Source organism: Ranitomeya imitator, chromosome 2, assembly GCF_032444005.1.
Source record: "Ranitomeya imitator isolate aRanImi1 chromosome 2, aRanImi1.pri, whole genome shotgun sequence".
Taxonomy (NCBI): domain Eukaryota; kingdom Metazoa; phylum Chordata; class Amphibia; order Anura; family Dendrobatidae; genus Ranitomeya; species Ranitomeya imitator.
In genome coordinates, this window is record NC_091283.1 from 810,211,140 (window position 1) to 810,334,980 (window position 123,841).

Below are 123,841 nucleotides of genomic sequence, written 5' to 3' on the forward strand. Positions count from 1 at the left end.
CTAAGTCATTATCTCAGTAAATTATAATACTCTATAACACCAGCTTGAAAAATGATTTTAAAATCCGAAATGTTGGCCTACTGAAATGTATGTTCAGTAAATGCACTCAATACTTGGTCGGGCTCCTTTTGCATCAATTACTGCATCAATGCGGCGTGGCATGGAGGCGATCATGAATGAGTGATGTTTTGGGGAGCCATGTCATCTGCTGGTGCAGGTCCACTGTGTTTTATCCAGATGAAAGTCAGCACAGCCGTCAACCGGAAAATTTTAGAGCTCTTCATGCTTCCCTCTGCCGACAAGCTTTTTGGAGATGGAAATGTCATTCTCCGGAGGACTTGGCACCTGTCCACACTGCCAAAAGTACCGATACCTGGTTTAAGAACCACAGTATTACTGTGCTTGATTGGCAGCAAACTCACCTGACCTTAACCCCATAGAGAATCTATGGATATTGTCAAGAGGAAGATGAGAGACACCAGACCCAACAATGCAGACGAGCTGAAGGCTGCTATCAAAGCAACCTGGGCTTCCATAACCCCTCAGCAGTGCCACAGGCTGATCGCCTCCATGCCACGCTGCATTGATGCAGTAATTGATGTCAAAGGAGCCCAGACCAAGTATTGAGTGGATTTACTGAACATAAATTTCAGCAGTCCAACATTTCGTATTTTAAAATAATTTTTCAAGCTGGTGTTTTAAAGTATTCTAATTTATTGAGATAATGACTTTTGGGTTTTCATTGGCTGTAAGCCATAATCATCAACATTAACAGAATAAACACGTGAAATAGATCCCTCTGTTTGTAATGATTATATAATATACGAGTTTCACTTTTTGTATTGAAGAACTGAAATACATAAACTTTTTGATGATATTCTAATTCTGTGAGAAGCGCCTGTATGTGTTGCACTGTTCACAGATTGATAGATTCTGTATACTTCCAACAGAAGAGGTAAAACATTTCTGAGGTAGACTTCTACGATGTGCAGCTTAGATCAACACACTGTCCAATCCTACACAATTCAGTGAACTTCTGCATCTTTCGCCAGGGATTTCGCCTGCATAGCTCTCAAGTTTTCATTTTCGATAGGTAGATAGAGATAATGGGGAAAAATAGACAGCAGAGAGCTACCAAATAGTTAAGAAATCCTTCCCTCATCTATCACCTACGCTACTTTCAATCTCCACTGTTGGGTTTATTCTGTACTAGGAAGATACAATATGATCTATAGACAAACTAGTGGAACAAATCACTGGTGGAAGGGTGTCAGCTATCTCTTAAATAGGCTTCCACAAACAATTTTTGCACAAGCCACTTTGTTTCGCAGTGGACTTGGTCTTCACCCTTTAACAGGCATCTGGATTTACACAGGGTCCCATGGGTTGAGTGCGCAGAGTGTCTGCTGGCCAGTGTAGCGGGATGGCAGAAGATGATCAGAAACCTGGGTCAGTACCAAGAGATTTCAGTCAGTAGTAAAATTGAGAGGCAGTCGAATAATCAAAAAACAAGCTGGGGATAAGTATAGCAATACACAGGGTAAGTCAGAGCTGAGAAACCTGCGTGAACCAGAGTAAGGAAAGCTTATAACTAGCGAGTGGAAAGCAGACTTACCAAGGACAAATCAAGGCGCTAAGATGACAATGCAGCAAGCATTTACAAACATGCTCCGTGTCTGGACAACACCACAAATATCAGAGCTGCTGTAATGTCATCCAGCATCATCCACAATGAAGGAGCGCCCCTGCCTAGTACCAGATGTAGAAGTACTAGGGGCGAGATCAGATGTGAATGTGACACAAATATACTTCTATCAACTGCTTCAACGTATTTTACATATTCCCTAATGACATGTGCACTGTGTAATTGTCCCCATTGCGAGCTTTGCTTCCCTCACCCCGGTCTACGTAACTGTTGTGTTCCACGTCGGGCTTTGCAGATGGACCAGCGTGATCCCATGTGATCATCTGCCAGGGCCTATATAATGCCTAACGAGACACACACCTGTGTCTGGGTATTAGGGCTTTCAGTTCTCCGTGCACAGCTACCTGTCTGCAGCTTCCAGTACCTAAGCTACCTGTGTGCAGCTTCCAGTACCTAAGCTACCTGTGTGCAGCTTCCAGTACCTAAGCTACCTGTCTACAGCTTCCAGTACCTCAGCTACCTGTCTACAGCTTCCAGTACCTCAGCTACCTGTGTGCTTGCAGCTTCCAGTACCTAAGCTACCTGTCTGCAGCTTCCAGTACCTAAGCTACCTGTGTGCTTGCAGCTTCCAGTACCTAAGCTACCTGTCTGCAGCTTCCAGTACCTAAGCTACCTGTCTGCAGCTTCCAGTACCTAAGCTACCTGTCTACAGCTTCCAGTACCTCAGCTACCTGTCTACAGCTTCCAGTACCTCAGCTACCTGTGTGCTTGCAGCTTCCAGTACCTAAGCTACCTGTCTGCAGCTTCCAGTACCTAAGCTACCTGTGTGCTTGCAGCTTCCAGTACCTAAGCTACCTGTCTGCAGCTTCCAGTACCTAAGCTACCTGTGTGCTTGCAGCTTCCAGTACCTCAGCTACCTGTCTGCAGCTTCCAGTACCTAAGCTACCTGTCTGCAGCTTCCAGTACCTAAGCTACCTGTCTGCAGCTTCCAGTACCTAAGCTACCTGTCTGCAGCTTCCAGTACCTAAGCTATCTGTGTGCTTGCAGCTTCCAGTACCTAAGCTACCTGTCTGCAGCTTCCAGTACCTCAGCTACCTGTCTGCAGCTTCCAGTACCTAAGCTACCTGTCTGCAGCTTCCAGTACCTAAGCTACCTGTCTGCAGCTTCCAGTACCTAAGCTATCTGTGTGCTTGCAGCTTCCAGTACCTAAGCTACCTGTCTGCAGCTTCCAGTACCTAAGCTACCTGTCTACAGCTTCCAGTACCTAAGCTACCTGTCTACAGCTTCCAGTACCTCAGCTACCTGTCTACAGCTTCCAGTACCTAAGCTACCTGTCTGCAGCTTCCAGTACCTAAGCTACCTGTCTGCAGCTTCCAGTACCTAAGCTACCTGTCTACAGCTTCCAGTACCTCAGCTACCTGTCTACAGCTTCCAGTACCTCAGCTACCTGTGTGCTTGCAGCTTCCAGTACCTAAGCTACCTGTCTGCAGCTTCCAGTACCTAAGCTACCTGTGTGCTTGCAGCTTCCAGTACCTAAGCTACCTGTCTGCAGCTTCCAGTACCTCAGCTACCTGTGTGCTTGCAGCTTCCAGTACCTAAGCTACCTGTCTGCAGCTTCCAGTACCTAAGCTACCTGTGTGCTTGCAGCTTCCAGTACCTAAGCTACCTGTCTGCAGCTTCCAGTACCTAAGCTACCTGTGTGCTTGCAGCTTCCAGTACCTAAGCTACCTGTCTGCAGCTTCCAGTACCTAAGCTACCTGTCTGCAGCTTCCAGTACCTAAGCTACCTGTCTGCAGCTTCCAGTACCTAAGCTACCTGTCTGCAGCTTCCAGTACCTAAGCTACCTGTCTGCAGCTTCCAGTACCTAAGCTACCTGTCTGCAGCTTCCAGTACCTAAGCTATCTGTGTGCTTGCAGCTTCCAGTACCTAAGCTACCTGTCTGCAGCTTCCAGTACCTAAGCTACCTGTCTGCAGCTTCCAGTACCTAAGCTACAGGTCTACAGCTTCCAGTACCTAAGCTACCTGTCTGCAGCTTCCAGTACCTAAGCTACCTGTCTGCAGCTTCCAGTACCTAAGCTACCTGTTTGCAGCTTCCAGTACCTAAGCTACCGGTCTACAGCTTCCAGTACCTCAGCTACCTGTGTTCCTGCGGCTTCCAGTACTTCAGCAACCTCTTTGCATGCAACTTCCAGTACCTCAGCTACCTGTTTGCCTTCGGCTTGCAGTACCTCAGCTACCTGTCTGTGGCTTCCAATACATCATCTACCTGTGGCTTCCAGTACTTCGACTACCTATTTGCGGCTTCCAGTACCTCAGCTACGTGTCTGCGGCTTCCAGTACCTCAGCTACGTGTCTGCGGCTTCCAGTACCTCGGCTATATTTTCTGCAGCTTCCAGTATATCTGCTATTTGTGTCCTGCATCCATCACCCATCTGCTACACCGATACTCATGGCACGTGTGCCCACCCAGACTTTGGGCTTGGAGGATCCACCTCACCAGGTTAGCCTAATGATAATAAGGTATTGAAACCTCGTTGATGTACTTCAGCAGCTACATTGTGACAAATGCTGTCAGTTTCAAACCAGACATTAATAGATTTCCTCCACCAATGACGTCACTTCTACTTGCTCCTCACTGGGTCAGACATGGGCATGTGATCAGCAGGACGAGGCGCGTTCATTGGCGTAATGTAGGAGGTTGACTCAGTGACATGGAAGTAAGATGCTGTGTACAAGTAGGAAGAAAGTCTGAAAACCTAAATGTGAACAAGGAAAACTGCTGCTCTCATTGAAGGTGAATATCAACAGTATATGCCATGACAATATGATAAGGTGATAACAACTATCTTATTCTAAAGACAAGTAATTAAAATAAAACTAGTGGATGACCCCTTTAATTTGGCCATACACATGAAATACAGTAGCTTCTGGACAATTGTTTGTTCATCTCTCTTAACTTTCCCATGCACTTTAGCGCGTGGTTCGGCATAGCGTTGATATGATTTCACTGGGGAGATGTCAAGGGCTTACCACAACAAAGAGGAGCCAGAATACGGCAGAATCTGGTTTCTCCTACTGCTGCACTGATCAGAAGCAGTTCACATTCTTATTAAATGGTGTACATTTCTTTTGGCAGTGCAGGGGTTAATCTGCTCTGTTGAGAGCTCCTGGAGCATTATGGCTCTCAGCTGTGCACTGTTAGCCACTCTAATCTCCTATATAATCTCTGCCCTGGCTAGCACTCATTGTCAGAGCTAGATTATGCTGCATGGCTGGAGGTTGTTGTTGGTTATTAATGGAGAAGGCGTTTGGTGGGTTTATCTGTGACTGTTGCTGGCTTTTGAGTCTGTCACTCCCTTTCTTCTCCTACTTTGGTTTAACCCATCCTCCACTCCCTGCTGCATTCCTCTGTTGTCTGTATGAGTATTTTTGTAAGTTTGGTATTTTTCATTACCCCTGTTCGTACTAGCTTGTTAGTCTGGTTGGTGTATTACGGTACACTATTACTCCCCTCTTCCCTGGGTGGGGGATGGGTACAGACTGAGGGCAGATTCAGGAGCTAAGGCAAGATATGTGGCTCCGGCGTCTTCACCATTAGAAGTGATCTGGGGAACAGGGTGAGCTAGGGCACCCCTAGCATAAGGGACAGGGAAGGCGCCCATGGACCTGGGACACCTGGCAGAGAAAGGCGCTACCATACACCACGTACTCTCCCTGGAAACACAAGTATTGGGTGCTTAAATTCCAAATGCCCAATCTTCCCTCTTCCCCCTTAGCCCCCCCCCCCCTGATTTCTTCTTTTTGGGAAGAGTCAGAAGGCCCTCGTGCACATAAGATGGTCTGCCCTTCCTGCTGAAGTTTGGCAGGTTAGACTACCTTTCATCCAATTTTGTATGAGGGGCTTTACTGCAGCTCTTGGGAATGGTGTAATCTATCAATGTGACACATAACGGATTGTGAAAATGAATATAGACACCGCCTATTTGTCACAGCATTAATATAAAACATACATGGGGGTTCCCATTTCATGAACTATATAAATGTTCATTTTATAAGTAGAATGGACTTTATTATAAAACGGATGATAATGAAGAACAGTTTATATAGATATACAATTTTGCAATTTGTTTTATTTATTCATTCCTCTGATTTTCAAGATCTCTGCTTGTCATCATTTACCTGTCACTTGCCATAGGTATGTTTTTTTTTACATGATGGAATCAAGAGCTATTTTTCTTTTCTTCCTGTTCCTCTCCATTCCTGAGATATGGCCCTCTCATCTCTATATGTACATATAGTCTTTTTTTTTTTCACAAGTGGGTGTGGTCCTTAACTCTTCTTTGTGGGAGTCTACTTGAAGACAGCGCCACCTTGGCTAACACAACTAGATTTATAAGAGGGGGTCATATGTCAGGAACGGAGAGGCGTAAAAAAACAAACAAAAAAACAACAACTACAGATTTCGGAGAACAGTGGTATTTACAACACGTAAAAGAAAATTACCGGACATATTTATGGTGAGTGACCAATCCTCTTTAATGGAACCTTTATTGTTTTCTTCCTAGAGATAAACGTGTGATGTACACGCGGGTGCACAGCTCGTTACACTGTATCAGCATTACATGTTCGTCATGTGGCCAAAAAGAAAACCCACAACAATGAACAGAATAAAAATAATAATAACGTACCAAAAAAACAAGCACTCATAAAAATCATGTCTCTCTAAAAGCAAAGAAGAAAAGCAAAACGAATGTCAGCGTCATAAAGTCCAGAGAAACAGGACACATCACACTATACTAACATAAAAGATATCGATCGCACCGCACTTTATTAGATTATGTTTACTATGAAAATAATATTAGTTCCTGTATGTACAATATGCACATGATCCCATCCTGTGTGCTGTACGGCTATGGAGCGCTCGTCATCTTCATAAACATGTATGATGGTGCAGTCCTGTATGAGCGAAGCTTCGTTCCTCTTTCTTTCCACCTGTAGATAGAATTAGTAGATCAGTCCTTTAATTGAAAAAAAATCTACTTTTACCTGGCAAGCGGCCAAGTGACAGCAACAGACAGGCGCGCCTGAGAGCGTCACTGCGGAGCGCAGGCGCAGGAACATTTATTTCATCATTAGTGGGATCTGATGAGTGCTGGATTGTCAAATCATCTTGATTATATTCGGTATATATTTGACTATATTGCGTCTCTTTGTAGGGGTAGACAACACCCAGGTTCATTCCAAAAACAATTGCCATAATGAAATATTAAGTCACTAAGTCATTAAGCCAAGTGACACTACTCTGTCCTCCTCCTCCTAGACCTGTCCTCTGCCAGTGGACCATTCCCTATTATTACAGACCCTCTCATCTCTTGGCATCACTGACTTGGCCCTATCTTGGATTTCGTTGTACCCAATAGACCGGACATTCAGCATCTCCTACTCACACACCACCTCCTCACCTCGCCCCCTATCTGTCGGAGTCCCGCAAGGTTCAGTCCTTGGGCCCCTGCTCTTCTCCATTTACACCTTTGGCCTCGGACAGCTCATAGAATCTCACGGTTTTCAGTATCATCTCTATGCTGATGACACAGATCTACATCTCTGGACCAGATATCACCACCCTACTAACCAGAATCCCTCAAATGTCTATCCGCTATTTCATCCTTCTTCTCCGCTAGATTTCTGAAACTTAACATGGACAAAACAGAATTCATCATCTTTCCCCCCATTTCACTCGACTCCCCCAACAGACCTATCCATTACAGTAAACGGCTGCCCTCTCTCCAGTCCCACAAGCCCGCTGCCTCGGGGTAATCCTTGACACTGATCTCTCCTTCAAACCACATATCCAAGCCCTTTCCACTTCCTGCCGACTTCAACTCAAAAATATTTCACGGATCCGTACATTCCTAAACCAAGAATCTGCAAAAACCCTTGTCCATGCCCTCATCATCTCCCGCCTCGACTACTGTAACCTCCTGCTCTGTGGCCTCCCCTCTAACACTCTCGCACCCCTCCAATCTATTCTAAACTCTGCTGCCCGACTAATCCACCTGTCCCCCTGCTATTCCCCAGCCTCTCCCCTCTGTCAATCCCTTCACTGGCTCCCCATCACCCAGAGACTCCAGTACAAAAGCCTAACCATGAGGTACAAAGCCATCCACAACCTGTCTCCTCCATACATCTGTGACCTCGTCTCCCGGTACTTTCCTGCACGCAACCTCCGATCCTCACAAGATCTCCTACTCTACTCCCCTCTTATCTCTTCTTCCCACAATCGCAATTGCATACAAGATTTCTCTCGCGCATCACCCCTACACTGGAACTCTCTACCCCAACAAATCAGACTCTCGCCTACCATCGAAACCTTCAAAAAGAACCTGAAGACCCACCTCTTCCAACAAGCCTACAACCTGCAGTAACCACCGATCGACCAAACCGCTGCATGACCAGCTCTACCCTCACCTACTGTATCCTCACCCATCCCTTGTAGATTGTGAGCCCTCGCGGTCAGGGCCCTCTCTCCTCCTGTACCAGTTATGACTTGTATTGTTCAAGATTATTGTACTTGTTTTTATTATGTATACCCCTCCTCACATGTAAAGCGCCATGGAATAAATGGCGCTATAATAATAAATAATAATAATTAAATCTAATGAGAGAAACCTCTTTATTGGTTACCTAAGGGTATGCGTAAACTACATTTTTGGGATTTTTTTTATGGGGTCTGAAAAAAGCCTGTAAAATTGCTCAGAAAATGCTTGGAAAAAAAAACATTCATAAAGGATAATACAGCTATTCCGACATGGATTTTCAAAAGTAAACAGAAAAGTCTCATCAGGTCTAAGAAGAGATCTGTTTAATCTATGCAGTTTATATTGTGAAATCTGGTGACAGATCCACTTTAACCCCAAATTCCACTACCCCCTGCCCGACTCTGGATTTACACTGGAATCACTCACTTTAACCTATGAAGCCCTAATTAATTCTGCTCCGTCCTAGATAGTCTCTCTGTGGAGAGACAGATCTGTCCCTCAACCAACACCAGGGTTTCACAGAGAAGTCATCAGTTTAAAAACCAAAGGAATCTGAAACAAAGGCTAAAATAGGCAGCAAATGTGAACAAAGCCTTATTCACGGATGCCCACCATAAATGGAGTCGCTGCCGTGCCATAACAAGCTCCTCTCTGCCTCACAAGTCTCCTCTTGCGCTTCCTCTCTCCTGGATTCTTTTTCCTTAGTCCATTCTCCAGCACTTTAGGCCTTCAAATGCCTAAAGAAAACATATCCTGTCCAACAAGTCTGTGACCTGTCCTGAGAGTCCCCTGAACGATATTCCGTCAGCACCTCCTCCTGAAATGTCTACAGCTGGGCACTCTCTTCCCCGATCTCTTCTAACTTTTTTTTCCCTTACTGATTGTGACTTTGTTGGACCAGACTCCCATCTAATAAATGAGGAACAATAATGAATCATCACTTGTAACGAGTAAACAGTGATGAGATTTGTCTCAAATGTTTTTTCCATTCCAAACTTTCCTATAAAATTAACTCTTCTTAGAAAAAAAAGAAAACTGACTTTCTTGTGCCTCCTATAAGTCACTACCCCGTATATCAAGGGCTGGCCCATTAAAGACCTTCGCTGAGGATATCATCCAACTCAGAGACACCCACCTATCTATATACACATGTTTTGGGGGTCTTTTTCTATTTACCAGTAAGTAGGATACTGTTTTTCCCTACGGAGATCTAGCAGGTGTAGGAATTCTTGCAGGAAATGCTTCCTGGGAAATAAAGTATGCAAATGAGCTATCCTCTAGAACAGGGGTGGGGAATCTATTTTATGCCAAGGGCCATTTGGATATTGACACCATCCCTCGGGGGCCGTACAAAGTCCGCCCACAAGGTGCGTCCTGATGCTGGCACTGGTGTCAGGATGTATTCATTCATTGCATGTCCCTCAGCATTCAGTAGGGAACACTGCACGGGCATGCTCACTGAGCAAGAATAAATGAATGGGCCGGTGACTGTCAAAATACAGCTGCTAGCCGAAACACTGTGGTACACAAGAATCTGCCCCGGGGGCTTGATAATAGGGAGAAGATACAGATTAGATGAGTGGAACATTCTGCCACGAGAGGTGGTGAGTTCTCCTTCAATGAAAGTCTTCAAACAGCTGGACAGACATCTGTCTGAGATGGTTTGGTGACTCCTGCATTGAGCAGAGGGTCGGACACAATGACCCTGGAGGTCCCTCCAACTCTAACATTCTATTATCTATCTATCTATCTATCTATCTATCTATCTATCTATCTATCTATCTATCTATCTATCTATCTATCTATCTATCACAAGAGGTGGTGAGTTCTGCTTCAATGGAAGTCTTCAAACAGAGGCTGGACAGACATCTGTCTGAGATGGTTTAGTGAATCCTGCATTGAGCAGAGGGTCGGACACGATGACCCTGGAGGTCCCTTCCAGCTCTAACATTCTATGATTCATTGAGGTGCCCGCAGGTCTATGGTTCTCCACCCCTGGTCTAGAATGAAGAGAACTGTCTTTTTGGGACCTATAGGTAGTTCCCAATGATGTAAACTGCCTGCATGATGTGAGACAAAGACAAAAGATCCTACAAAGTTACTTCTTGCTCGAGGACAAATATACAGATTAGCCCTTTACCTACTCACCTTATGAGCTCGGTACATTATATATCATATAGCTTTCTTCTCCTGTGCAAAAAGACAAAAAAGTAACACACAAGATGTCATTGGCACTTTTAAAAAAAAAGTTGGATCAATTAGATCAGAAAGGAGAATTTTATCATATTGATATATTTTCAATGAATGCCCTTATAATAGTGACCCATTAGCCCATAAGAGTGATCAGTCACTGCATTGTCTTGAATCCTTCCCTAATCTATGCGTCAGTGGCTCAGGCTATGGCTTCCTCCGTCCCTGACGCCAGGGCCACTTCTATACTAATAGGTTCCCCTTCTCTTTGCTGAATTTAGATAGTCTTTAATAATTTTACACTAAATAACACTGTTATAGATCACCTTATTAATGCTGCCATTAAATGCCTCATACCACCACTATATGGTGGCAAAATAATGTGCAGTATCCGAATAACACCCCTTTAAGGGCTTGTGCAGACATATTTTCAGTCGAAAATATCAAATCGCACTCGGACCAATCTTTATAAGGAAAAACATATCGCTGCATGTCTGAGTTTAATCTGATATTCAGATTGCACTCGGCCATGTAAGGCCTCTTTCACACTTCCGTCGTTTGGCCAACGTTGCAATGCGTCGTTTTGGAGAAAAAAACGCATCCTGCAAAGTTGCCCGCAGGATGCGTTTTTTCTCCATAGACTTGCATTAGCGACGCATCGCGACGTATGGCCACACGTCGCATCCGTCGTGCAATGGATGCGTCGTTATTTTACGGCCCGTCGTGACGAAAAAACGTTCAATGTAACTTTTTTTGTCCGTCGGAACCGCCATTTCCGACCGCGCATGCGCAGTTGGAACTCCGCCCCCTCCTCCTCGGAACTCATAATGGGCAGCGGATGCGTCTGAAAACTTCATCCGCTGCACACGTTGTGCATTATTTGCAGAATGTCCGTCGGTACGTCGGGCCGACGGTTTGCGACGGCCCCGTACCGATGGAAATGTGAAAGAGGCCTTTGTCACCGAGTACGTACTCGATGGAAAACATCAGACTGCACTCAGATGACATATAAGTGCAAACCAAATTCTGCCCTTGAAAAATGGAGATAATGGAGACATTTTTTTCTCTATCTTCTCATTCAAAAGAATAGGATCACACTGTGATAACACTCCAATTAGAGCCTGATAAGAGTATGATTGGCATAATTGATCCAATTTTGTCAGATGACAAAAAATACACTTGTCTAGCAGTCCACCGAAAAAATGGGAAACCTGTCCAATTTTGATCCGAGTGTTGGATCAAAATTAGCAATGCAAGTACATGTGTCTGTGAAAAAAAGAAAAAATTGTACTACTCAAAATCTAAGGCCGGGATCACACACAGCGAGATACAGCCGAGTCTCGCAGGTTAAAACCAAGCTCTGGCACCGGCACTCCAGGGCGGAGCGTGCGGCCGCACAGCAATACATGGAGCCGCACGCTCTGCTCCGGAGTACCGGTGCCAGAGGTTGTTTTTAACCTGCGAGACTCGGCTGTATCTCGCTGTAGTGTGACTCTAGCCTAATCAGAATAATTGGACTGTTTCTCGGATGTGGTAAGTCTGTTCTAGACAACAGACTCATTGAAAGGGAATCTGTCAGCACAAATGACTGTTCAAATCAAGCACAGTTGCTCAGTGCACTCTAAGCATGGCCGATCAGTTCAGTGCACCTTAAGCATGACCAATCAGTTCAGTGCACCCTAAGCATGGCCAATCAGTTCAGCGCACCCTAAGCATGACCAATCATTTCAGAGCACCCTAAGCATGGCCAATCCGTTCAGAACACCCTAAGCATGACCGATCAGTTCAGCGCACACTAAGCATGGCCAATCAGTTCAGTGCACCCTAAGCATGACCAATCATTTCAGTGCACCCTAAGCAGGACCAATCAGTTCAGCACACACTAAGCATGACCAATCATTTCAGTGCACCCTAAGCATGGCTAATCAGTTCAGAGCACCCTAAGCATGACCAATCAGTTCAGTGCACCCTAAGCATGACCGATCAGTTCAGAGCAGCCTAAGCATGGCCAATCAGTTCAGTGCACCTTAAGTATGGCCAATCAGTTTAGAGCACCCTAAGCAAGGCCGATCAGTTCAGCGCACCCTAAGCATGACCGATCGGTTCAGCGCACCCTAAGTGCATGGCCAATCAGTTCAGTGCACCTTAAGCATGGCCAATCAGTTTAGAGCACCCTAAGCAAGGCCGATCAGTTCAGTGCACCCTAAACATGACCGATCAGTTCAGAGCACCCTAAGCATGGCCAATTAGTTCAATGCACCCTAAGCATGACCAATCAGTTCAGGGCACCCTAAGCATGACCGATCAGTTTAGCGCACCCTAAGCATTGCCAATCAGTTCAGCGCACCCTAAGCATGGCCAATTAATTCAGTACACCCTAAGCATGGCCAATTAGTTCAGTACACCCTAAGCATGACCGATCAGTTAAGAGCATCCTAAGCATGGCCGATCAGTTCAGAGCACCCTAAGCATGGCCAATCAGTTCAGAGCACCCTAAGCATGGGCAATCAGTTCAGCGGACCCTAAGCATGGCCAATAAGTTCAGTGCACCTTAAGCATGACCGATCAGTTCAGCGCACCCTAAGCGCATGGCCGATCAGTTCAGAGCATCCTATGCGTGGCCAATCAGTTCAGCGCACCCTAAGCATGACCGATGAGTTCAGCGCACCCTAAGCATGACTGATCAGTTCCGAGCACATTAAGCATGACCGATGAGTTCAGCGCACCCTAAGCATGACCGATGAGTTCAGCGCACCCTAAGCATGACCGATGAGTTCAGCGCACCCTAAGCATGACTGATCAGTTCAGAGCAGATTAAGCATGGCCGATGAGTTCAGAGCACCCTAAGCATGGCCAATCAGTTCAGTACACCCTAAGCGTGGCCAATCAGTACAGTACACCCTAAATGTGGCCAATCAGTTCAGTACACCCTAAGCATGACCGATCAGTTAAGAGCATCCTAAGCATGGCTGATTAGTTCAGAGCACATTAAGCATGGCTGATGAGTTCAGAGCACCCTAAGAATGGGAAATCCGTTCAGTACACCCTAAGTATGGCCAATCAGTTCAGAGCACCATAAGCATGACCGATCAGTTCAGCGCACCCTAAGCGCATGGCCAATCAGTTCAGTGCACCTTAAGCGCATGGCCGATCAGTTCAGAGCACCCTAAGCATGGCCGATCAGTTCAGCGCACCCTAAGCGCATGGCCAATCAGTTCAGTGCACCTTAAGCGCATGGCCGATCAGTTCAGAGCACCCTAAGCATGGCCGATCAGTTCAGCGCACCCTAAGCGCATGGCCAATCAGTTCAGTGCACCTTAAGCATGGCCGATCAGTTCAGAGCACCCTAAGCGCATGGCCGATCAGTTCAGTGCACCTTAAGCGCATGGCCGATCAGTTCAGAGCACCCTAAGCATGGCCGATCAGTTCAGAGCACCCTAAGCATGGCTGATCTGTTCAGCGCACCCTAAGCGCATGGCCAATCAGTTCAGTGCACCTTAAGCATGGCCGATCAGTTCAGAGCACCCTAAGCGCATGGCCGATCAGTTCAGAGCACCCTAAGCATGACCGATCAGTTCAGCTCTACTCAACTATGCCAATTGTGCACCGAGCGACTGTGCTTGGTTTGAACAGTTATGTTGTGCTGACAGTCTCCCTATAAATTACTGCAAAGCATATTGTAGTTACCTGTCTCGTAATAGTCATACACCTTCACGGAGCACGGCTTCAGATCCTTCACTACTATTTGTTGTTCAGCTGAGAACATGAACGCCTCTATTGTTTTGCTCAACTGCCGGAAAAAAACCCGCAAAAGTGAAAAACTTTACATAGTAAAGAAATAAGGTCAAGAAACTATAAAAAATAAAGATAACTGCTTACCTCCGCAATATAGAGAATTACTGGTTGATCTTTTGTTTCCGTTTTTTTCACCAACTTGTTTTTCTCCAACTGATGATGAAAGGATGCACATGAGGACAGAGACATAGTGAATCAGAAGAACTGTACTACATTTCTAATTGGAGGTATTATTATTATTATTACACCTACTACATATTGGGATAGGATCTTGGAGATGGGAATAACCTTTTAATTGGTCTGACCTGAGAATCGTGTCACTGTGTAATTTTTACTGTCATAAAAATAAAGCCCTAAAAACAATGGTGGAGATTGGTTTTCTTGGCCGATTCACTCTTTTTAGTTTTTTTTTTGGCATTTTTCAGTACAATGTATGGTAAAAATGAATGGTGTCTTTCAAAACTACAACTGGTCCTGCAAAACATAAGCCCTCATACAGCTAAATGGAAGGAAAAATGAACTAGTTATGGCTTTTCTTGGAAGAAGAGGAGGGAAAAGCACAGGAGCAAAAAAAAAACACAAAAATTGTCCTGTTGGGAGAGATTAATATCTAGTCCCTTTGCAGCAGATGTGTGGGGGTCCGGGGCTTGAGGGACCCCAATCAATCAATCAATCAATCAAAAAATTGTCCGCAGGGTGCAGAAGCAGTGAGTTCTCGCACAAGTTACATTTTTTATTTCTGGAAAATAAGCTCCTGAATAAAAATAAACCCATCTCATGCATATGTGCATGTGTCTCATAATTTCCATGATAATTATTATTATACTTGGTCAGTAATTGCTGTTATGATGTTCTGGCATCAGTTACGTCATATCTGCTTTCAACTCATAACATTGTGTTATTTGCGACCCAGTAAGTGACACATCGCTGGAATCAGGGTCGTTGCTGTAGGGAGCAAAATAGTGTTTCTCCTTATAAATGCGAACAACACAGACTTTGATACAAAAATCAATTTGGCATATCAAGTTCCCTTTGTTTAAAATAAAGTATATTCTCCTTTACTGAAAATTACATCACTGAATAAGGAAAACTCAGCATCTGGTCTCCATTAAAATGAAATGTAGTTTAGGAGTCAAGTGACTGCGCTGCGCAATGTCAGGAACAGGTCATTAATGTGCCACAATGTTCCCCCATCTGCCCCCTGTACTAATAGTAGACCTTACGGTCTCATATGATGACTACATAAGTGTATTACCGCCAGTGCTCCAGGAATTAGGGGGGTTGTGCGCTTCGGAAAATCATTTTTGTTAGAAGTTACACCTGGGTTCAGCTTTATTGTAAAAGGAAATATGTCTGCAAGCGCAGCCATCACCGACTTTCTGGACCTTTTAGGCTATGTGCACACGTTCAGGTTTTTTCGTGTTTTTTTTGCGTTTTTTCAAACGCTATAAAAACTCATTAACAACGCATACATTATGCATCCTATCATTTAGAATGCATTCTGCATGTTTTGTGCACATGATGCGTTTTTTTCCGCGAAAAAAACGCATCGCGGTAAAAAAAAAAAGCAGCATGTTCATTAATTTTGTGGATTTTCTGCGTTTTTCCCGCTATTCTATGCATTTGGGAAAAAATGCACAAAAAACGCACCAAAAACGTGTGAAAACACGGTAAAATCGTGGTAAAAACGCATGCGAATTTCTGGAAGAAATGTCCGTTTTTTGTCAGGAAAATTTCTGCAAGAAATCCTGACGTGTGCACATAGCCTAAAGGATAAAGACACTTTAGAGCTTATCTACATTCTGGTAAATAGATTGATATTTGCAAGAGGTTTCAGAATAATATGCGCACATAGATTTTTTTTTTTACAAGGAGTTTTTGGAGCAGAATCTGATCGTAAACTGAGCGTAAGCTCTCTAAATTATCTTCCAAATCTCAAAACTCCTGAAAAACTTTGAGTTTTTGTTCCGTGTTTCTTCTCTGAAAACTCAGTAAAAAGTTTATGTGTGCACATAGAACTAAGAACATCTAGGAACATCTTCTCTATTACCACCAGTAGGGTATTTTGGAATGGAATTTCTAGACCAAACAACACCTATATGGGCAAGCATGGACTGGCCGACAGGAGAACAGGAGAATCCTCCGGTGGGCCACCACCCTGTTATATGAGCAATACCCTTATAATGCAAAAACAAAAAAACAAAAAAAAGTTATGGCTGTTGTAAGAAAAGAAGGAAAAAAAAATGAAAATTGACGGAGTCACCAAGTCTATTGGCTAAATTTGTGCTAACAATCGCTCTCACTAGACCTGTTAACCAGGTGCTCATAGGCGTATCCTGTACTTCCTCCAGCACAATTTCCACAAGTTCTCAGTAAATCAAATATTTCATATAATAATACAATATTTCATACAACAGCTGACTGTTTAGCTGCTTTATATGTTACGTCCCCTCGGGTGCTGGGAACTTCTGAGTCAGTTTTGGCTCGTGAAGCGAGAAAAGCTCATTACAGTAAACCCCAAGATGGCACTTTTGCTGCTTCAAGGCACGGTGAGAGGGGTCAGAATTTGGGGATATGTTTCGTATAGAGCTGGTATTCACTACACACTAATTATTTCCATCCCCTGATCTACTGAATTTTTCATCTACAGGGTTATATAAGATTTCAATTTAATGAATTTTTCATTTATAGGGTTAAAAAAGCTTCCAATTTGTTGAATTTTTCATCAACATTGTTAACTAAACTTCGAATTTACTGATTTCGTATTTATAGGGTTAAATAAGCCTCCAATTTACAGAATTTTTCATTTATAGGGTTAAATAAGCTTCTAATATACACATTTTTTTTTTTTCATTTATAGGGTTAACTAAGCTTCCAATTTACTGAATTTTTCATCTAGAGGGTTAAATAAGCTTCCAATTTAAGGAATTTTTCATCTAGAGGGTTAAATAAGCTTCCAATTTACTGAATTTTTCATTTATCGTAGGGTTAAATAAGCTTCCAATTTACTGACTTTTTTATTTATAGGGTAAAATAAGCCCAGTTTTCTCCACACATTGCTGAAGATTCACTACAGTGCCTTGATTTGTTAGAGGTCCCAGCTATATAGTTTGATTAACCATTCCTGGATCCTGGATCCCTGGATTATGCAATGGAAGGAACACAATGTTTCATCAGAATAACCACATTTTAGGGCATATGAACGTCATTTATCTCCTGAAAGCCCTCCTCATCTGTTAGCCGGAAACAGTCCGTGTGGCTTCCACCAATTTAAATGGTGGCCTTGTAATACCGTATTTCTCCACTAGTGACCGCCTGCAGACTCATGGCACTGATGATTGGGAGGTCATCTGCTTAAGATCCTTATTTCTTGGCCAAATTGGTCATCTCCTACTCTGGAGGACTTGTCCCAAATTACCAACAAGCTCCTGGGCTCTGGAGGACTTGTCCCAAACTATAGGGGTGCAGTTCCGATTTCGGACTGCAGATCACATTGGTCTTCAGGAGATAAGCCACCAGTCGACGTGTCAGTCATGGTCTTTCTCCTAACGAACACAGGAGCGTTTGGCCGAATGAGAACTCCTGTGTTTGGAGAACCAGCTGAGATAGCTGGTGGCCGAATGATCTGCCGTAGAGCATTGTTCGGCCAACAGCCATCTAATGTATATGGTTGGCCTTTGTCTCCTTCTTTCACAGAAACCAATGATGTTTGCAGCTAATGTGTTGCCTAATGGAATAGAACTTGAAAACAGGTAAGACAAAGCAACATCTATAGCATACACAGGTCTAGCAAAGGTTACCTTGACCCAGATAACACAGCAATGGAAGATCACAGCTCAAAAAACTGTAGTCCACCATCTAACGTGAGATCGATCAGTGGCTTTTGCACTGTTATCTTGATCCTCTTATGTGAGAGAAGCTTCGTTGACAGGTATTCTAGATGGTACGTTGTGAGCCAAAACAGCCTTTGCTTCATCCAGAACTGCAATGTTTGCACTACAAACTCTCCTGAAGGAGAAGTCAGGGTCCACCAGAGGCTCCTCTGGTTCTCTGGTGGGCCAGTCCAACCTCGGCTTCATCTTCTATAGAATTTTTTTTATATTGCTGTAGATGGAACTGATTTTTTTTATGTCGGGAAACTGAAATACTAACCTATATATCTGTCAATATTGTTTCACTTACCATTTTCAAAGAATCTACATTTGCTCCGAAACCAGAAGGCAGCTCGATCTCTATGAGGACCATGTTTGTTTTGCTACGTTGTCCTATATACCTGAACCAATATAAATTACAAGTTTTCGTTTATATAAAAATTAGATTTAGACAATTTTTTTTAATTAACATGTGACTACCTGTATAAAATCCTGAAATATTGCAGTTTTTGCACTAGTCACATTTCCTGTTTTCATCAAAATCAAGTTTTTTTTCATGTAGACTTGGACACAGTCATTTCTTTATCATTAGGAGTGGGGAATATATAGGGAATCTTTCACCAGGGTTATGTTCTACCATCTGAGAGCGGCATGATGTAGGTGCAGAGACATTGATTCCAGCGATGTCTCACTTACTGGGCTGCTTGCTGTGGTTTTGATAAAATCACTGTTTTATCAGCTGCAGATCTACAAGTTTTCTGAATGCGGAGCTTGGTATAACCCCGCCCACACCACTGATTGGCTGCTGCCAATCACTGGTGGGGCGGAGTTAGACTACCTGGCAGCAAGCTTACTAGTCCTGGAGTGATTTTATCCTGCTGATAATACAGCGATTTTATCAAAACAACAGCAAACAACCCAGTAAGTGACACATCACTGAATTTATGGTCTCTTTCTTGACTTTATTTTTCTGTTTTCAGAATCAAATGTATGTTTCCAAAATGCATAATAAAAAAAGAGAGCTACAGCATAGTTGAACTCTATGGTCAATAATGTAATTAAAGGGGGTGTCCAAGGGGTTTGTAACTAAGATATTGATGCCTTAATCTTAGGATAAGTCATCAATATTAGATTAGTGGGATTTCCCCACCTAAAAAAACGCTTTGCTGGTCCCACAGCTGTCAGAAATACATTGGTCAAATTCATCATTTGCATTTTTTTACAGTCACTTTTCATTTCTGTCTTGTGCATACAGTTCATGGTTTTTGCGCAAATTTGAAAATCGTTTTTGTCTTCAACCATTTTAGGCTAAAAAGTCATAAAACAGTTTAAAACGTTTTGCAAAATGGCGCAAAAAAATTCTGGCCTACATAAAATCACTCTGTGGAAGACTAAAGAACATTTGTGTTCCCCCCAAAAAATGAAGCTGCATTTTTTTCAAAAAGTTGCAATTGATGAATCAAGTGAAAATATTTGGAAACCCCAAACACTACCCACAAAAAAAGATGAAGAAATAAAGAAGTAACTGTAAAAAAAAGCACAAACTTAAAGAAGAATTAGGTACAAATGAGAAACAGGCATAAAACACCAAAAACTAGACAAATGGAAAAACAAAAATCGGGCCCACAATGTCTGAATCCAAAACACTGTAGTGGCCATTTTTGGGTTCTGCCACACAACTCCTATTAAAGACAACCTGTCACCCCCCAGGTGTTTGTAACTAAAAGAGCCACCTTGTGCAGCACTAATGCTGCATTCTGACAAGGAGGCTCTTTTAGTTCGGGTCCCTGGCACTGTTGCAATAATCGCTTTTGAAGTTTGTCCCTCATACCTGTGAAATCGTCCCGGGGCCAGGTCTTACCCCCAATCCAGACGCCTCACATCCGTCACTCATGGCCTCTGCACGCCAGGTGCCACCTCCTCTTCCTTGAGTAGCGTCCCTGGCGCCTGCGCAGTTGTTTTTTTTTGTTTTTCAGGCATGCGCACTTGTGCTGCCCTTCGAACTTACAGCGCAGGCGCCGGGGACGCTAATGAAGGAGAGGAGGCGGCGCCCGGCACGCAGAAGCCATATGTGACGGCTGGGAGGCGTCTGGATTAGGGGGGAAAGACCTGCCCCCGGGACGATTTCACAAGTATGAGGGACAAACTTCAAAAGCAATTATTGCAACAGTGCCAGGGACCCGAACTAAAAGAACCACCTTGTCAGAATGCAGCATTAGTGCTGGACAAGGTGGCTCTTTTAGTTACAAACGCCTGGGGGGGGGGGGGTGGCAGGTTCCCTTTAAAGTGTACAGAAACTGTGCTGCAGTACCAATAATGGCCACTTCCCCGTATATGGCGCTGTGGAATTCCAGCTCCACAACTATTAGGCTAAGCGCACACGTTGCAGAATTGCCGTGGAAATAGCATCGCTATAGCATGCTATGCAGCATCAATAGTAAAAAGATAGAATGTTAAAAATAATAAATCGTGATATTCTCACCTTCCGGCGTCCCGCCCAGCTTTCCCGCTCCTCGCGATGCTCTGGTCCCAATAATGCTTTGTGGCATGACCCCAGATGACGTGGCAATCTCGCGAGACCCACGTCATGACAGGTCATTTTCGCAAAGCATCACTGGGAACGGAAGTGTGACGCCCAGGAGACCGGGATACCCAGCACCGGACCAATGGAGTCTGTCTCTTAAGGGGGATGTCACGGGTGGCTTGACCCGGTGCTGTGGCCTCAGGCAATGCACAGTGTAAGGGGTATCATGAGGGGACAGGCACTTACTTGATCAGCAGCAGGTTCTCCCAGCGGTGACGATCTCGATCCTGGATAGATGGCTATTGTCCAAATGAAAGACTGAGGCACTGAAACGTTTAACCAGTTTACTTTAACATAAAAGGATTTACAACCAGTCCTGTCACCGGAGTCTGTATGGGAACTCTGAGTTACTTTGACCCTGCCGGGGTCTTCGCCTCTTATTGTGCGCAATTTCTGTGTGGCCCTGCTGCTGTATGTGAACTGGCTGCCGGCCCAATCTGTCCCCTCCGGGTCCTGGTTCGACGGGCAACCCGAGTCCTTTTATCGGTTTACCCCCTCTGGGAGTACCGCTGAACTCTGTGTCTGTTGCTGCATCCGACCCTAGTGAAGCTGATATCACCTCACGTTTTTCCGGTTGCTGTATTATATATAATGAATACAGCCACGGATCCGGTATCCGTCTTTGCGCCTGTTCTGGGTAGTGATTAATGCTACCCAGTTCTCACAATGTCCTTTTTCTCTATCCCTCTTCTCCTCAGGCCGGTGATTTAGGCCTGGTAACAGTCACAGGGCTGTTAGAGAATCAACTGTATGACCTCTCACTATCAGCTCCTTGGCCCAACTGCCATTTCTTCTCTCAGACCAGAATGGATCAAGGGGAGTCTCTGGAGCTCCCCCTTCTGGCCGGAGGTGGTAGTGCAGTCTTGCTATTTTAGTATTTGTACTTACTGTCAGTAACTATTTTTGTGGCAAATACCCCTAGGGGTGCCACATTCCCCCTTAGTTAAGAACAGTACTCCGGGACTGTGGGACAATAACATTTTGAAATAACAATTAATATGTACAGAGTCTTAAAAATGAAAAGTTACAAAAACCACTCAAGGAAACAAAAATAGAGTTCTGTAAAAAGTCACTTCAAATAGCGTCCATTAATACAGTTCTATCCTTGAAGGTATTAGGAACGGCACTGTACTTAGTGTCCAGGAATTTAGTTCCATTTTTCCAACGGAGTTATCAATATAAAGTCTAAAGAAAGTTCAAAAAGAGCAAAAAGCAAAGTTCAAAAAGCAGTCTTTCCGGAGCTTTGATTTAGTGCCTCCGGGCTGATAAAAAGTTCAAGAATATGCAATAAGTTCATACAGACAAGTCTCTGTAGGCACTGGGCTTAAACGTTGCAGACTGATAGCAATGACTATACTACATTTTCTGTTTAACTATATACGGCATAACATATATACAATTCACATTATGAGCTTTATAGTTGGTAATCTGCATACCTGGCCGGTAATTGACCCTGGGTACTACGCTGTGATCTACGTAATAGCGGTGTCTCTTCATGTGGTGTACTACTGTCTACTGCGGATGTAGTATCTGCCCGCTCTGCTAAAGATAATTCCACGACTATGGAATTGGCAAGTCCACCGTGAATGGGATTACTCTGACCAGGAATCTGTTCTTCCTGGCCTGGAACCTCCTGTAGTACGGGGTCAGCCTCTTCCTGTCTTGGGACTTCTGGTATTGGGTTTGGTGTTGGGTAAAAGGCCACCATGGGAACCACTACTGCACCATGGTATGTTAGTAGGGTTTTGGGAAAGTCTCCTATACAGGTGTGATACACTTCCTCTTCTTTTTCCTTTACTGGTTGAACCTGTATGGGTTGAAAAACTTCTGGTTCTGGCTGGACAACGTCTGGCTCTTTCAATGCTTCCGGACATAATTTAAGATTGTCTCTTGACACTAGTACAGATGTTAAGCCTCCGTTTTTGCTAATGAGACACATTTTAGGATTATCCACTCTTGTTGGTAAAACTGTGTAGGGTACGGCTTCCCACTGATTGTCCAGTTTATTGGTTCGACGATTTCTCTTGATCACTTGGTCACCCGGTCTTAATGGGGTCGCTAGAGCATTCTGGTTGAAAGTTCGCTCTTGTCTTTCTCTAGTTTGCTGAAGGCTTCTTTCCACACTCTCTTGCACTTGGCGATACTGCTTTTGCCGTATGATATCCCAATTGGAGTCTTGAACTTCTGCGTCTGGTTTCAGAATTCCCATTTCTAGATCGATTGGTAATTGGCCGGGTCTTGCACGCATAAGGTAAGCTGGGGTGCAGTTGGTGGAGCTCACCGGGACATGATTATACAGATCCACCAAGTCAGGCAATTTCTCTGGCCATTGATTCCATTCTGTCTCAGGTAAAGTCTTTAGTAGGTCTATTACAATATGGTTCATCTTCTCGCATAAGCCGTTTGTTTGTGGATGATAGGCCGTCGTCCGGATCTTTTTGCAACCATACATATTACAGAATTCTCTGAAGATCTCTGATTCAAAGGCTGTACCTTGGTCGGTGAGAACCTGTTCCGGATATCCATGGGGTCTACAAAAGTACGTTTGGAACGCTTTGGCTGCTGTTTTTGCTGTCAGATCTTTTACGGGTACTACTACCAAGAAACGTGAATAATGGTCCACGATGGTCAAGGCATAGACATAGCCGGACCGGCTTGGTGTCAACTTCACGTGGTCCATGGCTACAAGTTCAAGTGGTTGTTTGGTGATTATGGGCTGCAGTGGTGCTCTTTGGTTCTTTTGATCGTTTCTTCTGAGGTTACACGGGCCACAATTTCTGCACCACTGTTCGATTGATTTTCTCATCCCGACCCAATAAAATCTTTCTCTTAGAAGTACTTCTAACTTTTTCCAACCGAAGTGACCAGCACCATTATGGTAAGCTTCGAGGACCATCTTCACATCTTGTTTAGGCACAATAATCTGCCAAACCAATTCATGTGTTTTCGGATTGGTGTATCTTCTACAGAGCTTCCCTTGATACAGGAACATTTTGCCTCTCTCTTTCCAGAGTTGATGCGTCTCTTCTGGGGCATCCTCATAGGGATATGCACTTTGCTCAGTCAACAGTTCCTTCACCAACTTCACAGCCGGATTGCTGTCTTGGGTGTCAGCCCATCTATGGTGTGCTAACGGATTAAAATTCACCTCTTGTTGTTTCTGATAGGTACTTGACTGATGATGTTTTGCCTTGGGACGATGGAAGGCTGGTAGTTCAATTTCTTCAAGCTCCCCCGTTTCCTCTTCTACATCTCTCAAGTGTGGCATCCGGGATAGGGCATCGGCATTTCCATTCTTGCGACCTGCTCGATACTTGATTATGAAGTTGTAATTAGATAACCGGGCTATCCATCGCTGTTCTAACGCACCTAATTTGGCTGTGTCCAGGTGGGTCAACGGATTGTTGTCAGTATAGACAATAAATTCTGCAGCGGCCAGATAGTGTTTGAAACGCTCCGTCACAGCCCAAACTACTGCCAGTAGTTCCAATTTGAAGGAGCTGTAATTTTCTGAATTTCTTTCAGTAGGCCGGAGCTTTCTACTTGCAAAGGCGATAACTTTCTCCCGACCTTCTTGCTTTTGTGACAGCATCGCTCCTAGTCCCACATTACTGGCATCGGTGTAGAGGATGAAAGGTTTATGGTAATCTGGGTATGCCAGAACCTCTTCTCCGGTTAGTGCCTTCTTTAGTTGTTCAAAGGAGTCTTCCCTTTCGTCGTTCCACTGAAAAGGAGGGTTTCGGTTTGAAGGTTTCTTCGTCTGCCCTACCAAGGTGTCTTGCAAGGGTGCTGCCAACTTGGTAAATCCTTTTATAAATCTGCGATAGTAACCCACCAATCCCAGGAATTGTCTCACTTCTTTTGCGCTGGTAGGTCTTGGCCAATCCCTTATGGCGCTTATTTTCTCGGGATCTGGTGCTACTCCCTCCGAACTCACGATGTGTCCCAGGTACTGTACCTTTGGCTTGAGAAGGTGACATTTGGATGGCTTGACTTTCATGCCATACCTGGATAAGGCTTCGAACACTTCTGCCAGGTCTATTAAGTGTTGTTCGTAAGTCTTTGAGTAGACGATCACATCATCTAGGTACAGGAGGACGGTCTCGAAGTTCTTGTGTCCGAGGCAGCATTCCATCAGCCGCTGGAAGGTACCGGATGCGTTGCAGAGTCCGAACGGCATGCGATTAAATTCACATAGACCCATTGGTGTGGTGAATGCCGTCTTTTCCTTATCTCTCTCAGCCACAGGGACTTGCCAATACCCGCTTGTTAAGTCTAAGGTGGAAAAATAATTAGCAGATTTCAAAGCAGTTAAGGACTCTTCTATCCTAGGCAAGGGGTAGGCGTCTTTATGGGTGATGTTATTAATCTTCCGGTAGTCTACGCACATTCTCATGGTTCCGTCCTTTTTTTTGACAATCACTAGAGGGGCCGCCCAGGGGCTACAGCTGTCTCTTATTACCCCGGCCTGTTTCATTTCCCTCAGCATATCTTTTGCACATTGATAGTGAGCGGGCGGTATGGGTCTATATCTTTCTTTTATTGGGGGATGGTCACCTGTGGGGATTGTGTGTTCTACCCCTTCTATCCGTCCGAAGTCCAATGGGTGTTTACTGAAGACTTGTTCATATTCCGTCACTAGCCTATACACCCCTTGTTTTTGATGGGTAGGTGTTGAATTTATGCCCACGTGTAGCTGTTGGCACCAATCCTCCATTTCTCCATCTGAGCCATTGCCTTCCACCTGACAGGTTGGTTCTAAGGGCTCAATGGTTGTGATGGCATTGTTGTCAACAGTATATAGCTTTGCCATTGTAGCATACCTTGGCAAAGTGACCTCTTCCTCTCCACAGTTCAAAAGTCGTACCGGCACTCGTCCCCGGTGTACCTCGACTATCCCTCGTGCTGTGAGTATAGTGGGCCTGCTGTCGGTGTACACTGGTTCTATTAAGGCTTGATAATCTCGTCCCTTAGTACCAATGGCTGCTCTACACCATACCAGCATTTCTGTTTTTGGTGGGATTACAATAGACGTTGGATCACTTACCCTCACACTGCCGATTTCTCCACCTGCAACTTCTACCTGTTGCCTTAACATCAATACTTTTATTTCCCTCCGGAGAACTCTCTGCTGGCAGGATTGGGCAGTTTCAGCAATTTGCTGTAAGACAGAAATGACTTCGGAAAAGCAGTTCTCTAACACATTCATTCCTATCAATACAGTTGGTTCACAGTTCCGCCGGTCAACATCAACAACAATTATACCGTTTCTTCAGTTCTACTTTACCAATCTTTATGGTCATCTTCCTGAATCCTAGTTTCGGTACCAACTTACCATTACTGGCCCATATATCTAGTTCAACATCAGAGGGCCCTTTATCAATATCTGCATCAGCCCAGTACCTCTTATAAAGGATATACGGTATAGATGAAATCTGGGAACCTGTGTCCAGCAAAGCGTTGAGTGGAATTCCGTCCAGCACGATAGGGATAATGGGTCGTCCTCCGATGTACCTGTTGTGCCAGGGTGTTGGGCCTTGAAAGTTCATTCCTGCGAAGCGGCCCGCATTCCCAGGGGATTCCCGTTTAAATCACAATCTCGTGCAAAGTGGCCCGGCTGCTGGCAACGGCGGCAAATAGGCTGTCCATCCGGTTGGTAGCGGTCGCGGGGTCGTCCTCTCCATGTCGGGTATCTCCGGGGTCTCATCCATGGAACATCCTCTCTACAGTTTGCCAACTCCATCTTGTGTCCTCTCATCTCCTGCATGGTTTTAGCCATTGAAGCAACAACATCAGCTAAAGAGTCAAGCTTTTGTTGAAGAGCCTCATTAGTACTGGGCCCCAGGGGCTTAGCAATGGCCCCAGACATAGCTGATGTCACTGGCACTCCCTGTTGTTGAGGTGCCTCTGCCATGGGTTGCGCAGGATCCTGATCCCGAGGTGCCTCTGCCAGCTGGAGACGTATAGCGCTCTCCTTTAATTGGGCAAATGTCAATTCAGGGTTCTTAAAAACAAGCATGCTCACATGCCCCCGGTGAGAAGGGATGTAGAGTCCCTCAATAAATTGATCTCTTAGCAGTTTATCCGCTCCGGTGTTAAAAATGGGTTCAGCCAGTGTAAGTGATTTAAGGGCTTCCTGCAGGTTTAAGGCAAAGTCTCTCACGCCCTCATTAGCTTTTTGTTTGCAACTAAAGAATCGTATTTTAGCTTTGCTGCTGGCCGTGGTTTCAAATGTAGCTTTTAATCCAGCAAATATGCGTTCAACAGTGCCTTTTAGATCAGCTGCCCATGCTGTGACTTCTCGCTTAGCATGGCCACTTAACTGCATCATCAGGAGACTAACACGCTGAACTTCACCCACAGGGAACATGTCAAAATGGGCCAGCATCTTTTCTCTGAAATCGTCAAGGGTATTAGGCTCACCTTCATACATTGGAAGCCATGGGCCACCCGGGGTATATGGCATCAGCAGCGGCATGATGGGCGCCACTCCTTGCACCGCTGCGCTGCCGGACTCTCTATCGACACTCTGTCTTTCAGCTGCATTAGCGTCGCCGGGTGCTGCGGCGTCTCCATGCTGCGACATACTGTGCCCCCTTAGTTAATCCGGACCCTTCCGGTCCTCCGCTTCCGTCGGGATAGTGTAGATTCGTTCCGCTGTGCAGCAGGATCGATTTTCCCCTTGCTCTGATGTCAGAGCGCTCAGCTTGGTGCCGCCCACAATGACACGCCCCCTGCTGCTCCCACCCACCGCGCTCTGTAATGGCGGATTCTGAAGTTTTTCAGTTAGACTGGGGCTCAGGTGATGGCGTAGCTCAATTAACAGTCTCGTGCCTAACGGTTATGAAGTGATTACCTCAGGGGATGGCGGCCATCTTTACTCCATTATAACCAATGGGGAAAAGTCACTTTCAATAGTTTTCAATGGGGAATGGATTTTTCTTTAATAAAGTCAATTTTCAAGATTTTTCATCCCAGTTTTCACAGTTTTGGGCTCCAATCACGGCACACAATACTCGGTATACGGGCTGGCTAGATCCTGTTCGTGACGCCAATTGTGACACCCAGGAGACCGGACCAATGGAGTCTGTCTCTTAAGGGGGATGTCACGGGTGGCTTGACCCGGTGCTGTGGCCTCAGGCAATGCACAGTGTAAGGGGTATCATGAGGGGACAGGCACTTACTTGATCAGCAGCAGGTTCTCCCAGCGGTGACGATCTCGATCCTGGATAGATGGCTATTGTCCAAATGAAAGACTGAGGCACTGAAACGTTTAACCAGTTTACTTTAACATAAAAGGATTTACAACCAGTCCTGTCACCGGAGTCTGTATGGGAACTCTGAGTTACTTTGACCCTGCCGGGGTCTTCGCCTCTTATTGTGCGCAATTTCTGTGTGGCCCTGCTGCTGTATGTGAACTGGCTGCCGGCCCAATCTGTCCCCTCCGGGTCCTGGTTCGACGGGCAACCCGAGTCCTTTTATCGGTTTACCCCCTCTGGGAGTACCGCTGAACTCTGTGTCTGTTGCTGCATCCGACCCTAGTGAAGCTGATATCACCTCACGTTTTTCCGGTTGCTGTATTATATATAATGAATACAGCCACGGATCCGGTATCCGTCTTTGCGCCTGTTCTGGGTAGTGATTAATGCTACCCGGTTCTCACAATGTCCTTTTTCTCTATCCCTCTTCTCCTCAGGCCGGTGATTTAGGCCTGGTAACAGTCACAGGGCTGTTAGAGATTCAACTGTATCACCTCTCACTATCAGCTCCTTGGCCCAACTGCCATTTCTTCTCTCAGACCAGAATGGATCAAGGGGAGTCTCTGGAGCTCCCCCTTCTGGCCGGAGGTGGTAGTGCAGTCTTGCTATTTTAGTATTTGTACTTACTGTCAGTAACTATTTTTGTGGCAAATACCCCTAGGGGTGCCACATTAGCATCGCGAGGAGCGGAAAAGCTGGACGGGACGCCGGAAGGTGAGAATATCACGATTTATTATTTTAATTCTTTTTTTTTTAACAATTATATGGTACCCAGGGCCTGGAGGAGAGTCTCCTCTCCTCCACCCCGGGTACCAACCGCACATGATCCGCTTACTTCTCGCATGGTGGGCATAGCCCCATGCGGAAAGTAAGTGGATCAATGCATTCCTATGTGTGCAGAATCGCCGCGATTCCACACTTTAATGAACATGCTGCGTTTTTTTTTCCGGAATGCGATTCCACCGCGGAAAAAAAAATCGCAGCATGTGCACAAAAAAGGCGAATTGCAATCTAATAATAGGATGCTTAATGTATGCATTTTTTTTTGCAGTTTTATTGCGTTTTTATAGCGAAAAAACACAAAAAAAACGCGAAAATTCCTAAACATGTGCACATAGCCTAAGACCTTAAAACAGCTGATCGTTGAGAGAGGGGGTACAGTCGGACACCTACAATCTAAGGCCGGGGTCACACTAGCGTATGGCATGCAATATGCTAATGATTCTCGGCTCCTGCTCTGCTGCGAGAGGGATCAGAGTGCCACGCGTCTGTGCACGGAGCCTCTCGCACAGAGTGGATCGGAGCACAGCTGCGGAGGAGGCGGAGAAACTAATTTCTCTATCTCCTCTGCTGCCGGTGTCGGAGTGTGATATCCGAGTGGTGTGCGCTGTGTCACTCGCACCCACAGACTTATATGGGTGCGAGTGAGCTGAGACTTGGCGAAGTCACAGATGTGATCTGCGCCATAGATTAACACTGGTCTGAGGTCTATGCAATGTTTTCTTGCATAGCACCCGTCCGTGTTATACGCTAGTGTGACCCCGGCCTAGTATTGATGATCTACCCTAATAATAGGTCATCTGTATTTCAATTACAGTCTCTCATAAGACAAAATCAAGATATATGCAATCACCTCCCCCCCAAAATTAAATAATTGCATTCTTGGCTATAGTTAGTCCAACTCACTGTACAGAAATAGAATAGTTTAACATCATCTTAGATTCATCCATGCTGTCTCCTTGAGTCAGGTTCACTTGGATATGAAAGAATGAATCGTCTTGATTGGGGTATATGTTGTACTTCAGTGTCACCTGTTGTAAAGTAGAGAATTAGTAATTTAAATATTTACTAATGCATTCATTATATTGGATAACCCTATGTGGAATTTTAGCACAGTAAGAAATCTTGATCGCACAGTTAAACCTGTCTTTACCTTTAAGAAGGCACATCCTTCACCCTTGACCTGCAACGTGTAATTTCCAGGCAACTTTCCAAGTTGTTTCTTTTGAAGAAGGAACCGCGAGCTTTCATTGAGGTAGAAGCTGCTCATCGTGTTTTCTCCATCTGGACCAAACATAACCTCCAATCCTTCAAGCTTAGAGTAAGTTAACTTGGAAAACAAAGCAAGAGCCTGAAGTCCCACCACCGTATCCTGCCAAGAAGAAAAAATATAATCCATGTTGGAACAGAACAAAACCTGAATTCATTCTTATTGCCTCATTCTAGGCCAAACAGAATACCTGCGTGGTCGCAAAACCTCCATACGGATTCTGTTGTTTTGCTATCCACGAGGCGATGCTAGAAGCCTTATTGATGTCCGTCTTTGTTGGGTTGTCCTTCGAAAGATGAGCTAGAAGCACATAAGCAGCTAATTCCACCTCATTGGTATTGGGTTGAGACCACAAAGGATCTTCGGTACGATTAGAAGGGCTTGTTGGCCAGTAGGTATCGCCACCTAAGGAACATTAAAATCAGTGGCCACTTATTTTGAAGCATGACAGCTGGTGTCTTCAAGAGGTCAATTAATATACGATTGGTAAGATGGAAGTTGGTTTTAGGTTATAGTATATCTAGCTAAATCGCTGAAAATAAGACAGTATAATATTCAAATCATCAACCGTTAAGAGTATAAATCTAATTTTATTGGACAAACCTCCTAATGATAACAGTATTTTTTTTTCTAAACGAAACAAACTCAAAATGTGTTATTCCAAATTATTATACACAACAGAATAGCCTCCCAGAGCTGCTGTTCTGATGTGAGCGGCTTTCCACCCTCATACATCTATTGCTTGATGATACTCCTATGGTTCTCAATAGTGCTGAGGTCAGGGGAGGGCGGTGGTCACTCCTTGACTTACTCTCGTTTTATGCTCATAGCAGCCAATGACTCAGACATATGCTTTCGAGCATGAAATGGTGCATTGTCATGCATGAAGATGATTTTACTAAGGATGGCATGGTTCTTCTTTGTGTACCATGGAAAAAAGTGCTGAGTCAGAAACTCTTCTTTAAATTTGTCAAGGTTACTTTCACACTGTCAGGTACCCCAAAGGGGCTACCAGCTCTGTCCCGACCCTAAACATGACTCTGTGACCTCTTTGCCGATGTCACAGCCTTGTTGGGCATAGTGGACATCCGCCAACCATTTACTACTCCATCCATCTAGACCAGGGCTGGGGAACCTCAGGCCCAGGGCCATTTACGGCCCTCGCTGACCTTTTATCAGGCCCCCGAGCACATCACTACAACCAGCTCATTAATTTATTCTTGCTCTGTTAGCACACGCATGCAGTGTTCACTACTGAACACTGAAGGGCATGCAATGAAAGATTACGTCCTGAAACCAGTGCCACAATAATGATGTACTTTGTGCCCAGAGTTTGTACGGCCCCCAAAGGATGGTATAAATATCCAAATGACCCTTGGCAGAAAAAAGTCTCCCTACCCCTCATCTAGACCATCCAGTGTTGCACTGCACTCATCAGTAAACAAGACTGCATTAAAATTAATCTTCATGTATGTCTGAGCCCACTGCAATCATTTTTGCTTGTGAGCAATGTTTTAAGGGTAGGCAAATAGTAGTTTTGAGCACAACTGCAAGCCTCTGGAAGATCCTACACTTTGAGGGTCACTGGATTACAGACATACCTGTTTTCTGCTTTGTGATGGTATTTTAGTAGTTGCTCTCTTAATCCGACTAATTTGTCTGGCAGAAACCTTGCTCATTATGCCTGTATCTGCACGAACCAGTCTATGTTCTGTATCACAGTATGATGATCACACTTAAGTTTTTGTGAAGCATCTAATGTGTTCAAACTTCGTCCAAGGTATTGCACTACTTGATTCTTTTCGCCAGCAGAGAGAGAGTTTTTCTTTCCCATATTGTTTGAAACTTCTAGCCTGCTTAATAATGTGGAGCATCCTACAGTAGTTTTCATTTATTTGGGCACCTGCTAAGTAGTTATCAAAGGTGTTTTAGATTGATTTCAGTGATCCAAAGACCCCGAGACACAAATCATCCCTGAGGTTATTTGAAAAACAAAAAAATTAAATTTTTATGACACGTTAATCCATTTTGCATAATAATTTTGAACGTGGTGTAGTAGCAGTAAAACCTACTAAATATTACTGTAATGTTGCCTAAACCCTCCAATTTCAGCAGGATTGGATAGGACTTCCACCTAATGTGTGTAGGGCTGCTCTGCAAGAAAGATTAGGTATGCTAAATTCAAGTACCGATACTTTTGTCAATCGAATTAATTGACATTGATTTAAGGTGCTAATTAGTGATGAGTGAACATGCGCAGATGAGGTGTTATCGGAGCATGCTCAGGTGCTAACAGAGTGACTTCGGCGTGCTCGAATAATATGTTCAAGTCCCCGTAGCTGCATGTCTCATCGCTGTTCGACAGCCATAACACAAGCAGGTAATCTCTGCATGTGTTGCGACTGTCGAACAGCCCTGAGACATGCAGCTACGGGGACTCGAACATATTTTTTGAGCACGCGGAAGTCACTCTGTTAGCACCCAAGCACGGATAACATTTTATCTGCGCATATTCGCTCATCACTATACTCATACATCTTCAATAGTGGACAGCTGATTTTTATCACCTCTACCATAAACGAACACCGCCAAGAGCACGTGTGTTTTCAGAGAGGAATAGCAGTAAGGCTGGCCATATACCAGCTAATTGTACTAATTGTAAAGTGCTGCTGAATATGATGGTGCTGTATAAATAAAACTATTATTATTATTATACATCTGATATCTGCCAGCTAAAAATCGACGGATCGTTTCGCGGGATTCTCGTCCATCAGCCTGGTCAGTAGTCTTTGAACGGTAGGCTCATAAATCTGTAAATCTCCAACCTTCTGAAATCCCTGGGGCAGCGTTTGATTAGCCAGGCAGGCGCGATATTATCATTGCAGCGTAAGGCTGGGGTCACACTTGCAAGTGTGATGCGAAAAACTCACGCGAGTCTCACGCATCAATACCCGGCACTGCCGCCGGCACTCAGACGGGAGCGTTCGGCTGCATGTAATTCTATGCAGCCTCACACTCCGGTCCCGAGTGCCGGCGGCAGTGCCGGGTATTGATGCGTGAGACTCACGTGAGTTTTTCGCATCACACTCGCAAGTGTGACCCCGGCCTAACAAGGATGACGTCGCATCAGCTCAGCTAATAACTCTTAGGAGCCTGGAAGGTAAGAGACTCACAAAGCTCCTGTCCACCGGTCTATTCACTCTACCATCAACCAAACAATGTCTGCCAACTCCTCCATACACAGGAATACCCGATTGAGCGCCCCTGTGCTCTCCTGTGACTTCTCCGGCAGCTACCTTATCCTCCATTGAACAAAAGGATCAGCTGTTGAAATTCCACTGGTAAGATCCTTCTCTGACAATGATGGATGATATTGAGGGAGAATTGGAAGGCTCCCGTTCACTTTAGATGGTTAGCCAATCCTGATGAAATTAGTCAATTTTTCAGACTTTTTTCTAATTTGTGTGGGGACGTTGAGTCGACTCGTCAAACATCTCTGGCAGTGGCCACTGAGAACAAAAGTATCGATCTTTGAAATTTACCATGACCAACCCTGCTTACTTCCTAATTAGTTGTCACTGGAAGGCTGTAGACCTGACCCACTGATTCATATTAATAAGCAATCCTAAAAATAGGCCATCAATACTGAGTCCTGGAAACATTTCTGTAAAAGTCTTTTTTAGTTTTCTCCTTCTATGGTGAAAATCGACAGAGTACCTGCATTTGCAGCTCGGTCATGCAGTTCTTTCAGAAGGGCGTCTCTGAGCTCAAAGTCTCTGGATAATGTAAAGGCATAAGCAAGGAGAGCCTTGGTATACAGGCTGTCTACTTTGGGAACACTGTCACGGAGATACTGAAGTGCATTTTCTACCATTTCATTCTGCAAGCGATAAACAAAATGTTAACATTTACGCAAAATAATTTAATAGTGATCTAGTGTGTTTCACATATAATAAATACATGTATTATATAAAACACCGAGGGTGTAATAAGCTTCCTCGAATCAGGAAATGTACACTCTTCAACATTGCAAGACCAAGAAGGAAAGTCGTAGAATTATGGAAATCACAGGATGGATAGACATATTTGTGATCTGCAAATGATGAAAACATGGAGATAACATTTTCAAAACATCTTGATTAGTGATGACGATGAGTGAACGTGCTACTATGTTCGAGTTCTTGCTGCAAATTATTCGAGCACCCTGAAGTCACTCGGTTAGCACCCGAGCATGGATAACACCTTACCCGAGCAACGTTAGCTCATCACTATCTCAATTTATTCAGTATAGAGTCTGAGCGCCACATGCAGAAATCTCTACACTTACAAGACTTGGCTGCTATCATGTTGGTTATTAATGGTTGTCTGAGGAATGTTCTGCCAAGCTGAATGTCGTTGTGAAGACCTGGTGAATGGGTGTATGTTTTACTGAAAAGAGTTACAGTATGAAAGGTATTCTATAAAATGCAATAGAGCACGTGAAAAAGAACTGAATTAGCAATATACATCAATTCTAAATTGTGTGCGGATTTTTAAATGCACTACGTCATCATCAGTAATAGAGTCCCCCTTGTTCTCTCGCCTGTGTCTGGAGTGAGAATTGCTAAAAATCAAACCTCCAGATGCTGCCCAGTTTCCAGGAGAGCCACCGTGACATATGCCGTTAAAGAAACTTCATCATTTACTCCTCCCTGGTGAACATAGAAAGATTACATGTTACTTCAATTCACAATTACATCTACAATTCAACATCCATTACTCATCTTCTAAATAATATCCCAAGTACAACAGTATGGGCCAAATGCCCATTGGAATTCTCTCAATAAAAGGGAGAAGATACAGATTACAGTAGATATTAGAAAAAACTTTTAGACAGTGAGGCTGATCAATGAGTGGAACAGGCGGCCACGAGAGGTGATGAGTTCTCCTTCAATGGAAGCCTTCAGAGGCTGGACAGACATCTGCCTGAGATGGTTTAGTGAATCCTGTATTGAGCAGGGGGTTGGACACGATGACCCTGGAGGTCCCTTCCAACTCCAACATTCTATGAATCTATGATTCTATGATTACTTCCAGTGTTGCCAGCAGTCCAGAGCTGGACAGTCTAGAAAAATAAGGCCCTATCCATGAAAAAAATGTCTGTGATTTTTTTCGAGGCTGAAGAAACTTACAGTATACACATTTTTTGAGTATAATTATCATTTCATAGTTTACAGTCAATGCAGATAATGCCTTCATATCTTTCGTATCCTTCATATCGGATTTATGGACTGAAGACACGTATAACTTATAAACATAATGATTTATTATAGTTTTCCAGTGTGTCAATAAAAAATAGTGTCTGTCTGTGATTTTTTGATAAACTGTCCAGAAAAAATAAAAAGTCAAGTTGGTAACCCTGCCTCCTCCCCATAACATATGGATACACAACCGAGCATGCACGTGTTCTAACAGTGAGCAGATGTCGGCAGCTCTCGATGCAGATTTTTTTCTCAAAGGGAATCAAAATGATTGAGTCAAGTTTGACAACTCGTTAAATTTGAAGAAGGATAGTACCTCTGAATAAGAAGTCAAATATATTGGGTGTAAGAGAAAATCCATGACACAAAAAGATCAGGAATAGTCTTCTACAAAAGATCTTTTGAAGAGGTTTTACTTCATATAATTATTAGTTCAAGGACATAAAGTTGCTGTACGGTCAACAGTCACGTGAGGTCAAAAGATTAGGGGTTGAGCCATTGTTGGAAACTATTGTGAGGTCCAATGCACAAGAAAGAATTATTATCAGCAAGAAACCCTAGGGACTATTGTAACCTGAGAAAAAGTTAAGGTACCATTAACGAGTCATGGGGGCATTCATTAAAATGGTTCTGTATACCCTAATTTAAAAGGAAATATCCAGGTGTGGTACAAAATTGGACAGTCACTCTATATGACTGCTGATGGGTGAACCCTCACATCCTGTACAATGTACGCTGTCAGGATTCTTGGATGCCGGCGGCAATACCGGGGTGCCATGTGACTGCAAGTAGATGATATGCCTACTTCTGGCCAGATTCTGACTAGACGTGCACAGCCTCATTCAATTCAGTTGCATTGAGTGAGACCGGACACGTCTAGTCAGAATGTGGCTGGCAGTATTCATATTGCATACTTGTGGTCACTCCAGGAGCTGGCACTGGAGAATCCTGATAGCGTGCGCTGGGAGGATTCACAATTCCATAATCACATAGAGTGACTGCAGACTTTCGTGCCAAATCTGGGCAACCCCTTTAATGATTATTCTGGGTGGTCTCTCATTCCTGTTATTCACTACTGTTCTGCAACTGTGTGAACCACTGCTATTGTGAGGGCACGGTAGTGATATCTCACCTTTAGAGAGGCCCTAAAGAGATTTCCCCTGTTTTGAAAGCATCCACTGGGAAGATGATTTTCTTTCAGCCATGCAATGATATCCTGGATGTATTTCTTGTCCACAAATGGAAGCCAATGAGAAGATGCATGGAAAGACTTCATGACAAAGGCTGACAGCCTGATGCAAAAAGAAATGGGGGAACATGGAGACAGGGCAGAAGATGTAATCTATGATGATGATTTAGGGCTCCTTCAGACATCCATGATCATCTATCCGATCTTGGATCACAATGCACGGACGGGCCGCGTGTCTCCAGACCCCGAGAATGACCGCTGCCTATATTGTTATGAGGCTTAGTGTTAGGAGACGCGCAGCTAGTCCGCACATTAGGATCTGCGATTGGACCGATGATGAGAGACGTCTGAATGAGCCCTTACAGTTTGGTTACTCACCATGTGTTACCCTCTTCATCTCTTTCTCCAAAAGCACTAAAAGATCCATTAGCTCTGCGGTAATTTAGTTCCCTTTGATAACCTGGTAGAATTTAATACAGTTAAATTGCCTTTTCATCACTTCATCAAACTTTACATAATCAAATAGTTTAAGCAAATATAAATAACTTTGCAGTATATCATTTTAAATAGGTTTGCTTCTTTCTCCACTTACGGGGCACTTCTGTTACCCCCTTTCCCTCCGAACTCATCACTCACTTTGAAAAATTGCTAAAATCCATCTTAATCGAGAGACTGCAAGTTCACTGAGTGATCAGATTATAGCTGACTATTGAAATCTGTAAAGAAGTGATGATGAGGGAGGAGCAGAGTAAAAAGTAGAGTACAAAAGTGGGGCAAAAACACATAACTGTGCATCTGATTTCTATCTCACACTAGTGCTGGATTCTCAGCTGCACTGCTCAGTACTGCCTTATAATGTCCTCATACATCTGCTCACTCCAGTGCTGGATTCTCAGCTGCACTGCTCAGTACTGCTGTATAATGTCCCCAAACATCTGCTCACCCCAGTGTTGTATTCACAGCTGCACTGCTTAGTACTGCTGTATAATGTCCTTCATACTTCTGCTGCTTCTTAACATGTGCTATATACAGATATGAGAACAAGAATCTATCATGTCTGTGTGTGCTGTGTAAGGGTGACATCTTAGGAGCTAGCTTCCACCTACAAAAAATTAGAAATAGAATATGCAGAGTGGAAAATTGGTGAAAAATACAGGAAACAAGTCATAGAGGGACCAGTTATAATGATATACCTTATGGACACAGACATGAAGTCAATGGAAACAACAGATAGTCTTTTAGTAAAAACTTCAAGTCAACACTATTGATCCATTTGGATATTGATATGTCAAGTCATAGCTATGGTGTATTGCACGGTCTACTTTTTATACTCCTATCCAACCTATTTTTTCCAACTTACCATGTAAAATGTAACCGATTCCCTCTTTCTTAGTTTCTTCCGAGAGAAGGTTTGCGCTTGCCAAGTAGTCCAAGATGTAGATATTAGGCACAAACCTAACCATATTCTGCTCTCCGCAGCCACACGGAAGTTGAAGCAGCTGTTCAATGCTTTGAAGTGCAGACCCCATTAGATCTCCTGTGAGAAACATGATGTTACATGATACATTTTGGATTAAAAAAGAGCATTTGAGAAGTAAAAAGGCTTCTGCTAAAGAAGACACTGTCAACAATGATTCATGTTATTGGCAGACTTTCTTCGCAAACCTTTAACCCTGCTGTTCTGTTGGTCAAAAATGACCGACTTTGAACTTCAATATTCTTTAAAATATTCAAGATGCAGCTCTGAAACCCGTGGCCGACCGACCCATCCTCATTTAAGTCAATCAACCACAAGTTTCAGAACCGCATCTTGAACACCCCAAAAAATACCAAAGTTCAAAATAGGTCTCCCCAGACCGAACAGAACAGCAGGGTTAAGGACTTGATTACACGTGAACCGGAAATGATGCTAGTGCTGCGGTCAAAGAGGTCCCCACTATGATCTCCAAAAATAAAAAAAATACGCCTACATGAAACATGCAGGTAATTGAGGCACCCCCACCCCTCCAAAAAGATAGAGGTCCTAAGGATAAACCAAATCTATCATCCAGTACAGCCACTGTGATAAATTTGGTGCATTTTCATACTGTCTGGTGTGGTCATTTGCATTGTAGCTGTTCCATCCTGCATGTCCACATGTATATTTTTTCTCTCTGAACCCTGCTTATACAGGTACTATACAGATGATCAGGTTTTTAAATACATCAGATAGGGATTATATACATTAGATAGGACTGCTCTATTATGGGTATACCTTGGCGATTGGTGGAGCAGCTTAACATACATTTTTTTTGCAAAAAAACGTATTAACTAAATACCCTGTATTTTTGTATTTTTTTCATTTTTTGACTAGCACTTGCTTATTTACTGTGACTTTTTTACAACAGAGTATTTTTGACCTCTCTGTGCGTTTTTGTGTCTTCAAGTTCTTTGGTGGTGTGAACAGGTTTCTACAGACTTGTTCACTATGCAGGTGGCCCATGTGTTTTTGGTTCTGTCTGGTGTAAGGCAGAACTTAGTTTTTGATAATAACCAATTAGATTGCTTCTCTCAATTACCCGAAACCTTAGAAACACAACACTTTTTTTCTTTGCAACGGTTTTGATAAACTTTGTAGTCTCTAAACATTAAACAGCAATAGAAAATCATCCCCAATTTTCCAAATTATTTTATGATTATTCTTAAAAATGGTAATTCTTTTACGTGGCTGGGCTTTAAAAACTTCAAAGTAGGTGAAAACTACAATTAAGTGGCTATGTGGTACATTAACACATTTTTGACACAAATCACAAATTTCTAGGTAAATCCTATACTTCAAAGGTTGTGTCAAATTTCCAGCAACATACATGTCTGAGCAGTGGGTTTGAGCATTCTGCCCTTTCATTATATTAATCCGTGTGGTCTTAGAGCACCAGTGCATCAATGTATACATCAGAAGACAATGCTGAGTTAATTTCCGCTCGGAATATTGGTGATTTATTATGTATTTGCCTTACCCACTACAGAAAAGACAGCAACGGCAGAGTCTGGGACCACTGCAGGTGGTAATGTAATAGAAAGGGTCTCACTGGAGAGGTTTCCTGTAAAATTAGATGAAGGGGAAAAGTTAGTTAGTGATTTTCTTAACTAAATATGCCTTGGTAAAGAACAGAGAATAGTTCTTTAAAATACAGCTCGGGCAAAAATTAGGAGACCACTGCAAAATATTCAGTTTGTCTGATTTTTCTCTTTATAGGTATATTTTTGAGTAAAATGTAAATTATTCTTTTATTCTATAAACTTCTGACAACATGTCTCCGAATTTCCAAGCAATAAATTTTGCATTTTGTTTCTGACAAAGAAAAATGGTCAAAATTAAAAAAAAAAAACCCTCAGTGCTTTCAGACTTCAAATAATGCAAAGAAAACAAGTTCATAATCATTAAGAAACAACGATACTAATGTTTAACTCAGGAAGAGTTCAGAAATCAATATTTTGTGGAATAACCATGATTTTTAATCACAGCTTTCATGCGTCTTGGCATGCTTTCCACCAGTCTTTCATTCTGCTTCTGGTACAATAATGTAAGCAGTTCTTCTTTGTTTGATGGCTTCTGACTATTCATCATCCTCTTGATTACATTCCAGAGGTTTTCGATGGGGTTCAGGTCTGGAGATTGGGCTGCCCATGACAGGGTTTTGATGTGGTGGTCTCTTAAATTTTGCCAGAGCTGTATATAATATTATTAATGTGAAGGAAAAGTGATCAGATCACAATAAGCACATTGCCCCTCTAATGAACTGTCCTAAGTGCTGAACCATCCAATTGTCTTGTACAGTGATACAGCCATTAAAGAATTATTCCCAGAATTACATTATATTTCACAAAGCACAATAAAAACAAATACTTATTAATATTCAGTGCCAAGCGCAACATAAAGATTCTTCCTTTTATCTGTGTCTTTTTTCTCATCTTCATCTGCCCCTCTGTCTTTCCAGCTTCACGTACCAAAATGGACGATCCTATTCGTACACTGCTAAAGCTACATTTCCCAGCAGCACCCTGCTTCTCCTCAGTACTGCAGTGCAGACCTCTCCTTATCCTGTGTGCACCTGACTACAGCCACCTCCCTGAAATGATGTCTAAGAACTGTGATGGAAGTTGGATGAACGATGAATGTGTAAAATAGAACTGGCTTCCAGCACAGCTCGGCTATACTGTGCTCAGCTCTGCTGTACCTCCATCACCAATATGTGGCACCTCAACAAGCTAATCTACGTTTAGAATATGCTTTATTTTTCTGTGCACTGTATGGTCCTGTACAATAGTCTGTCTGCTCGATTTATATTAATGTATCTGTATTTGTTTTTACATCATTGCTCTGTTAGCTGGTTTCTAGCAGAGATCAACAGTCCTGCACTCTGCTCTGTTGTGTCCCTACAACAGAGCTTGTAATAAGTAAGCATAGCATAGCTGACACAGGCAGAGCTGACCTGTGTTTGATGCATCCTGTTGACAGAGCAAAAAAATGTAAAACTGAGAATGCCTATTGATGCATAAGGCAAAGGTTTATCTTTTACCTAATGCATCAACACAGTGGCTTTGCAATTAAATAACTGTTTAGTCTCTCTGGAGCACATAAGAAACAAATAATGGATGTGTGGATTCCGAACCCCACTAATCTGGGGTTAATGCACGTCTATATAAAGTGGGAAAAAAAAAAAAAAAACACAGTAATTTTCAAATCTGCAGCATTCTAGTTCTTGTGCTAAAAACTCTTGGATTTCCACCTCGGATTTCACACTTTGCAATTCATAGCGTGAAAGTCCTCAGTGGATCAGCAGCTCAATCTGCATGCAAAATGCATGTCACAATGGATTCACTTATTTCACTTTCATCCTGCAGCGCCCAGTTACAATACAGGTAGAGGTTATTAGTGAGAAGAAAAACTGTACCTCCAGCACAGAGAATGGAATTATGAGAAATCTCTATCGGTACGCCCTCCGCCTGTGCAAACATAGAATGAATGAGATTTAGGAAATTAAAGAAAGAAATGCAAACACAGCTACGGTAATTCCTTTCATTAGAAAAAACATTTTAGCCACCAAAAAAAATCAGATCTCTCAAAATTCAGGCTGCCGCTGCAAACATGGGGTTGTCAGCCGTATCTGCTATGTGACGGCCTCACAGAATCAGGTCTTTATATGAGCCAAAATAATCTGCCCCTTGGCTAACATGAGTAATAACATAATAAAACGGACTAATAACTAGGAGTCATCTGTATTCAAGAGGCGAAAGCGTAGCCCTTCTCGCTCGTTCCCCATGGAGGGGATCGACAGGCAGTCACCACATTTGCTTTTTTTGGGTTTTGTAACCTTTGTTTTTATGATGTTCATTTTGCAAGAAAAATGACCTGAAAATAGGATTCTCCAGATCGGTCCGATTACGATGATACCAAATTTACATATTTTTTTTTCTTCTTTAAGTGGGGAAAAAAATGCTGAAATTCGTAGAAGTAAAAAAAAATTGCTTGTCTCGCTGCATTTCGAAACCTGTAAGGTTTTCATTAATTAATATTATATTTTGATAGGTTGGGCTTTTATGGCTGCAGTTTTACCAAATATGAGTCTTCTTTAACATTTTTAAGATCTTTATTTTAAATGGGTGAGAGTTGCTGACACAGAGAGGGCTGAGAATAGCACAGGGTGTAACAGGGACGTGCGAGCCTGAATTAAGCATTAATCTTCTAACAACTAGGGCACCGTCATAATCTCATTCACAGGAGTAAATCAGGGGCAGAGGCAGATTCTGTTGGACTGGGCCCGATCTCCATTCAAGTGTATTTGAAAAACCATAGTGCGTCTTCTAGACTCTTTTCGGTCTTCCAATGTTCATGGTAATGTGATGTTAACTTATTAAGACACTGAAATATAACAAATTTTACATCTGGTGTAAATGCTGCTGTTTTTCTTTTGTTCCCACTTCTCTCCGTTACCGAGATATGGCCCCCTCTTCCCTGTATGTAAATCTAGTATTTTTAACCAAGTGGGCGTGGTCCTAAATTCCTCTGTATGGACGTCTTCTTTTTGCCAAGTACCATGAAACACAGAAATTAAAATGCAGCCTAAGGCTACATTGTCACATCCATCTGAATTTTTACACTGACTTTTTCCACTAATGTGGCATCCATTTTGCATCCAGTTTTTTTTTTCCCCTCCGTTTTTTAAAACTAAAGGAAGTAGACTGAACTATAAATGGATCAGTGAAAAACGGATGAAACGCAGATGTAAAACTGAAGGACAAAGTCTGCCGTAGACTTAAAGGGAAACTGTCGGCAAGTTTTTGCTATTTGATTTGACAGCAGTATAATATAAGGCAAGTTAGTCTCAATATATGGATGTGTTACTTACTAGGCTGTGTGGTGTAGTTTCAATACAATCAGTATTTTATCAACAGGAGATTATCACTGCAGGACTAGGTCTCACGTGTACAGCAGTCCAGATAATCTGTGTAACCCCACCCCCACAACTGATTGGCAGCTTTCTGACAGTGTACAGAGGAAGCTGCCAATCAGTGGTTTGGGCGGGGTTACACACAGCGCTGCTACATCTACAAGAGAGAAAACAAGGATTCTAGCAAAACTGCATAAAGCAGTCCAGTAAGTGACACATCACTGAAATCAGGCTCACTGAGCTTACATTATGATGCTCTAAGATTACATAGCCAAAACCAGCCGACAAATTCCGTTTAAACGGCTGAGTTTGATCCACAAAACTGAGAATAGGACTTGCTCTAAGTCTCTGAGCCTTCACACATGGATCTGGTTTAAAACTGTGGATCAATGAATCTCTATGGGGCAGTGTATTGTCCGAGAGAAAGCGGACAGCAGCACACGGACATGTCACACAGATGTGTGTATGCAGTCTAAGGGAGCTTTCAGACTGCGTTGTGCGTCCCTGTCGGGGCATATGTCCAAAATTCCCAGCAAAACGGGGTCCAGACGTGCTCTCCAATGGGGCCGTAGACTGCAGTGGTGACAGCAGGGCTCTGCCGTGCACTTTTTTTGGGAGTGTACGACTACAGGAGGCGGACACTGTGATGTACTGTAGTAGACTGCGTCTTGTAGGGGTACACTCCCGAGGTAAGTGCACAGCAGAGCGCATGTTTGATTGCTGTCACCATTGCAGTCTATATCCCCATCGGCGCACATGTCCCGGACAGGAAAACACAATGCAATGCGAAAGCACCTTGATGGGTAGGAGAAGCTTACTACACTGAAAGGGACACAGGCCAAAAATGGATGGAAGTGGAACGGGCACACTGATAAAAAACGGTCTGTATTATTCATAAACATGGAAAAAAAAACCTTCTGAATAGGACCTAATGAACATTGTGGCATCGTGTCAGACCAACCTTAACTAGCACAGTCTTCATGAGGCTGTCTGAAGATCCAGTGTCCGGGACAATCGGCTGCTGCCCGTTACACAACTCTTGGCTAGAAATGGCTTCTGTCCTTAGCTGGATTTCTGCAGAACCTTGAGATAGCAAAATTACCTATGTGTATATTGCAGGGATACACGTTCTCCTGACATGCGTATTTCAGAAAATAGAGATACAAGTACTTTATATATCCCATTACAGAACAGTCCGGGTCATCTTTTTTAAGACTCCTCAGTGTGCCTCCTCTCTTATTCCTCCTTGAACTCTGTAATTATTGGCATTCCTGTTGTAAATGTTTCACACATTTTGGCACTATACAATCAGTGCTGACAGTGCGAAACTGTGGAAGGGCACACACTATTGACAATAGAAATGGTAGTAGCCAGTTATTATGCTAATCATACATATCCAAGAGAAGCAACAGAGGAATAGCACAACTCAGGAAAACAGGGAATACAAATACATAGAAGCATGCTAATCTTATCAACGCCCCCCCGGTTGTCTTTTCTTGTTTGTGATCATCATGAACCATTGAAGTAGTTTCCTAAGGTCCACATTACCCAACCTGTAGTAGTTTCCTAAGGTCCACATTGCCCAATTTGTAGTAGTTTCCTAATGTCCACATTGCCCAGTCTGTAGTAGTTTTCTAAGGTCCATGTTGCCCAGTCTGTAGTAGTTTCCTAAGGTCCACATTGCCCAGTGTGTAGTAGTTACCTAAGGTCCACATTGCCCAATCTGTAGTAGTTTTCTAAGGTCTACATTACCCAGTCTGTAGTAGTTTTCTAAGGTCCACATTGCCCAGTCTGTAGTAGTTTCCTAAGGTCCACATTGCCCTGTCTGTAGTAGTTTCCTAAGGTCGACATTGCCCAATCTGTAGTAGTTTCATAAGGTCCACATTGCCCAATCTGTAGTAGTTTCCTATCGTCCACATTGCCCAATCTATGGTAGTTTCCTAAGGTCCACATTGCTCAGTATGTAGTAGTTTCCTAAAGTCCACATTGCTCAGTCTGTAGTAGTTTCCTAAGGTCCACATTGCCCAATCTGTAGTAGTTTTCTAAGGTCCACGTTGCCCAGTCTGTAGTAGTTACCTAAGGTCCACATTGCCCAATCTGTAGTAGTTTTCTAAGGTCCACGTTGCCCAGTCTGTAGTAGTTACCTAAGGTCCACATTGCCCAATCTGTAGTAGTTTTCTAAGGTCCACGTTGCCCAGTCTGTAGTAGTTTCCTAAGGTCCACATTGCCCAGTGTGTAGTAGTTACCTAAGGTCCACATTGCCCAATCTGTAGTAGTTTTCTAAGGTCCACGTTGCCCAGTCTGTAGTAGTTTTCTAAGGTCCACATTGCCCAGTCTGTAGTAGTTTCCTAAGGTCCACATTGCCCTGTCTGTAGTAGTTTCCTAAGGTCAACATTGCCCAATCTGTAGTAGTTTCGTAAGGTCCACATTGCCCAATCTGTAGTAGTTTCCTATCGTCCACATTGCCCAATCTGTGGTAGTTTCCTAAGGTCCACATTGCTCAGTATGTAGTAGTTTCCTAAGGTCCACATTGCCCAATCTGGAACATTTGTGTAGTTTGAGACATAATCACCTATGTGCAGAGCTTTGGCTTCCCAAGCGAACACTATAGTCTGCTGCGGTGGTAGACACTGAGGGATGCTGCATTTGGGACAGTCATACATCTGCAGATCTTCAGATTCCTCAATATGGAATTTCACCTGTGCATTGACAGGGAAGATTAACATCTCAGACAATGCGTCACTAATATTACAGTCAGCATGCTACCCCTAGTCTATCTCAGCTGTGATCATCGCGAGTCGCATTGGCGCCCCATAAACTGGACACACCATCACAGCCTACATGGTGCAAAACACATGACCGAAAGTCTCTGCACTTACCATCATTGGGCTGGCCAGATAGTTGAACACAGTAGCAGTAAGCGAGAACTTCTCTCCTTTGACGACAGAATATGGATGTGTGAAATCAACAAAGTACGGCTGGAAGGACTGTATGGAGGTTGTGGGTGCAATACCCAGACCTACGTCTCCCATACAGAATGCGGTGGTTTTCCACTCAGTAATAGAATCGGGTAATTGCATCAATATTTCTGCCAGACCCGTTGAGCTGAACAATCAGAAAATAAAATTTGCGAGTAGGCATCCATCACTTCCTTTTTATTTTTTAGTTATACTTATATAATTTTTATACACATTAAAAACACAAGAACCTACCCAGTTGTCAACAATTGATAGATCCAGGTCTCAGGAAACATTGTCCGGATTTTATTTGTGATCTCGGTCACAGTGAGAGTTACACGTGAGTGGGAGTCGTCGTAATCATCGATTGAGCTTGGGAACTCAGAAACTTGAGTATCTAGAAAATAGAAATACACTCAACATTGAAATTGCATCAGCAAGAAGGAAAGTTGTAAAATTATGAAAATCTATTGGTAGATAGACATGTTACTGATATGAAAATGATTAAAAAATGGAAACAAAATTTTCAAAACATTTTTTCAGTAGTGAGTATGAACCCAGAAATCCGTGCACTTACATGCCCTGGAATGAGATCAATTAGGTTATTAATGGGAACCTGTAAGGAGGTTTGTTACACACCAAACCAATGTCATCTATGTAAAGTCGCTGCACTGTGGATTAAATCCATATATTTTAGAAATCCTAGTCTTCATTTTTGAGAAATCCGTTGGAGAGTTTTTATGCAGGCTTGGCACTGCACTAATGCCCTGACCTCTCTCCCTATTACCCTATTACTCCACCCACCGCCTGCCTCCTGCCCGTGCCTGACAGGTCACTCTTGTCTTCCCTGCTCGACATTCTGCTCAGGCGCCATTATTCCCTGGGGCAGCGCATCCGCAGAACAATAATCCAGCTCTCACAATGTCATCAGGATCTTACTCTTGTAGGGATATAAATATGTTTTTGTTCTCTTCTTCTCCCCAACCCCTTTAAGTGTGTATATATATATATATATATATATATATATTTATATGTACTAGATGGTGGCCCGATTCTAACGCATCGGGTATTCTAGAATATCCATGTCCACGTAGTATATTGCCCAGCCACGTAGTATATTGCGCAGTCATGTAGTATATTGCCCAGCCACGTAGTATATTGCCCAGCCACGTAGTATATTGCGCAGCCATGTAGTATATTGCCCAGCCACGTAGTATATTGCCCAGCCACGTAGTATATTGCCCAGCCACGTAGTATATTGCGCAGCCACGTAGTATATTGCCCAGCAACGTAGTATATTGCCCAGCCATGTAGTATATTGCTCAGTCACGTAGTATATTACCCAGCCAAGTAGTATATTGCACAGTCCACGTAGTATATTGCCCAGTCACGTAGTATATTGCCCAGCCACGTAGTATATTGCCCAGCCACGTAGTATATTGCCCAGCCACGTAGAATATTGCCCAGCCACGTAGTATATTGCCCAGCCACGTAGTATATTGCCCAGCCACGTAGTATATTGCCCAGCCACGTAGAATATTGCCCAGCCACGTAGTATATTGCGCAGCCACATAGTATATTGCCCAGCCACGTAGTATATTGCCCAGCCATGTAGTATATTGCTTAGTCACGTAGTATATTACCCAGCCACGTAGTATATTGCATAGTCCACATAGTATATTGCCCAGTCACGTAGTATATTGCCCAGCCACGTAGTATATTGCCCAGCCACGTAGTATATTGCCCAGCCACGTAGAATATTGCCCAGCCACGTAGTATATTGCCCAGTCACGTAGTATATTGCCCAGCCACGTAGTATATTGCCCAGCCACGTAGTATATTGCCCAGCCACATAGTATATAGCACAGCCCACGTAGTACGGTATATTGCCCAGCCACATAGTATATAGCAGAGCCACGTAGTATATTGGTCAGCATAGAGCCACGTAGTATAGAGACTTAAAAAAAGAAATAAACATATACTCACCTATAGCCGGTTGTAGTCCTGCTATACTTACCCTCCGCCGCCTTTCTTGCTCCTCTCCACGCTCCCGAGACCGCTCCATTGCAAGTGGCAGCTTGCGGTCCCGTTCCAGGGCTGGTGTGAACAGGACCTGTGATGATGTCGCGGTCATATGACCGACCGTGACGTCACGGCAGGTCCTTGTCGCACACCAGCCCTGGGACGGAACCGGAAGCTGCCGCTTGCAATGGAGCGGTCCCGGGAGCGTGGAGAGGAGCAAGAAAGGCGGCGGAGGGTGAGTATAGCAGGTTTTTTGTACTTGAGCATTGTTATACTGTCCGTATATTGCTCTGTATATGTTTTGCACACTTTGTGTTAGGGAAAGTTTGTCCCCGGGCCCGGTAGGGCCCAGAAGATTGAGCCTGCTCGATCTTTTTTACGACTTACGGATTTTCAATGGGGGCCGCAAAATCAATGGAAGATTGTTTTTGCGGTGCACCGTGACTTCCGTTTTTTTCCCAATACTATTTCCATAGTATTGGAAACCCGAAAAAATGGCGATCAGCAAGTTTTTTGCAGTCCCTTATTGCGGCAGACCGTAAAAATTGCGGCGATACGGCCCGCAAAAGAGGCCCACAATAACGGGCCTCAAAAAACCCAGTATGTGTAAAAGAAGCCTAATTTCAGAACCATCTGTGAGGAATACATCCCCGTGCCGGGCAAGTCCAGATGGCACAGAGAGTCAGCACAGAGGTAACGCAGCAGAGAAATGTAAATTTATGCAGTAGGGTGTCCAGGGAGTGATACAGGGATTGCTGTCGGCCATGGCTACCTTCCCGGCTCCCCCTCCTACACTCTGCTGACAAGGGAAACAGTTAAATATATTGCAGAAAAGTGCAGCCGGTCCTCCCACACTGATGGCCTTTTCTTCAATATATCTTATTATCTAAAAAAAATATAGAGTGCTCTCAGTGGGAGAAGCAAAATAGGAATCTTGTGGGTGTGATACCTTTATGGTATTATCTGAGGCTGAGCTCACTGAGCTGGAACACTTTGAAAGCTGGTGAGGGTGGATGAGGAAAGGAGGATTATGGAGGCTGCTAGGGTGGTGACCAACCCACAGAATCAGTCACATACATTGTGAGCAGAGAGGGATGGAGCATTTGTAGCAGTTTATGTTTGTTGGAAGGGTCCTGTTTATTGTGTTAAATACAACAACTGAATTACTGTGCTAAATATACAGTAAAGTATATTTGGTTCCTCCTGGGATGGTCCTGATTTGAGCCACCAATAGTTGCTGGCGGAGTTGAGAGGGGGGGAGGAGGAGCGTAGGACCACTGTGCAGAAAGCAAGAGACCGGCGATTGAAGCAGCATTTCTCAAAGACTCATGAAGACAACTTTTGCATTTTGCTGTGTCATCAGATGTGTTACGATTGCGGTTGCAGAGGTTATGAGTTGGCCCATATGGGAGGGGGGCCATCAACGCCAGTGCCTATTTCAGCTGATTGTGCGTCCGAGGACGCACATTGAGCTGAAATATATTGCGGTGCCGCATCCACTGCTGTGCTTGTCGCGCCAAAACTGATAGACTTTGGGATGAGCCAACTTGTTGACTTTGATATTTTGCTTGGACGTCCACTTTTTGGTTTCTGAATGGATGGACGGACTTCTTTTCATATTCTTACAACTGTCATGGCACTCACATGGTGCAGTTTGGCAATTTTCTTGGCCAAGAGACCGCTATCGATGAGCTGCAAGATGCTGTTTCTCTTTTCTTGGGAAATAGTCTTCATGGCTTATTCTTGATTCGAACCAATGACCTTTCACTTGGGAATCAACCTAATAACACACTGAGCTATTAGGGAATGTGAGAACAGGTTGTATTTTGAAGTATTTAGGAAGAAAAATATTTTTCCACCACCAGGAGCAAAACAGTAACAATGCAGTGACATGACAAGAATATGCATAGCAAATCAGATGCTAAATAGTTAAAAGTCAAATTTATGTATGAGATAGCTAAGATGATTGTCTATAAAATGATGATAGTCTCACGATCAAAGCAGTAGTTTATGGTGAAATATGGAGCCTGAAAGTCAAAAGTTCAAATTGTTGTTATCCTTATTGCTCTTCATTGTATATACCAGGATGGGCCCAGATGGGGGACATATGTACCAGGATGGGGCCCAGGATACGTGACAGATATATCAGGATAGGCCCAGGAAGGGAAACATATATACCAGGGTGGGGAACATATATACTGTACTTTGAAGAGGGCCAAGATGGGGGACATTAGTACAGGGTGGAGGACATTACATAATGGGAGAGGGGTGGCAACACATGTGTCCTATTGGGATTTATAAGGGCCCATACATCTGACCAACATGCAGGGAGGGGGGACAACATGAGGGGGAAAAGGCTCAAATTTGGCACCAAAGTCCATTGGACTCTAGTTACAACACTGCGCTACATCCTTCATGACCTGTTCATCCTCCCGACTACTTCAGATGTGTTTGTATTTTAGTTTCTGGACATAGCTGAGATGTTATAGAAATGGAACTTGGCATGTAATGCTATGCTGCAGTGAGACTCTTTCTTAAATATGCTATCCAGAGAGTTATCTAACATTTCGACCCTATGCTTGAACCTTCATCAGATAAAAGGATTGCACTTGAGGAGAGGTGGAGCATAGGAGAATAAGAAGTGCAAGTTGACTGGCACTGAGGGTTTTTCATTTATCTGTATAACCATCTTTAACTGTAGCTTTTCATTCTCCTTTGCTTCACCTCTCCTCCATTTCAATCCATTTATCTGACGTAGGTCTGAGCATAAAGGCCCCTTCACATAAGCGACGCTGCAGCGATACCGACAACGATCCGGATCGCTGCAGCGTCGCTGTTTGGTCGCTGGAGAGCTGTCACACAGACCGCTCTCCAGCGACCAACGATGCCGGTAACCAGGGTAAACATCGGGTTACTAAGCGCAGGGCCGCGCTTAGTAACCCGATGTTTACCCTGGTTACCATCCTAAAAGTAAAAAAACAAACAGTACATACTTACCTACCGCTGTCTGTCCTCCAGCGCTGTGCTCTGCACTCCTCCTGTACTGGCTGTGAGCGTCGGTCAGCCGGAAAGCAGAGCGGTGACGTCACCGCTCTGCTTTCCGGCCGCTGTGCTTGTTTGTTTTTTTTACTTTTAGGTTGGTAACCAGGGTAAACATCGGGTTACTAAGCGCGGCCCTGCGCTTAGTTACCCGATGTTTACCCTGGTTACCGGCATCGTTGGTCGCTGGAGAGCGGTCTGTGTGACAGCTCTCCAGCGACCAAACAGCGACGCTGCAGCGATCCGGATCGTTGTCGGTATCGCTGCAGCGTCGCTTAATGTGAAGGGGCCTTAATACTAAAACAGTATAAAACTTCTTGGATTCTATATTTAAATAAAGAGTTTCACTGTAGCATACCATTAAGTGCCAAGTTCCTTTTCTGCAGTGTATGGGGTAGGACCCTACTTGAGCACCAGTTCCCAGGAGCGCCTTGTGCAACCTACAGATAACTGAGCTGTTATCTCGACTGTGATCTGCATCCATTTTCTTCTTTTTGGCTATTTACTGGGTTACATCCCTGCAGGCATTCAGGCTGGCTCACACAAGTCTCAAGCTCTCTGTTCTGAGGCAACTTGTCTTGTTGCATGTTTATAACCAAGATTTGAGATTTCTAATGTGAGATCCTCTAAGCCCAGTTCCGGGTGGGCACATGGGCCTACAGGTGAAGGTGCAGCAGGCATGTAAGGCACACGGGAACCAAGGACTAGCAGCATGGGAGGTTAAAGGCAGCCTAGACACCGGAAATAGGTACTTGAAACACTGGAGGCCACAGGCAGACAGGATACTGGGATGCAGGTAGCAGACCGCAAACAGGTAGGAGAGCTCCTGGAGACCGCAGACAGGTAGCAGAGGTCCTGGATACTACAGACAGGTAGCAGAGGTCCTGGAGACTACAGATAGGTAGGAGTGGTCCTGGAGACTACAGATAAGTAGGAGTGGTCCTGGAGACTGCAGACAGGTAGGAAAGGTCCTGGAGACCACAGACAGGTAGGAGAGGTTCTAGAGACCGCAGACAGGTAGCAGAGGTCCTGAAGACCACAAACAGGTAGGAGAGATCCTGGAGACAACAGACAGGTAGGAGAAGTTCTAGAGACCGCAGACAGGTAGCAGAGGTCCTGAAGACTGCAGACAGGTAGGAGAAGTCCTGGAGACTGCAGAAAGGTAGGAGAAGTCTTGGACACATATTTGCAATTTAGAACTATTGCACCATTTGAAAACTGTTTACTTCTCCTCAATGAGTCTCTTCTATTTAGAAATGTAGTTGCCACTGGAAAGATCCACCAGTGGCCAATCAACATGGTAGTCACCCATTACTGGTACCTCTTCGGATATGCAAGCATAAGTGTTTTAATACATAGGAGGGAAGCACTTAGGGAATTATTGAAGATCGCTTCTAGAGTCTTACGGTGCCATAGAATTGAGGGGGGGGGGGGGGGGCGCTAAAACAACTTATTGAAAATTGTCCTGTTCAATTTCTGTCCCATAGATTATGTGGCCTCAATATTATTTAGCATACTTGCTTCCTCTAGTGACAGCTGAAAGGCAACGGCAATGCTACAGTTTACAGGGGTATTTCCATCTCAGCCACTCATGGATGAAGCAGGAGTATTTGTGGTTGGAGCTACTGACACAGCGGTGGATCAGCCCCTTGCCGGTTTCTGTAGTTCGGATAAGTTTTGGGTTCTACATATAAACAGATACTTTTGCTTCAGTCATGAACGGCTGAGTTTGCAATACCCCTTCAACGGCATGGCTCGGTTTGGATTTAGAGTGTTCCATTAGAAGAAATGTGAACGTTTACTTTAAAGTAGGTTGTAGGTTTGATGTCTCAAGTATCATAAGAGCCATTTTTAAGAAAGCAAGAAACTTTTTAGAAAGATTATCTTACCAATGATAGGTGAGCCAGAACCAAAAGTATTCAATCCAGAAATTGATGGAGACTCGAAACACTCCTGTGGCTTTTTCACCTGGGTATTTGTGATGACTTTCATTCCAATATGCTAGAGGAGAAAAAGAAAGAAAAAAAAAGTGTACTCCTTTTTCAGTCCACTGCTCTCCTGATATTTCTGGAAAAACGGTAGTTGCCCATGGTTTTGGCCAATTGGTGCATGCTTTTGTTTTTGTAGCAATATGTCACTGCTTGCAATTCTTATCTACATTGCTATGTACTAAGGCTCTGTTCACATGACTATTACACCTTCTTGTATTAAATATGCACATTTTCTGTTCAGCAAGAAAGATGACAGGAACTCTAATGACACTTATTGGAAGTAGCAATCCTAAAAGTCAATTTCGACCATTTAACAAGCCTTGCCACATAACTTAGGATAAAAGTCAAACCAGAATCTCTATTCCCCAAAACATGTTCTAGGGTGATGGTTGCTGCTCCTCAGTGCAAAGCAAAAGATCTGATTTGGCTCTATGGGAGTTCTCTGCTTAGGGTGTAAGGGGTAACGTCTATCCTTTTGAAGAGTAACATGCCTGGGCAAGGCGTCTTATAGGCCATGCAATGCTCAGGCATGTTGCTTTCCATAATGTAGAGACATTATCTCTTAAGCCTTAATAGGGTGCTGAGGGCTCAAAAATCACCAATGCTCTGCTGACTCAATGACCTTGTGGGGACAGTTTGGGGAAGTCCATTTTCTGTTCCCTGTGACTATTCTCCAGTTCACAAAGCAAGGTTCATAAAGGCATGATTTGTGGAATTTTGGTGTGGAAGAACATGACTGGCAGCAACGCTCGAGCAATGAACTTAGCCTGACATTGTGAGCCCGGCCCTCTCCTCTAACATCAGTGTCTGACCTCACAAGTGTTCTTCTGGTTGAAGGGGCAAAACTTCCCACAGACATCTCCAAATCCTTGTATAAAATCTTCCCAGAAGAGTGTAAGCTGTTAAAACTAAAAAGTAGCCAACCCTAGAAAAGTTCCTGCAGGTGTAATCTGGAGGAAGGCAATTTTTGCCCATATAGTGTAAAGACAACTTTTCAAGAACATACAACTACCACATGGTCCTTTATACCTTGATTAGAGTGAAAACATCAGGAGAGGATGGTGCTTGCCACTTGTAGGATCTCTTTCTACGCTTACTGTGTAGAAAGCTTACACGTTGCCTCCAACATATGGGGTCATCTTCATTTACACGATATGGGTATCCAAATTGATTTCTTCTAGCAATAAATCTATAGACCTAGAAAGAAGATGCAGAAAAAGAACTTTGACCACGTATTCTTCAGTCAGAGACTTTTCCAGACATGCATAAGTCCGGTCCCAAAAGCCGTCATAGAATTCATGACTATGAAAATTTTTTTTCAAATGATAACATCAATTCCTACACCCAGCAGGACACAATCTAATTTCCCTATGCCAGATCGCACATGTGAACACAATAATTCACAAAACAAAAGAACTAAAGATCAACTAAAAACATCACTGAAAAAGAGAAATAGCAGCCATACTTGCATTACCATGTCCAGACACAAATGCACAACAGCATGCCACAGGTCCCCCATGATAAAGGCGGAGGCAGCACAGGTGCAAAATACTTGAATCATAAAATCTCAGACAGATGTCTGTCCAGTCTCTGTCTGAAGACTTCCATTGAAGTAGAACTCACCATCTCCTTCACACAGCCTTAGGTTCTATGTATCCTTTCACATCTTCCTTGTTCATTTCTTGTTAAAATGAATTGCCAGATGTGACGAATTGTTCAAAGTATGGATATTCATCAATGATAGTCCTGGGTTCAACCCAAGGACAGTGAATGTTTTTTGTAAAAAAAAATCAACACGGTACATAAGTCTATGAGCAAAACTCACCGTATCCTCAGAGATTTCTGCTTCTGGTCTCAGTAACAGAACGCCCTTATCCACCGCTCTCACTGAACACAACGATCCAGGATCGGCACTTATACGTAAAGTAACATCAGACCCTGGCAAAGCTTCCTTCTTAGAAAAGTCCAAAGTAACCTGGAATAGAAAAGAATAGCACTGGCTTCAGATAGCAGCTCGTCATAAACTACCACACTTCGGTCAAGGGGCCAATTGAGAAGGATCCAGACCTCAGTTTTAAAAGATCATAGACCTTGTCAACCATTATAACCATGATACGCCTGATTTGCATTTGATGTCTTCAGCAGCCGCTTTTTACATGCTCTTATCTCATTCTAACCAGGTGAGCGTATTTTGGTATTTATTCTCTCCTGTGTAACGTGAATATGACCCTATTGCGCTTTTTGTTTGCAATGATTTGCATTTGAGAAATGCCTAAAACCTTTGAGGAGTCTTTTGGAACAGTTGCACTTAAAAAAAACACACATGAAAAATATGCTCAAAAACACTTGAAATACACTTGCAATTCAATTTTATTATAAATCGATTTGCTGATAATATGTTGAGTTTTTTTAATGTTTTCCTTTCACGTCAGGTTTTAAAAAAACACCTGGTGGGAGAAAAGAAAGTGCATGTCACTTAATTGAAGTGGCTCCTGAAGGAAAACGTTACAAACAAGGCATTGTTGATTCAAAAGGCTGACAAACTCTGCAAAAACACTTAAAAGCTTTTTTTACAAAAAAAAATTACCAGGAAATGCAAAACTCTGCCAAAACTTTTCAAAGAAGGAACGTTTTGTGAAGGACTTAACTCCAGATAACTTGCTGCTGTTGAACGCATAAAAAATCCCTCTGCGTGCACATACAGTAGCTTAAGGGTATGTGCACACGTCAGGATTTTCTAGCAGAAATTTCCTGATAAAAACCGGACATTTCTGCCAGAAATCCGCATGGGTTTTTTTCGCGTTTTTTTCACGTTTTTGACGCGTTTTTTCCCAAATGCATAGAATAGAGGGAAAAACGTGAAAATCCACAAAATTAATGAACATGCTGCTTTTTTTACCGCAATGCTTTCTTTTTGCGGAAAAAAACGCATCATGTGCACAAAAATGGCAGAATGCATTCTAAATGATAGGATGCATATGTCTGCAGTTTGTAATGCGTTTTTATCGCGAAAAACGCGAAAAAAATGCGAAAAAACCTGAACGTGTGCACATACCCTAAAGGGAACCTGTCACCCCCAAAATCAAAGGTGAGCTAAGCTCACCGGCATCAGGGGCTTATCTACAGAATTCTGGAATGCTGTAGATAAGCCCCTGATGTATCCTGAGAGATAAGAAAAAGAGGTCAGATTATACTCACCTGCGGGGGCGGTCCCCCTGCGGTTCTGGTCCGATGGGTGTCGCGGTCCGGTCCGGGGCCTCCCATCTTCTTACGATGACGTCCTCTTCTTGTCTTCACGCTTCGGCTCCGGCGCTGGCGTACTTTGTCTGCCCCTTGAGGGCAGAGCAAAGTACTGCAGTGTGCAGGTGCTGGGACTCTCTGACCTTTCCCGGTGCCTGCGCAATGCAGTACTTTGCTCTGCCCTCAACAGAGCAAATCAGTATGCCTGCGCCGGAGCCACAGCCTGAAGGCAAGAAGAGGACATCATCGTAAGAAGATAGGAGGCCCCGGACCGGACTGCGACGCCCATCGGACCAGAACCGCAGCGGGAACGCCCCTGGGTGAGTATAATCTAACCTCTTTTTCTCATCTATCAGGATACATCGGGGGCTTATCTACAACATTACAAAATGCTGTAGATAAGCCCCTGATGCCGATGGGCTTAGCTCACCTTCGATTTTGGGGGTGACAAGTTCCCTTTAAATGTCTGACTTGTGTATTTCCCCTTGAGGTGCTGGCTTCGGGGTTCGGGTGCTGACGTTTTAGTACCGGGTAAGATGATTTTCTGACTGTGTATCATACAAATGAATTTTGGGAACCTTTGATGATTGTAATGTCAGATTGATTTTGCACCTTGGGCTCTTGACCACAAACCATGCAACCTGGGCATTAGTATAGACATAGGAATAGTATAATGATTGATGGCACTTTTTGCTTATAGCAGGGGGCATTGTAATGTGACTCTCTGAGCTCAACCAGCAAGTCCTCATCTTACCATTACTAAGCTTGTTACTGTGAATTGAGCTATACTTTGTACTAAACGCCACCACTTTTTGTGGTGTCCTTTATAGCACATGGTTTTATCTGTCTTTTTGTATGTTCATTATTGTGTCAATAAAGATTTTTGTACATATTGTTTTAAAAACTCCATTTGTCCACCTACGATATGATGTTTTTTGAGTAATATGTAATCAATTGCGTCACTTTTGGCGCACTATCTAAATATGAGTCTGGGTTTTGTTATATTGATGTCTGAGTTCTGTGTCTGATCCCTGGGAATTGAGTCTATGAAGAGGACAGAGATCCCCACACTCACCCGGTGAGGTGGCAGCTGGACCTCGTGTCCTGATAGGGAACAAATGGAGAAGCAGCCATTCGTGTGCGTCTTTATCTTGATTCTGGATGTTGGAATTGTGTTGTGTTATAAACCTTCTCGTCACAATTAGCGGTGGGCACCAGATGTTAAACTGATTGCAAGTGTGGTATCCATCTTCATGGGATACCTGATGTATAGTGTGTTTCTTGCAAATACTGTGATTTCTGTGTAAACTGTATGTTGTAGCATATTGTGAGACTTGCTGACAGGCAGCTCTCAAATCTTGTTGAGGTGACAAAGCTCTGCTTGGTAAACAGAGATTTCTGGAAAAGAGCTGGAACAAGCTTCCTCTGGTAAGTCAGCCAATGACTGCAGCTAAAAAGAATCACATGGAAGAGGAAGAAGAGTCAGAAGAGGAAAGCAGACTGCAACCAGAAGATGTTGATCTTCCCTTGACTGTTGGGTCTAGAAGAGACTGTTAAAAATGGGGAACAGGCAGCCTTCAGATTGGAAGAATTCCTATTGCACATCCAGGAGGTTAAAAAAAAACCCTCAGAGGAGAAGCACAGCTCAGCCCTAAGTAAGGAATATTGAGTGAGAATTACTAGAGGGACAGCCTGAGAATGAGGGAATTGTATTGATTGGACAAGTATCCCACAGAAATCTGCGTATCTCCTCTGCATGTATAGGTCATCCTTCAACTGCGTGTGTACTTGACCACCAATTACTTACTGTTTGTATATAGTCATTTACCCCATTATCATTAAAGGGACACTGTCACCTGAATTTGGAGGGAACAATCTTCAGCCATGGAGGCGGGGTTTTTGGGTGTTTGATTCACCCTTTCCTTACCCGCTGGCTGCATGCTGGCTGCAATATTGGATTGAAGTTCATTCTCTGTCTTCTATAGTACACGCCTGCGGAAGGCAAGATTGCCTCGTGCAGGCATGTACTACAGAGGACAGAGAATGAACTTCAATCCAATATTGCAGCCAGCATGCAGCCAGCGGGTAAGGAAAGGGTGAACCAAAAACCCCGCCTCCATGGCTGAAGATTGTTCCCTCCAAATTCAGGTGACAGTGTCCCTTTAATAAACAGACTGCTCTTTTCAAGTTAACTGTTCCTTCATGATTGGGAATTAGCTGCACAAACATCCCCACCGCCACCATCACCATACTCTACTTAAAGAGGCAGCTACTGTGCAAATCATCGTTCACTACATTACCCTTTCTGATGTGCGCAGATTTGGTATTAATTATCAGATTATCAGCCCTGTGTTCAGAGGCCCATCCCCAACTGCCCGATACGCACTTGGTGCTGTGATAAACTATTTCCCACTGTTACATTTTTTTAACATATATTTTGTTTGAGGGAACTTTTTGTGTTTGTGATCGGAGAGGTGGAAGAGACTCATTGTCACAGAAAGTTTGGCCACCGTCAATCAGATTATAGACTGCCAGGAGCAAAAAGCCCCCTTCTGCCCTCCTCCACATGAGGTCATTACACAAGGGTAACTTTGGTTGACTTGGTGAAACAATCATTGCAAATTAACTTAAAAAAAAATCTTTGTTTATACAGAGATACATTTATTTACCTTGTTATTGAAGCACTTGCCCACAGGAAACTTTTCAGTGTCTGCCGCTATTTTGCCATTGCCGAGTATTGCGTAAGCAAAAATTTTGGCTAATGGGGAGATCTCCATAGTGACACTGAGTGGGAGTATGACGGTGCCCATCATCACTGAAAATAGAGAACAGAGCAAGTATATAATAGATTGTAGTTGTGTCACCTGTCACATATTAGGTCGGTCTCTTACATTCGTGACACACAGACCATGCTGCATTGCAGAAGGTGGCCTGACCTCCAGGTCTCGTAGTATGAGCCAACTGTCTCATAATCAACCTGGCCTTCAGAAAAGGTATTATGATACGATCACGGGTCGTGTTTTTTGGACATGTAAAACCAGCTTAAAGTACACTGCAAAATGGCACTTTAATCACTGTTGTATATTTTCAAAAATGTTTTTGCTTGGCCTTCACATGTTCATTGTTGATAGTTCATACAAGCGACAGATATTTCTCGGTCTCCAAAGCAAATGTGACGGTGGTGGGTGTGGGCACAATGCGTCACTGGCCGGGCTTACCCTGAAGGGGTGGGACTAAGTGGCTGCCTGTTTTTCACGAGAACCTCTGATGGTGAGGATAGGCTGGGCCATTAGGATAGCCACCAGGTGCCACTCCAGGGCAGTCCCCGGACCTGCAGCAGCTTAATGAGGGGTCAGAGGCAGAACATGAGGTACCAAGGGTATAGGCAGAGATGTGGTCAAGAAGTCCGAGGTCAGGGCAGGTAGCACAGGTTTAGAAGACACAGCCGAAGTCAGGAGCGTAAAGGTCAAACAAAACATAGAAATAAGCAGGGTTGGTAAGAGGAAGGTCAAAACAATTCAACACCTTGACAGATTTTTCTCTGTAAAGGACACTGCCAGCAAAGAATGATTGTTCAAATCCATGTATCATGGCAGGGATAATCATCATAATTTATGATCACAACAGGAAGTATGAGATCGTCAAACTTCTACACTGTTAGGATCAAAGAAACCCATGATGCTCTGTAATCAGGGGTGATGATAGTGCTGACAAAGGGAGGAGTTTCCTTTGTCCTTTCCCTCTTTTAGATAACCAACTTCCAACCTAAGTAAATGTGTGTTTAAATATATATAGATCCACAGCAAGAGAGGCACACCACAAAAATAAAATGTATTTTTTATTACCGTAATCCAAATGTAAAACATGACATAAACATATCTTAAAAATATCAGAACAGCGGAATTGTAAGGTAAAGTATTTTCTATTCTGCTTTCCGCTTTCTCACAGGGATCATCCCTTTGAGAAAGCGGAATGCAAAACGCGCGTTGGGGCGTGGATATACTGTAAGTGTCAACTTGGGTAACATTTAGGTTTTGGAACTTTGATCATATTGCAGACTGTATTTTTATATTGAATCAAATTTATAATCTATTTATATGCAACTTTTTTTTCAGTATGGATCTTAATGAATTCACTTTGATGTTATGTTTTCATGAATTGTGTTCTTATTCATTGTTTTTTAGATATCATTAATTATAATTTAGTATACCCTTCCCCTTACTAGTCCACTTATATGTTCTGATATTTTCCTGATTTTTAATATATGTTTGCCATGTTTTAAATTTCAATGAATAAATTATATATGTTATTTTTTATGGTATGTGTCTCTTGCTGTAGGATCTGTCCCTCCTTTTGGCTACGTGAGTTTTGGTGAGTTTTTATGTTGCAGAATTTCTGCAATAATTATGTAAATTAGGTTAATTGCGTTTTTTCATTGCAATCTCTAATATGCGTTTTTATCCCGTTTTTGGTGCTTCAGTTTTTGTCTCTTTTTGACGTGTCATGCTTTAAATAAAGCTGATTTTTTTTTATATTTACTCTTATTTGGCTTTGATAAAACTTTATTGATATACTTAGGTGTGGATTACATGTGCTTTAGATGCATTTCTGATATGAATGTACATTTTTTACCTATGGATTTTCTGCATCTAATGCAAGCCTATGGTGAAAATCCACACAGACAAGAAATTGACATATTGCGGATTTGAAATACGCACCACCGGTTAGTTTAGGCTGAGCAAAAAAGAAGCGTAATGGGCAGGAGATTTCTATAAATTCCATCCACTTTGCTGGACCTGTAAGACACTACGTTTTTATCTCTGCGAAAATACGCAGTGTTAAAAATGCTGTAAAAGCTCATAGTGGGAATGTAGCCTTAGTCCCAGCAACATGATTGCTGACGTGAATCTTGACAACTCTGGACTTTATAAAAGCCCCTATGGCAGTCTGGTCATAGTGACTGTTGCGTCATAATTTAGGTTTTCGTTATCAGATTCTGGCACATTTAATTTTATATAGGTCTGTACATTATGTTAATATAAAAGTTGTTTATCTGAGCCAAAAATATGCTCAAAATATAAAAAAAATGTAATAAAAAGCCCGCAATCTAAAAAAAAAATCAGTTTTAATTAATCAAAGTTACAACAGTGTACATAAACTTCTATGCGTTTCTTTATAGCTTAATACATTGTTAAAGGGAACCTGTCCAAACTGCGCATGCCCTAAAAAGGAACTTACAGCGCAGGCACCGGGAACGTTAATGAAGGTAGAGGAGGCGGCGCCCGGCGCTTGGAGGGGCTGAGTGATGGCTGGGAGGCGTTTGTGCCCCGAGGGAAAAGACATGCCCCCCTGACAGACTAAGGGCTTCTTTTCACTTGTGAGAAATACGTGCGAGTCTCGTATGTTAAAACCAAGCTCTGGCACCGGCACTTGGGAGCGGAGCGTGCAGCTCCATGTATCGCTATGCAGCCATACGCTCCACTCTGGAGGGCCGGCGCCAGAACTTGGTTTTAACATGCGAGACTCGCACGTATTTCTCGCAAGAGAAAAGGAGCCCTTAAGGAATGGCAGGCAAATTAGAAAATGTAATATTGCAACTTTGGAAGGGACCCCCCAAAAATGAGCCACCATCACAGAATGCAGCATTAGTGCTGCACAAGGTGGCTCTTTTAGTTAAAAACGCCGGGGAAAGGGGGGATGACAGGTTCCCTTTAATTAAAATCATGCAATTTTATTTCACTTGACATAACTGATATTTACCAGATGTTTTTTCCATTTTGACATTCAGTTTTCCATTCAAAACAAGGCTTCCTTTAGCCACAACCTAGAAAAAAAAACTGTAGAGTAAAACAGCAACAAACAATAAGTCTATAAGACTTCAGTAATCAATATGTGGCCATAAGGTAGAATGGGTAGACTATCTCTACCACTTGCTTTATAACATTTTGCGACAAACACCGCAGCATAGGTGTTAAATATTAGACTGTTTACATCTAACACCACAGCTAATATTTTATGAAATGCTATGGTATCTTAAAGAAAAGAAAATTAAGGGAACCAAGATTTAGAACTTCTTTTGATGAATGAGCACAGTTTGCATCCATACTGTTAAAGAGGTTGCTGATTACTTTTTTATTGATAGCCTATCTTTAGGAAAGGCCATCAATATCTGATTGGTGGAGATGCAACATTCAGCACCCCCACTGATCAGCTGTTAGCAGTGGTGGCAGCCGGAAGTTCTCGGATGTTGCTGGAACACAGCAGCTGTGTCCAAACAGATCCACCTCTAGTCATTTGAATAGGGCTGAATCTGCAGTATCTGGCATCGGCCACTATACACTAGACACTAAGCTTCTTTTAATACATCCTAGAACTGTGTTTGCATTTTTTGCTGCTGCATCACACTGTTGATTCATGTGCAGTCTATGATCTATTAATATACTCAAGTCTTTTTCATATGTGCTGATGCTTAGTTCCTCCATATGGGCAAGAAAAACAAAAATTATATCAACAGAATGGGAGGAATAGAACTAAGTAACAGCATACATGAAAAAGAATTGGGTATACTAATAGATCACAGACTGAACATGAGTCAACTGTGCGATGCAGCAGCAAAAAAGTAAACACAGTTCTAGGATGTATTAAGAGAAGTATAACGTCTAGATCATGTAAAGTAATTATCCCCCTCTACTCCCCTTGGTCAGGCCTCATCTGGAATACTGTGTCCATTTCTGAGCCCAACATTCTAAAAAAGGACATTGAGAAACTGGAGCAAGTTCAGAGAAGAGCTACTAGGATGGTGAGCAGATTGCAAAGTATGTCCTATGAGGTACAGTTAAAGGATTTGGCAATGTTTAGCTTGCAAAAAAGAAGGCTAAAAGTAGACTTAATAGCTGTCTACAAGTATCTGAAGGGATGTCACAGTGTAGAGGGATCATCCTTATTCTCATTTACACATGGAAACATGAGAAGCAATGTAATTAAACTGAAAGGGAGAAGATACAGATTAGATATTAGAAAAAAACTTTTTGACAGTGAGGGTGATCTATAAGTGGTACAGGCTGCCACGAATGGTGGTGAATTCTCCTTTAATGAAAGTCTTCAAACAGCAACTGTTTGAGAGGGTGTATTGAATCCTGCATTGAGCAGGGGGTTGGACACGATGACCCTGGAGGTCCCATCCAACTCTAACATTCTATGATTTTTTGAAATGACGGAGCTGCTGCCTTCCGGCAGCATCTGGCAACTTCCGGTTGTCACACCCTCACCATTTAGATGCTGATAGCCTATGCTACATATGTCAATGCTGCTATTTGTAAAACATGAAAAGTGGGCAAAGTGTGATTTTTCTTACCACGTAATGGACCTCTAGGTTGTCTTCTTCGGACAACACCTCACTGCTTCTTATGATGTAGTCAATCTCAATCTCATGCACCTTCCCACATGTCAGGGGGGAGTCAAGAGGTTGGACTTTTAAGAAGCTATTTGTAATAGTGGTGAATGGCTGCAGGTTTCGATAAGCATCAACGTAGTAAGGATTGAGCTCTCCATAAGTTCTTTCCGGCTTCTCCTTTTTATATGTGGCCTTCAAAATGGTTAGATTAATAAACTGATTAACGTGGCATATAATTTGATTTACATTTATTGAACAAGGACAGAAACAAGGGAGACAGTGCGCATTGGCTGCCATAGTTCTCGGCAGTGCAGTACCTGTTTACACATGACGATGAGCCACGAGAACGATAATTTCACTGGCTGATCGAGCATTTAGGCTCATTCATTGGGCGACTGGCAGCCTGTTTACACGGCAAAATAATCGTGTAAGAGCGCTTTTAACAACACTTGTTCACGACTATCTTGCAGTGTAAATGTTCCTGTAGTGTCATAATAATATAATGGGAATTTTTTTATTTTTACTTCATATTTATTTTTGGGCCACTGATCCCCCATAAAAGCCCCCCTAAAAAGGCAGTAAAATGCATTGATTGTAGTTAAAGATGAGTGAATTGCCAAAATTCAAATTCAATTCTTCACTCAAAAATGGCCAGGAACCTTATTTGCATCAATTTTTTTAAGGAGAATTAAGCGAGCATTGTTATGCTCTGAGGTCTCTACAGATATAAGAGCATGATAAGTATATTGGTATGTAGAAAAAAAGAAGAAATTATATTCACCTGGCCAAATCGTGTTTGACCGACTGGTAGTCTTTGTTCCAGTCACTGGTGCGTTCTCCATTGGGCCATCTTCGGCATCTCCTGCTCTGACCAGGCCATGATGGATTGACATCATGCAGGCTGGTTAGCAAAGGAGGTGCCAAAGATGACTGGCAAAGGAATGTGCCAAAGATGACCCAGTGAAAACCCCACCGGTGACTGGAGCAATGAAGTTGACAAAAGTGTTTTTTTTTAACCACTTTGAATCCAGCATAATGGTGGCAAGCTGTTATTTTGCCGAATTCCCATGAATTGAATCCCATCCAAAATTTAGATTCTGGAAAATCTGAAACTTTGGGGAAAATCAACTCAAATTCAATTTGCTTAGAAGTAATTAGTTCATCTCTAATTGTTTAATATTTCCCTATGGCATTTCATTAAAAACATGCCATTAAAAATGGAAGTAACAAAGTATTTTTTCCAGGGGAAAAAAATCCTACATGCTTTTATATTGAAGCATAATAACTTTAAATTGCCAGATCATACACATAGGACTATCCCCCTGTGCTATAGTTACATACGGTCAGATGGACTGGATTTCCATTCCATGGCCTGGTGTCCAGGGTAATATAGGCTTCTCCATGCTCATTTGTTTCATACTCGTGCTCTTTTATTGTCTTGCCATATTTTTCCGTTAAATACAACATTTGGGATTTCATTGGAGATCCATCAGCGCTTTCCAATATCATCTAAAAAAAAAAAATCAAATTATTCTATATTTTAATTTATCTTTAGGAAAAAAAAGTTGCATGGAATTAATATTGTGTGTAAAAGCGTTGTAGAAAATAAAACAATAATCTGAGCGACCTAACAAAAGTAATAATGGTGTAATAGCATTGAAAGGAATTTGAAACAAGACAAACCAAATGCTTTAACAAATAAATCTCTTGAGACCTGATGAGGCTGGTGCACTTACTTTGAAAACACAATTTCAGATTGGCTTTAGAAAATGAGAATTTTAAGAGGCCAACTAGATGCTCAATATCAGGCAAAAAAAAAGATTAAACAGGTATTCTGGCATTAGGTCTAAAACATCTATTTAATAATATATGCAGTTTGTATTGTAAAATCTTGTATCAAATCCCTTGTAACTTACATCATCAAGAAACGAAAAATTTGCAGAATTCCAGTAATTGTTAAAAAAGAAATCTATATATTTTTTTCAGCCCATGCTACATTAGGACTCTGGAGTTTGTATCAGGCTCGAGGAACATGCATCATGATTAGCCACTGATTTTCTTCTAGTTAGATAAGAATGGATTTTGCAGGCCTGATGCCTACTAATAAATAGTATAAGCTGTACAATAATTTAAAGACTAATTACATTTTTTTTCTATTTAACGATTATAAATATTATTATACGTTTTTGTAATACACTCCATTACCTTATTTTGCTTTTTTCTTTCCCATGCTGAAAGTGCTATTTTAACTGCCTAGTTCATGCTCTTTTAGAAGCTCCTGTGAACTGCTGCCCTAGCACAAATCTGTACCCAAAACACACAATTTATAGCCAGTCACCCTGTCTGAGCATGGGGGAGGGGATCAGAGAAGTTCACACATTAAAAGTGAGTCTATATAATGTTTGAGTAGGGATTCTTGCCAGGGCAACAATTGAAAGCAACTTCTAAAAAGAGTAAAAACTAGGCAGCTAAAACAGCCCTTTTAGAATGGTGCTTGAAAAAGAAGGAAGCAAAATAAGGCAATAGAGTATAGTACAAAGGTTCATAATTTTGCAAAGACTAATAATTAAATGTAAAGAAAAGTTTAGTTAGTTTTTAAGGAAAGGAGAAAACACAATGTACAGACTGGCACAAAATAGCCATATACTTTTTATTTTCTAAAACTATCATTCTAGATTTATTTTCTAATGAATCTCATGCTTACTTGTAAGTAACCAGTGTTGGACTGGGGTGCCAAGGTCCCTCCAGTAACCAATTCCAGGGCCCCACCTTTCTGTTACATGCAGATGTGACATTATCCTCAATCACAAATGTAAATAAGAATGAACTGGGTAGACTGTTAAATGAATAAGATGCCACTATTGCCTGTACATAGTGATTCAAGTATATTGTGCCAAGTACTGGTCATATAAGAAAGTGGCGGCCCACCAGAGGATTCTCCTGTTCTCCTGTGGGTCAGTCCGAGCTTGCTTCAAACACCGGGCTTGATTCTTCACAGAAAGCCATAACAAAAGAGGTCACAAACCTTTTGCTCTCATGTTATGGTTCCGATTTCTATGTGTACATTTCAACAAATATTGGATGATAACTATCAGCGGTCATCTCTTACCTTTGTTTTATATCTTAATTCTGTCTTGTAATAAGAATCTAATAATTCTTTGTCATCTAAGGTCACTGTAGCAATCTTAGCCGAAATACGAGAACTGCTGGTACCAGTCATTTCAATGCCTACAAAAAAAGATGAATATTTATGTGTTTCGTGGATTGAAGTGAATGTTTGCTAACATGAATAAGTCCAAATGAATTTTCTTGCACGTATGTGCAAGACTTTTTCCTTATGCAGAGCTCTAAATCCTTTGCTTAAGCAATTATAGAATTCCACCATTACTAGTTGGCCCGAGCGAAATTTTCGCACATTGGTTGTCGGTGGCGCAGGCAATATCAGGAAAATCAAGCCGGTCCAATGTTAATGTATTTAATGAGATGATGAACACAGAGAGGTATTTATATATGTAGATTGGTAATACAATACATTGGTTTGATAAGTAGAGGCTAAAAATATATCTTGAGGTTGTGGTGCCACCTGCAGGTTATTGTTTTTTTCTGCAGGTTTCGATGTCTGTAAGCAGCTCTGTGGTAGTGTGCTTTGGGGTGCCACCTGCAGGTCATTTTTCCTTACTGCAGGTTTATGAAAATGAATGTTTAAAGTGTATTTTGTGATCACATCGTGGATGTGTGGTTTGTTTGGCAACTTTACCTTTCAAATGGTGTATCATTTGTGTGTGGGCATGCGGTATGAATGGAGATACAAAGTAATCACAGAAAAAGAGTGTTTAGAAATAATATATATAAGGATCATCAGAGTGGAAGAAAGCGTGGAAAAGGCGATTGTAAATAGACCGAGTGTTAAGCTGTCAAAACACTAAGACAAGTCAATGTAGACATTATCTTCATTATGGGCCAGATTTAAAAGTTTGTAGCTCTGTATTAGAAAGCTGGAGCTTTGACTACTGTACAGATACACTGTATGGATGAGAGAGAAAAGTGTGAAAGGGAAAAGAGAAGAGAGATGGAGAAGAGAGAGGAGAGAGGGAGAGAGAAGAGAGTGAAAAGAAAAAAAGGGTAGAGGTAGAAAAGAAAAAAGAGAGATTAGAGGGAGAGAAGAGCAAGAGAAAAGAAATAGAGAAGAGAAGGAGAAGAGAAAGAGAAGAGAGAAGAAAGAGAGAGGCGAGAGGTAGAAAAGAGAGATAAGAGGGAGAGAAGAGAGAGAAGAGAGAGAGAGAAGAGAAAGAGAGAAAAGAGAGGGAAGAGAGAGAAGAAACAGAGAGGCGAGAGGGAGAAAAGAGAGAGAAGAGAGGGAGAAAGAAAGAGAGAAGAGAGAAAAGAAAGAGAAGAGAGAGAAAAGAGAAGAGAAAGAGGGAAGAGAGAAAAAAGAGAGGGGAAAAGAAAGAAGAGAGGGAGAAAAGAGAGAGAAGAGAGTGAGAAAATAGAGCGAAGAGAGTGAGAAAAGATTGAGAAGAGAAAGAGAGATGAGAGGGAGAAGAGAGGAAGAGAGAGAAGATAGAGAGAAAGGAGAGAGGGAGAAGAGACAGAAAAGAGAGAGCGAAAAGAAAAAGAGAAAACAGATAAGAGAGGAGAAGGATTGAGGATGGAGTGAGAAGATAGGGAGAAATAAGAGTGGAGAGTGGAGAGAAGAGAAGGAGAAAGAAGAGAGAGAAGAAAGAGAAGAGAGACAAGGAAAAAAGAGAGATAGAAGAAAGAAGAGAGAACAGTAAGAGGAGGAGAGTAAGAGGAGAGAGAGAGATTTGTATCCTTTGAGACTGTGGACGGGCAGTGGGAAATCACTGAAAGTAAGTAGGTTGCAGTAGTGGTGCTGATTTACAGCTCCTTACTGTACACTAGTAATCTGTGGAGATTCCAATGTTTCAGATGACGGACACAAACAGTGTGGATTATGTAGATATCTGCACATTATTTATAAAAGAGTTAGTAACCTTACCAGTCCCATTTTCTACGAGAGTAGCCTTAGCATCAAAGGTCAACTGGTAATCATACGAGCGGAGATTATATGGTTCAGTAGATACTTCCACCTCTATGCAGCCGTTCTTTTCAGTCTTGTTGAGGAAGGGAATATATAATTACATACATATATGTGCAATACACTATTATTATTCATACATTGTACAATTTAGGTGCACACTACAGTATTTACATTCATGCTGCCCCCTCTCCTGGAGAACCATGCCCATTTTCTAATATATCACACCCTCCTATATAGTGCATGGGAAAACATGTCTAAAGTATCATAAATGTGCAAAGCATGCAAGACATGTGGTTCAAGGCTTGTAATATTTTTGGAAGAATTTCATTTCCATTTTGAGTTGGCTTGATGCATCGTCATCTTTATGGTGTTTCATCTTCAGCCTGTCGATGTGGCAGCTAGACCAGTTTCCTGCAAATCTTTGTGCTGACCTCTAATGTTGCTACAATCTGGAGAACCATTAAATAAAATTAACTTTATTTATACTGCTTGTTTCATGGCCAAAAAAATCCCAAACAAAACCTAAATCAGTAATAATTTTATTATTAATTTCCAGGAATATTTAGTTTTTTTTCCAATGGTGAATGGGAATAAAGAAGTCACTTTTTAATTTCTTAATTTTTTTTTTTAAAACTTGTCATCATTCCATACCTGGCCTTTGTATTCTGAGCATATATCCTTTGGGCACGACGATCTCATCCCGGAGTAGCAGATAGCTTCTCGGCATACTGTTACAGTAATCTCTCCCCGGACTGGTTTTCCGAATGTGTATCTAAATAGTAAAGAATAATGTTCAGCCCAGAGTAAGCAAGGAATGGATGTACTACACCAGGGGGTCCTCAAACCTTTGAGAGCCAGATTCTACTCTGAAAATGGTTGCCAGCCACATTCTTTGAGCAGAAACTGTAGAAGCCTCTTGTGTGTCCCTTTGAAAGCTATAAATTCCCGAGTGCCCCTTTGTAAAGCAATAATGGCCCAACCCACCCCTATAAAGTACATATGCCCTCAGTGCCCTTTTATAAAATAACGGTGTCACAAGTGCGCTCTTCTACAGTAATAGTCCAGAGTACGCCCTTAATAAGTAATAATGCCCTTTTAAAAGTAATCATCCCCCAAGCACCCCTTTAAAAAGCAATAAAGATCTGAGTGCTGTTTACATAGTAATTATGCCTATTCAGTACCCCCTTACAAAGTAATAATGCCTGGAGTGCCCCTTATCAAGTAATATTGTCCTGAGTGCCCCTTAAAAAGTAATAACGTCCCCGGTGGATTCCAATACAGTTAAGAGTGGCACCAGCCATAGCAAACAACCATGAGCCATACATTAGGGGCCTGTGGGCCACTAGTTGGGGACCCCGGTATTAGACCAACAAGGCAACGTTATGAATACTGATTCCCAGCGGTGAACCATAGAGGTAGGTCTGGATATTGCTATAGAATGGAGACCGTAAAACCACCATGCTTCTGACATGGAGACATCTAATCCTTATGCCAAACTTGCCTAACTTGAATTGCCATAGAGGGAGAGAAAGTAAAGACTACTAAGATCCACATGGAATCAGCCTTCCCGTAAACATCTACAAGCTAGAAGGTTCGAGTCAAGAAGTGAGGGAATACAGTTAAGTCCATATATATTTGGACAGAGACAACATTTTTCCAATTTTGGTTATAGACGTTACCACAATGAATTTTAAACAAAACAATTCAGATGCAGTTGAAGTTCAGACTTTCAGCTTTCATTTGAGGGTATCCACATTAAAATTGGATGAAGGGTTTAGAAGTTTCAGCTCCTTAACATGTGCCACCCTGTTTTTAAAGGGACCAAAAGTAATTGGACATTTGACTCCAGGGCTATTTCATGGACAGGTGTGGGCAATCCCTTCGTTATGTCATTCTCAATTAAGCAGATAAAAGGTCTGGAGTTGATTTGAGGTGCGGTGCTTGCATTTGGAAGGTTTTGCTGTGAAGTAAACATGCGGTCAAAGGAGCTCTCCATGCAGGTGAAACAAGCCATCCTTAAGCTGCGGAAACAGAAAAAAACCCATCCAAGAAATTGCTACAATATTAGGAGTGGCAAAATCTACAGTTTGGTACATCCTGAGAAAGAAAGAAAGCACTGGTGAATTCATCAATGCAAAAAGACCTGGGCACCCACGGAAGACAACAGTGGTGGATGATCGCAGAATAATCTCCATGACGAAGAGAAATCCCTTCACAACAGCCAACCAAGTGACCAACACTCTCCAGGAGGTCGGCGTATCAATATCCAAATCTACCATAAAGAGAAGACTGCATGAAAGTAAGTACAGAGGGTTCACTGCACGGTGCAAGCCACTCATAAGCATCAAGAATAAAAAGGCTAAAAAACATCTAAAAAAACCAGCACAGTTCTGGAAGAACATTCTTTGGACAGATGAAACCAAGATCAACCTCTACCAGAATGATGGAAAGAGAAAAGTATGGAGAAGGCGGGTACAGCTCATGATCCAAAGCATACCACATCATCTGTAAAACACGGCGGAGGCAGTGTGATGGCTTGGGCATGCATGGCTGCCAGTGGCCCTGGGTCACTAGTGTTTATTGATGATGTGACACAGGACAGAAGCAGCAGAATGAATTCTGAGGTATTCAGAGACATACTGAGTGCTCAGATCCAGCCAAATGCAGCCAAACTGATTGGTCGTCGTTTCATACTACAGATGGACAATGACCCAAAACATAAAGCCAAAGCAACCAGGAGTTTATTAAAGCAAAGAAGTGGAATATTTTTGAATGGCCAAGTCAGTCACCGGATCTCAACCCAATTGAGCAGCATTTCACTTGTTAAAGACTAAACTTCACACAGAAAGGCCCAGAAACAACCAGCAACTGAAGACCACCGCAGTGAAGGCCTGGCAGAGCATCAAAAAGGAGGAAACACAGCGTCTGGTGATGTCCATGAGTTCAAGACTTCAGGCAGTCATTGCCAACAAAGGGTTTTCAACCAAGTACTAAAAATGAACATTTTATTTAAAATTATTTAATCTGTCCAATTACTTTTGGTCCCTTTAAAAACAGGGTGGCACATGTTAAGGAGCCGAACCTCCTAAACCCTTCATCCAATTTTAGTGTGGATACCCTCAAATGAAAGCTGAAAGTCTGAACTTCAACTGCATCTGAATTGTTTTGTTTAAAATTCATTGTGGTAATGTCTATAACCAAAATTAGGAAAATGTTGACTCTGTCCAAATATATATGGACTTAACTGTATAGAGGACCTACCTCCCACATGTTTTCAGAAGGAAGGTCTTCTCCAGGACAGTGACTACAGAAGGAAGATGAACAGTGACGTCGAAGGTTGGTATCACTGGAAGATACAATGGAGTCAGAAGTCATCGTTAGATTAAAATAGAGATTTTTTTTTCCAACTACGGTATGCATTAATTGAAAGTTTTAATTTTTCAAAAATGACAACGAGTCAAAAATGGGGGAATACAGAATACAGGGGAACATAAGGTACATTTTTATGACACAGTTTATACTGACAGTTCTAAGGGTGAACGTTTCTCCTTGTTGAGAGTGCCACGTTGGTGTACGGAGACTTATAGGCCATGCAATGCTCCTCTGGGAATTTAAATATGCAAATAGCATTTTTAGAGACGAAAAGGTTAGTCATTTTATTTAAGACTTACCTATATCTTTAGATAAGCCATATGACTTAAGATAAGAAGCTAAATCAGACACTCAATTTGGAGACACATGTTTTGGGGTGTAACGTTTCTCCTTTGTGAATAGTGAAAAGTGTAAGTAGACTTCTAGTCCACGCAGTCCTTATTCTACATCATGGGACAATGGTCTATATTGATTTTCAACATTCTTACTTCCAGTAGGTGGCACTAGAGATCAAGTCCTCTTCCTCTTACATTCACAGAGGAGTATCTGGTTTGGCTTCTTATCCTAAGTCATGTGGCAAAGTTCATTAAGGGGAGGAGAGGTACCAGATGACTGTGTTGGGTCCATACTGATATCTATGTGAGACTCATTTTATTTTTAAAAGTATATAGCCAAGGATGTAGTTGTAGAAAATGCAGAGATTGCAGAAACATCTGGGCTATTATAATGTGTCATCAGAAAATGTATGTATTCTTTAATCAAGTTTGTATGCACATTTTCTTTGTTTTATTTGATAGTTTTTTTTTCAATATTCCATACCATAATTTTTATAAAAACCACACATATCATCATTTTCTCCTCCTCTAGTTCTTAAGTCAGAGTCACACTTTCTGTTCTGTACAGGTGACTTTTCAGAAGTCTCATTGCCATCACAGACAGGATTATAATGACTGAAAACACCTCTATACTTAACTGATAACACAGGATCCACCAATCACAATAGGCAATATCACAGATCACCCATCGTCCTTCTGTATAATCACTAATAACAACTCTATATGCAGCGCCCCAGAGACCTGGTTGTTGCAGTGGTGTCGCTCTGCCACTAAGGGGAGTGATGGTACGTCTGATGGCACTAAAGGAGTTCACCTGACCAGGTATCACCAGCACACATTACATTTCACACTCCGGCCACTAGGGGGAGCAAAAGGTTCTATTTATTTGGCCACTCCTCACACTGGTAAAACTAGGGGCTGGGGAGGAAGTTAGTCAGAAGCTGACTGGGTTTTGCCCAGGCAACATCCCGTGGCAGGGGGTGTTGCGGGGAAGATTCAGAGGGGTCCCTGTCAGGCGTGGGAACCTGGCAGTGACTTAGCGACAAGGACAGATCGTTACAGAACCGCGCTTGCACTACCTTGCGGCGGCATCTAAAGAAAGCACACGAAGCGAAGGATATTGTGGACAGTGAGAAACGAGATCAAGCACAAAGGAGAGCCAGTAGGAGTCGTGCCCCGAGAACGGCAACATCCTACTGAGGCGCGTAGCCGGTGACCGGAACACCAAGGAAGTAACTGACTCTATGCCTTACTTCAAATACCGCAGGACAGTTAATTATAGGTTGGCTGTCTACTATACATCACCTAAGCAGACATAAGGGACAATGCGTGGAGAGGGGCGTCTCTAGGGTCCCAGAATAGCTCCGAGCCTTCCCGTCAAACGGGTGCGTCCTAGCCATAACAAACTTGGGGGACGGAGAGAGAGAGAACTAGAAAGAATGAAAACAGAAGTTGTGAGGACTATCCCGAATGCTCAGCAGGGAAGAACTACAACACACAGGCGCTAGTGGTAAGCACTGATTTCCACCTGCAAAGGGAACTCTGGATGTGCCTTCGGACCGGCCGGTCTCAGACAGCCCTGTTAACTGTGCTCTGGATTGCGGATCCCGAAGTCTTCAGTAAAAGGTAAAGAGACTGCAACCCTGTGTCCTCGTTATTGTCTGCACCTCACATCATCGCCACCTACACTACTGGGAAGCCCTGGGGATATACTTCACCTGTGGACCCCTGGGGATATACCATCAGCCCAGTGGACCCCAAGCAGCGTCGGTCGACCTGACCGAATACCACAGGTGGCGTCACAAAACTTTAGCCGACCTTCATCACCCCTTTTATTGGACGCCCCTTAGCAGGGTCACGGACCGGGTCCAGCCACCGTGACATCCCCAGAACTGAGCCAGAGAGGACCGGTACCGAGTAACCCGCGGCCCTGCATCTGGGGGTGCTCCGTATACACAGTAGATAACACAGGATCCACCATTCACAATAGGTGATGTCACAGCTCACCGCCTCCTCCTGTACAATGACTGATAACACCTCTATATACAGTAGATAACACAGGATCCACCATTCACAATAGGTGATGTCACAGCTCACCTCCTCCTGCTCCTGTACAATGACTGATAACACCTCTATATACAGTAGATAACATAGGATCCACCATTCACAATAGGTGATGTCATAGCTCACCTCCTCCTCCTGTACAATGACTGGTAACACCTCTATATACAGTAGGTAACACAGGATCCACCATTCACAATAGGTGATGTCAATGCTCACCTCCTCCTCCTCCTGTACAATGACTGATATCACCTCTATATACAGTAGATAACACAGGATCCACCATTCACAGTGTGTGATGTCACAGCTCACCTCCTCCTGTACAATGACTGATAACACCTCTATACACAGTAGATAACACAGGATCCACCATTCACAATAGATGATGTCACAGCTCACCTCCTCCCCTTTTACAATGACTGATATCACCTCTATATAGAGTAGATAACACAGGATCCACCATTCACAATAGGTGATGTCACAGTTCACCTCCTCCTGTACAATGACTGATAACACCTCTATACACAGTAGATAACACTGGATCCACCATTCACAATAGATGATGTCACAGTTCACCTCCTCCCCTTTTACAATGACTGATATCACCTCTATATAGAGTAGATAACACAGGATCCACCATTCACTTTAGGGGATGTCACAGCTCACCTCCTCCTCCTGTACAATGACTGATAACACCTCTATATACAGTAAATAACACAGGATCCACCATTCACGATAGGTGATGTTACAGCTCACCTCCTCCTCCTGTACAATAACTGATAACACCTCTATATACAGTAGAAACACATGTTCCACCATTCACTTTAGGGGATGTCACAGCTCACCTCTTCCTCCTGTACAATGACTGATAACACCTCTATATACAGTAGATAACACAGGATCCACCATTCACAATAGGTGATGTCACAGCTCACCTCCTCCTCCTGTACAATGACTGATAACACCTCTATATACAGTAGAAACACATGTTCCACCATTCACTTTAGGGGATGTCACAGCTCACCTCCTCCTCCTGTACAATGACTGATAACACCTCTATATACAGTAAATAACACAGGATCCACCATTCACGATAGGTGATGTTACAGCTCACCTCCTCTTCTTGTACAATGAAACAATGAATTTTGCTCAGATTAGTGTATGTTCAGATAACTTTTCTTTACAATCAAGTTGCTGCTAATGTCCATGTGCCCAAGAGTTAGCTTGAGTCTAATGATGGTGTGAAGATTGCATTATATTTTTTTATTTTTTAATATAAATAGTAATATTTATAATAGATCGTTTTCCGATGACAGATTCATTTTGGGTTGTCCCACTAATTACATTTATCACCTATCCACCGATAAGGTAATATCTGTCTTATTTCTTTAGATACAGCTGCAATTACCCCCCACCAATTTGTGGAACTGAGGCCATTAAGTACCCTGCGTGAGTAAAACCCATGTGTAACCATTGATCTATTTTCTTTCGTTGTACTCAAAATCACCTAAAATGTCAATGTAACTTCATTATATAAAACAAAAAATAACCAAAAATGATTCACTAACCATATTCAGCCACATGGAAATCCTCGCGAGCGTGGGGAGCAATGATGGTGTAAGCTCCCAATGGTGCCTCAGAATCAAGGGAGTGAGAAAGGTCTATCATGCCTTTTTGAGGTTTGAGATCCAACCATTGACCAATGCGATTTTTATTAGGATCCTTGCAAGAAAAGAAAACAAAAAGAAACAAGAATTAATGGAATACAAACCTATAGCCTTGGATCTTCTGGAAACTTTAATTTTAAGACATAATTAGTACTTTTGACCATCTTCACCAGCCAGAATCTGCATCAATGACTTTCATGGCCAGGCTGGCAGAGATGTAAGGTGGCATGTGTGTAGAACATGCAACCACCCAGCCGCTCGAAATTGAAGGACAATCTCCATACTGGATGTGCGTAACATGATGGGTCAGCGATTTCTGTTATTTTACACTCATGACATTTTTGAGACTATTTGAGCCGCATTGTACAATCACTCACCTGTATCTCCACCATAGGACACTGGATTAAAAGAAAAAGATAAGATAATTAATTTAAAGATGTATAAAAGGGGTCAGCGAATGTATATCTGTATTTCGTTTCTAGATTGTGAGCCCCATCAGGGACAGTGATGATAATGTTTGCAAAACTGTAAAGCGCTGCGGAATATGTTAGCGCTATAAAAAAATAAAGATTATTAAAGATTATTATTTCGTTTTGATGTCTGATATGTAAAATATCCTTGTTCTCTGTTACTGCACCCATCCAATTCTTCCCAAGAATTCTAAGGTTTCTCACGTGAACAACCTGCGACCCATGATGCCATTCTGAGTGGCCCTCAACCTTCATCGGCATGCTTGTGTGTGTCCGGTGGCTTCTTACATGTTGTGTCCATGCCAGAGAGAAGAGAACCGACATGCAGAATAGGAACACGGATATACAAATACTAATGGTGCACTATGGGGCCAAGTCAAGAGAATGGGGTCACTTGGCTATCAGAAAGGTAGTCATCTATGCATGAAGTCCTCTCTGTAGTTTACCAACTCTTCCATCCTGCATTGGCGAAAGTCGCATAGGAGGGAACTCCCATTTTTCCGATAAGTGGAACCTACACTATGATGTTTATTCTATATAAAATTAATTTACAGTTAAAAGAAATGTATTTTCAGAAAATGACTTTAAATCAAGTATTTGTGTTTTTATTTATTTAATATTTGGCTATTTTTTGCATGTGACAATATGTATTAAAAAGATAAATAAAATAAGTAATTTTTCCTTTTATCATTTTTTTTTACTGGCCATTTGGACTTTTTTTATACTCACACTTCCTGTTCAGGAAGCATTTTCAGCACTTTCTTTATCAACAGAGGCAGGATTACAATTCCAGGTAACACCATGATACACATCTGGTGACACAGGATCCACTAATCACAATAGGTAACTTTACAGCGCCCCCTTCCTTCAGATTGATCTTTGCACACGTTCGTTAGAGGAGTCAATACAAAAAAGAGGTTCTAAGTCTAACGCCCACATAAATTTCACTTACTCGTCGGTTTTGTGTACTTTTGATAAAACTAATGTTTGCTCTGCTACCGATCTATCATTTCTCTGAAGGCCGAGCTCTGAATAACTCCGCCCACACCACTAATTTGCATCTTTCTGTGCACACTGTTCATTAGCAGAAAGCTGCCAATGAGTGATGTGGGCGGAGTTATACAGAGCATGAGCAGGAGACGACTAGTCCTGTAGTGATAATTTCCTGCTAATAAAACATTGATTTTATTGAAACTACACCACGCAGATTAATAAGTGACACATCGTTAAAATAAGGGTCTCTGCCCTTTCATCATGCTGCTGTAATATTAAAGAGCAAAAACTTGCTGGAAGATTCCCTTTAAGGCCAGTTTCACACCTTGGACATTCACGGTCCAAATACAGACCATGATGTCTGGACCAGCTGTGGGTTCTGCTATCTCAATTCAACAGCCTCATAGTCATAGTTCTGGTTGTGAGACCTGTGTCCTTACTCGGACGATGAAGGTTGCAGGCATGAAACCAACCCACGTTTTGTTGTGGCTCTTGGGAAACGTGTGACCATTTGGACCTTGGACTAAAATGAGTTGTGCACCTCTGACCGTATCTGTGATCTGGTCTCATAGGGGCAGAATTCGGGACATAATTAAGTTATTTTCCTGATGGCCCTGTTGAGTACTTTGGCTTTGGAAGGATGAAGAGACTGATGGAATTGCTTTTTATCTGGGAGAATTAGGGAATATTCGGGTCGTATAATACTGGTGTGACATGATCTTACTTACAATGTCTTCAACAGCCAAGAAGTCTCTATTGAAAATCAGGATTCGAAAATTCACTGGAAATAATGGTAGATATTCAGGAGATCAATCTAGTTCCACATTTTACAGACCACATTATGTATGAAGCAATCAGCATTTGAAATAATTGATTCTACGGAAGTAAGGCTATGGTAAATGCAGGGGTAGCAACTCTGCAACATATTAAAGGGGTTGGCCACCTTTGGGAACATTTTTTTTAACATGTATTTTGAGCTAAAAATCATTTTTACAAATGGGTATCTGTACAAATCTTTCACCATTTTGCCTTTCCTGGCTCGTTGTTTCATGCATATTCAACTTTAGTTTAGTCTGTGACCATAAATCGGCTGAGAAGAGCTCAGGAAGCTGGCAAATTTCAGTAGCTGATAGGAAAGTTTCTAACTCTATTTCTAATATGTCCTTTTCTGAGCTCCTCTAACCTGATTTATGGTCATAGACGACATTAAACTTGATTTCGAAGGGAAACGAAAAAGCAAAATTTGTAAAGAAATCCAATTGCAAAAATAATTTTTAACCCCAAAAGTAAAAAAAAAAAATGCCCCAAAAGTTGGCCAACTAGTTTTGTGAATAACCCTATTACAGACTACACAATTTTTCCTCTCTGCTATTGTAAATGCTGTGAAACTCTGGATAATGATCCTTTTAGTTTGTCCTAAAACCTGCAAAGGTGAAAACCTCATAACGGGAGCAAATAGGAGACTTTACCTTTTTATTGTGTCCCCACAAGCCATTACTCACCAGTCTGTCCCCGCTTGTACAGGGGCTTGTCGGTTTGAATAAGTGTTGCGTGTCCTACAGCGCGGACCAGAACTTTTTTACTGTTGGACATCTGTGTGGTTGGTCCAACAAGAGACATAAAAACAGTCACAACTTCTTCTTTGCCTCCTTCTGGAGGAGGTGTCTGTACAAGAGAAAGCATCGGAGAGAAATATGGACCCATGAATCGTATTTATAGTGGATAGCTTAATTTTTTGGGTAATAACCTTTTAAGAGACGAATCCAGCTCAAATATCGTCAAATAGATAAATTTGGTGATTTTCACGTGCATTCTATCATAGACTTATGGTTGAGTTCCATCATCTCCTTTATGGCCCCTCCAAACTTTTAAGTTGAACAGAGAATATATGCTGGTGCGGTTAGCACCCTGTCCCCGAGGTGAGTGACCGAGCTGAGAATACTAAATTGAAGATGTTGGTGAGATGTTTGTCTAGTAATTTTCTGTATAGGGAATAAAAGCGCTTTGAGGATAGGCTGCACGGAAGGAAAAGAGTCTCTTGCTGCAAGGCAGTTCAATGAGGGTGTTGGTATATTCAGACAATGCGATTCAATGCTGTACCGGCATCTTTTTCAAGTCAAAAGAAACCGACAAACAGGGTTTATAAGTACAGAGGGGTATTTAAAGCTAAAATGGGTGCCAAGCTACATGTGGACCACCCATTTAGGAGTGGGTACAAAAAAAAACAAAAGAAAGCATAATGGAAAACATGTTTATGAGTTGGTGGAAAATAAAAAGTGTCAAATGAACCAATTATAAAAACAGTTAGTATAAAATGCAAGAAAAGGAGTAAGAAAGGGAAATGAAAAAATGTGTAAAAGTAGTGTACAGAGTGAGTGGGAATCGAACTGGAGAAGGGTAGTAGAAGAAAAGGGTTAAAAAAGTATCATTTATCAGGTGGAGCCACATGTTTAGAGAGACCCTGAAAATAGTAGGATTGTGAAAAAGACAAGGAAGAAATAAGAGATAAGGTGGAGAGGAGAGTAAGTGGATGTAACATAGTAACATAGTAACATAGTTAGTAAGGCCGAAAAAAGACATTTGTCCATCCAGTTCAGCCTATATTCCATCATAATAAATCCCCAGATCTACGTCCTTCTACAGAACCTAATAATTGTATGAAACAATATTGTTCTGCTCCAGGAAGACATCCAGGCCTCTCTTGAACCCCTCGACTGAGTTCGCCATCACCACCTCCTCAGGCAAGCAATTCCAGATTCTCACTGCCCTAACAGTAAAGAATCCTCTTCTATGTTGGTGGAAAAACCTTCTCTCCTCCAGACGCAAAGAATGCCCCCTTGTGCCCGTCACCTTCCTTGGTATAAACAGATCCTCAGCGAGATATTTGTATTGTCCCCTTATATACTTATACATGGTTATTAGATCGCCCCTCAGTCGTCTTTTTTCTAGACTAAATAATCCTAATTTCGCTAATCTATCTGGGTATTGTAGTTCTCCCATCCCCTTTATTAATTTTGTTGCCCTCCTTTGTACTCTCTCTAGTTCCATTATATCCTTCCTGAGCACCGGTGCCCAAAACTGGACACAGTACTCCATGTGCGGTCTAACTAGGGATTTGTACAGAGGCAGTATAATGCTCTCATCATGTGTATCCAGACCTCTTTTAATGCACCCCATGATCCTGTTTGCCTTGGCAGCTGCTGCCTGGCACTGGCTGCTCCAGGTAAGTTTATCATTAACTAGGATCCCCAAGTCCTTCTCCCTGTCAGATTTACCCAGTGGTTTCCCGTTCAGTGTGTAATGGTGATATTGATTCCCTCTTCCCATGTGTATAACCTTACATTTATCATTGTTAAACCTCATCTGCCACCTTTCAGCCCAAGTTTCCAACTTATCCAGATCCATCTGTAGCAGAATACTATCTTCTCTTGTATTAACTGCTTTACATAGTTTTGTATCATCTGCAAATATCGATATTTTACTGTGTAAACCTTCTACCAGATCATTAATGAATATGTTGAAGAGAACAGGTCCCAATACTGACCCCTGCGGTACCCCACTGGTCACAGCGACCCAGTTAGAGACTATACCATTTATAACCACCCTCTGCTTTCTATCACTAAGCCAGTTACTAACCCATTTACACACATTTTCCCCCAGACCAAGCATTCTCATTTTGTGTACCAACCTCTTGTGCGGCACAGTATCAAACGCTTTGGAAAAATCGAGATATACCACGTCCAATGACTCACCGTGGTCCAGTCTATAGCTTACCTCTTCATAAAAACTGATTAGATTGGTTTGACAGGAGCGATTTCTCATAAACCCATGCTGATATGGAGTTAAACAGTTATTCTCATTGAGATAATCCAGAATAACATCCCTCAGAAACCCTTCAAATATTTTACCAACAATAGAGGTTAGACTTACTGGCCTATAATTTCCAGGTTCACTTTTAGAGCCCTTTTTGAATATTGGCACCACATTTGCTATGCGCCAGTCCTGCGGAACAGACCCTGTCGCTATAGAGTCACTAAAAATAAGAAATAATGGTTTATCTATTACATTACTTAGTTCTATTAGTACTCGTGGGTGTATGCCATCCGGACCCGGAGATTTATCTATTTTAATCTTATTTAGCCGGTTTCGCACCTCTTCTTGGGTTAGACTGCTGACCCTTAATATAGGGTTTTCATTGTTTCTTGGGATTTCACCTAGCATTTCATTTTCCACCGTGAATACCGTGGAGAAGAAGGTGTTTAATATGTTAGCTTTTTCCTCGTCATCTACAACCATTCTTTCCTCACTATTTTTTAAGGGGCCTACATTTTCAGTTTTTATTCTTTTACTATTGATATAGTTGAAGAACAGTTTGGGATTAGTTTTACTCTCCTTAGCAATGTGCTTCTCTGTTTCCTTTTTGGCAGCTTTAATTAGTTTTTTAGATAAAGTATTTTTCTCCCTATAGTTTTTTAGAGCTTCAATGGTGCCATCCTGCTTTAGTAGTGCAAATGCTTTCTTTTTACTGTTAATTGCCTGTCTTACTTCTTTGTTTAGCCACATTGGGTTTTTCCTATTTCTAGTCCTTTTATTCCCACAAGGTATAAACCGCTTACACTGCCTATTTAGGATGTTCTTAAACATTTCCCATTTATTATCTGTATTCTCATTTCTGAGGATATTGTCCCAGTCTACCAGATTAAGGGCATCTCTAAGCTGTTCAAACTTTGCCTTCCTAAAGTTCAATGTTTTTGTGACTCCCTGACAAGTCCCCCTAGTGAAAGACAGGTGAAACTGCACAATATTGTGGTCGCTATTTCCTAAATGCCCAACCACCTGCAGATTTGTTATTCTGTCAGGTCTATTAGATAGTATTAGGTCTAAAAGTGCTGCTCCTCTGGTTGGATTCTGCACCAATTGTGAAAGATAATTTTTCTTGGTTATTAGCAGAAACCTGTTGCCTTTATGGGTTTCACAGGTTTCTGTTTCCCAGTTAATATCCGGGTAGTTAAAGTCCCCCATAACCAGGACCTCATTATGGGTTGCAGCTTCATCTATCTGCTTTAGAAGTAGACTTTCCATGCTTTCTGTTATATTTGGGGGTTTGTAACAGACCCCAATGAGAATTTTGTTACCATTTTTCCCTCCATGAATTTCAACCCATATGGACTCGACATCCTCATTCCCTTCGCTAATATCCTCCCTTAAAGTGGACTTTAGACAAGACTTTACATAGAGACAAACCCCTCCTCCTCTCCGATTTTTACGATCCTTTCTAAACAGACTGTAACCCTGTAAGTTAACTGCCCAGTCATAGCTTTCATCTAACCATGTCTCGGTTATTCCCACTATGTCAAAGTTACCTGTAGATATTTCTGCTTCTAGTTCTTCCATCTTGTTTGTCAGGCTTCTGGCGTTTGCGAGCATGCAGTTTAGAGGATTTTGTTTTGTTCCAATCTCCTCACTGTGGATTCTTTTAGAAATGTTCTTACCTCCCTTCTGAGTATGTTTTCCTGGGTCGTCTTTGTTCGAGTCTAATGTTTTTCTTCCCGTCCCCTCTTCTTCTAGTTTAACGCCCTCCTGATGAGTGTAGCGAGTCTTCTGGCGAATGTGTGTTTCCCAGGTTTGTTGAGGTGTAGTCCGTCTCTGACGAGGAGTCCATCATACCAGTAATTCACACCGTGGTCCAGGAATCCAAATCCTTGTTGTCTGCACCATCGTCTTAGCCAGTTGTTTGCATCAAGGATCCTGTTCCATCTCCTGGTGCCATGCCCATCTACTGGAAGGATAGAAGAAAAAACTACCTGTGCATCCAGTTCCTTTACTTTCTTCCCCAACTCTTCAAAGTCCTTGCAGATTGTCGGTAGGTCCTTCCTTGCCGTGTCATTGGTGCCAACATGTATCAGAAGAAATGGGTGGACGTCCTTGGAGCTGAAGAGCTTTGGTATCCTATCGGTCACATCCTTGATCATCGCACCTGGAAGGCAGCATACTTCTCTTGCAGTTATGTCCGTTCTGCAGATGGCTGCTTCTGTGCCTCTCAGTAGTGAGTCTCCCACCACCACCACTCTTCGTTGCTTCTTGGCTGTACTTTTTGCTGTCACTTGTTGCTGTGTGCCCTTTTCTTTTTTGCTTGCTGGTATTGCTTCATTCTTAGGTGTGCCATCTTCATCCTCTACAAAGATTTGATATCGGTTCTTCAGTTCTTCAGATGTGAACTGAAATTGTGGTGAAAAGGGGTGGGTGTAGTCCTTTGGTCAGTAGAAGTATTCTACAAGTTATATTTTGTCAATTAGAGTATTAGAATATGTAGTTTCAGATTCAGTACTGCCATAGCAGTTGCAGGTTCAGGTACCGCCAGAGTGGTTACAGGTTCAGGTACCGACAGAGAGGTTACAGGTTCAGGTACCACCATAGTGGTTACAGGTTCAGGTACCACCATAGTGGTTACAGGTTCAGGTACCACCATAGTGGTTACAAGTTCAGGTACCGACAGAGTGGTTACAGGTTCAGGTACCACCATAGTGGTTACAGGTTCAGGTACCACCATAGTGGTTACAGGTTCAGGTACCACCATAGTGGTTACAGGTTCAGGTACCGCCATAGTGGTTACAGGTTCAGGTACCGCCATAGTGGTTACAAGTTAAGGTACAGCCATAGCGGTTACAGGTTCAGGTATTGCCAGAGCAGTTACAAGTTCAAGTACCGCCAGAGCTGCGACAGGTTCAGGTACCGCCATAGTGGTTACAGGCTCAGGTACAGCCATAGTGGTTACAGGCTCAGGTACAGCCATAGTGGTTACAGGTTCAGGTACCGCCATAGTGGTTACAGGTTCAGATACCGCCATAGTGGTTACAGGTTCAGGTACCACCAGAGCGGTTACAGGTTCAGGTACCGCCATAGCGGTTACAGGTTCAGGTACCGCCATAGCGGTTACAGGTTCAGGTACCGCCATAGCGGTTACAGGTTCAGGTACCGCCATAGCGGTTACAGGTTCAGGTACCGCCATAGCGGTTACAGGTTCAGGTACCGCCATAGTGGTTACAGGTTCAGGTACCGCCAGAGTGGTTACAGGTTCAGATACCGCCATAGTGGTTACAGGTTCAGGTACCACCAGAGCGGTTACAGGTTCAGGTACCGCCATAGCGGTTACAGGTTCAGGTACCGCCATAGAGGTTACAGGTTCAGGTACCGCCAGAGCGGTTACAGGGTTCAGACTACAAGGGTAACAAGAATAGGTTCTGGTTCAGACAACACAGTTAACTAGAACAGGTAAAGGGACTAGACTAGTTGCACCAACTCTAACTAACTAAAAGGGAAGCGTTGCTCAGGCCTCACCCTACGGCGGAGCAAGCCTTAAATATCTGATGCCTCCCAGCTATTGGCTGGGGGCATTTCCAGAAAGCACGTGCTGCCCCTTTACGAAGTGGGGAGAGCGCACTAAGCGTGTCACCGGGAGAACTGCGCAATGTGCACAGGTCCAGGTGAGCAGGAAGCCACGGGAGATGAAGAACACACTGCAAAGTGGTCGAGGCACAAGTATGTCGGAATCCTTCAGGGAGGAGGGAGAGGGATCATGCAGGGATGACGGCATTGGCGTTACACAAGGTTCTTTTCCCAGGGGATACATGCTAATGCGTTTAAGGAGACATTCACATGTTCAGTATTTGGTCAGTATTTTAAATCAGTATTTGTAAGCCAAAACCAGGAGTGGAACAATCAGAGTATAACAGAAACACGTCACCACCACTTGTGAATTTTTCATCCACTTCAGATTTTGACTTATAGCTACTGAGGTAAAATACTGAACGTGTGAACGTGGCCTAAGAATATTCACTCAGTCCTTACGCTTCATTTTATTGTCATAGTTTTTTGGTACTTTGATGCCATTTGCTTGGGTAACAAGCATTTTTGTTTAGGAACATGGAGAAACATTGCTCTAGATGGAACACAATTAAGTCTAAACCTAAATTCGATGAATTGAACAGTGGGTAATTAGCATAATATTGGATAAATACCTTAAATTGCACACACTTGAATAATTGGGATTCTGTCATCATCTCCTGGAGTAGGATACTGTCCTCTACGCCATGCTGTAAGGTGGCAGTGACACTAAGGGTCTCGTGAGCTCCCCGGACATCCACACAAAGTGATTCATTGGAGGGAAAGTGAATCTCGGCTGGAATCAGTAGTAAGTAACTTCTGTGGAGGACAATGGAGCACATTAACATTGCAGTTTATTTACTCCTCCCCTCGTATCACTCCATACTGTTAATATTTTCATCCTTTCATTCATCATTCCAGTTAATATTCCTGTTTGGCTCCATGTTATGTTGTTACGGCTGGTGCCTCCCAGTCTATTGCTTTCACTGCCAGAATTTAATTAAATAGTCTGTTTCCGTTCTTAAGCCATGGACTTTCATAACTCTCTGGTTCTGCCTTGCATACATGCACTAGTAGGATAAACTGTACGAAAAATAAAGCTTAAAGGAATTTTCCGGGAAAAAAACATAAAACTCATTTAGCAGTTGTATGTATATTCCTAATATAGTGTGTATTACAGTTAGTTCTCTCAGTGCCACAGTTGGAGATGGCGATGTGGACATCGTATCAAATCTCAGACATTGTCCACATCCATAGGATTATTGTACGTAACCCTTACCCTTTTTATTGACAGTCACATCCTTCTGAGATAAGACTGACAGACCTATTATTAGAGATGAGCGAACCTTTTAGGCTATGTGCGCACGTTGCAGATTTGCTTGTGGAAATTTCTGCATCTCTTGTCAGAAAACGCAGTGGAAATTCTGCTCGGTTTTGATGCGGATTTTCATGCGGATTTGTAAGCTAAATAAAGATATATTATTAAGAAAAAAAATGTGATGAAATTTCCTTGTTTGACCTCTTCAGCCAGATACCCTCATTAATATTAAATAAAGACACACACACAGTCACCAGCCTATGTAGGAGCATTAACATAATTAACCTACATATGCTGTAACAAAACAGCAATGTTATTAGGTTACGTCCCCAGAGCCAGTAATCGACAGCGCTTTGGACACAGAACATGTCCACTCAATCCAAAGCGCTGCCGGCTTTTGAACGCAGGTAATTCCGCATGTGTTTATTGAACCATGCGGAAGCACCGCATCCAATACATTGGAAGTGTGATATTTACCTTGTGGAGACTGAGCGTCTCCACAAGATAAAATAGACATGCTGCAGTCTGGAAAGACGCACCGCATGTCCGTCTCCTCAGGGAAGCCGCGGGCGCTGGTGCACGCATAGTGAATATGGGATTTCTTGAAATCCCATCCACTATGCTGTAACATCTGGCCACTGCGGGTTGAACGCTGTGCATGTATGCAGTGTCCAACCTGCAGTGTTTAGTGACCATAGGAACATACCCTCAGAAACCTATAATATCTGTTTATTTAAAAAAAAAATGTAAAAAAAAAAATTGCATGGGCTCCTGCATAATTTTAATAACAAGCAGAGGGAAAGCTGATGACTGAGGGCAGATGTTAATAGTCTGGGAAGAAGCGAATAGCTATAAAGGTTCCCAGGCTATTAATATCAGCTCACAGCTGTTTACTTAGCCTTTACTAGTTTACAGGGGAATCCCAGAATAAAATTGACATGGGGTCCCCCTATAAAATTGAACCAGCAAAGGCTATGCAGACAGCTGCGGGCTGATATTAATAGCCTGGGAAGGTGCCATGGATATTGGCACCCCCCAAAGCTAAAAACATCAGCTCTCTGCCGTCCAAGAAATGGCGCATCTTATAGATGCACCAGTTCTGGCACTTAGCCTTGATCTTCCCACTTGCCTTGTAGAGGTGGAAAGTGGGGTTCATATTTGTGGGGTTGATGTCACCTTTGTATTGTCAGGTGACATCATGCCCACAGGTTAGTAATGGTGAGGCGTCTATAGGACACCTATCCATTAGTAAACCCATAGTTACATGGTAAATAAAGACACAGCCAGAATAAAGTCCATTATTTGAAATAATCACACAGACTCCTTAATTAAATCTTAATTTACCATACATACTGAACGCCTAATCCCCGACGCCCTCGTCTCATGCAACAAAAATAAAATAATAAACCAACATATAATACTCCCTGTCCGCCGTAGTCCATTTAATACCGAGTGTCCCACGACAATCTCACATGTAGAACAGTCACATCTGGAGATGTGACCACTCTACCCGGCCTCCGGTGATACACTGACAGAAGGTAATCGCTCCCACAGTTTATCACTAAGCCGCCGTGAGAGTTCACCGGAGTTCATCAGCTCCGGTGCTCTCACTTACAGCACCGCTGTGTGAGAATTTTGAACAGCTAACATGTGCCTCTAACAGCCGCGGATGGAATCGCGATCTTGCAGCGACTGTTAATCCATTAAATGCCACTGTCAATCGCTGACAGCAGCATTTAACTCACGCTTCCGGCAAGCGCGCTGGAAATCCTGCCCATCGGTGACCCCGTCACATGATCACACGTCACTGATGGGTTGGCATGACAACCAGACGTCTCCAGCAGACCTCTATGGTTGTCACTGCCGGATTGCTATGAGCGCCGCCCAATGGACGGCGCTCATGGTAAGTGAGCAACTCTGCTAACTATAGGCAATCTGATCATCGCCTGTATGTAGCTGAGCCGATCGCATTGTGGCAGCTTCTAGTCTCCTATTGAAACTATTGAAGCTTGCCAAAAGTAAAAAAAATGTTTTTAAAAATATAAAAAAATATATATATAAAAGTTCAAATCACCCCCCTTTCACCCCATTCAAAATAAAACAATAAAAAAACAAACCTACACAGATTTTTGTATCACCTTGTTCACAATCACCCGATCTATCAATATAAAAAAAAGAATGAACCCTATTGCTAAATGGTGTAACAAGAAAAAAGTTAAAATGCCGGAATTACGTTTTTTTGGTCGCCCCAACATTGCATTAAAACGGGAGATCAAAAGATCTTATCTGCACCAAAATGGTATCATTAAAAACGTCAGCTTGGCATGCAAAAAATAAGCCCTCACCCATCCCAGATCATGAAAAATGGAGATGCTACGGGTATTGGAAAATGGTGGATTTTTTTTTTTAGCAAACTTTGGAACTTTTTTTCATCACTTAAATAAGAAAAAAAAAAAAAAGAACCTAGACATGTTTGGTGTCTATGAACTTGTAATGACCTGGAAAATCATAATGGCAGGTCAGTTTTAGCATTTAGTGAACATGGTAAAACAAAACCCCAAAAAACAACTGTGGGATTGCACTTTTTTGCAATTTCACCGCACTTGGAATTTTTTTTTCCCATACGCGATATGTTAAAAGCAATGGTGTAGTTCAAAAGTACAACTCGTCCTGCAAAAAAACAAGCCCTCATATGGCCATTTTGGCCAAAAAAATAAAAAAAAGTTATAGCTATGGGAAGAAGGAGGAGCAAAAAATGAAAATGCAAAGCCAAAAATACCTCTGGTCGTTAAGGGGTTAAACACGAACATGTAAAAGGTTTAAGGGTAATGTGACTGCAACAAGCAAGCAAGTGTAGAAAAATCGGACTTGGTTGTACTTTTATGGGTCAGCACAGTAGCGCAGTATTTAGCACTATATCCTTGCAGTACCTTCATCCTGGGTTCAAATCCCACAAAAGACAACAACAGCAAGGAGTGTGGGCTTGCATGTTCTCCCCATGTTTGCATGGGTTTCCCCAACATATGTTATGATAAGGCATTTATATTGTGAGCCCCATTGGGGACACTGATGATGATGTCTGTAAACTGCCGTGGAATTAATGCCGCTATGTAAGGGAGTAAAATAAATGGACTTTTTGCAGTCCGCTTATCACAGTATCCTTGAGGGTTGCAATGCGTCTCCATTCATTTGTGTTGCACTGCAATGTAGCAGCAACACCAAGCAAATTTTAGCCGTGCCATGAGTGTTGCAGACCAAAATCACCATGTGCCCCAGCATTGTACTGCGCATAGGTAAAAATTTGCTGAATTGGGACAACCTCGTTTAGTAACCGAGTATCCTGACCATCATCTTCTAACCGATGTTTTGTAGACCCCATGTGGATCTCCGATCCCTGCCCTTGACACTCAACTATTGGTAATCCTATACATTATAGTAAACTAAAGAAACAATGTTATAGCAATGTTATAATATTAATATCTTGGACCCAAAGTCCCTTTTGTGCAGACATCCACTCTCTATAGATATCAATGGTCTCATTAAGATCACCTCCAGCTTACAATTAACATATCGTAAGAGTTATTTTTCTTTTTACAATATTATATATAATCTCTTTCATCCATTTGTAGTGTGGCCCAACAGTATTCACATTGCTTGGGATCTCAGACATGGATCTCATAAGTTTATGGAATATCTTCCTACTTGGTTTTTGCTCTTTCTGATATTTTTGGAACACAACAAATTAAAAAGTTAAGTTTTACTTACATGGATGAACTATTTCCGATGGTCCAAGGGATCAGGCAGTAAGTGAGTAGTAGAAGCCGGTGCCACATCTTCTGGGGAATGAGAAAAGTTCTGGACAGTTCTTTAATGGAGCAGATCTTTCCGCCTCACGGTGTGACCGTGGTTCTGATCATCATCGGTGATATGTTGAATGTCCACTTAAGGTTCCAAGGGCGTCAAGAGGAGATCCGTGTCCCAGTCTGCTTCCTATTAATCTCTTCTGATGTCTGACTTGGCTGCTCACCTTGACTGGAGTTCACTCTTATGCCTCAGTACTTATTAATGTTATGACTCCACCTCCTCTTATGTGTCTTATAAGGGAGTGAAAGGATAAGGGAGTGAAAGGGTTAATGTCAAACCTCAACCTTTATACTAACGAGCATAAGACACCAAGAATAATATAAATGACCACAGGCTGGAGGAGAAGCTTGCAGGCACCATAGGTGATACCAGTATCCTTGAGACTTTTAGTACTTTAATTTTTTTTTTTATGTCATACAGAAATAATACATTTTTGAATTTCAATAGATAGGCATGATGGTTGCTACAAGCTGACTTATAAGCACTAAGGCTAGTTTCACATTTGCGTTAGAATCCGCAGCGTTTAATCTGCATCCGCAAGTGCTGGAAAAAACGCATATAAACACGTACAAACGCGGTGTTTTTTAGACACATGCGGGAACGCATGCGGTTAAAAAAAGCCGCATTTGCACGCTTTTCCCTGCGTTTGCGTTTTTGGTGAGCATGGTGAAAAATTTTACAGGAGAAAAATCTAGATAACCAGACACCGCCAATGGGACTACAGAGGGCGTGTATTATGGGATACCTATATATAGACCCTAGGACTGCTGAAATCTTAACAGTTTGCTATTGTATCCTGTGTCATGATGGCTCTTCACATGGAGAGCTTTTATTTCAACCTGGATTTAAGCATTAAGCTGTTCCTTGCCTGTGCGTTTGCTTGGGAGCAAGACAGAAATCGCGAAAGATGGAGAAGGAGACGGCGTAGGCGTTTTTAGAGAAACCCCAATATTGAACTACGTGAGAGCCATGGAGCCTATCACATGCTGTATGGCGAGCTTAATGCCAACCCGGACAAATTCCCGGAATATACAAGGATGTCGCAAGACTCGTTCCGGGATTTGCTTGCTTGTGTCCAAGGAGCCATCCGGAGACAGGACACCCAGCTCCGTAGAGCAATTCCACCAGAGGAAAGCCTGCTGGTTACATTAAGGTACGTAACAAATCTAAACAAATGCCAGTGCTAATTTTGGGTGTTCTAACATGTATTTTTTTGGTATTTTCCTTTGTCTTTAGCATAACAACACCATAAATAGAATTGATTGTCATTTTTTTTTATTTTTTATTTTCTTCCAGATTTCTGGCAACCGGAGAGAGTTTATCATCCCTCCACTTCCAATACCGGCTTGGAATTTCCACCCTGTCTGGAATAGTTGGGGACACCTTCCGGGCTTTGTGGAATGTTCTCCGGATGTCCTACCCACCGTGGACATGTGGATTGCAATTGCGGAAAAATTCTGGAGTGTGTGTGATTTCTCCAACTGTTTGGGAGTGGTGGATGGAAAGCACATCCGCTGTTAGGGCTAGTGGAACGCACCAAATAATAAGATAGAATAAGGTGCGTTCGCAGCCCGGGGACCACCGTGCAGAGATGGAACCTGCTGCCAAGTAATGACGGACTATATGGTGGTACAATGTGAATACACACATGGGTTAACTTCACCCGGTGTGAAGGAAGCGAATCCTGTTGCGTCACAGTGCCGCAGTACCACACGTAACAAAACTAATAATTAATTAGCACGAGAGTGCGAACTGTGCCGTACTGGCGGACGCCACTAACCACCCTGACTTGGGTTAAAGAAGCGCTCAAATGGCGCGTGGCACCGTACTGGTGGTCACAGCAGTAGGCGCTGTTTCGTGTGTTAACGCTGTGAGTTCAGCCGGGCGCTAGATTGCAGCCATACACTTTACGCGAACAGTCATACACAAGGGATGGTTTTTTAAGGAACGACTTGCACTCATCAACACACACACACGATTACAATTGTACAGTAGCGCATGGCCGTGCGGTCATGCGAAGCTTATATAGCTGCAGCATGTAAAGGACCTTCCAATAAAGGACCAATGGGAAGCTGCCACAGAAGTTTAGCACCTTCAGGACCTTCCTGGAGGACCAATGGGAACCGCTGCAGCATCTGAGCATGTGACCCTCGATCTCCAATGGGAGATCTCACCCTGGGCATGCTCAGAAGGGAAAAAGCAGGACTTAGTCCCAAAAGCGTCTGCTCGCCGCTGCCCAGCACTGGCTTCCAAGGCAGAAGCAGGAAAAGCAGCAGTAACCCTATGCACAGAGTGAGACTGAGCAAGACGCTAGGACCGACGTCTCCGCTGAGCAGACTCCACTGCGGCTGGAGAAGAATGGTGCTCGTAGAGCGTGCAGCCATGCCAGAGTCCATAGTGCTGGTAGAGCGTGCAGCCATGCCAGAGTCCATAGTGCTGGTAGAGCGGAAGGCCATGCCAGGGTCCATTGTGCTCATAGAGCGGAAGGCCATGCCAGGGTCCATTGTGCTCGTTGAGCTGAAGGCCATGCCTGGGTCCTGCTGCATCGTGGTGGTGGTGGAGCGAAAGGCCATGCCAGGGTCCTGCTGCTGCATCGTGGAGGCAGTGCGGAAGGCCATGCCAGGGTCCTGCTGCTGCATCATGGTGTCAGTGGAGGAGGTCCAAGCAGGAGCAGCGGTTGTCATGGTGGTGGCGGTGGGCTGTCCTACAGCACTCGGCATGGTGGTGGTGCTGTAGTGGTGTCAGGCAGTGCTAGGACTAGAGGTGGCCGTGCAGTGGTATGCTGCAGAGGTCGGCATTGAGGTCAGTCGTGACAGTGTTGGCACAGGTGGATATGCCGCCACTGTCTGCTGAAAATACAGACTCTGCTGCATAGCCTGCACGTAAGCAGCATTGCAGGCCTGCATGACACTAAGCTGGAGATCAGGAGTAAGGTGTTCCAACATGCCCTGTTAAATTTGGTTAAAAAAAATGATGTGCTGGCCTCTGGAGGTCGGCTTTTACTAGGTCAAGGCTTTTGGTGACCTCCTGGATACGTGTATACCTATGGCTAATGGAAGTATCCAGTCGGTCACCCAAAGCCTTGAGTCTATCGTGAAAAACCGAGCTCAAGTGCAAAAACTCGGGCATGAGTGACCTGTCCGATGCCCTCTGCCGCTGCCGGGAGGAGCCCCCCCAAAAGGGGCAGAGGCAGAGGACTGGGAAAGGGGAACACCTGATGGACCAGCTTCCTTGCCTCCAGCTAGTGTGGCAGGCCCACTTGCTGCAGTGCTGCAGGATGGCTGGGACGGGTCCGTGGCTGTCCGATGAAGGACCGCTCCAGAACCTGGGTCAACAGTGCTGCTCCATGTGCTGTGAACAAAGGAAAAAAAATTAATACCAAAAACTGAATAAACGCCAACTCCTGTTGAATAGAAACATACAGATTATGGCAATACAACACAACCTAATGCACAAGAGAAATACTTATGGATCGCCCCCACGTAAGGGCAATGGGGTACTCGGTACCAGGTCCTTCAGTTCCTTCTGCAAGGATGTCACGGTGTCCCGACCCGGACCGTTACCCTATGAGGGGCTCCTGATTAAAGGCAGAGTTAGTAGATGACGGTAGTGTTCGTGACGCCACCTGTGGTATTCGGTCAGGGTGACCGACGCTGCTTAGGGGTCCGCTGGGGTGATGTTATGGCAGCTAGATGGTATACCTTCGCACAGGTGAAGTGTTTCCCCAGGGCTTCCCAGAAGTGTAGATGGTGATGAAGGATGGTGCAAGGCGTGGTGAATAAAGAGGACACAATGGATGCAGTCTCTTTACCTTTACTGAAGGCTTCAGCATCCACAGTCCAGAGTGCCGGATGACAGGGTAGGCAGAGTCCGGCCGGTCTGATGGCAATTCCAGAGTCTCCCCTTATCCAGGTGGAAATCAGTAGCCTTCCTACTAGCGCTCGGGCGTTGTAGTACCCCCCTGCTGAGCAACTCGGTAAGGTCCTCACAACTTTTGTAGATGTTATCTCTTCTCTCTGTCCCCCAGATGGATAGCACAAACCAGTATGATGGTGGTGGCCTGAGGCTATTTTATAGGGATCCTAGAGACGCCCCTCCTCCACAATTGCCACCGTGTCTGCTTAGGTGTTTAGGTCGGACAGCCAACATGGAATTGACTGCCCTGCCAGTCTCTGAAGTAAAGCGTAGAGTCTATTACACCCTCGGTGTTCCGACCACCGGCCGCGCTCCAGAAGGAGGCAGTCCCTCTTCTGACAGAACTCCTTCTAGTTTCTATTCTCCTTGTGCCGTGACATCGTGGCTCACTCTCTACAACACAATTCCTTTCGTGTCCTTCCTTTAGGAGGCTGCCGCATGGGTTGCAGGCGCAGCTCCGTGTCTTTCTGTCCTCCTCAGACTACAGTCTGGATCTGACCAGGGATCGCCCCAGCCAGCTCGATCTGAAGACCTTTCTCTCTTCTCCAGCCAGGAACTCCCTAACTTCCTAACCAACTACCAGTTTTACCCTAATGTGAGGATTGGCCTAATAGATAGAACCTTTTGCTCCCCCCTGGTGGCTGGAGTGTGAAATGTGTGTGTGGCTGTGATATCAGGCAGGGTGAACTCCTTTGGTACCATCAGACGTAACATCACTCCCCCTAGTGGAAGAACGACATTACTGCAACGACCAGGACTCTGGGGCACTGCACTTACGTTCTCTGGGCAAGGACCAGTCTTAAAAATGCCAGAATGCGATGGTATTTATACTTTCGGATCCTTGCTCCAGAACCACTGGGAACATGGCTCTCTTGACGCAGGTCCTTGTTGAAGCAGTCCTTCATCGAACGCCAACGTGTTTTGACTTTGAGCACTGTGGAAAAAACAAAACGGTTAGACAATGTACTCTTGGCCGTGTTCACACAACTGTGTGTGATGAGAGAAACTCCTGAGAATCTGTGTCATCACACACAGTTGTGTGAGCAGGGCCAAGGTCTCTGCTGCTTCATACTGCATTGGAATACTTACAAAATGCATTTCGGACCCGAGTAGGGGCGTTGTCTCAGCCATCCGACATTGCTTTGGCCACCTCATTCCATAGGCGCCGGATCGTCACTTTGTCCGAGTGCTGTGGAACCCAGGTGTCCCACAACAGGACTCGCTCATGGACCAGAGAGATGAGGATATCGTTGTCAATGAGGTCCTCATCCCATTCTGGAACCTAAAACATAAATGAAGAAATCAAATTTTGTCTACATTGACATAAGGAAAAGAAAGAAAACAGAGGCTGAGAAATGGCATGTATAAAAAGTCAAGATAAAAAAAGGAGACCAGAAGAAAAATGTAAAGAAAGAGGAAAGTTAAGAAAGGAAGATTCAAAAATATTAAAGTGAGGATACAGTAAACAGTCAGCCAGGAATACTTACACGCTGTCGCCTTGCCACCCGACCGTGACCCCGCTGCTCCTGCTCATCCTCTGCCGCAGTGGAAGAAATGCTCTAAAAAAAGGAAAAAAAATTGTCATATGTGTAGATGTGACAGTGAATACTTACCAATCTGAGGAGGTGAGTACTCACTTCACTGACATGTTCAGCTTGAGAAGGCCCACGACGTTGCTCCTCACCAGAAGAAGACATTCTGATGCATACATGCAGAAAGAAATGGCAAAAATTAGGACATGTAGAGACAGAAAATAGAAAATAAAGGCATTGGCTAGGATATAAATACATTGTTCAGAGGCTTGTTACCTCTGGTCTGCTTGCCTGTCGGCTGAGTTGTGACTTGCAAATGTCCACTCCCTCCCTTTATCACCTTGTATGTGGGGGGTGGCTAATCAGTGTCTAGACATGTTTTTCTCTTGTGAAACGCATGCGTTCACGAACTCAAGCAAACGCAAGTGCTTGCAACCGCATGCGTTCACATAGAGAGCAATGCGTTTTTTGCCGTATTTCTACCGCTAACAACTGCATACGTTTCTAGGCGGCAAATTGACGCTTCTAAAATTACTACATGTAGCATTTACCGCGCCAAACCGCAGACGACGAAACGACACATGCGTCGTCAAACGTGGCAAAACGCAACCGTTCGCAGACACATGCGTCTCTAATGTTAAATATAGCAATACACAACGCATGCGGATAATTGTGGAAGAAATGCTGCGGACACAACCGCAAATGTGAAACCGGCCTAAACCATGCAGCTGGTCTGCAGCAGGGTCAGGATTGTGCCAAATTACAAGGACTCATTTAGACGTCAGTGGCTTTTCTCCTAAGAGAAAATCAGCCGAGTTTCATCAGTGGAATCAGAGTTTGGTCAGTGTCTGTTTTTAACATCAGAGTTTGGATAAAAAGTCTCTTTTTTCTTGGAAAAAAACGTTTTATCCATTTTCTTCTATCAGGCTGTAAAATTCGGACAGCACACAGATGGCATCCGAGTGCAGCTGGATTTTTTTTTCCAAAAGTCACAGACTTCTGTGGCTCTATGAGAACCACTCAGTCCGAGGAAAAAAATCAGGCATGAACTACTCCATAGACTATCATCATAAGGCCTCATTCACACGTCCGATATTCACGTACGAGCAATGATTTTCATGGATGTAACTCGTACCTGTGATAATCTGTGGCACAAATCACATGTCCATGATTTTTCGCGGACTGAGAGGTCCACGGAAAATTGTGGAGACATGTCTGATTTTGATCAGAGAGTTGGATCAAAATTAGCAATGCAAGTTGGGTCTGTGAAAAAATCGGATGACGTCTTTAAAAACAGACTAGCTGAATCCTTCTAAGCTCCAGGAAGTGTCTTTTCCTTGCATGAATAATCATTAGAATTACAATTTTACATCACTACAAAGTCCCAGCGAGAGGCATGGAGCAGCTGGGTCAGGAGTTAAAGGGATTGTGGAGCTGGGCTGCCAGGGACTTTGAAGTGTTCTAGAATTGTAGTTCTTATGATGACTCGTGCAGAGAAAAGAGACTTCATGTTTCTTCATAAATCTTAGAAGAATTCATCTGATCTGTTTTTAATCAAGAGAAGTCATAGACCTAATGGAAAAGAGAATAAATAGCTGGGTAGAAAGGCAAAAGGAGCAATTGTAAGTACACAGTACTATACAGGTCCTTCTCAAAAAATTAGCATATAGTGTTAAATTTCATTATTTACCGTAATGTAATGATTACAATTAAACTTTCATATATTATAGATTCATTATCCACCAACTGAAATTTGTCAGGTCTTTTATTGTTTTAATACTGATGATTTTGGCATACAACTCCTGATAACCCAAAAAACCTGTCTCAATAAATTAGCATATCAAGAAAAGGTTCTCTAAACGACCTATTACCCTAATCTTCTGAATCAACTAATTAACTCTAAACACATGCAAAAGATACCTGAGGCTTTTATAAACTCCCTGCCTGGTTCATTACTCAAAACCCCCATCATGGGTAAGACTAGCCACCTGACAGATGTCAAGAAGGCCATCATTGACACGCTCAAGCAAGAGGGTAAGACCCAGAAATAAATTTCTCAACAAATAGGCTGTTCCCAGAGTGCTGTATCAAGGCACCTCAATGGTAAGTCTGTTGGAAGGAAACAATGTGGCAGAAAACGCTGTACAACGAGAAGAGGAGACCGGACCCTGAGGAAGATTGTGGAGAAGGACCGATTCCAGACCTTGGGGAACCTGAGGAAGCAGTGGACTGAGTCTGGTGTGGAAACATCCAGAGCCACCGTGCACAGGCGTGTGCAGGAAATGGGCTACAGGTGCCGCATTCCCCAGGTAAAGCCACTTTTGAGCTACAGAGAAGCAGCACTGGACTGTTGCTAAGTGGTCCCAAGTACTTTTTTCTGATGAAAGCAAATTTTGCATGTCATTCGGAAATCAAGGTGCCAGAGTCTGGAGGAAGACTGGGGAGAAGGAAATGCCAAAATGCCTGAAATCCAGTGTCAAGTACCCACCGTCAGTGATGGTGTGGGGTGCCATGTCAGCTGCTGGTGTTGGTCCACTGTGTTTCATCAAGGGCAGGGTCAATGCAGCTAGCTATCAGGAGATTTTGGAGCACTTCATGCTTCCATCGGCTGAAATGCTTTATGGAGATGAAGATTTCATTTTTCAGCACGACCTGGCACCTGCTCACAGTGCCAAAACCACTGGTAAATGGTTTACTGACCATGGTATTACTGTGCTCAATTGGCCTGCCAACTCTCCTGACCTGAACCCCATAGAGAATCTGTGGGATATTGTGAAGAGAAAGTTGAGAGACGCAAGACCCAACACTCTGGATGAGCTTAAGGCCGCTATTGAAGCATCCTGGGCCTCCATAACATCTCAGCAGTGTCACAGGCTGATTGCCTCCATGCCACGCCGCATTGAAGCAGTCATTTCTGCCAAAGGATTCCCGACCAAGTATTGAGTGCATAACTGAACATTATTATTTGTTGGTTTTTTGTTTGTTATTAAAAAACACTTTTATTTGATTGGATGGGTGAAATATGCTAATTTATTGAGACAGGTTTTTTGGGTTATCAGGAGTTGTATGCCAAAATCATCAGTATTAAAACAATAAAAGACCTGACAAATTTCAGTTGGTGGATAATGAATCTATAATATATGAAAGTTTAATTGTAATCATTACATTATGGTAAATAATGAAATTTAACACTATATGCTAATTTTTTGAGAAGGACCTGTATAATATGATGACTGCAATATATTCAGAGGATACAAATTTTGATAGGAGGAGGAGGAGTGCTTCTTTAAGACAGAGGAACATTGGCTAGGCATAGGGAAACTTGGTGTGCTTCATGCGTTTCAGGCCAGAAGTGCGACCACACACAAGAGGCAGCACCAGAAGTCCCAGCAAAACTGTAAAGAATCAGGATGCCCCAAACAAAGACCCAAAACGAGACCAGTACCTCATGTGAGTAACACTGATAAAGGAACATGATAAAGGAACATTTTGTAATTTGCTTATTGTCGATGGACCGTTCTGACAAGTATCTTCTTTACATATTAAGAAATGCCAGATTTATTGTTTATTCATTAGATTAAATAAGAGCGGTTACATCTCATACATGTAGGTACTTGTCCTCGGGAGCGATGGAGTGTTGAGATTTAGGAAGATTACGGGTGGTGATAGATTGCCTTGTCCTTAGGGCTTTCATTTGCAACTTGGCACTCAAGGTAATAGTCATTAACAACATAACATTGTCATAGCCTGTTAGGAAAATTTTTTTTTTACCCTAATGGAGTAATCCAATTACCTTCTAGGCAAATATTCTTGATAATGAGTGTGCATTTATGTGTAATTAAGCTTTGAGAAACTTAATTAAGTGAACACTATCTGTTCCCAGAGAACACATAACATACCAGAATACAACAAAGCCTAATCACCTAGAGTTATAAAATACTGGTACGAAACAATGGACACTGCTTAGTTGTCCTCAGGAGGAGATTAGTGAGCAATGTACTATGAAATGAAGAGGGATTTCTCACTTTAGCTGTAATATGTCATAGCCCAGATAGTATACCTCTGTAACCGGCGGCGTATAGAGGGAGGGTAGGATGGGGCAGAGGGACAGTTGCCCAGGGCGCCAATGTCTATGAGGAAGCAAAGTTTTGCGTATTGTCAAATGTTCTGCTCCTGCTTCTTCTAAGAGCAGTGCAATGAGTGCTCACCCAGCGCTGCTTATGGAGAGTGCAATAGGCGAGACGACTTTGTCATTAGCTGCTGCACTCTTCATAGGCAGCAAAAAAAGTTACAACATACAAAAGTTACAACATTCAGTAATAATGGAGTGAGCTTTGTCATCTTGGTTACCAACTATGCAGAGTGGAGCCGCCGATGGCAAACTCATCCAACATCTACACCCTTCAAAATTATCCAAGATGAGCAGCCAATGTATGAAGAAGACAGTTTAAATCATACACTGCATGTGATTCTACTCTGTCTTCATTCACCTTTAAGAGCTGATTTTATATTACAATTTCTCTAATTCTACCAAGAGTTAGGGCTAGGGACTGGTTTAGAGTTAGGTTTAGGTCTAACGTTAGGGATAGGGATAGGATTCTGGCTAGGGTTGAGGACAGAATTAAGAAAAACATTATGGCTAGGGTTAGGGATAGGATAAGGTTACGGTTAGTTATAGGGAAATAAAATTGTTAAATAATAAAACAAAAGTATTTAATAACAAAAGGACACAACTTATAACTTTATTTTTTCTGACAAAACAACAGAAAAAAACTAGGAGGTTACAGAAGAAACTATAATTACATCAGCATTTTCCTGAACTTACAATACATATGCTCAGGGGATAATTAGAGAAAATTAAACGAGTTGTCAACTACGAAGACAACCCCTTCTTAAGTTAAATGTTTGACCCCGATAAAATAATAAAGCCTATACTCACCTCCCGTGCCGCCTAAGTTCCAGTGGTGTCTCCACTCACGGTCCCGGAGCTGTGATGTGGTGGAATGACACGTGATGCACGGCGACCAATCAGCACTGGCGTCACTGTCTCCGCCTTCAGAGAAAGTGAACAGGAAGAGGCAGTCCGTGCTGCAGCTGATCCCCGGCTTCCTCTTCAAGTTCAGTTTTTTGACGGCGGAGACAGTGACGGCAGCGCTGATTGAGGCCAGAGAGATTCACCGCACGCTCTGTTTCCTGGTGATGCAGTAACTGCTGTGTTATCTTGGTTTCTTTGGCGCTCCTACGTCTCTCTTTCCTTCGTTCTCGCAAACATAGGTGCGAGAGCCGAAAGGAAACCAAGATTACACAGCAGTAACGGCAACTCTTCTCCTTCAAATATATCCTTTCCATTTCAAGTACCAAATTGTGATAAAGATCCCAGTGTGGTCGAAACGTCTTTACTTTGTCGCATATGTCAAAGTCACAATTAAATTTGTTTGTTCGCATGGAATCAAGAAACTTCCATCATCAAGACACAGAGTGTGCGGTAAATCTCTCTAGCCTTGGTCGTGGGGTCTCAGGCCCCATTCCACCTGCACCTCAACACTTTGACCAAGTGCACGCTAATCTTCCGGCAGCCCTGATTGGGCGCCGGCGTCACGTGCCACAACACCACATCACAGCCCCGTGAAGAATGAGTGCCGACACCGTGGGAACGGCACTCCCATGGGAGGTGACTATAGGCTTTATTATTTTATCGGGGCTGAACATTTAGTTTAAGAAGGGGTTGTCCTAGTAGTGGACACCCCCTTTATTACTGGACTAGTAAAGAGACTTGGGGAGTGCAAATAGTTCATGGGATAGAGGCCTCAAAATACTTGTCTTGCTCTGGGCACTGGCAACGCCTATCATCCATAGTGAGGTGGTTTTTTCATATTATAAATGTGATTGTTTAGAGAGGAGAGGATAACGGTCCCTCTTGTGTGTCTGGACTGGAACTGTTGGGCTGTCACCATTATTCCGGGGGGAAGAGATTTCTGACTGGAGCAGTTCAGGACATCTGACTGATGGGGGCGGGTCCGACTTAAATAGTGGTGTGCGAGAGAAGACGGGGCTTTTGGTGGGGAACCAGCGTGAGAGCACAGAGACGGTTGACTCCCTCTCGACTTACCGTGCCTTCCCACTCGGTTAGCAGTGTCATCCCAACTGATGAAACAGAGCCCAGAGAGATCCCCGCACCACACAGTGACCAGTACGGACTTCAGAGCATCGTTCCGCTCACCACCACAGAGGTACTGCTGAGTCCTATCCCTGCAATGACTACTGAGTTCCAGCCTGCTCCTGTGGCCGTAACTGCTGGGCTGCATACTGTTCCTGCGGCCTTGTCTGCTGAACTGTTTTCAACGTCCGCTGTGCCGCGGACCTACATCTCAACAACATCTCGTGCCCATACCAGGAGACCACGTGCCGAAGGACCTGGAGGATTCACCATTGCAAGGAGACAGTGCATCGCCTTTCTGTGGGACCGACTTGGAGACTTCTTGCACCGCCTGCCGCACCACTGAGGGATATTCCAGCCACCTACTACTAAGGCCCAGAGACTGATAAGTTGAACTGTTGTTACCTTTATTATAGTACCCCCCTGCTGGATTTACTGTTGTGTTACATAGAAATCCCTGCCTCCTGTGTGTCAATGCATCCTATGCACCTGCTACCATCCTACTGTAATAATTATAGGGGATAACTCAGGAGACTCTTTGCGTAGAACAAGACAACTACAGGACACAGTTTTATAAGTGGTAAAGTCTATATTATCACACGGTGATTCAAAGAGGTACAGAGCAAAGCTCAAGTCCACAACACTTGGTGTAAATATTAAATGCAGCTTAACAGTCTAAAGGGGACTTTAGAGGAAAATGGAATCACGCAGAAAGTCTACGAAGCATAATTATTCTTCAGGATACTTGACACGAATAAGTCCTTGTTTAGTCCCAACACAGATAGCTATGCTTATAAGGCAGTTCAAATAATATCTTATCAAACAATAGAACCACAACGGAAGCTTAGATGCCAATAAAAAACTAAATTTTATTAATAGTACAATAAAAATTCTATTAGAGTCCAATTACAGTCAGTGGAGATACATGAGACAGAATTATACTGTCTGCTGAGGAAAATACATACAATACCTAATATAAATCATATGATCCCAAATAAATACATATAAAATCCACAGGAATCAATAAGGCATGAGTGTTACACAGTACATCTATATATAAAGGCCATAAGTGTGCCATAAAAGGAGAAATGCCTAAGGGATATGAGCTGGATTAATATGCCTACAAGAGCAATGGCTGCTGACAAATGTCACAGATACCAAGGGTTAAATCAAATGTATGTTGGCAGACAAAGCTAGCCTAACACATAAGGTGTATGAACCTAAAAAATCCCTGAATAATACTACTGTATCTATTCACATAGTAGCCAAAAAGTGCATGCTGTGCAAAAGTGCAATTATATATCCACAGGGGTCAATAAGGCATGAGTGTTACACAGTACATCTATATTACAAGGACCATAAGTGTGCCATAGAAAAAGAAAAAGAAATGCCTAAGGGGATATGGGCTGAATAAATATGCCTAAGAGAGCAATGGCTACTGAAGAGTGTCACAGATACCAAGGGTTAAATAAAGTGTATATTGGCAGACAAAGCTAGCCTAACACATAAGGTATATGAACCTAAAGGATCTCTAAATGATACAGCTATATCTATTCACATAGTAGCCAAAACATGCATGCTACTATGTGAATATGTGAATAGCCAAAACATGCATGCTACCGCGTTTCGCGGTTAAGCTTCGTCCAGGGGGATAGTCTCGGAGACTATCCCCCTGGACGAAGCTTAACCGCGAAACGCGCGTCGGGATCCATCTACTGGTCTGCTGCTATAGGTAAATACATTCCTACCTCCATTTATGCCTTTGCACTTTAGCACAGCATGCATGTTTTGGCTACTATGTGAATAGATATAGCTGTATCATTTAGAGATCCTTTAGGTTCATATACCTTATGTGTTAGGCTAGCTTTGTCTGCCAATATACACTTTATTTAACCCTTGGTATCTGTGACACTCTTCAGTAGCCATTGCTCTCTTAGGCATATTTATTCAGCCCATATCCCCTTAGGCATTTCTTTTTCTTTTTCTATGGCACACTTATGGTCCTTGTAATATAGATGTACTGTGTAACACTCATGCCTTATTGACCCCTGTGGATATATATTTGCACTTTTGCACAGCATGCACTTTTTGGCTACTATGTGAATAGATACAGTAGTATTATTCAGGGATTTTTTAGGTTCATACACCTTATGTGTTAGGCTAGCTTTGTCTGCCAACATACATTTGATATAACCATTGGTATCTGTGACATTTGTCAGCAGCCATTGCTCTTGTAGGCATATTAATCCAGCTCATATCCCTTAGGCATTTCTCCTTTTATGGCACACTTATGGCCTTTATATATAGATGTACTGTGTAACACTCATGCCTTATTGATTCCTGTGGATTTTATATGTATTTATTTGGGATCATATGATTTATATTAGGTATTGTATGTATTTTCCTCAGCAGACAGTATAATTCTGTCTCATGTATCTCCACTGACTGTAATTGGACTCTAATAGAATTTTTATTGTACTATTAATAAAATTTAGTTTTTTATTGGCATCTAAGCTTCCGTTGTGGTTCTATTGTTTGATATTTGTTGAAATTTGGGAGTGCTTTATTTTTAGGCTATTGCTTTGGATAATCAAATAATATCTTAGCTCAACCAGGGATTCAAGCTTGAGGAGGCTAATTTGCATATTCCAGGTGCCTTCTGGGAAAAGCGAAGAGTCTCCCTAAGCTAGAAGATCGTTGGGTACAGCCGGGACCAGCTGCTTGGAAAGCATCACCAAACCAGGGATTCAAGCTTGAGGAGGCTAATTTGCATATTCCAGGTGCCTTCTGGGAAAAGCGAAGAGTCTCCCTAAGCTAGAAGATCGTTGGGTACAGCCGGGACCAGCTGCTTGGAAAGCATCACCAAACCAGGGATTCAAGCTTGAGGAGGCTAATTTGCATATTCCAGGTGCCTTCTGGGAAAAGCGAAGAGTCTCCCTAAGCTAGAAGATCGTTGGGTACAGCCGGGACCAGCTGCTTGGAAAGCATCACCAAACCAGGGATTCAAGCTTGAGGAGGCTAATTTGCATATTCCAGGTGCCTTCTGGGAAAAGCGAAGAGTCTCCCTAAGCTAGAAGATCGTTGGGTACAGCCGGGACCAGCTGCTTGGAAAGCATCACCAAACCAGGGATTCAAGCTTGAGGAGGCTAATTTGCATATTCCAGGTGCCTTCTGGGAAAAGCGAAGAGTCTCCCTAAGCTAGAAGATCGTTGGGTACAGCCGGGACCAGCTGCTTGGAAAGCATCACCAAACCAGGGATTCAAGCTTGAGGAGGCTAATTTGCATATTCCAGGTGCCTTCTGGGAAAAGCGAAGAGTCTCCCTAAGCTAGAAGATCGTTGGGTACAGCCGGGACCAGCTGCTTGGAAAGCATCACCAAACCAGGGATTCAAGCTTGAGGAGGCTAATTTGCATATTCCAGGTGCCTTCTGGGAAAAGCGAAGAGTCTCCCTAAGCTAGAAGATCGTTGGGTACAGCCGGGACCAGCTGCTTGGAAAGCATCACCAAACCAGGGATTCAAGCTTGAGGAGGCTAATTTGCATATTCCAGGTGCCTTCTGGGAAAAGCGAAGAGTCTCCCTAAGCTAGAAGATCGTTGGGTACAGCCGGGACCAGCTGCTTGGAAAGCATCACCAAACCAGGGATTCAAGCTTGAGGAGGCTAATTTGCATATTCCAGGTGCCTTCTGGGAAAAGCGAAGAGTCTCCCTAAGCTAGAAGATCGTTGGGTACAGCCGGGACCAGCTGCTTGGAAAGCATCACCAAACCAGGGATTCAAGCTTGAGGAGGCTAATTTGCATATTCCAGGTGCCTTCTGGGAAAAGCGAAGAGTCTCCCTAAGCTAGAAGATCGTTGGGTACAGCCGGGACCAGCTGCTTGGAAAGCATCACCAAACCAGGGATTCAAGCTTGAGGAGGCTAATTTGCATATTCCAGGTGCCTTCTGGGAAAAGCGAAGAGTCTCCCTAAGCTAGAAGATCGTTGGGTACAGCCGGGACCAGCTGCTTGGAAAGCATCACCAAACCAGGGATTCAAGCTTGAGGAGGCTAATTTGCATATTCCAGGTGCCTTCTGGGAAAAGCGAAGAGTCTCCCTAAGCTAGAAGATCGTTGGGTACAGCCGGGACCAGCTGCTTGGAAAGCATCACCAAACCAGGGATTCAAGCTTGAGGAGGCTAATTTGCATATTCCAGGTGCCTTCTGGGAAAAGCGAAGAGTCTCCCTAAGCTAGAAGATCGTTGGGTACAGCCGGGACCAGCTGCTTGGAAAGCATCACCAAACCAGGGATTCAAGCTTGAGGAGGCTAATTTGCATATTCCAGGTGCCTTCTGGGAAAAGCGAAGAGTCTCCCTAAGCTAGAAGATCGTTGGGTACAGCCGGGACCAGCTGCTTGGAAAGCATCACCAAACCAGGGATTCAAGCTTGAGGAGGCTAATTTGCATATTCCAGGTGCCTTCTGGGAAAAGCGAAGAGTCTCCCTAAGCTAGAAGATCGTTGGGTACAGCCGGGACCAGCTGCTTGGAAAGCATCACCAAACCAGGGATTCAAGCTTGAGGAGGCTAATTTGCATATTCCAGGTGCCTTCTGGGAAAAGCGAAGAGTCTCCCTAAGCTAGAAGATCGTTGGGTACAGCCGGGACCAGCTGCTTGGAAAGCATCACCAAACCAGGGATTCAAGCTTGAGGAGGCTAATTTGCATATTCCAGGTGCCTTCTGGGAAAAGCGAAGAGTCTCCCTAAGCTAGAAGATCGTTGGGTACAGCCGGGACCAGCTGCTTGGAAAGCATCACCAAACCAGGGATTCAAGCTTGAGGAGGCTAATTTGCATATTCCAGGTGCCTTCTGGGAAAAGCGAAGAGTCTCCCTAAGCTAGAAGATCGTTGGGTACAGCCGGGACCAGCTGCTTGGAAAGCATCACCAAACCAGGGATTCAAGCTTGAGGAGGCTAATTTGCATATTCCAGGTGCCTTCTGGGAAAAGCGAAGAGTCTCCCTAAGCTAGAAGATCGTTGGGTACAGCCGGGACCAGCTGCTTGGAAAGCATCACCAAACCAGGGATTCAAGCTTGAGGAGGCTAATTTGCATATTCCAGGTGCCTTCTGGGAAAAGCGAAGAGTCTCCCTAAGCTAGAAGATCGTTGGGTACAGCCGGGACCAGCTGCTTGGAAAGCATCACCAAACCAGGGATTCAAGCTTGAGGAGGCTAATTTGCATATTCCAGGTGCCTTCTGGGAAAAGCGAAGAGTCTCCCTAAGCTAGAAGATCGTTGGGTACAGCCGGGACCAGCTGCTTGGAAAGCATCACCAAACCAGGGATTCAAGCTTGAGGAGGCTAATTTGCATATTCCAGGTGCCTTCTGGGAAAAGCGAAGAGTCTCCCTAAGCTAGAAGATCGTTGGGTACAGCCGGGACCAGCTGCTTGGAAAGCATCACCAAACCAGGGATTCAAGCTTGAGGAGGCTAATTTGCATATTCCAGGTGCCTTCTGGGAAAAGCGAAGAGTCTCCCTAAGCTAGAAGATCGTTGGGTACAGCCGGGACCAGCTGCTTGGAAAGCATCACCAAACCAGGGATTCAAGCTTGAGGAGGCTAATTTGCATATTCCAGGTGCCTTCTGGGAAAAGCGAAGAGTCTCCCTAAGCTAGAAGATCGTTGGGTACAGCCGGGACCAGCTGCTTGGAAAGCATCACCAAACCAGGGATTCAAGCTTGAGGAGGCTAATTTGCATATTCCAGGTGCCTTCTGGGAAAAGCGAAGAGTCTCCCTAAGCTAGAAGATCGTTGGGTACAGCCGGGACCAGCTGCTTGGAAAGCATCACCAAACCAGGGATTCAAGCTTGAGGAGGCTAATTTGCATATTCCAGGTGCCTTCTGGGAAAAGCGAAGAGTCTCCCTAAGCTAGAAGATCGTTGGGTACAGCCGGGACCAGCTGCTTGGAAAGCATCACCAAACCAGGGATTCAAGCTTGAGGAGGCTAATTTGCATATTCCAGGTGCCTTCTGGGAAAAGCGAAGAGTCTCCCTAAGCTAGAAGATCGTTGGGTACAGCCGGGACCAGCTGCTTGGAAAGCATCACCAAACCAGGGATTCAAGCTTGAGGAGGCTAATTTGCATATTCCAGGTGCCTTCTGGGAAAAGCGAAGAGTCTCCCTAAGCTAGAAGATCGTTGGGTACAGCCGGGACCAGCTGCTTGGAAAGCATCACCAAACCAGGGATTCAAGCTTGAGGAGGCTAATTTGCATATTCCAGGTGCCTTCTGGGAAAAGCGAAGAGTCTCCCTAAGCTAGAAGATCGTTGGGTACAGCCGGGACCAGCTGCTTGGAAAGCATCACCAAACCAGGGATTCAAGCTTGAGGAGGCTAATTTGCATATTCCAGGTGCCTTCTGGGAAAAGCGAAGAGTCTCCCTAAGCTAGAAGATCGTTGGGTACAGCCGGGACCAGCTGCTTGGAAAGCATCACCAAACCAGGGATTCAAGCTTGAGGAGGCTAATTTGCATATTCCAGGTGCCTTCTGGGAAAAGCGAAGAGTCTCCCTAAGCTAGAAGATCGTTGGGTACAGCCGGGACCAGCTGCTTGGAAAGCATCACCAAACCAGGGATTCAAGCTTGAGGAGGCTAATTTGCATATTCCAGGTGCCTTCTGGGAAAAGCGAAGAGTCTCCCTAAGCTAGAAGATCGTTGGGTACAGCCGGGACCAGCTGCTTGGAAAGCATCACCAAACCAGGGATTCAAGCTTGAGGAGGCTAATTTGCATATTCCAGGTGCCTTCTGGGAAAAGCGAAGAGTCTCCCTAAGCTAGAAGATCGTTGGGTACAGCCGGGACCAGCTGCTTGGAAAGCATCACCAAACCAGGGATTCAAGCTTGAGGAGGCTAATTTGCATATTCCAGGTGCCTTCTGGGAAAAGCGAAGAGTCTCCCTAAGCTAGAAGATCGTTGGGTACAGCCGGGACCAGCTGCTTGGAAAGCATCACCAAACCAGGGATTCAAGCTTGAGGAGGCTAATTTGCATATTCCAGGTGCCTTCTGGGAAAAGCGAAGAGTCTCCCTAAGCTAGAAGATCGTTGGGTACAGCCGGGAACAGCTGCTTGGAAAGCATCACCAAACCAGGGATTCAAGCTTGAGGAGGCTAATTTGCATATTCCAGGTGCCTTCTGGGAAAAGCGAAGAGTCTCCCTAAGCTAGAAGATCGTTGGGTACAGCCGGGACCAGCTGCTTGGAAAGCATCACCAAACCAGGGATTCAAGCTTGAGGAGGCTAATTTGCATATTCCAGGTGCCTTCTGGGAAAAGCGAAGAGCCTCCCTAAGCTAGAAGATCGTTGGGTACAGCCGGGACCAGCTGCTTGGAAAGCATCACCAAACCAGGGATTCAAGCTTGAGGAGGCTAATTTGCATATTCCAGGTGCCTTCTGGGAAAAGCGAAGAGCCTCCCTAAGCTAGAAGATCGTTGGGTACAGCCGGGACCAGCTGCTTGGAAAGCATCACCAAACCAGGGATTCAAGCTTGAGGAGGCTAATTTGCATATTCCAGGTGCCTTCTGGGAAAAGCGAAGAGCCTCCCTAAGCTAGAAGATCGTTGGGTACAGCCGGGACCAGCTGCTTGGAAAGCATCACCAAACCAGGGATTCAAGCTTGAGGAGGCTAATTTGCATATTCCAGGTGCCTTCTGGGAAAAGCGAAGAGTCTCCCTAAGCTAGAAGATCGTTGGGTACAGCCGGGACCAGCTGCTTGGAAAGCATCACCAAACCAGGGATTCAAGCTTGAGGAGGCTAATTTGCATATTCCAGGTGCCTTCTGGGAAAAGCGAAGAGTCTCCCTAAGCTAGAAGATCGTTGGGTACAGCCGGGACCAGCTGCTTGGAAAGCATCACCAAACCAGGGATTCAAGCTTGAGGAGGCTAATTTGCATATTCCAGGTGCCTTCTGGGAAAAGCGAAGAGTCTCCCTAAGCTAGAAGATCGTTGGGTACAGCCGGGACCAGCTGCTTGGAAAGCATCACCAAACCAGGGATTCAAGCTTGAGGAGGCTAATTTGCATATTCCAGGTGCCTTCTGGGAAAAGCGAAGAGTCTCCCTAAGCTAGAAGATCGTTGGGTACAGCCGGGACCAGCTGCTTGGAAAGCATCACCAAACCAGGGATTCAAGCTTGAGGAGGCTAATTTGCATATTCCAGGTGCCTTCTGGGAAAAGCGAAGAGTCTCCCTAAGCTAGAAGATCGTTGGGTACAGCCGGGACCAGCTGCTTGGAAAGCATCACCAAACCAGGGATTCAAGCTTGAGGAGGCTAATTTGCATATTCCAGGTGCCTTCTGGGAAAAGCGAAGAGTCTCCCTAAGCTAGAAGATCGTTGGGTACAGCCGGGACCAGCTGCTTGGAAAGCATCACCAAACCAGGGATTCAAGCTTGAGGAGGCTAATTTGCATATTCCAGGTGCCTTCTGGGAAAAGCGAAGAGTCTCCCTAAGCTAGAAGATCGTTGGGTACAGCCGGGACCAGCTGCTTGGAAAGCATCACCAAACCAGGGATTCAAGCTTGAGGAGGCTAATTTGCATATTCCAGGTGCCTTCTGGGAAAAGCGAAGAGTCTCCCTAAGCTAGAAGATCGTTGGGTACAGCCGGGACCAGCTGCTTGGAAAGCATCACCAAACCAGGGATTCAAGCTTGAGGAGGCTAATTTGCATATTCCAGGTGCCTTCTGGGAAAAGCGAAGAGTCTCCCTAAGCTAGAAGATCGTTGGGTACAGCCGGGACCAGCTGCTTGGAAAGCATCACCAAACCAGGGATTCAAGCTTGAGGAGGCTAATTTGCATATTCCAGGTGCCTTCTGGGAAAAGCGAAGAGTCTCCCTAAGCTAGAAGATCGTTGGGTACAGCCGGGACCAGCTGCTTGGAAAGCATCACCAAACCAGGGATTCAAGCTTGAGGAGGCTAATTTGCATATTCCAGGTGCCTTCTGGGAAAAGCGAAGAGTCTCCCTAAGCTAGAAGATCGTTGGGTACAGCCGGGACCAGCTGCTTGGAAAGCATCACCAAACCAGGGATTCAAGCTTGAGGAGGCTAATTTGCATATTCCAGGTGCCTTCTGGGAAAAGCGAAGAGTCTCCCTAAGCTAGAAGATCGTTGGGTACAGCCGGGACCAGCTGCTTGGAAAGCATCACCAAACCAGGGATTCAAGCTTGAGGAGGCTAATTTGCATATTCCAGGTGCCTTCTGGGAAAAGCGAAGAGTCTCCCTAAGCTAGAAGATCGTTGGGTACAGCCGGGACCAGCTGCTTGGAAAGCATCACCAAACCAGGGATTCAAGCTTGAGGAGGCTAATTTGCATATTCCAGGTGCCTTCTGGGAAAAGCGAAGAGTCTCCCTAAGCTAGAAGATCGTTGGGTACAGCCGGGACCAGCTGCTTGGAAAGCATCACCAAACCAGGGATTCAAGCTTGAGGAGGCTAATTTGCATATTCCAGGTGCCTTCTGGGAAAAGCGAAGAGTCTCCCTAAGCTAGAAGATCGTTGGGTACAGCCGGGACCAGCTGCTTGGAAAGCATCACCAAACCAGGGATTCAAGCTTGAGGAGGCTAATTTGCATATTCCAGGTGCCTTCTGGGAAAAGCGAAGAGTCTCCCTAAGCTAGAAGATCGTTGGGTACAGCCGGGACCAGCTGCTTGGAAAGCATCACCAAACCAGGGATTCAAGCTTGAGGAGGCTAATTTGCATATTCCAGGTGCCTTCTGGGAAAAGCGAAGAGTCTCCCTAAGCTAGAAGATCGTTGGGTACAGCCGGGACCAGCTGCTTGGAAAGCATCACCAAACCAGGGATTCAAGCTTGAGGAGGCTAATTTGCATATTCCAGGTGCCTTCTGGGAAAAGCGAAGAGTCTCCCTAAGCTAGAAGATCGTTGGGTACAGCCGGGACCAGCTGCTTGGAAAGCATCACCAAACCAGGGATTCAAGCTTGAGGAGGCTAATTTGCATATTCCAGGTGCCTTCTGGGAAAAGCGAAGAGTCTCCCTAAGCTAGAAGATCGTTGGGTACAGCCGGGACCAGCTGCTTGGAAAGCATCACCAAACCGCGCGCCGTACGGCGCGCGAATTATTGCCTGTAGGACATTATTGCAAGAGAGCTTGGCTGAGTAGATTACACAAGAAGGAAAACTCACAGCAAGTCAGCAGGATCTAGGAGCAACATGGCAGATGTGACAACCTACATGGTGAGCTGCAGCATGTGCTACATGTTCACAGATCGACCAGAAGAAGAATCAAATTTCACCTGTCAGAAGTGTAGACTAGTGGCCCTTTTAGAAGAAAAGGTGCGGGGTCTGGAAGAAAGAATAGCAACTTTGAAACTCATCAAAGAGAATGAAGACTTTCTAGACAGAACAGAAGCATCTCTACTGGTCACAGAAGGTGAAAAAAGTGTCAGAGAACCTCCAAAAGCAGATGAGTGGAAGCATGTCACCAATAGAAGCAAGAAGACCATGGAGAAATCACCAACCACACAACTGAAGAACCGATATCAAACCTTTGTAGAGGATGAAGATGGCACACCTAAGGATGAAGCAATACCAGCAAGCAAAATAGAAAAGGGCACACAGCAACAAGTGACAGCAAAAGTACAGCCAAGAAGCAACGAAGAGTGGTGGTGGTGGGAGACTCACTACTGAGAGGCACAGAAGCAGCCATCTGCAAGAGAAGTATGCTGCCTTCCAGGTGCGATGATCAAGGATGTGACCGATAGGATACCAAAGCTCTTCAGCTCCAAGGACGTCCACCCATTTCTTCTGGTACATGTTGGCACCAATGACACGGCAAGGAAGGACCTACCGACAATCTGCAAAGACTTTGAAGAGTTGGGGAAGAAAGTAAAGGAACTGGATGCACAGGTAGTTTTTTCTTCTATCCTTCCAATAGACGGGCATGGCACCAGGAGATGGAACAAGATCCTTGATGCAAACAACTGGCTAAGACGATGGTGCAGACAACAAGGATTCGGATTCCTGGACCACGGTGTGAATTACTTGTACGATGGACTCCTCGCCAGAGACGGACTACACCTCAACAAACCTGGGAAACACACATTCGCCAGAAGACTCGCTACACTCATCAGGAGGGCGTTAAACTAGAAGAAGAGGGGACGGGAAGAAAAACATTAGACTTGAACAAAGAAGATCCAGGAAAACATACTCAGAAGGGAGGTAAGAACATTTCTAAAACAATCCACAGCGAGGAGATTGGAACAAAACAAAATCCTCTAAACTGCATGCTCGCAAACGCCAGAAGCCTGACAAACAAGATGGAAGAACTAGAAGCAGAAATATCTACAGGTAACTTTGACATAGTGGGAATAACCGAGACATGGTTAGATGAAAGCTATGACTGGGCAGTTAACTTACAGGGTTACAGTCTGTTTAGAAAGGATGGTAAAAATCGGAGAGGAGGAGGGGTTTGTCTCTATGTAAAGTCTTGTCTAAAGTCCACTTTAAGGGAGGATATTAGCGAAGGAAATGAGGATGTCGAGTCCATATGGGTCGAAATTCATGGAGGGAAAAATGGTAACAAAATTCTCATTGGGGTCTGTTACAAACCCCCAAATATAACAGAAACCATGGAAAGTCTACTTCCAAAGCAGATAGATGAAGCTGCAACCCATAATGAGGTCCTGGTTATGGGGGACTTTAACTACCCGGATATTAACTGGGAAACAGAAACCTCTGAAACCCATAAAGGCAACAGGTTTCTGCTAATAACCAAGAAAAATTATCTTTCACAATTGGTGCAGAATCCAACCAGAGGAGCAGCACTTTTAGACCTAATACTATCTAATAGACCTGACAGAATAACAAATCTGCAGGTGGTCGGGCATCTAGGAAATAGCGACCACAATATTGTACAGTTTCACCTGTCTTTCACTAGGGGGACTTGTCAGGGAGTCACAAAAACACTGAACTTTAGGAAGGCAAAGTTTGACCAGCTTAGAGATGCCCTTAATCTGGTAGACTGGGACAATATCCTCAGAAATAAGAATACAGATAATAAATGGGAAATGTTTAAGAACATCCTAAATAGGCAGTGTAAGCGGTTTATACCTTGTGGGAATAAAAGGACTAGAAATAGGAAAAACCCAATGTGGCTAAACAAAGAAGTAAGACAGGCAATTAACAGTAAAAAGAAAGCATTTGCACTACTAAAGCAGGATGGCACCATTGAAGCTCTAAAAAACTATAGGGAGAAAAATACTTTATCTAAAAAACTAATTAAAGCTGCCAAAAAGGAAACAGAGAAGCACATTGCTAAGGAGAGTAAAACTAATCCCAAACTGTTCTTCAACTATATCAATAGTAAAAGAATAAAAACTGAAAATGTAGGCCCCTTAAAAAATAGTGAGGAAAGAATGGTTGTAGATGACGAGGAAAAAGCTAACATTAAACACCTTCTTCTCCACGGTATTCACGGTGGAAAATGAAATGCTAGGTGAAATCCCAAGAAACAATGAAAACCCTATATTAAGGGTCACCAATCTAACCCAAGAAGAGGTGCGAAACCGGCTAAATAAGATTAAAATAGATAAATCTCCGGGTCCGGATGGCATACACCCACGAGTACTAAGAGAACTAAGTAATGTAATAGATAAACCATTATTTCTTATTTTTAGGGATTCTATAGCGACAGGGTCTGTTCCGCAGGATTGGCGCATAGCAAATGTGGTGCCAATATTCAAAAAGGGCTCTAAAAGTGAACCTGGAAATTATAGGCCAGTAAGTCTAACCTCAATTGTTGGTAAAATATTTGAAGGGTTTCTGAGGGATGTTATTCTGGATTATCTCAATGAGAATAACTGTTTAACTCCATATCAGCATGGGTTTATGAGAAATCGCTCCTGTCAAACCAATCTACCGTATATACTCGAGTATAAGCCGACCCGAGTATAAGCCGACCCCCCTAATTTTGCCACAAAAAACTGGGAAAACTTATTGACTCGAGTATAAGCCTAGGGTGGAAATGCAGCATTTACCGGTGAATTTCAAAAATAAAAATAGATCATTATTTCCCCATAGCTGTGCCATATAGTGCTCTGCACCGTTCATATTTCCCCATAGGTGTGAACCATATAGTGCTCTGCACCGTTCATTGTGCCCCCTAGCTGTGCCATATACGGTGCTCTGCACCGTTCATTGTGCCCCATAGATGTGCCATATACGGTGCTCTGCACCGTTCACTGTGCCCCATAGCTGTGCCATATACGGTGCTCTGCACCGTTCACTGTGCCCCATAGCTGTGCTGTGCCATATACGGTGCTCTGCACCGTTCACTGTGCCCCATAGCTGTGCCATATACGGTGCTCTGCACCGTTCACTGTGCCCCATAGCTGTGCCATATACGGTGCTCTGCACCGTTCACTGTGCCCCATAGCTGTGCTGTGCCATATACAGTGCTCTGCACCGTTCACTGTGCCCCATAGCTGTGCCATATACGGTGCTCTGCACCGTTCACTGTGCCCCATAGCTGTGCCATATACGGTGCTCTGCACCGTTCACTGTGCCCCATAGCTGTGCTGTGCCATATACGGTGCTCTGCACCGTTCACTGTGCCCCATACATAGCTGTGCTGTGCCATATACGGTGCTCTGCACCGTTCACTGTGCCCTATAGCTGTGCTGTGCCATATACGGTGCTCTGCACCGTTCACTGTGCCCCATAGCTGTGCTGTGCCATATACGGTGCTCTGCACCGTTCACTGTGCCCCATACATAGCTGTGCTGTGCCATATACGGTGCTCTGCACCGTTCACTGTGCCCTATAGCTGTGCTGTGCCATATACGGTGCTCTGCACCGTTCACTGTGCCCCATAGCTGTGCTGTGCCATATACGGTGCTCTGCACCGTTCACTGTGCCCCATAGCTGTGCTGTGCCATATACGGTGCTCTGCACCGTTCACTGTGCCCCATAGCTGTGCTGTGCCATATACGGTGCTCTGCACCGTTCACTGTGCCCCATAGCTGTGCTGTGCCATATACGGTGCTCTGCACCGTTCACTGTGCCCCATAGCTGTGCTGTGCCATATACGGTGCTCTGCACCGTTCACTGTGCCCCATAGCTGTGCTGTGCCATATACGGTGCTCTGCACCGTTCACTGTGCCCCATAGATGTTCCACATAAATTTGTGCCGCCGCTGCCGCAATAAAGAAAAAAAAACACATACTCACCTCCCTTGATTGCAGCTCCCGGCGTCTCGTTCCGGCGCCTCCATCTTCCCGGCGTCTCTGCTCTGACTGATCAGGCAGAGGGCGCCGCGCACACTATATGCGTCATCGCGCCCTCTGCCTGAACAGTCAGAGAGCAGAGACGCCGGGAAGATGGAGGCGCCGGCCGGGAAGATGGATCGGCGCCCGGCGGCTGGAACGAGGACAGGTGAATATGCTATACTCACCTAGTCCTGGCGATCCTCGCGCTGTCCCCCCCTGTCTTCGGTGCCGCAGCTTCTTTCTCTATATCAGCGGTCACCGGCACCGCTGATTAGAGAAATGAATAAGCGGCTCCGCCCCTATGGGAGGTGGAGCCGCTTATTCATTTCTGTAATGAGCGGTCCCACGTGACCGCTGAAGAGGGGAAGAAACTGCAGCGCCGAAGCCCGTGGGACGGCAGGGACAGCGCGAGGATCGCTGGGACTAGGTAAGTATACCTCAGCACCCTCACCCCCTCACCCGCCGACCCCACCGCTACCGTGACTCGAGTATAAGCCGAGGGGGGCACTTTCAGCCCAAAAATTTGGGCTGAAAATCTCGGCTTATACTCGAGTATATACGGTAATCAGTTTTTATGAAGAGGTAAGCTATAGGCTGGACCACGGTGAGTCATTGGACGTGGTATATCTCGGTTTTTCCAAAGCGTTTGATACCGTGCCGCACAAGAGGTTGGTACACAAAATGAGAATGCTTGGTCTGGGGAAAAATGTGTGTAAATGGGTTAGTAACTGGCTTAGTGATAGAAAGCAGAGGGTGGTTATAAATGGTATAGTCTCTAACTGGGTCGCTGTGACCAGTGGGGTACCGCAGGGGTCAGTATTGGGACCTGTTCTCTTCAACATATTCATTAATGATCTGGTAGAAGGTTTACACAGTAAAATATCGATATTTGCAGATGATACAAAACTATGTAAAGCAGTTAATACAAGAGAAGATAGTATTCTGCTACAGATGGATCTGGATAAGTTGGAAACTTGGGCTGAAAGGTGGCAGATGAGGTTTAACAATGATAAATGTAAGGTTATACACATGGGAAGAAGGAATCAATATCACCATTACACACTGAATGGGAAACCACTGGGTAAATCTGACAGTGAGAAGGACTTGGGGATCCTAGTTAATGATAAACTTACCTGGAGCAGCCAGTGCCAGGCAGCAGCTGCCAAGGCAAACAGGATCATGGGGTGCATTAAAAGAGGTCTGGATACACATGATGAGAGCATTATACTGCCTCTGTACAAATCCCTAGTTAGACCGCACATGGAGTACTGTGTCCAGTTTTGGGCACCGGTGCTCAGGAAGGATATAATGGAACTAGAGAGAGTACAAAGGAGGGCAACAAAATTAATAAAGGGGATGGGAGAACTACAATACCCAGATAGATTAGCGAAATTAGGATTATTTAGTCTAGAAAAAAGACGACTGAGGGGCGATCTAATAACCATGTATAAGTATATAAGGGGACAATACAAATATCTCGCTGAGGATCTGTTTATACCAAGGAAGGTGACGGGCACAAGGGGGCATTCTTTGCGTCTGGAGGAGAGAAGGTTTTTCCACCAACATAGAAGAGGATTCTTTACTGTTAGGGCAGTGAGAATCTGGTATTGCTTGCCTGAGGAGGTGGTGATGGCGAACTCAGTCGAGGGGTTCAAGAGAGGCCTGGATGTCTTCCTGGAGCAGAACAATATTGTATCATACAATTAGGTTCTGTAGAAGGACGTAGATCTGGGGATTTATTATGATGGAATATAGGCTGAACTGGATGGACAAATGTCTTTTTTCGGCCTTACTAACTATGTTACTATGTTACTATGTTACTATGTAACCAGGGAGGCCTGGGTAATAGTCTCAGGTTTTTGCAGAGCAGCAACAGTAACATGTCCAACAAACGCAGATGGAAGAAAACACAAGCAGCAGATGAAGGAGGATTACTGGAAACAGGTGTATGCAGCAGGAACTCAGAGCAGAGTAGCAGGATCACCACACAGGTTCACAGGAGCAGGTACATAGCCAGGGAGTCACCAGGGTCAGGAGCTGGATGCAAGGCAGAATACTGTAGCACAGACTGAAGGCTGGAGTGGAGTTTTATAGCAGGAAGACACAGTGCACTTGAGACCAAAGACGCCATCTTGGAAAAGGGCAGTAATGCACAAAAGGTAATATAAAATGTTCAGAGTCCTGACACCTACAATTGTATAAGGTTCTACCATGCCGACAAAGATCCATGCTATAAGATTAGCATTTGATGTCCTTTTTAGCAAATTGTCTTTATCTTAGGGGAAACATATTCAAGACACATGATCTGCCTTTAAGAACTTGGTCAAGCTTACTGATGGATGTGATTTAATGGCTGGGATTTCTTCTGACCCCATAATGAATAAGCTGTGGACCCTGTGACTTTTGGACTTCCCCTCTAACGAGCCGCCACCAGCCAAGAACCTCGCTTCATTAGAGCTGCAGCCCCTTCTATTTTCTGGATTTGAATTGACCAACCATCAGAACTAACAGTTTTCACTGTAATATTTTAATAGTTTTGAGATCAAAACAATAAATTCCTACCTTAAAGACAGGACAGTTTTTGCAATTATTTTATTCCCGCTGCTCCCCTGAATATTCAGTTGTTTTTTTTAATCATTCAGTTACAGAGATTTAAGCTTTTTATTTAGTGTTAGTTTTTATGATCTTTATAAAGGGATGTGGCTCACAAGGTAAAAATGCAGAGTAGTTTAAAGACACCCCCCTGAGGATCCTGTGAGCCACGCCCTCTTGGAAATGTCCAAAAATTAGCACGAAATAAAAAGTCCCATATCTCTGGAACCCTATAGCCAAGTTAAAAAAAAAAATAACAAAGGTCAGAACACTCAAGGAAGCAGCAAAAATAAAATAAAAGTAAAACGTGGCCACTTGTCACAGGTGATAGGTCCACTTTAACTTTGTGGACCCATTGTGCCACAGAACCAGGCCTAACTAGGAAGGGGCATAGCTAAGCGGCTACCAGGTGTTCACTGGCGCTCCTGATGGTGTAGACAGACTAGGCTGCAGGTAGCCGCCAGGTACCACTCCTGGGTGGGTCCCGGTACCACAGCTGCTGACCCCTGGTCCAGGTTTGCTGGCACTGATTAGGGCTAAATTCAGACACAATGGTCTAGGACACTGGATAAGGCACTGGTCACACACGGACTGGTAGATAATGTCCAGGAACTGGCCACACTGGGACCAAGGGACTTCAGGAACAGGACTGGCCGCATCGGGACAAGAGATTTCATATTCAGGACTGGCCACTCCAGTAAAAGGGGACAACAATCAGGCAATGGTGACACAGGAACCAGGGAATGAGGTTATGGACATGGCTGCATCGGGACCAGGGATTCGGGTACAGAACACTGGTCGCACCGAGACCAGGGATTCGGGTTCAGGACACTGGCCGCACCGGGACCAGGGATTTGGGTTCAGGGCACTGGCCGCACCGGGACCAGGGATTCGGGTTCAGGACCCTGACAGCATCAGGACCAAAGGACCTCACAACTGCACTCGTAGAACACAACTACCTAATAACTTAACTTGTAGCTTGGCACCTCCCTAAGGGAGAGGAAGTCTTTCACATAGGATGACTCCCAGCAATTGGCTGGGAGCCATCTTGCAGTTATCCACATTTTAGTAAATGCCTCTCAGCTAAAGATTGAGGACATTTAGCAAAATGGGTGCACTGCCCCTTTGAGATCATGGGTGCCTGCACGTATACCCTCTGGTTGCTGCAGCACGCACACTAACAGGAATCAGGGCAGGGGCGGTGCGTTAACCGGCATCCCTGCATGGAGGGAGAAGGGAACACTATGCAGGGGTGCCGGCAATAGCACTGCAGCTTCTTTAACACAAAAAGAATAAATGAGATTTGGATATACTGGAAAGGATGTTTAAAAATGGGAGCAGGACCGCTATGGGCGCAAACATTAGCTCCATTATTTAAAGCATATCCAATAAAATGAGTGCTTTATTTTCTTTAGAAAAGGCAAACACTTAATTTTTATCTTAATGAAAGACAAGGATTCAATCAGTCTGAGCACTGAATTCAATTGTTTAAGAACTAAAATGGCCCTCTATGAATTCTAAAGTTTCAACATTCATGATTCAAAATGGCAGAATTTTCAGATTAAGAATTAAAATTTGACTAAGTTCTGAGCTCTGATAAACATGTAGCAATAATAGAAACAGGCACTAGATACAAGGTTAAGCCATGTTTAGAGGAATCATAGCGGTTAAAGGCAGTATGCACTGGCTTGGCACAAGAGAATCCTATATTCACCAGTATTGCAAAAAGCAAACTGTTTTTTTTGCTGCCATCTTGTCAGTAAAAAAAGCGTTAACTATAATGACTGTCTCAGCCTATTTGTCACCTTTCCTACCGCACCTAAAAATGTATGGATAAAATAAATTCATGTCTGAATTGGTAAAAAAATATTTAGAATTGAGAGTCGTCAGTGGTTGATACCTTTAGTGGCTAACTGAAAAGATGATAACAAATTGCAAGCTTTCGAGACTACACAGGTTTCTTCATCAGGCATAGACTAAAAGAAATTCTGAAGAATCACATATTCATACACAACACAGCACAGAACTGTCATTATGGGAGAGTGATAAGTGATAAACAGGTGTGTCCATAAATATTGGAAAGTTCCTAGATTAGGAGTGAATGTTTTGTTGTCCTCTGATTGAGGTCTGGTTCTGTTATGATGACCCCACATGGTCTGAAGTGCAAATTCCTTAGTTGATGTAAAAAAGACATAAATCCATGCGACACATTCATTCCTGCACTAAGTGTGTCAAAGGTCGTCATAAGTTTATACTCCCAGATTCTCCTGTCTCTCTGAAATTTGATGCTTCCTTTCAATACAAGTAATTTCAGGTCCATGGGGCTATGATCAGGCATACAAAAATGTTTGGCCACAGATAGATCCATTCTTTTTTCTTTTATTGTATGGCGGTGAGAATTTATCCTTGTTCTCAGTTTCTGCCCTGTCTCCCCAACATACAGACCCCCAGTTGGACTTTTAGTACAAATAATTAGGTACACCACATTAGATGTGATGCAGCTGAAGGTACCTGGGATCTTGTAGTCCTGATGTGAATTGGGGATCTTTATCTGGTCCGTGGTCATTATAAATGGACAGGTTTTAAATTTTTTCTGGTTGCAAGGAAAGGTACCTGCAGCTGTTGGAGAGGACAGGGAGCTCTTGACAATGATGCTTCTTAGATTTGAGGGCTGCCTAAAACACAGTAGTGGAAGGTCTGGAAAAATGGATTGTAAGCGGACATCTTTTTGTAGTAAAGGTTGTAATTTCTGTGCAGCTCCCCTTAGCACCTCCAGATTTGGATTGTAGGTAACTACTAGAGGTACCCGGTTATTTTCTTCTTTAGCTTTGTAATGTAGCAGGTGATTCCTTGATATTCTGGTGGCTCTTGTGATCTGGTTTTCAATTGTTCTTGGATGGTAGCCCTGATTCAAAAAGGTCTTTCTGAGGTGACCAAGGTGTTCATCCGAATCCATTGGGTTGGAACATATACGATTGTATCTGATGGCTTGGCTGTAGACAATAGAGTTTTTTATGTGTTTTGGATGGAAACTGTCCCATTTAAGGTATGTTGGACGGTCGATTGGCTTCTGACACAGGGATGTCTCTATTTTATTGTTCTGCAGCTTAATGATGGTGTCCAAAAAACTAATTTCAGTACAGGAGTAGTTGAGTGTCAAGTTGATGGTAGGATGAAATTGATTAAAGTGTTCATGGAACGTCTTTAGCTGTGGCTCAGACTCCATCCAGATGATTAAAATGTCATCAATGTAGCGGTAGTACGCCAGGGGCCTGATGGGACATGAGGACAAAAAGTCACTTTCATGCTTGGCCATGAAAAGATTAGCATACTGTGGAGCCATTTTACTTCCCATTGCTGTACCCGTCTCCTGTAGATATATCTTGTTGTCACATTCAAAGTAATTGTGGGTGAGGATGAATTTTATAAGTTTCACCATAGAATCCGCATCAGTCCCTGTGTTTTCCAGGAAGAATTTGCAGGCATTTAATCCATCCTGGTGTGGGATATAAGAGTACAAAGATTGCACATCCATGGTGGCCAGGATGGTTCCTTCTGGTAGAGGACCTATTGCTGATAGTTTATTCAATAGGTCAGTTGTGTCCTGAATGAAGCTGGGTGTATCCTTTACCAGGGGTTTAAGAATACCCTCTACCCATCCAGATACCTGCTCAGTAAGGGTGCCCACACATGAGATAATTGGTCTTCCTGGGTTTCCAGATTTGTGGATTTTGGGAAGCATGTAGAATGTCCCTGTTCTTGGACTTTCTGGTATCAGGTCATTGGTTCTTATGGATTCTTCGGGCAGACAGATACCAACTTGTTTAGTTCCTTGTAATAGTCCTGTGTAGGATCCGACTCCAATTTCTTGTAGTAGCGTGTGTCCATAAGTTGTCTGTTTGCTTCCTTCATAGAGTCTGATGTGTTCATCATGGCTACTGCACCAGCCTTGTCAGCAGGTTTGATGATGATTTCTTTGTTGGTTTTCAGAGACTGTATGGCCTTTCTCTCCTGGGCACTGATGTTGGATGCTTGTCTCCTGTTAGTATCTATGATGGTGGATTTTATCAAATGTCTGAACGAGTCTATATATTTATCCAAATGAGGGTTGCGTCCAGGTGGAGGTGTCCAGTCTGACCTCTTCTTTGTTGTTAGGATCCAGGTGGGTTCTGAATCTTCTGTATCATTGAAATCATTGTCTGGATTGGTGTAATTTTTGAGCGAGATCTGATACTTTTTTTTCCAGTCCAGCACTATGTCATATTTTTGGTTGTTCTCACAGGGGTTAGACCTCATGCATGTGGCTCAATGAGTCCCTAGAAGTCTATATTCTGGTCTAGGGGCTCTTTGTACCTCTCGGAGGTGCTTTAATTTGAGCAATGGTGCTCTGAAACATATATTTGATGCATTATTATATCCTGCCATCTGCTGGTCAAAATGAGTATAACCCTGTATGTGTGATTTATCATTTTCTGTTCTCCATCCAGAATAAAACATTTTTTTTTCACAAGCAAATTGATTAATCATTTTCGTTCATTAATATTTCAGCACCCACTGCTGATGTTTTATGTCAATGCTATTTACTGGAAAAAAATACAGTAAAACAATCATTTTTCCTAAAACTTTATTTAATTTAAAATACAATATTAAATAATTATAAAAAGGTAAAGAATTACAGGACTGAAGAATTAAGCAATAGCTCCATCTTATATAAACATATATTAGACCTTTCCATTATGCTCTCTTTTTGTACAGTGCACACAGAAGCTCACTTAGTTCATTATCTAGCACCATATTGAACCTTTTGCTTTATGTTATTTATAGGGAATCATAGTCTGTGGCTCAATGATTAATTTGGAAATATTAAGCAAGACTACTAATTATATATTAATCCAAGGCTACATGATTTCTTTATGGCAAGTTATGCTGCTATAGGGATTGGATGATCTTCCATTATTTAATATTGCCACTCATGACTTTTAGAATTAAAGAGGACCTGTTAGTTGCTCATACAAACTGTGCTACCTTCTAAAAATCCCCAAGTTCCCCTGATTCTGCCACTCTTTTCCGTTTTGCGCTGCATAACTCCATTGCAAAGATCTTGACATTTGTAGCTTTAGGAGTGCAGTATGTGAAATCTTAAAATGCAGTCCAACTGAAGGTTTCTTCAGAGTCTTCTTTGGGAGCGTTTGCGCTTATACACCTCCCTCCTAGACAATGTCATTCACAACTTGGCAGCTGAACTAGAAGTCTAGCAGTCTCATATGCTACCAACCTGTGATTGGCAGCGTTCGGTAGGGGTACACCCCCAGAAAAGTGCCTGAAGAAACACCCAGTTGGACTGTAAGTAGAGATTTCACATGCTGTGCTCCAAAAGCAACAAATGTGAATATCTTTACAATGGAGCAACTCACCGGAAAATGAAAAAGAGCATCAAAATCAGGGGAACTCAGGGATTTTTTGAAATGTATTTAACAGAAATTTTCTTAGTAAATTAC

The 123,841-nt window shown here is 43.5% G+C and overlaps 1 protein-coding gene across 1 annotated transcript; it reads right to left on the minus strand.

The window, feature by feature from the left end:
• Nucleotides 1–5,758: 5,758 nt before the first annotated feature.
• Nucleotides 5,759–90,146, minus strand: LOC138665894 (alpha-2-macroglobulin-like protein 1). Its single transcript, XM_069753839.1, has 36 exons — nt 89,842–90,146; nt 85,394–85,577; nt 78,878–79,040; nt 78,104–78,156; nt 76,290–76,310; nt 75,814–75,967; nt 71,739–71,823; nt 69,129–69,249; nt 68,436–68,550; nt 66,546–66,664; nt 64,778–64,945; nt 63,398–63,628; nt 61,804–61,867; nt 58,713–58,858; nt 54,629–54,778; nt 53,833–54,000; nt 52,702–52,813; nt 46,007–46,148; nt 45,674–45,899; nt 45,367–45,493; nt 43,756–43,877; nt 41,298–41,349; nt 39,360–39,443; nt 37,724–37,900; nt 36,742–36,823; nt 36,307–36,466; nt 34,551–34,625; nt 33,652–33,814; nt 30,125–30,339; nt 29,818–30,036; nt 29,571–29,695; nt 18,352–18,442; nt 14,254–14,322; nt 14,062–14,164; nt 10,333–10,374; nt 5,759–6,637 (listed from the first exon to the last, which is right to left on the minus strand). Exons 1-35 carry the CDS (start codon nt 89,907–89,909, stop codon nt 10,334–10,336), a joined length of 4,395 nt encoding a protein of 1,464 aa, XP_069609940.1. The 5' UTR covers nt 89,910–90,146; the 3' UTR covers nt 5,759–6,637; nt 10,333.
• Between the last annotated feature and the right edge of the window lie 33,695 nt (nt 90,147–123,841).

Excerpts from the sequence above, each read along its gene's own strand:
- LOC138665894 (XM_069753839.1), bottom strand. The coding sequence starts at position 89,909 with ATGTGGCACCGGCTTCTACTACTCACTTACTGCCTGATCCCTTGGACC. Across the intron at positions 34,626-36,306 it reads TCTTTAGGGCCTCTCTAAAG|GGAGGAGTAAATGATGAAGT; the intron begins GTGAGATATCAC and ends TATGTTCACCAG. Across the intron at positions 29,696-29,817 it reads AAGGATGTGCCTTCTTAAAG|GTGACACTGAAGTACAACAT; the intron begins GTAAAGACAGGT and ends ACTTTACAACAG.